Source organism: Misgurnus anguillicaudatus, chromosome 17, assembly GCF_027580225.2.
Source record: "Misgurnus anguillicaudatus chromosome 17, ASM2758022v2, whole genome shotgun sequence".
Taxonomy (NCBI): domain Eukaryota; kingdom Metazoa; phylum Chordata; class Actinopteri; order Cypriniformes; family Cobitidae; genus Misgurnus; species Misgurnus anguillicaudatus.
In genome coordinates this window covers 36,846,733-36,990,911 of record NC_073353.2, presented here as the reverse complement: position 1 = coordinate 36,990,911, position 144,179 = coordinate 36,846,733, and the positions used below count along the sequence as shown (strand labels likewise).

At 37.2% G+C, this 144,179-nt stretch overlaps 3 protein-coding genes and 1 long non-coding RNA gene across 5 annotated transcripts in view; 2 read left to right on the top strand and 2 right to left on the bottom strand.

The window, feature by feature from the left end:
• The window catches only part of LOC129451504 (uncharacterized), a 42,454-nt gene extending 5,655 nt beyond the window's left edge, over window positions 1-36,799 (bottom strand). The window contains exons 1-2 of the long non-coding RNA XR_008646789.2: window positions 36,457-36,799; window positions 31,762-31,832 (exon numbers count right to left, since the gene is read on the bottom strand). This is a non-coding gene — a long non-coding RNA (uncharacterized lncRNA). The remainder of the gene's footprint in view (window positions 1-31,761; window positions 31,833-36,456) is intronic.
• Window positions 36,800-43,874: 7,075 nt separating this feature from the next.
• Window positions 43,875-60,206, top strand: igfbp5b (insulin-like growth factor binding protein 5b). 2 transcript variants are annotated; one of them, XM_055214690.2, is made up of 4 exons: window positions 43,875-44,690; window positions 53,901-54,025; window positions 54,114-54,233; window positions 56,463-60,206. In XM_055214690.2, the coding sequence occupies exons 1-4, from the start codon at window positions 44,363-44,365 to the stop codon at window positions 56,595-56,597; spliced, it is 708 nt and encodes a 235-aa protein (XP_055070665.1). In that variant the 5' UTR covers window positions 43,875-44,362; the 3' UTR covers window positions 56,598-60,206. The 2 variants fall into 2 exon arrangements, with proteins under 2 accessions (XP_055070665.1, XP_055070664.1); XM_055214689.2 differs by having other exon boundaries at window positions 43,909-44,690; window positions 53,814-54,025.
• Window positions 60,207-66,974: 6,768 nt separating this feature from the next.
• Window positions 66,975-110,513, bottom strand: igfbp2b (insulin-like growth factor binding protein 2b). The gene is given in 4 exon segments (XM_073854705.1): window positions 66,975-71,143; window positions 74,874-75,014; window positions 82,150-82,307; window positions 109,920-110,513. Coding segments are annotated over 4 exon segments (810 nt in total). The 5' UTR covers window positions 110,275-110,513; the 3' UTR covers window positions 66,975-70,987.
• Window positions 110,514-113,669: 3,156 nt separating this feature from the next.
• LOC129451503 (uncharacterized) lies at window positions 113,670-133,435 on the top strand. The gene is made up of 7 exons (XM_073854704.1): window positions 113,670-114,542; window positions 114,635-114,727; window positions 118,978-119,086; window positions 125,545-125,814; window positions 132,106-132,167; window positions 132,590-132,746; window positions 133,080-133,435. Exons 5-7 carry the CDS (start codon window positions 132,107-132,109, stop codon window positions 133,327-133,329), a joined length of 468 nt encoding a protein of 155 aa, XP_073710805.1. The 5' UTR covers window positions 113,670-114,542; window positions 114,635-114,727; window positions 118,978-119,086; window positions 125,545-125,814; window position 132,106; the 3' UTR covers window positions 133,330-133,435.
• The last annotated feature ends 10,744 nt before the right edge of the window (window positions 133,436-144,179 follow it).

Below are 144,179 nucleotides of genomic sequence, written 5' to 3'. Positions count from 1 at the left end.
GTCTGGTCCGAACTTTACTTCCGGTTTCAGTTTTTTTTTATGGTCTTACTAGTTGTTAAACTGAACTCTTCAACAAATACCTCCTCGAAAATAACAAATGTTTTGAGTTTCTAGGTAATCTACGTATTGTTTATTTTGCTTGTTATATAAATAAACGTTTGAAGTACTTTGTTGTTATTTATTCTGGACGGAGTTTACCGGAAGTTACGTGTGGACCACGGAAGCCGCTTGTTTATGTTGTTACTGCTGAAACCGTCTATATGTATTGCGAGAAACCTGACAAATCTCCAAATCTACAGTTTTTTGCATAGCCGGTTTATTGGTTGCATGTAAACGCATGAAATCAGGTTTCTATAATAAGCAGATTTTTAATAGTTATCCACTTATTCTGTGCATGCAAACGCACTTAGTGTCGCTGCATACTGGTAGATTTTAACATTTATAAAAAATAAACTTGGTTTGTTAAGACAACAGCATTTCCATGGTGGTGGTGGTGATGATGATCATAATAGGTCTCCAGAAACAGAATCACCTTTTTAAGCGCACAATAAAGTTTGTTTTCTTCAAATTCAAGTCAACAGAAATCAATTAATATTCAAGGCGTTACCAAACCTGTTACACATGGCCACACCATTACACTAGTACAATGGAGCAAAACATTCTTCACTTGGAGACAAAAGTGTTGACAAGCGCAGTGTGGGAATACAGACTGGATCACCCATGGCTTCCTTAAACGTGTTTGCTCATTCTTGTGCCATTATCCTATTCTTTTCAATCCCTCCTATATAAAGGACACCAGAAACGGTCACATTCATTACTTTGTCTCTGACAACTGGGGGGAAATTAGTCACCGCCTGTCCTTTGGCTTAGTCAGGCCTTCACCGTTAGACAGCACTACGTAAACTGTAATGGACAATCTAAAAGCTGCCAAAGCATTCACATACCACTTTTACGTATTCAGCCGACAAAAGCAAACTCTAGTGCATTCCAACCGATTCATTTTATCAGTACAAGAAATCCTTGGGAATCGAACCCAGGATCTACCGTCACGCACCATTTGAGCTACACAAAGTCGCAATCGCGTACGCTCAAAGGAATTCGTGACAAATCATCGTCCCTTGCTTTTAAAATTCGTTCTTTTGCATTAATAATATTTTCCATTGCACTTATTTTCTATGCTTTGATCTCAGATTACTTCACATGTGCCGTAAGGCCACGCATAATGCATTGTTTTGTGCAATTCTGTCCGTATGATGTAAAAGATTAATTCCTGCATGACGTTATTTGATCTTAATCATATTACCAAATTATTTCGATGTTGTGCGGTTTGGCCTTTGTGAGTAAGAACTTTAAAATTCTATTACCGATCACAGTTGGATGTTAGCCGTCACATCCCCTCCCACTTGTAAATGTCTTTTTTGCATACCTCTCTCATCCAGAGACAGGAGAATGATGTCATCGCTTTTGTCAGACCGAGAGGCTGCTCCGTCTGGGAAGCACGGTTAGCAGCCCTGGCAGATGCAGAAAGACGTAGAAGCCCACCATGGTCGTCCCACTCATGCCTTGCTTTTTCTTCGTATTGTACTGTATGTCATCGGAACAACTTATTCTTGAGAAGTACAAATGAATCCTAGACCCGCTAATGTGTTCCATGCACTTCATGACCGGTTGGTTAACAGGAACGTTGCCCTTGTTGGGAAGCTGCGTATCGGAGTTCGGCATGCAGGTGGGACGACTTATCTTGTGGTTTGTGGTTTTTAATGATTGCTGCCTGGACTGGCTGCTGTATCCCGTAGGTTAGACAATAACAAAATCTTGTAAGCATCACTAAGCCAAATACAGTATGTGTTCATGCAGCTGTTACTGTAAACCCTCAGGCTATGAACTTACAGTTATTAACTACTCTGTTTACTCACACCAACCAAACCAGAAGAGCGAAGGGGAATTTCTAGGCTGGAATTTGCGTAATTGACTTCCAGTAGAGGTAATACAACACACCCAATTGGAAAATCATGTTCTGGCAAAAACAAGCTTATGTTGATGTATAGCAGTATCTTAAAATAGCGCCAAGGTGTTGTATAGAAATGACCTTGTATCCAAATAAGGACATCCCAACTGATACTGGAGGTGAGTAATACATCACACCTGATCCCACATACCATGGAAAAAAACATGCACAAGGATGCAGGCGGACTCTGAAGTATCGCCTTCAGACGGCACACCCGCAGCCCGTCTACACTCCTTTTTCTGAACATCTGATGCATGTTGCACATAAAAATGCCAAGCACTGGCTGAAACCGTCAGATGCGATTGGTGGGATTCAACATGCACCAGCTATCATGGAAACAAAGCAGTGTTTACAAGCTACAGGGTTCATGTAATGATGGTTTTAATCACTGCATTTCTTCATGTTTGCCATGCCATTAGATGCTCACAGGCACTTTGTAGGTTGCGTACTACACATCTATAAACACACTAGATATACATTATCATGACATTTTCCATTATTAATGTTTTTGAAAACCTTTATGGGTTGTTGAGGCCATTTTTGTTTTTTAAATCTTATACTGACACATATTTTGAGAAAATGCTTTGAAATTTTTCAAAAACTCAACAATATACCGTGGTCAATATACAATATACCTGGTAGTTATCACGTTGTGGGGACCAATTGTCCCCACAAAGATAGGAATACCAGTGTTTTTGTGACCTTGTGGGGACATTTTGATGTCCCCATGAGGAAACAAGCTTATAAATCAAACAGAATGATGTTTATTGAAAATCTAAGGTAAAAGAAAGATTTCTGTGATGGTTGGGGTTAGGGAATGGGGTAGGTAAGGGGAATAGAATATATGGGTGATTCTCACGAAAACTTGGTTTTAAAAATGTCAAGCATGAAAATGTAAAAATTGCTTAAATTTACTTTTTTTCCCACCAGACATTGAAAAACAAAGTCTGGAGTAAATGGGAACATTAATTTAAAAACTTTTCCTTATCATTTAACACTTTTTGTAACATAATTTAAAAATTAGTCCTAAAAAATCTCATTATCGCAACAGTCAGAAAACATCAACACTGACATATTTTCAAAATGACATGACAAACCTGAAAGAACATAATTTGGAGATTCTGCACATGCATTTAAAATCAAAGTATTATGCTTCTATTAATTAAATTAACATTTAATAAGCATCTGTTGCGGTAATGATAATCAAAATGTCATGTAAGCATTCTGACAAGACAATATTTCAAATTAACTGTAAAAAATCTTACCTGGTAGCCATCTTGAAGTAACTGGTCCATGTGCTTGGTCACTCAAAATCAAACTTTATTAAATTCTGTATGTGTGCTTAAACTGTTCTCAAAAAGTGTTGAGGAGGATGAGAACATCAGGCATGGACACATCATTTTCCAAATTTTTCTTCATTATTATTATACATGAATATTCAGTAAATATTTTTTCTGTCATCTAAAGTAGTCTAGCAAAACATCCATGTTAACGCATGTTCAAACAAAGCCGGACACATTGCGGTAATGAGAATTTCAGCAGAAAATGAGATAAAATGTACAATTATAAATTCTTATGTTAAAATAACACATTGTGCAAGGTAGAACACAGTATTGTGTTAATTCTGATGCTTTTTAATGTTACTATATTACACATTTTAAAGCTAAAATCATTAGTGCCGTGGTGTTTCAATTGTTTCGTGAGAATCACCCATATAGTTTGTACAGAATAAAATGCATTACGTCTATGAAATGTCCCCACAAAACATGGAAACCAGAATGTGTGTGTGTGTGTGTGTGTGTGTGTGTGTGTGTGTGTGTGTGTTTAGGGTTAGTATTAAGGATCACCTCCCTCGTGCACCAGTTGCTACTGCACTGGTAAGATAAATTCAGCTTTTTTCACAGACACGCCCGCCCAAGACTGTGGAAAAGGTTACAAAAAAATCTAGTCCACAATCACTTTTTACATTGGAAATCGGTAAATTTGTGTGTTTTTCCCCCAAAACAGTGACACCACTTATGAACTTGGCTATCAAAGAGTTAAAATCATGGAAATTTTGTAAACATTTAGTAGTTTTGATCAGTTCTGAGGTTGATTTTATTTATGAAAAATGTATGAATTTATGAAAAAAAAGCAGACAAATTTTACAGCATTTTAATTTAGTGGCCGTTTTTGTACCCAAACAACCCAAAAGGTTAGTGAATTAAACAACCCACAAGGGTTAAAGGAACAGTATGTAGGATTGTGGCCAAAACTGATATTGCAATCATAAAACTTGTGGCTAAAACTGGTACTGCAATCACACAACTGGTGGCCAATACACAACATGACAACATAAACATCAGTTGAGGGCTGCAACTCCACTTTTTAAATGACAATACCCTAGCCAGACCACTGTTGTCAGTGATATAAGTATTTGAAATGAAAATGATTTCTTAATGTCTAGTGACATATCAGGGCCATTTTATGATTAATTGATATAAGTTTCTTAAATACTGTTCCTTTAAGCCAGAAAGTCTGATCATTATAAAGCCCTGACTATTTTTTTGTTTTCTATTCAAACATTTGTGGAGACTGCCACAATGTTATTTTAAAACATTTTTGAATCCACCCATCCGGATATTCATAACTTCTGTGTTTCACAAAGGAAAGTAAGTCAGACAGGTTCGGAATGGCTTTAGGGTGAAAATAATCTCTTTTAATAACGATAAATTATTATTTATTTACAATATATATTTATTTTCCAACGCACTCTTACACTCATCATCACAAAGAACGTTTACCAAATATTCTGTTAGTTAGTTAGTCGTTGCATTATTTTGCTAGCTTTGAATATCTCTCCTGAAAAGAAATAACGTCTAGTTTGTTTAGCTTGTAAATTACAATCTGTCCTTGATTAGGAAGTGTTTGCTGAATATATCCTTGTCTGAATCACTCAGCATCCACCAGACGCAAGGTCAGTAAAGGCAAACACTGACTCGGCAGGGCTGTCACGTTTCAAAATGAACAATTTGCAATTTTAAATTGCTAAACATCTACTAAATGATCTGAACAAGAGTTGGCTTACAGTTTGAAACGAGATTGCAACCCCGCTGAGAATGATGAGGGAAGACGGCATAATACTGGCATTGGTAGCACAAATGCAGCAGTTAGGAAACTTTTGGAAATCTGTATGTTATTATTCTTTATTTTCTGAACACTCATCAGTGAACCGGTTGCTCCTCATTAGTTATAGGGTCTTCCCAAAAAGAATAAAAGATTAGCCTGTCCAAATCATTCACTGTAAGCTTTGGGTTTTACTCTCTATTCTGGAGTGTAATGTTTTAAAGCTTGGAGAAAGTTTGAAATGCTGGCCCTCGTTCTTCACTCCCCATGTTGTCTTTGGGGAAGGGATGGGTGGACCCTTGTTGCGATCATGATTAAACAACACCATTGAAACCTTATATCATCACAATGAACACACTCCCTCTTCTTAAACAATAACAAAAGACGAGTCCCATTCGCTTTCAGATTCACACAAGAAAGAAACTGAGCGTTTTTCCACGATTCATCAAGACACACTGATATTTCCATTACTGCTCACAGTTTCATCTATGAGGTCAGGGGTGGGAAGGTTAGACGCAACCCTTGCATCAATCCTGAATCTCTGACCGTGCCTCTCCTGTCTGCTGCCAAAATCCCTTTGTTCACCTATTAATCAACCTTCACCGAACATAAACGGGACGTCTCGCTATCAGGTCAAGCACAGATGGTTACTGAATTCACTTAGTGAGAGTATCACATTTAATTTGATTTAATGACCTATGATGCTGCCCCATAAACTCATCAAAGTACACTCTTAAAAATAAAAGGATCTCAATTAAGAACCTTTAACATCCACAAAACCTTTGTTATTGCACAAAAAGTTATTTTTTTTTATAAATACAGTCAGAAAAACTATAATAACTATAATAACAGCTTACCTTTAGCGCATTTTTTGCAAGGGGTGTGCGATATTGGCAAAAATTCATAGCTGGATAATTTGCCAGCAACGTCAACAGAAAATATTTTTGATCCTATAAAAAGTCTTATATTGTTCTAGGTACAGATATGTATACATTTGGTACCAATACGTTCCAGACAGCAGATGAGTCCGGGCCGGATCCGCACCGGAGATGTTGACTTTGCTTACCTTTCTGTTGACGTTGCTGGCAAATGATCCAGGTATGAATTTTTGCCAATATCACACACCCCTAGGTTGCATAAATGCGCTAAAGGTAAGCTGTTATTATAGTAATAAGTTATTTTATTGCTATGTCTCATTTTATGGTCGTGTATAGTTTGGATTACATTTTTTTTAGATGCCAGTGTAGACAAGGAACGTTTTCATTTTAAAATGCTGTTTTAAAACACAAATGCTCTAATGTAAACAGGGCCTAAGTTACCTCCAGGGTACTAATATGAACTCTTTAGGTCCAAAGCTATACTTTTTGAAAGCGTACCACCCCAGTGACAGCTAAGGTACATGTTTTCAAAATTTTTGACACGGTATATTTTTAAAAATGGAAAAAAATGACTTTTGAATGACAGATTTTTTTAAAACGTTTTTATTACATTTCAGTAAAGAACACTTTACAGCACCTTTATTTTAACGGGGGCGTGCACACCAAAGCTTTTACGCCTGCGGCTGGCGTGTGTTTTTCAAAAAAGCCAGCAGTTAGCGTTTTTCTCCGCGCTGAAAACCATCGATCAGCGTTTTTTCCGCACTCAGCACTGAGAGTTGAAAAATATTCAACTTTGGTTGAAAAGCTACGCTCGTCAATGTCAGTTCTCACACGCCCGTCCAATCACATTGAAGGAGGGGCGGGACATTAACACTACAACCAACTGGCTCACAGCTGAAGTATCAGAGCTACCAAAGCGCTCAGCTGAAGAAAGCTGGCACTCAGCTGAAAAAAACAGCTGGCATTCGGCGTCCTCAAGCCGTTTTCAGCCGCATTTAAAAGTTCTGGTGTGCACGCCCCTTGAGACTACACTGATATTTATCACTCTAAAATGCTCCGAAATACAACTTCAGCATTTACTCAGACTGGAGGATCAGCCAGGTGTACATCTGAGGTGCTTGGGTTTAAAGCGTAACCGAATACTAAGATAATATGGATGTAAATCAGCACCTCATCTCAGCAATCACCTTAGACACAAAAGGATTTATGTTCCATGCATTCATTGTGTGATTGTGATATTGTACCATTGATTTGTCAGTGTAGCATCTCCGCGTCAACACCTGGAAACCCAAGCCTGAAGCAGCCTTGGTCCTGGATGACAGATGATATCTGAAAAATATCCCTTTGCATGTCAGAGCAGCATTAGCAGGGCAACATATTAACACTCAATATACAGTAACTGTTTGACATATAATACTGACAGGGCCGGCAAAATAAGTCTAGTTTTTAGACCAAAAATATAAAATTTAAGTGATTTTGTGCATAAAACAAGCAAAAAAATTTGCCAATGGGGTAAGCACATTTTTTCTTGAATTTAGTGTTTAAGAAAAATGTTCAAGATTTTTTTGCTTACCCCATTGGCAGATTTTTTGGCTTGTTTTATGCACAAAATCACTTAAATGTAATATTTTTGGTCTAAAAACTAGACTCTTGGGTCGGTTTACTTATCAAGAAAAAGCATCTTAATTTAAGAATTTTTTAGATTTTTTACTGAAAACAAGACAAAATTACTAAGAATTTTTTTTCTTGAAAATAATTTTTTGCAGTCCATAAACGGTTTGGTTACAATTTTCATTTTTGGGTGAACTATCCCTTTAAGTGAAGAAGTTTTTATTAAGTGCAACATATTAAGCAATGTTTTTATAGTGCAACAACTAAATCTGCAGTATCATGAATATTAATACAGAATTATTACTATAGGGTGATACAGTATTCTGTATACTGTTTTTGAACCTTACTATAGTAATTTGTTTAGTATCTAGGAATGTAACCACAGTTTACTATAGTAAATGATATAGTATAATAAGTAGATATAGTATAAAAAGTATTTTTATCATGGGGGTTAATTTATTAAGGGTGATGGACTTTTTCTTTTGATTTTAAATTAGCATATGCATTAAACCATTTAAAGTAGAATATACTCTCTCAAAAATGAGTTATTTTTGACCCAGCATGGGGTCATTTTATCGAGTGGTGTGTTCTGTCCAATATTTACCCATTATGGGTCAAAAATAACCAGCCATTTTACTTTGAGATTGCTTTTCTTACTCTGCTTTTCTCTTTTTTCTCTTAAACTCCCGAAAGGTATCGTTTTGATGTTTGTCTTAGCCTAGCACTGCAACCTCACTAAAATAAGTCTTGTTCTATATCTTTATTGAAAGTGTAATGTGAACATTATGTTGTTATATGATACTACATTTCCCATAATCCCAAATGTTTCATTTTTTAAGCATGCGCAATGAGACGTATTTGGCACGCCTCCTCAAGCGCGTCATTAAAGTTATGCATAAAGCATAATTGCATAAACTCTATTTTTATTTTGTAATGTTTTCCGTCTTAAATTGTTCTGATGTTTTCTATTTATTGTCATTTTAATGTCGATTTTTGTGTGTAGAGTTTCTCCTGTTATTAAATTTTCACAGTTTTTGTGATCCCTATGTTTATCAATAAGGTCCCTGCGCATGCGACGCATGTTGTTTGTTGATTGAGTCTATGCGGTTTGTGTATTGACAAAAAAAATTATGCTTGGAGGGCCCTCGTCTTGTCTTGGGGCCCCAAGCAATCGCCTGTATTGGCTGTTTGACATGCCGGCCGTAAATGCTCAGAATAAAAATGTGACAAAATTTTCACAAAGTTTGTACAGTGTCGGACTGCAACAAACATCTGTTAGTGGCTATTCAAAAGTATCAGTCACAATGTTTTCAAACACATTTCTTTTTGTGAATAGAGAATAGGGAACCCATATGCCTCTTCAAGATTTATAGATGTGAATGGCTGGTTCCCAAATCAAGTTTTAAATCAAATCCTCAGAAGTGCCAAAAACCTTAGACTCACAGGCAGCTAAAAAAGTGCAGGGGGCAAATTCTCGCCCGCTGTCGGCGTGTCTGAACCAAACGGGCTTATCTGATACACGATTGCCGTCCGTATCGGTGTTCACATTTCACATGCTGTAGGTCCAATACGGGGACGTCGCCAACCGCAATAGAGGTGGAAAAAAGCACACTTGGCTAGCTTAGTAACTGACGTGTCTGTTTATCTTCACGGCTTCCCTTACCGTCCTGCCAATGGAAGAGATTATATCCCAACGTGTTTTAGCTTGCAGCTTGCCCAGAACCTGGAGAGTGAACCCACATACCCTGCGCTTGGGTTACAATGAAGGCCTTGGCTTAGGTTTGACCATCTCTGTCATTCGCTTTTCTTGCATTTCGCTGGAGTTTATTTGTTTTCTTTAGTCTGCACACCTCACTCATCAGAGATATAGATGTGTTCATTGAAATGGAGCGCCTTTGGAGAATATGGTACACAAAAGGCTTCGCGTCAAAGGAAAGACGCATCCGTGGCACGTGTTCGGGAATGTGTGAGGATTCTTTCTGTGGCAGATGGTGAAAAGCTACTAAATGGTCCAAGGTCAGGGTAGAATTTAAACCGGCGTAGGTAATATAAGCTACTTTTACAATCATCCCCCTATGATGATTAAACGGGATATTTGGATCGACTTTGACCACACAAAGTCTTGATTATGATCTCTGAATAATTGAATTCTCCACAAAATGTGTGTAAGCTTATGCTTTTCACATTATTATTCAGCTGGGAGGAAAATTCAATGAAATACCATTAGTGCAATTTTAGATGCAACATTCCAGTGACTGGCTGCTGTCTTGGGTAATGGCGTGAGTTTGTTTACTTTGTCTGTCTGATCACATTTTTATAATACACTTTAGAGCAGGAAATCTGCGAAAGTTAAATTCAATAATAATATGACTTTTCCTTTTTATTAATGTAAACAGACCAAATACGTTACTGACTCATCTTGCACTCATGGGGATATTCAAACTTTTGTTTAGTAAATTAAACAACCAAGTCTTGGTCTCCTTTGGTCTTGTGTTGGTCTCAACCACTTTTTTACTGTCTCATCTTCATCTCAGACTAAGAGGACTCTACACTGTAAAACCCGATAAGTTAACTCAACTTAAGTCGTTTGAGGAAACCGATTGCCTTAAACCATTTAAGTTTTAAAACTGATACATATGAGTACTGTAAACTTTAATTTATAAGTGCATATGACTCAATATATTTGTGTTGGTTTAGCCAATCATTTAGAGTAAAGGTAACTTAAAGATTTTAAGCTTGCTTAAGTTCATGCCACTCAATTGGTTTTAGTACACTTAATGAATCTTATTAAGTCCACATAACTATATAGCTACTCAAATGGTTTGAGGAAACCGATTGCCTTAAATGGTTTAAGATGATTTAACTCAAATGAATTAAGTTACATAAGATCAGAAAAACATTAGTATAAAAATTATGACAGAAAAGGATCAAATATTACACAGTTTATTAAACAATCATTTATTTTACAAAAGATTTTAGAAAAAAATCAGAAGTGTGCTGTTGAGTCCAAAATTCACATCATTAAAACTAATATTAGGACCGGTCAAGACCACCCATATGGCAAAAAATATATATTTTCAAATATCTGCTAAAATATATTTTGAAATATGTTTACAAAAATGTATTTTTTCACCATTATATTTTTGTCAATTTTTTGTATATTTAAAAATAAAATATATTTTAAAATAAATATATTTTAAAGCATTTATATTCACGTCCCATTGGAAGATAAATTTTCCATGTTACAAACATGTAAACATAAAATATTTTAACTGCAAACTATATTTATAATTTTATACATACTTATAAATGTTATGCTAATATATATATATATATATATATATTTTTTTTTTTTTTTTTTTTTTTTGCTGTATGGGTTGTAAAATTTAAAATTAATTTGTTGCCCCAGAAATTTATTTTAAAATGTATGTTAATATATGAAGGTTAAAACTAATTACAAAAAAAAAATTATTAAGCTTTACTTTTTACATAATGTATATAGCATATATTTAAAACATAATTTTGGCCAGATATTTTTTTGTATGGGCACAACTATGGGCATGTCACTTAATTGTTAGTGGTTTGTCTAATTAACTTTTTTAAATGATTAAACTGTACTAGCCACAAGTTCACAAATGGGGGTTTATTTCAACCCAACATTAAAATTAAAATATGCTATAACAGTCATAATGCAAACGCAAGCAAAAGTGATGCTCACCTGCTTGAACTTCAATTAATTCAGCTGTCAGCCTTTAATGTGTTTCCTCCTTTCATCATGACACTTCGCTTGTTCTCTCTGTGATCCTGCCTTAAATCTGAAGCATTTCTGCACATCTTTATATATGATTTTGTGGAGTTTTGAGACCTTGCATTAGCGCTTGTCGCGTCTTCTAAGAAAATTTCCCAAATTTTACTACTGTCTTGGTAACGAAGACCCGGTACTTTTGACAATACTAGCAGGTAGCATACAGTATCATTTGACATTCACTATAGGAAAAAAAACCCAAAACAAAATAGTATCAAGGCCCTTTTTACAATCCATATTCCTATTTCACAAGGAAATACATCAACATAGGAAAGAAAATTGTGCCGGACAAGCCACTTCATTAAATCAGTCTGGTTATAACAATTTTGTTCATCTGTGCTTTTGGTATGCCAATAAACAAAAAATTGAACCCATGATCCCTGATCCTTGAAAGACATATCCCGGTTTTCAAAGCCTGCGTTTGCAAAAAATAAATGAAAATCACACATAAGATGTGACAGGGAGACATTGCGGTCAACTTTAATGGTTTGCTGACTCATTTTGCAGTCAGAATGACTCTGATCCTTCACACTTTAAAGAGAAAACGAGAGACTCAGCACTTTTCCCTGTGACGCATCTAACCATGTTATGGCCTGTTTCCCATCGAGTCCCTCAAGCTGAAACATTCATTCATAATGCCCTTTTAACAGAAAACTGCTGAGCATCACAACACATTAAAACTACTCATGAGGCAGTGCTTGAAGTGAAAAACAATCTGCACCGTTTAAATTAAAAGATAATAGAGCTGTGTATATTTGCATAAATGATATATTTAACACAAGCAAACATTCATCTAATTTTGGGTTTTTTATATAAAACACTTGTCATATACTTCTGGTATTTTACTTACATGCAAACTTTTGGTAGACACTTTAATCCAAAGTGATTTACAGTGCAGATGTTTACAATTTTATTTATGCATTTGGCAGATGCTTAATTCCAAAGCAACCTCAAGCTATACATCTTTTTTATAAGATGTATAACACAAAAGCCTTTTTCACACTTTACAGACATTACGGAAAAAGCACAGAAAATGCATCTGTGATTTATCTGGGAAATTATTAATATATCCAGGGTTTGATGTTTGGTTCATTCACACTCCCAATGATTTTCCGGAATCTGTGCATGCATTCACACAGATGCAGTAAAGATCCCGCAAAGACACGTGACGTGTTTAAAGTTTTGCACTTGGTAGTTTTTTTTCTCCGCAGCGTCTGCAGTTTGCTTTGATCCATTATTTCTCTCTACACTAATCACTTGCATGCATTTTTGTTTATGATAAGACTAAAAAGGAGCGAGTGACATGCCATTCTAGTATGGTGTTGAATAATCTCAGCTTCAGAGTGAGTTTTAAAGTGACAAGCTCCCTGATTTCTGCTTTATTACAGTTCGCAGACATTTCTTCTCGTGAATGTTAATGTGCATGTAAATCCCTCATTTTAAAGAGCTGAACCATAACTTTATTGTTGCGATGACACGCTTGTCCACTACGGCATGTGTTTAGTGAGTTGAAAATGTTAAACTTTGGTGGAAAAACGCGCCGCATTAACCAATCAGAAGCTTGCTCTCGTAGTGACGTGACTACAGAAAGTGAGCGGAGTTGCAGAAGCCCCTCCCATGACGTGAATTTCCGCGTTTCCGGAAGGAATCCCAGAACATTTACGGGACGCGTTTGACACAGAAGCCTGTCTGCCAATTTTATGGATATTTTTAGGAACCAAAGTGCTGTGTGAATGAGGTTATACTGGAATTGATTCTGGGGTTGATACCGGGATGGGGACCTACTAACATTGCCAGGATCAGTCCGTGTCATAGTGATGATGCATGTGTCGTCAGAGTGACATACTGTAGTTATCATGTAACACTTTATCCGGGGGGGTTTGTCTGCAAACCGAAGTAAAGCAGAACCTGGGAGCTCCTCGCTATTCGCACTAAAGCACGATTTATAGTCGTGCGTAGGTCCCACGCCGTAGCCTGTGCGTAGCTCTGCGTAGCCTGACGCGCACCTCACAAAATTTTTAACAGCGCGTCAGATCTACGCGGACCGCAAGCGCTGTGATTGGTCCACCAGAACCCCTTCCGTCAGGTAAAAAAACTGCGTCATAGGTATTTCCGTTTGTGACGGTGAAAACAAAGATGAGCCAAGTTGAGGAGTGATTTAACTCAAACTGCATCAAAAGTCGCTGTTTATTTACTTTCATCATTGCTGGTCTTCTCAAATTATAAAAAACAAGTTGCTGTTTCTTCTTCGTTTGTGGGTTAACTTGCTTAGCTTCTTCTGTGACTTCTTCTGCTGCTACTGTGGTTACACTCGTGGTTACTGCCTACCAGCGGTCTGCGCGTGTGTTTGCACGTCGACCCGAAGGACGACTCAAAAGTATAAATGAAAACCGACGCGGAACCTACGCCGTCGCGGCTACGCCGTAGGACCTACGCACGACTATAACGAGCCCTTAATGCTGTAACCATTCGCAAACTTACACTGTAGAAACTGAAAAGTTGGTTCGGCTTAAAAAATTACTTCAATTGGTACCACCTAAAAAATATAAGTTTCTGCAACTTAAAATTTTCACCTAAAGTGAACCCTAAACATTTTGTACGTGTTTCCAGTTAAAGTAATTTTCATGTTGATCCAACTTTTTACTTTTTTACAGTGCAGTTTACAATCAAATCAAATATCAAAAAATAAATAAATACAGGAGCATAATAGCAAACATAATACACTGATAAAAAAACATTACATTACATGTCACACACTCGTCCCACACTGTAAAAAGTTGGATCAACTTAAAAAAATACTTCAATTAAAACAGTTAATAACACAGGTAACACAGTTGTTTTTCAATTTAAATTTAGTATACTTTAGTTTCACTTTAGGTGGAAATTTTAAGTTGAATAAATTAGGTAGTACCAATTGAAGTAATTTTTAAGTTGATCCAACTTTTTACTTTTTACAGGGTAGTTTGAAGTCAAAAAAAGAAAGAAAAAACTGCACGAGCGGGGTTTCTTAAAAGTGAAAACGCAGATCATAAGCAAACTTAATACACTGATGAAATAATTGCGCCAGAATGATTACAATGACATTACAATGTCACACTCATCCCACACTGTTAAAAGTAGGGGTGCACCGAAATTTCGGTCGCCGAAAATCCAATCCAGCCGAAAATGTCAACCGAAAATGAATGTCAACCGCGCCCCTCCCATCTGTGCGCTAGCGCTTGGGTTTCACTCACGGTGATCAGTCGTCACTCACCCCTCCCCTTCATGCTCAACCAGGTTTCACTCACGGTAGAGCCGTTTGCAAGCGTCTGCAAAGATTAAGCATGTCTTGATGTGTAAACTTTAGAGAGAGTCGCGCTAATGGGTCTCATACTGTAATCCATTAACATACATTTGGCAAATAAAGCAATGAAACACAACGTAACGTTATGTGAAGCGACTGTTGCGGTGTTTGACATTCACCCTCCTTCTCTATGTGTGCGCGCGCGTTTAAGTGCCCTTAATAGTGCACATACGAGAGAGACGCATTTAAAAAAAACAAGCAAACATAAAATCTCTGTTATTAATAGGGCACATATAAACAAAATTATCTCCACAGTTTGCTTTTTTCGGTTTTCAGTTTCGGCCAAGAATTTTATTTCGGTGCATCCCTAGTAAAAGTAAAAAATTTGATCAAATAAAAAAATGACTTCAATAATAACAAAGGTAACACAGTTTTTTTATATATATAATTTCACTTTAGTCTCACTTTAGGTGAAAATTTTAAGTTTAATAGACTAGGTGTTACTACCGAGCCCCTAAGGTGACATTGGAGTAAAAAAATCTAAAGTTTAGTTTCATGTGCTCAAGTGAAACTGTCGCGTACTCACGTGAAACTTTTGCGTACCCACATTAAACTTTCGCATACTCACGTGAAACTTTTGCTACTCACGTGAAACTTTCATGTGCTCATGCGAAACCTTCATGTGCACAATTTTTTTAAGTTTAGTTTTGCGTGCGCACATGAAACTCGCGTACGCACATGAAACTTTCGCTATCACGTGCACGTGCAAAGTTTCATGTGCGCACGCGAAACTAAACGTGGTAGTTTCACGTGCGCAAGCGAAACTAAACTTTATTTAATATTTTCTCCATGTCCCCTTAGGGGCTCCATACCAATTGAAGTAATTTTTTAACTTGATCCAACTTTTCTTTTTTTTACAGTGTATCTCTTTACCAGATTAAACAGATGGGTATGGTAGTGTGAATAAACCAAAATCAAACAATCCCGGGACACATTATCAGTGCATTTCCTGGTATCTTTGCGCTGTAAAAAATTATTTGCTTCCTTTTTTTGTTTAATCAACTCAGAAGTCAATTGAACGTACTATTATTTCGTAGATTAAACAAAAAATTTAAGGCAGCAAATATTTTATTACAGTATGTGTAAAAAGGGCCCATGAGTGTTTCCTTTAGTACACCCCATGACCTTTACATTGTTAGCACAATGCTCTACCTATTGAGCAACAAAATATACATGCAAAGGTCATGTACATTTGTTCTCTGGGATTAGACCCACAATCTTGAAACTGCACCATGCTGAACTCAAACATTGTATGAACTTTAACTGAAAGCTAAGAAAGGGAAAGCCCACTCTATACAGAGACATCTTGTTAACATCACAGTTATTCAATTATACACTCTTTCCTTATTAGGAGGAATCTGCTGAGGAAGATCACTGTCACAAACAATGTCAGATGTTTATGCGAGAAGATATCAGACCACAATCATCAGACCTCAACCAAAATCTGTAGTGATGCCAAAACATCAATGGCCAGATCCAGTGCTGAAGTGACAAAGTTCAACTACTCCCTTCTGCTCTTTGTCCTGATGCCAGAGATTATTTAGAGCTGTCAGAAACTGAATCTGCTTCTCATCAGAGCCAAGCTTTGCTGTATCTCTATGAGCAACGGGCACTTGATATTGTATTGGCCAATGTGTTTATTTCCATAGGCCGTTACTGCATTCATTAGCCAAGACAATCTAAGCAAATCAAGATGGAGAAAACCTTCATTATAAAGAGTCTGCGTGAGTAATAACCTTTATGTGAGCATGAAAAGTGAATGCATTTTTACTCACTAGCATTGGAGAATGCAGAAATGAATCATTTAAAGTTTTAGAAGAGTTACTACACTTTTCATGGCCAACGATTGTGTTGTCGGAAATTAATTGCATCACCTATGCAGATCAATTTAATGATAAAAAAGTTTATATTTATTCATAACTAAATATTGATCCAAATATAAAGGAAGTGAATGTTGTGCAGCAACTTTTGCGTATGGCAATACATCATAACAACTGTTTCGGAAAATGTACTTGTTTTTCTATTTTGAAGTCACGCTACTAAAAACTTAAAGTACCTTTACAGTGCTCGAAATTGCGACCATTTTGGTCGCATATGCGACCGAAATTTAATCTGTGCGACCTTAAAATATATTTGGGAGCATTTGTGCGACTGCCCATTTTGTTGTGACGCGAGTTGATTGTGATCCTGCGTGCTGGCGCTGCCCCAGGTTCAGTGTTCTCTCCAACGATACATAACCAATCAAATTTTACCATTAAGATCTTGCGTTTAATGAAGACCGCAGATTGGCTAATATGAGCGTCAGTCATCATTCCTTGTTGCCGTGAAGCGCGGACATGTGAAAAGACGAACGCGTCGCAAGCATGACGAGAGCGAGCCTATTACAGCTAAGGTTATTACTGTATTTTTACGACGATCCGGATTCAAATGTAACTCCACCACCGGAAAATACAAGTTGACGTTAAACCTTTTAGAGAGAGTGGCTTGAAGATTTCGAGTGTCTCTGCTATGAAAATGTAACTTACTGTGTTTACTGTAAATCCTGTAAAACGGTGTTAATGGCGGAATCAAAACATTTTAAGCGCCAGACGTACCTTGCTTAAACATGGCGAAAGTGCCAAAAACACAAGACGTGTTATGACAAATGTGTTTATTATTGATGGAGACACCGACCTGTCTGTCAAAGTGTGTTTGATGGTGTATGTGCGCATGCGCTGGTAAATGGACATTCGACAAACATCCTTGTGGTCCATGTTGACGTGGAATACGACAATGCTGATGGTATGTTTTTGTTGTATTTTTTAAAACATTGCCTATTTAGTAGTAAAAGCATCCTGGTAATGCAGTTATCAATACCAATATTTATTAGCCTTCTATATTAGGGTCACTTTTTTGTAATGTCACAATTAATCAGTGTTTTACTTGTTTGCTAGATTTTCTATGTAATCTTAATCATGTTACCTGTAATTGTTAAATTATTATTGCTGCTATACTATTTCAACAGCATTTGGGTATTCATTTAGGAATTTATGCAGCAAAAAATAAAATAAAATAAAATAGAAGACCAACTTTTAAATGCTGGCCATAGGATGTGTAAAGCCCGGCGGTGGTGTTTTATTTTTAATAAAATAAATCTATTAACATTTACATTGTAGTTGTGGTGCTTTTTAATTTTTGGATGGATGCGCCTAAATTTTTGCTGGTGCTCCTAACTCTTTAAAGTTGGGAGCACCAGTGCTACCAAATAAAAAAGTTAATTTTGAGCCCTGCTTTACTACTGCCAGTTAGTCATTTCTCAACCCTGCTTACAAAAATGCATTCAGCTATGTTAATAAATGTCAACAGGCTCTTAAAATCTACAATCAACAAACCAGTTGCCAGCTTTTAGAAGCAGATGTCTCACATTTAACCAGCTGCACAGCCCTACTGTTTATTATAAGACCGTGCAAGTGTCCTGCAAGGTGAGGGGTCAGGAGTGCCAAACAGCATTAGGGGCTCCCTGTCACGACCTTTTAAATAACTGCAAGGTTACGTGATGCTGGGGTTAATGGTCACATGTTGGGGTCGAGCGTGAGGCTCGGCTAACCCTGATGTCCAGGGTGCTGACATGTGGATACGTTGACACCCGTTTAATACGCAGAGACACATGGTTGTTGCGTGAATCGAGTTAATAAGAAGAACTAGGTCAAGAGTCAGGAATGCCAAGTGAAACTGGTACTATTAGAAAGGATTTATGAGCGCCAGATCTTTGAGTAATGCTTCTTACGGTCACGTCGCATTCTGGTCTCTGCTCCAAAATGTATTTGTCAATTCAAAGCACCCTGGGACAGCAAAGGCGAACGCAATCCTAGAAGAGACAGTCCAAAAGTTAAATCATCCATGAAGATTATAGGTCATTAGTTTTAAGGTGTTGCCTTTGGGGGTGTCCAAAGAGAATTAGTTAAAGATCTGGGTGGCTGACAAAAAAGGTTTCAGTTTAATGGTATTAGGGATGAAGTAAAATCTTCGCTTACCGCCAACACAATTGTCGTCTCGACCAAAGTACTTAAGCCCTGAGGTTGCAAACACTGCAAATTCCTCCACTATAAGTCACATCGGTAGAAAAGCTTCTGTTAAATGGCAAAGCAGGTTTATTGCTCCAAATTACAAAGTATTGTTGGCGTAATTATTGTTTTCACATCTACATAGTATGCTTGAATCACTAAGTATTCATCATGCATAACATTTACAGTGTAAGCCCTGAGTCAAAGTATTAAGTATTAGACATAGCTGTTTAACTAACACTGCACCGTTTACTGTTTGTTATGGACATAAGAGACCATCTTAAATCATGCGGCTTGTTAAGGATAAGTACAATTTGCTTTAAGTTATCCTTATCGTTTTTACATGATAAATGATTAAGCAGCTTTACACATATCATAGACTTACATTGAAAGAGAGACTTAACCAATTTTATTACCCAAAATATCAAAAGGACTTAGTAGGAAACTCTTTTGACTTTGGCAAATAAGCAACCATCTTGCAACTAGACCTGTCACAATGATTAAATAATCGTTTCATCACGATTGTTTGACCTTATCGTGATGATTTCAGATCACCGCAATGATTGCACATCTCTCAAAAAAACACAAGGGGGAGCTACAGCGCCTGTATAAACGAGACCGTATCAGATTACTTTTAAATATGTGTTTGGTGTATTAATATACTGCCATGTAAACCTTGCAAAAGATTTAATTTAATTATATAGATTTATATAATTATAATTTATAAAAGAATTATAGACTTATAATTACAATCACAACAATATTTGAAAATTGTTTCAAAAATTATCAGCATAATTGTCAAAGCCCTAAAACAGGCAATTAATCGTCATAATGTTCACAATTTATTAGACAATTAACCATCAGCCAAATTTCATAATCGTAACAGCCCTACTTGCAATTGCCATGTATATAATGCGATAACAACCTGTACATTATTCTGCTTATTACATACCCATTTACCTCAGAAGTAAGGTAAGGAGCATTAAATATTGAATTGAAATGTTTAATTTGCACATTTTTAACAAATACAGACCTTGCGTGAGGAAAACCCATTTCATTTTGGTTTTAAGATAAGAAGTTTAAATGCCACAAACACACTATTGTGTTTAATCATTTGTAAATATAATGTCACAGTGGCGTAGCAAGTCAGTCCCGGGCCCATATGCAAAAAAAATTGCGGGCCCCCTTAAGCCAGAGCCCCCCCAACCTTGCCCGTTGGCACTGTTAACTGTGGTGTGCAGGTCTGTTAACAACATATACTTTTAATAAGGTAGTCAAATATTTTTACTTTACTTTTTTACTTTAAATGGTAGATTTAAATAAAGAAAAATGAAATGTTTTGGGTAGTTTTTGACTCATGACTAACTTCTCCGCCTTCTCTTTTCTCTTTAAGGCCCCACTTTTATGTTTATATTTGTCCATCCTTAATGTTCATGTAGATAGCCGTTATAATAACCTTTCACACTGCGTTTTCTTTTTTTTTGGCGCGGTGATGCGTCATGTAAAAAAATGATGGCGTAGTAGTCTACGGCAGCTGCGGAGTGCAAAAAAAAAAAATAAACACAAACAAGAAATGACGGAAAAATGAGAAATTATGTAGAAATAAGTAATCACTACACATGATATGCATACAAAAATATATTTATTGCGGCCACAAATAAAATTTAATTGAAAAAATGTTTTTATTAAAAGCTGGGGCGGGCCCCCTATTGGCCCGGGCCCATTTGCACGTGCATACCCTGCATGCCCAGACGCTACGCCACTGTAATGTCATATACATTATTAAAAGACATGTTTATATTTATTTTTTGTGTAATATTAAACTGTACCTGTCAAAATGATTTGCAGCATCCGGGTTACTGTGTGTTATTTGTGTTGAGCGGTAGTTATCTGAAAAGAAGGAGGAACCTTTACTCTAAATTTTGCCTGGTTGTTTTTAACCCAATGCTGGGTAAATATTGGACAGAACACATATTGGGTTATAAATAAACCTATGCTGGGTTGTTAACCCAACCAGGCGTTGAAACAACCCTTGCATTGAAACAACCCAGCATAGGTTTATTTAATAACCAAACATGTGTTCTGTTCAATATTTACCCCGCATTGGGTTTAAAAAAAAACAGCAGAATTAAGCTTGTTGTAATGTCATGACTGGCCAATCAGAATCTAGCATTTTAAAGAGACATGTAATAATTTAGTTAATGCATTAGCTAACATGAACTTACAATAAGCAATACCTACACACAATTTATTCACCGTGTTTCATGTTAATTTCAACATTTACATTTTTAAAAACGAATGTTAAAGGGACACTCCACTTTCTTTGAAGATATGCCCATTTTCCAGCTCCCCCAGAGCTAAACACTTGACCTCTTCCCATCTCGGAATACATTCAGCCGATCCCCGGGTCCGGCGGCACCACCCCCAGCATAGCCCAGCACAATCCATTAAATCTGATTAGACCATTAGCATCACGCTCAAAAATAACCAAAGAGTTTCGATACTTTTAAAACTTGACTCTTAGTTTCATCGTGTACTAAGACGGCGGAAAATTAAAAGTCGTGATTTTCTAGGCCGATATGGCTAGGACTATACTCTCATTCTGGCGTAAAATTCAAGGACTTTGCTGCCGTACCATGACTGCAGTAGGCGCAATGATATTACGCAGCGCCCGAAAATAGTCCCCTTGGTATTTTTCAATAGCAGGGGACTTTTTTCGGGCACTGCGTAATATCATTGCGCCTCCTGCAGTCATGTTACAGCAGCAAAGTCCTTGATTATTACGCAAGAATAAGAGTATAGTTCCAAGACATATCGGCCTAAAATCTCAGCTTATAATTTTATGTCGGTACACGACATAACTACAGAAGAGTCAATATATTTTTTACCAATAGGAAAAATATCGAAACTCTTTGGATATTTTTGAGGGCGATGCTAATGGTCTAATCAGATTCAATGGATTGGGCTTAGCTATGCTAAAAGTGGTACCGCCCAACCCGGAGATCGGCTAAATGGATTCCAAAATGGTAATAATCAAATGTTTAAAGGATTAGTCCATTTTCTTAAAAGAAAAATCCAGATAATTTACTCACCACTATGTCATCCAAAATGTTGATGTCTTTCTTTGTTCAGTCGAGAAGAAATTATGTTTTTTGAGGAAAACATTGCAGGATTTTTCTAATTTTAACGGACTTTAATAGAGCCCAACATTTAATACTTAACTCAACACTTAACAGTTTTTTTCAAAGGACTATAAACAATCCCAAACGAGGCATTAGGGTCCTATCTAGCAAAACGATTGTCACCCCTGACAACAAAAATAACAAATATACACTTTTAAAGCACAATTTCTCGTCATGTAGATCCGGTCGTGATGCGCCAGCTGACCCCACGCAATACGTATGAGGTCACAGAGGACGAACGCGAAACTCCGCCCCAGTGTTTACAAGCGTCTTGAAAGAGGACCGTTCCTACGTTATTGTATGTCAACTGATACTAATTAATGTCTTTGTGTCAGTTTATTGTTTACAATGGTCCGCAAATGTGCGTTTTATATATGTAATACGTGACCTCCCTACGTCACTGCGCATTTAGGTCAGGTCGCGCTGAACCGGACCTAGAAGAAAAGTTGTGGTTTAAAAGTATACATTTTTTATCCTTCTTGTCAAAAATGACAATCGTTTTCTAGATAAGACCCTTATGCCTCGTTTGGGATTGTTTATAGTCCTTTGAAACTCTGTTGAAAAAAACTGATAAGTGTTGAGTTAAGTATTAATTGTTGGTGTCTATTAAAGTCCATTAAAATGAGAAAAATCCTGCAATGTTTTCCTCAAAAAACATAATTTCTTCTGGACTGCACAAAGAAAGACATCAACATTTTGGATGACATGGTGGTGAGTAAATTATCTGGATTTTTATTTTAAGAAAATGGAATATTCCTTTAACTCTAGGGGAGCTGGAAAATGAGCATATTTTCAAAGAAGTGTTGTGTCCCTTTAACATCAGTTAATGCACAATGAATTAACATGGACAATTATATAGCATTAAAAACATAATTGCTAAAAAGGTGCTAATGTCACTCATTATTGGTTCAAGTTTGCTAATGCAATTACTAATGTTCACAAATACAACCTTATCGTAAAGTGTTACCAAAAAGATTAATCTATTCTCCAAACCCTTTTGTCCTCTGCAAGGTCACGGGTGAAATGAAACCTATCCCAGCATCCTGGGCAGTAAGTCGGAAACTCCCATTAAAAAATTAAAAAATATGAAAAGCATACTGAATTGTGATCTAAACTACCATCTAAAAATGGTCCCTAGCTGTCACCGGGGCGGTACTCCTTTGCAACTAAAATTTCATATGGTAACATGATTGTATACTAGTACCTCCAAGGCACATATTGGTACCAAATGTATACATATTCTAAATGGTACATATCTGGACCTTTGTAAAGTAAAAATTAGGGACTTTTTTACCAATTTATTCTGACAGTGTATGCCTTTTCTGTCTTAATTCTGCTGAAAAGTTTTTCTTTAATCTTTATATTTCACTGCCTTGCAAGCACTGGTATTTCCATCAGTAAATGCAGATCTATTCTAGTAATGTAGTAATTGCTCTGCCTAAAGGCCCAGTGAAGTTAACGGCTACTTGTGTGTGCTGGGGTGAGAAAATAAGTGAAAAAGTCAGAAAAGGGAACACGATGATAAATTGCTCTTGATTTTGGCTCGGCCGGGCGCCGCGCTGATATCATCGCTGCATGCATACAATTACATGCAGTGGACACATTTATTCTGAAATGAGCTTTTTAAAATGCAGTAATACTTGGACATAAACCTACTGTAGCCCCTGCTGTGATTTCGCTACGGAGAAAACCCATTATCGTACCATATCTGAGGCGGGATGATGTGTAACCACTAATTGAAATCTCCATGGCAACCCATCACAAGCTTAGCTAATGTCAGACCTGCAACATAAATCTTTCACAACAGCTCAGCTCTGAAGGAGAACAGATGCGCTTTAAACAACCCAAGATAATTCGAGCACACTGAAGCAGTCCCATCGACACATGAGCTGTGACCACATGGGCCGTGTTTATTTGGTGGGATGTTTAGATTGCACCCAGTTGCAAATTGATGCTTTGTGAGCGAGTGTTTAGGATTTGCAAAGTTTGGTGTGCAGTGAATTAACAAGCCATGCTTGAGGAACCCAGAGATGTTGCAAAAACCTGAAACTGAAGCTCAAGTGACTCACTTGTAATGCTCGACATCAGCATTTAAAGTGCACAGGTGACTTATAGCCACACTGCAGGACTGCATCTTAAAACGTCTGACACTGCCAGAATTTTATCACTAGGAAATTTTAACCATAATGGTCATGATCACAGTTGGTTTTTTTCAGAAATTAGCATTTCACGATTATCATTTCTAGTGCAGTGGCCTTTGGCTGATGTCTGACATAACAAAAGGGGGCAGATCTTTGCAAAAGGTCAGTTGTATTGGCATTAACTATACTAGTCAACATTTGAAGTGGATCAAAAACGTTCATCAAAGTTGTCCTAAAACAGGAAAGATCCACTTCAAATGTTGACTAGTGTACTAGCATTATAAAGATTTAAAAATGTTCATTATTAGTTCACATTAGCTATAATGCTTTTACTAGTCCGTATTTAATTCATTGCCATTTTGGATGTATGATGTTCACTGAGCTTGTCGCAGTGCATTATGAGATTGCTTTTTCCACTAAGATGTGCAATGCTTTTTTAGTATCTGCCCAAGAGAGTGTATCTTGAAAGGTTGCAAAGTTACAAATCTTTTTGTATTAGAGGTGTGCCTACGATGCCTTAAAGGGATAGTTCACCCAAAAATGGAAATTCTGTCATCATTTAATCACCCTCATGCATGATTTTTTATTTTGATGAACACAAAAGAAGATATTTTGATAAATGATGGTAAGCACACAGCTGCTGTTACCATTGTCTTCCATAGTAGGAAAACAAATATTATGGAAGTATTGTGATAAACGATGAAGATATTTTGATAAATGGTGGTAAGCACACAATTGACGGTACCCGTTAATTTCCATCGTATTTGTTTTTCCTACTATGCAAGTCAATGGTGTGCTTACCATCATTTATCAAAATATGAAGTTTGTTTCCAAAACGCGATAAACGGCAATTAAATTCAAATTAGTTAACGCAAAAATCAGTATTGTATCTGGTCAGTATTAAAAAATCAATTCTTCATTTTACGCAAAATCCGATATCCACCGTGTTATTCTTTCATCTTTTCTACCTTTTTTCCAAACTGCGACAAAAGCCAGTCCTCCTTCTCTGCAGAATGCAATAAATCCGCTTAACCAATCAGAGCGCACCATTCCACGCATTGTAAACAATAATGGCGGCGCTTTGAATACACACAGAATCCTCATCTACTTTGTACTTCGTAAACAACAAACAAACAAAAATAAAATAATACTTTTGATGCTGAAAAATGCTGGCTGTTGCTTGTTCTCAAACGTCAGCATCAAGCTTATGTCATGCTAACACATTGACTCCAACAGTGTTGTTTTTGGCAGCCCTTTTAGTTTTAGTCTTTTGGATGAAAATGCTTTTTAGTTTTAGTCACATTTTAGTCACTTATAAACTTGATAGTTTTAGTCAAGTTTTAGTCGACGACAACACAAAAAGGTTTTAGTCGATTAAAACGCAAAAACGTTTTAGTCAAGCTTAAGTCAATTTTAGTAAAAAAGTAGTCTTTAACAAATTAATTTAGGTTAAAAAGTGTGGTGTATTTAATACTATTAAAATCTGCATTAAGGTTGTCCCTGAGGGCTTGCCTTTGTTTTAGTCGTTGTGCCTTCTGCGCATGTGATGGGCGTACCCAAAACAAGGATAGAAAGCAGCTGCGGCAGCATTGCTGATAACTTTTAGCTAAAAACAGTCAGATTTCACGCAAAATAGGCAGAAATGACATGCATTGTGAACGTCAGACTTATAATCATTTTCGTTCCGTCTCGTCTCGTCAACAAAAACTCGAAAGCGTCTCTTCACCTTAGAGCCATTTTTAGCTAGTCATTGTCGCGTTATCGTCATAAAAAAGGTGCATCAACAAAATCATTTTGTTATCGTCATCATTGACGAAAACAACACTGGACCCCAGAGGATCTTATGAAAACATTTCCATTATTTTACGCAAATTCAACGGAAATCGAGCAGGACCAAAACATTTTACAGCTGATTGCTGTCAAAAAAGTTCAGCGGAGACGTCCCAATGATGACAGCAGCAATGACAGTGTTCTTAATATGACAAAGTAAGTGTTTTTTTTAATGCCATTAATGTTTATTCTTTTTAATGTGTATACCACTAGTCAACTAAATGAATATAACATGGCAAAGATAAATGCACATTTATATATTGATTTAATAGATTTATAGCATTTTGAAAAAACTTGGATTTATGGCATTTTGCGGAAAAAATATCAGTTTTTATAATAAATCTTTGAAAATCAAATTATGGATTTAAAGATGCTATGTGAAAGTTTGTAACAGAAAAAAAGTGTTTTTTATCTTGTCCCTTTCTTGGTATAGAAAACAAATTTTTATCCAAATTAATCAAAATGGATTTATTGCATTTTAGAACCAAACTCTTCATATCTTCTTTTGTGTTCATCAGAAAAAAGAAATTCATACAGATTTATAACAACATGAGGATGAGAAAATGATGAAAGAATTTTCATTTTTGGGTGAACTATCCCTTTAAATCTGCCTTCACTAGGATTGTGAATAGAGCTTTTCATTTGAAACAATTCACTTTTAATTTGTGTCCTTGTTAGCTTAACCACCCTTTTTGTTCATTCCTCAGTCTCATTCATAATTTATGTCCCAGGATAGAGTAACTAATAGGAATATAATGTTGGAATGACTTGAGTAATTTAAGTGCCATTGCATTTAGCTAATAGTCAATTACCGAAGCCAGAGCAATTCATTTTATCATGCTTTCCCGTTCCAGTGCAAGACAGATAGACTGATGTTTCTCTTCCAGTCACGTGAACGCCAATCACTTGTCAGATTTTCCAGACAGGCGTGCCAACACGATCCCATTTCCTCTGAGGTGGGGATTACTTCAAAGTCAGATTTTAGTATTAGGGCCGAGTACGAAAGGGCAGTATACTCAGATGGAGAGGATTATCCTTCGCGTGCCATAAATCGAGCTACTGATGAACTTTTGTTTTCCCTCTCAAAGCTGTATAAATTTCAGAAGCAGATAAAAAAATAAGGGGGTTTTGGGCTAAACCTCAAACGATTTAATCGCAATGTTCCAGATGTTTTGGCACCTAGATGTAATGACAGAAAAGCAAAGCAAATAGAATTTGACATTGTATTTGTTAAGAATATCTCCTGATATGCAAGCATTCATAGCACTCAAGAGGAACAAAGAGATAAATAGCTGCTCGGTTAAACATTAAAACTGGCGTCGTTTCTGGGGATCGTTTGAACTACTGTAGGCCTGGACGGTATGAGGATCAGAAGGAAAACTTTTTCGCATTTATGTCCTACTCTTTGGGAAAATCATCTCAATGGATTTGAGCATTGCAAATGTGTTAGCAAAGTTGAGAATACTGCACGCTCTTCTTGGCAGTTCAAATTAATCAAATCAGAATAGCCAAAATGAAAGATTTCACAAAAACGCACAATGAAACGAAAACGTCTGGCCGTCCAAAATATCACGAGAGAGGAACGCGCATTCCGATGTACAAGTTCCTGTGTGGCCCTTTGGAACCGGATTTTTAGGAACATGTAATTCCTGTCTGCCATTGCCATAGTAACAAAAACTTGTCGCCATGGACACGGCTACATTAATTCAAAAACATGCCAAAATAAATTGGCTCAAAGACCTCTAACAAACGTCAGTGGCTATGGCTACAGTCAATGAGTATAAAAGCTCCTTCCTGGATCGTACTCTCAAGATGCAGCTTACAAGTTACCCTGGTGGGAAAAGGGCAAAAGGAAACTAACAAACATCATCAGGGAAGCCAGATAAAATCTATGCCTTCTAAATCTAAAAGCCCATTCAGGGCCGAACTCAACCCCAGGGCTTTTGAATGGAGCTGTTAGCTGGCCCAGAGAGAGATAACCCTACGGTGGATATTCAGTTTGGTTAAATGTTTGAATGTTTAGGCATTCAAGGTCTTTATCGGCTCATATGACAGCAGTACCTGAAGAGCAAGAACTGTTTAAACTACCAGCAAGCTATGATGACTAAACCTATGGATAACAGCAAAACACAATGATAAGCTATAGCAGCTTGTAGATAAGAGTGTCCGCTAAATGCCCGTAAATGTGACCCACAAAACCAGTCACAAGGGTCAATTATTTGAAACTGATTTTTGATTGATTTATATATCATTTGGTAGTTGAATAAATCCATAACTTGATTTTCAAAGATTTATTATAAAAACGAAAAAAAAAAAATTCAAAATGCTATAAATCTATTCAATGAATGTATAAATGTGCATTCATCTTTGCCATGATATATTCATTTAGTTGAACAGTGGTATACACTGATAAAAAAATAAACATTAATGGCATTAATCAAAACACTTACTTTGTCATATTAAGATCACTGTCATTGCTGCGGTTATACTTGACGCCGTCGCTTAACATTTTTCAAAGCGATCAGCTGTTAAACGTTTTGGTCCTGCTCGATTTTCGTTGACTTTGAGTAAAATAATGGAAAGTTTTTCATAAGATCCCCTGGGGTCAATGTGTTAAAATCACATAAACTTCACAGATGCTGTCGGGAGAACAAGCACCCGTCTCCCGAGGTCCTCTCGCGTAAGTTATTGGATGTTGATGACTTACAATCTTTTCCATCACAGAAAACCACCACAGGTTTATTAATGCCAATAAAGTATTATTTTGCTTTTGTTTGTTTGTTGATAACGAAGTACAAAGTAGATGAGGAAAACTAGGATTCCGTACACGCCGCCATTGTTTGTTTACATTGCGTGGTGTGCTGTAATATGTGGAGCGGATTTATTGCGTTCTGTAGAAAAGGAGGAGTGGCGTTTATTGGGTTTTGGGAAAAAAGGGAGAAAAGATGACAGAATAACAGGGTGGATATTGGATTTTGCGTAAAATTAAGAATTTACTTTTAAATACTGACCTGATATAATACTGATTTTGGCAGTAACTACTTTTTTCAAAAATATCGCGTTTTGGAACCAAACTCTTCAAATGCTACTTAATACACACAGCCAGTGTTGGGAAAGTTCACTTTCTACATTAACTAGTTCAAAGTTCAGTTCACAAATTTTAAAATGAACTATTTCAGTTCATACTTCAAAATATTTAACTAGCTCACAGTTCCAAAAATGAACTAATTCATAGTTCTTTTTCCCATTAAAAATTATTCCCATTATAGCCCATATAGAACCACAGACAGCAATTATTTGATCAGTTTTAACACTGAAGCTAAATGCGTCAGATTTCATCTTTATATCCAACTTTAAATCCTTATCCAACCAGTGTAAACACATAAGCATTGACTGTCTTTTAATTTTTGTATTTGCTTGCACATACCTTGAAAGGCTAGCCGGGTGCTTCAAGGGGGTCGCACACCGAGCGAGAAGCGCTGCGCGCCATCGCGTGTAGGACAACTCGCGGGTATCGCACACCGCACGTGCACGTTAAATAGCTCGGCTTAGTCAGATCTATTTCAAGATCCAGAATATGTTTAGCAGCTGATGTTAATCGTTAATGATTTGGGACAAATATGATGTTATTTCAAGTTAAACTGTATGTGGCGCGGCAGGGATTTCAGCAGCGTCCAAAGTGACCTAAACACAGCTAGACAAGCTTGCTACAACAGCAATACCAGATAAAACCAAGCTGGGACACCAGCTAAAACAGCTCACCAGCTTATGCTGGTCTTAGCTGGATTTTTCAGTAGGGATGACGCGATGCGGCACTTCTCGTCCGGTGTGCGACTTCCTTTAGTCCAATGTGCCGTTTCAGGTTTGCTGTGGATGTGACTAAATTGGGGATTTGAAAGCCGGCGGGCAAAAATTTATATTGACTTACCCTTATGTTGTTCCAAACTTGTATAAATTTCTTTATTTTGCTGAACACAAATGAAGATATTTGTAACTGAGCACAGGAGCACCATTGAGCACCATATAGTAAGAAAAGAAAAAAAACATGGAAGTCAATGGTGCTCAAAAACGGTTAGGCTACAAATTTTCTTCCTTTGGGTTCAGCAAAACAACGAAACTTGTACAGGATTGAGGTTGAATAAATGATGCCTAAATTTAAATTTTTAAATACCTAAAAAGGTTATCAGTAGTGCTGGGCGATAATTCGATAACGATAATTTTACCGATATAAAATTTTCAGATAAAACTATAACAACAGTTCGATAAGTGATCGATAATGTTTACGCACTGTGCGTAATGTTGCGCAAGCACTTCCGGATGAGATACGCGCTCTTGGTTTACAACCGCAGTGTCTGTTAGACTTAAAAGAGTAGAAGATGAGGCAAGTTATTCATTTATTTGTAGAGCCCTATGATTTTCGCAATGCGGATAACGTGGACGGATTCGCGATGCGGCACTTCTCGTCCAGTGTGCGACCCCCTTTAGTTCAATGTGCCGTTTCAGGTTTGCTGTGGATGTGATTGTGACTAAATTGGGGATTGGAAAGCTGACAGGCAAAGTTTGCACAGAAATGTACGATTTTTCTCACCGACCTTGTCATAAAACTCATTGCTGCTTTGTCTTCATGCTGCTTTTTGTTTTGATGACACATGAAACACTGGTGGCTGGTGTTGCCAGATTGGGTGTTTTTTCCCCTACACACTTTATGGCCTGTTTACAGTGTGTTTTAGATGGGATTTCGCCTGGAAGACTCTATAGAAATGGCACCCTACTGAACGACGTTAAACTGGGAGAGCGTGCCGTTCACAAACACCAGAATGAACAAGTTCACAGTAACGTTCATCAGGCAGTAATACAGCACGTCCAGTTCACGTTCGCCCAAAATATGAACGAGTTCATGAACTTTATCGTTCAATGAACTCGTTCAGGCACAGCACTGCACACAGCCCAAATAGTTTACTGTGTTTTTTTGGTTTACCATGGTGAACCAACAAACAGTAGTAGTTGCCAACTTGATCTGGCCTAATCTGCTACATCCCTTACGTCATTATATCAACATAAAGTACCCACTAAGTTTTTCACAACCTTTTCCAAGTACAAATATGTAGGAGGAACCATGATTTTATCTGTATCGCAAACAGATTTACAGATTGGATCATAAAAAGTCGTCACAACTGGATTCAGGTGGTTGGGTTGGATGGGAAGGGCGGAAACGTAAGAATGTTAGCTTTAACAAAATATTTCAGAGGTGGAGAAAGATATTTTGTTAGAGATTAAGATGACAACTTTTCAAACATTTACCAATAAGACCAAAGGAATAGTTCACCTAAAAATGAAAATTCTGTCATTATTTATATTTACTTACCCTCATGTTGTTCCAAACTTGTATACATTTTTTTATTTTGCTGAACACAAATGAAGATATTTGTAACTGAGCACAGGAGCACCATTGACTTTTATAGTAAGAAAAGAAAAAAACATGGAAGTCAAAGGTGCTCAAAAATGGTTTGGCTACAAAATTTCTTCCTTTGGCAGTACAACGAAATTTGTACAGGCTTGAGGTTGAATAAATGATGCCTACATTTTTATTTTTGGATAATCTATACCTTTAAAAAAAGGTTATATGGGCTCATTTTAATTTCATGATGACTTAAAGCCCTCTTTAAATTGCCTGACAAAGGTGCATGGGTTAACAGTTCAGGAACGGGATGGTCTTGCTGATGAATCGCTCAGGTTGCAAAAACAACAAACAGCTTTGACGGCAGCGCAGAGCCAGAATTTTTCATTCATCCTACTAAAATTGCACATAAATTACCTTGAAGCTCTTCATGTTCTCATCGACTGTGTTCCTTCAGTTCCACCCTTGCTGGCAGCTCTCGCAGCGCACTGAAATCGGAAAATTTAAATGGTAATGAGAGAAACATTATCTTCTTCCAAATGAAAATCTCCTGCTAAGTGAATTTTCTCCCGGACTGAGATAGAAGCATTGTTAAAGTCAAAGCTATAGATTCATGTGTATGTGTCATTAACTTATACTGTGTGTTCCATCGTAACATGATTTATCTTTATATTTACACTTTAGTGTCACATCAAGACAATTCAGAGGATGAAGCAGGTCACTGCCATGTTTACGGTTGACAATGTTTGGTCAAGAATTTGCTTTAACCCTTTGCAAAGACGGCTGACTTTCATATGCGGGTTTGAAAATAAGGGCGCTTGATAAACATCCTGCTTAGCGTAGGAAAATTTCCAACATAATTATATACTCTGTACAGCTTCCGTGTCTTCAGACGAACTATGTGAGATTCTCTGCAGAACTGTAAACGCATGAGAGTCGTGACCAAAACCAGTTTTTAGCCATTAACTGGGTCATCTTTGACAAAGTGATTTTTGGATGATTTTAAAGATTCGGTTGGGTTATGTGCTTGAGTGTTATTTAACAGCAATCTGTCATCTCATGCCAAATTAATATCTTTTTGAAGTCTGTGTAAAGTAGTTTCAGAGATTTGTTTTTTGAACACATTATATATGTTAGAAATAGGGCTGTGTTGAAAAAAATCGATTCACCGATTCTGAATCGATTTTCATGTTAATTTCCAAAGATCGATCCGTAACTCTGAGAATCAATTTAATAATTAATAACTTAAACTTGCCGCGTCATTGAATTCATGCATGCGCGCGAGGTGGAAGGACATTAAAACAACGAACATAGCGGTCAGTAACGTTAAGCAAGCGGTTGTTTTGAAAACTCTAGAAACGCTCAAAGCTGCAATCTACATGTAAAATAATCCACTCATAATAAATGAACGAGTTATTTTTGTTATTTTTATAATAAGTGCCAGTGAATCCACCACGGGTCTGGCAGCGAATCTCTCCCTCCCTCTGTGCTCATGCAGCCGGTGTCACGGGCAGAGGTTACTTGAGGCGCGCGCAACGGGTCGCCAAATAAAGAGTTCTTCTTGAACATAATGCTAATAGTTGTAAAGTTTTCCGAAAGTGACCGTTGGCGACCGTATGGGCGTGTCCAGCGACGCGAAAAAGTTAAGAAAAGTTTAACTTTATGCAAATGTCGAGCGACTTTCGGGAGCAACTACCAATGAGAACAAAGCAGTAGAGTTCACGTCATCCTTCTCTCGTCAGTTACTGCCGTGGATGGTACTCATTTGTTTATGACAAACAGATTTAGAAACGCCTCATTGAAAGAGACAAGCGACACACAGCGATAACGTCGCTGGCTGTCTGAACGAGGGGTTAGACAAAACTCGTGTTTATATCAGTGACACGTCCGCTGCTGGAGCGATGTAGTTTGATGCCTAATTCGCTTATCTAGAGCTCTGTCTCTCATATACAGGTATTTATCCTGTCTGTATGTTTGTGCATAATATTTATACCTCATTTTACATACTGCCTATTTATAATGTAATGTATGCATAAATACAAAATACAATGTATACTATAGCTTCAATAGTCTATAAAATTAATAACTCAATTAAAAACAAGATTCTGTCTATCAAGACTTAATCTGTTGTTATCATCTGGGCATTTTCACTTTAACATTATTTACTTTAAATTGTCCATATTTTAAAACTGTGGTGAGCAGTTAAAAGCTATAGTGAGTGGCAAATAACTGCAAATTTTTATATTACAAAAACAATATAAACTAAAAAACTGAAATGTACCGTTACCATGAAATAAAATGACTCATTCTGTGGAATAGATTTTTGGTCATTCCGCCCACCCCTATAAGGCACCATTTCGGGCTTTTTTCAAAAACACTTATCTAAATCTCGAAGATCGGATCAGATCGGATCGAATCGAATCGAACAATGATAATCGATTCAAGATCTTGAGAATCGGAATCGAATCGATTCTTGAAATTTGAATCGAAACCCAGCCCTAGTTAGAAACATATTGCAGTTATAAAGACTGTGAACTATGTAGTACATGATTATTTGGGCGGGGCTAAAATAGTAGCTCAATGATGCACTAGCATCACCGCACATGGCCCCGCCCCTAACACAACCACGAGTATCTATTCAGCAGAATTTGAAAGTTGAGAGAGACAGCAAGTTTTAAGCGAGTGGGTGTGGTTTAAGCACTGACAGCAGACACGCCCCCAGCGCTTGAGAGCCAAGAATCCTGCCTGTTTTTCCAAAAATTTTATCATTTGTTTTTATTTACTTGCATTTTTTATGATTCAACTTTGGCTGGTTGGTTAATATAAAATTTTTCTGTGATGTGACAAACCGAGAACACATTTAATATCGGACTTTATTTGTTTCATATCAGACTTGGATATTTTAATATAGTTATGACTTCAAAAAGGTAAGTTGTAGGGCTGCACGATAAATCGCATGTAAGGCCTTATTTATAAAGCATGCGTACGCACAGATTTGATCGTAAAGTTCATATTTATAAAAACTGTCTTTGACGTGGAAAAGTGCTTAGTGCCACGTCAGGGTCTGAGCAGACGTACGCACTTTTGCTTGTCTGATTGCTGCAGGTTTTTGGAAATATAAGCCATTCTTTCTGCTTGACATTGTGTTTAAACATTGACAAGTGCTTTTTATATGTCTATGAGATTAATTAGGCATCGTTTAAAGGCGGAGATCTGAAACTGCTTGGCTGTGCGCACAAGTTCAAGTTCACTTGCGATTTATAGATTTGAAAGAGGTACGCGCGTTTTCTGCGCGTACGTTTGGTTTATGAATCACACGTGAAAGTGCTTTATAGATTTTTTTTTATTGCTAATAGGTCTTCAAGTACACACTTTACAAAACAAATCTGACTTCTAGTGGTGGTTTTCCGGACAGGGATTAGATTAAGCCAGGACTAGGCCTTAGTTTAATTAAGAAATATAACTAATCTTAACAAACATGCCTTTCTAAAAACACTACTTGTGTGCATTTTGAGGCAAAACAAAGGGCACTGATGTATTTTAAGATATGTCAGTGTAAGTTGTTTTCAGTTTGGACAGCTCTTACATTTATTTTAGTCTAGGACTAGTCTAATCCCTGTCTGGGAAACCGTCCCAAAAAGTTGTTAAAGATTTATTTTATCTACAAACTGTACCAGTACATTTGGATTAATGCTTTTATTTCCAAATGTTTTGTTATTTTGAAATAGCTGTGAAGTTGGAAAGTTTTTGTTGATGTCTTTAGAAAAATGCATTATACACAGTATAGTTAGCAACGCAAAGGTCATGGGTTAAATCTCAGAAAACACAGACAGATGTACACCTTTAAGTCGTTTAGGATAAATGTGTTTGCCACATACATAAATGCATAATGGATAATGTAAATATATGCATACATGCAAATTGTTCAGATCACCAATGTGTAAATAAATCTCAGCATTTCTAATGGCTGGATGAGTGACAGAGAAAGCAGAACATACCACTGGCAAGATTCATTGTGGTCAAAGCACAACCACCTTTTTATATGAGCCCAAACACAGACTTTAACAATACATGGTGTACACATACGCATTTTTTAGTGGAATACTTTTATAAAAGGTGATTTTAAACAGTTCTATCCAGAGTTTGATTCAGGACTCCTTTTATAAATGATGTTTTTAAAGAAAGCCCTTTCAGATCTTTTATAAGAAAGAATCTGTTTAAGTCAATCCGGTTTCTTTTCTAAGACCAGGAAATGTGGGTTAGCTAAGAACAAATTCAACATGTTGTTTGGCAGAATTTTTTGTGCCAGCTAAAACTGCGGTCATGACCGCCAAGAATGTACATGCATGGTTGCAGGCCCAAATTTGCCTATACACACACAAGCAAGGCAAATAAAAGATGACAAATGCATTATTGGTTATACAAGGTCTTGCCAAATAATGGTTTTCCGTGTACTCTCTCTCTAATATTTAAGATCTGAGAAAAATATGTCTCATTGGGGAGGACATTCACGTATGCATCTCTTGCAGCAAAACATGTTTTTACATTCATATTGACTAAATCACTATGTTAAAGTGTCTAAATGTATTTGTTTAGATATATGTCATCTGTGAAAGTGGACCAAAACCTGTTCAACAAATCATTGAACTCGGACTGAATGCAATAATTGGACGCATGCAATTATTGCTCCTCTTATGTGAACGTGTTTTGCATACCACTGCGCACCGTGTTCACGCAGACATTATTCGTCATCATTAGCGAGTTCACGTCCACTGTGTAAACAGAGGGAGAATGGCAGACAAACAGCAGAAACTTATCTGCTGGACCGGCAACAAATTTATGACAAAATCAGCTATAATGCTTTTAATGATCATGTCTGCAAGGCCTTTCTCTTTCCACATGATGAATTCACAATTAATTTAACTTTCCTGAAAATAATGTAATATAGAGATCCCGACTTACAATTTGCACGAAACTACAAGGTACCGCTAGCATACATCTTATGACGAGCTAAAGTGCAGACTTAACTCATAATAAGTAATAAAGAATAACAAACACCTGCTTAAACAAGAAACTGAAAACATGATATAACGAAAGAACATAAGAACTTACCAAATGACTTCAGAAAATGTTCAATTCACAATAAGGAGCAGGAAATACTCGGAGATACATAAGAACAACACAACTAGACAACTAACAACAAAGCAACTAATTCACAAAAATGACCAGGATACAACAGGAAATGAACATAGAACATCAAAATAAAAGACAACTAATGAATTACAAAATAAAAGACAGGAACCTTACAAGAGACAATAAAACAAAACGCAGACCATGAAAATAATTATAATTCCCTATATTTGTACTGAAACAAGCTTTTGCATGATTTTGAAGCCTTAAAATTATGACTATATAGGCGGCTTACTTGGCAAAGGTTTTTAAAGAGTTATCTCTTTAAATCTAAAACTAAATATTAATAATGTCTGAATGTTCATTGATAACTTTTTTTGTTATTTTATTATATTGTATATATGTTTTCTAACCAATACTAGCACTTATTTCATTGACCTCTTACTTTAAATATTTCAAATAATTTGTGAAATTTCGTTTAAACACAAATAATTCAATAAAATTCAGTCTGTATACTAAAGATGGGTATTTGTTTATATATCTGCCTATAATAGATAGATATCCACATATTCATCCATCCATCATCCTTCATCTAACCATCCTTGTATTATGCATCAATGCATATAAATAGATTATTTTGAAAGGGCTGCACAATTAAGACAAAAAAAGTCAAAATTGTGAGTTATTTTCCCTGATATTGTATTAACAGTTATCATTTTGATGAATAGTATTGTTTTTATTCATTATGATTGTTTACCTGAGGCTTAATTGTAACTGTGTGACAACTAACCCTGCTGTGTAAAAATGTTTTCAATCCCACCTATCAATTACTAGAAGTCACTGACATGTTTCAAAATGGTGTTATGTATTAGGTAACAATACAGTGATTAAAATAATATAAGGTTGGATTTCTTGACTTACACACACAACTCAGAAATTGAAAAAAAAAAAAACATAAAATTAAGAAATTTACTTCCATGCCCCCAAAACACTCTGGGGTGGTATTATCTTAAACCAAGACTAGGCCTTAGTTTAATTAGGAAATATACACGCCTTACTAAAAACATTACTGGCGTGCATTTTGAAGCAAAACAAAGGGAACTGGTGTATTTTAAGATATGTCAGTGCAAGTTGTTTTCAGTTTGGACAGCTCTTACATTTATTTTAGTCTCGGACTAGTCTAATCCCGTTCTGGGAAACCGCCCCTCTATGTTCAATATCTTAATTAAAACACATCAAAACTTTTCCCAAATTCACAGGAGATCATCTTCTGACATTAAGAGAAAAATACCAAACTACAGATTGCTCGATCCTGTATATGTAAAGTAGCCGTGATACAATTAACCCCACGTTAGTTTGCGTTCACCCCTACTTTGAAATTAAATAGAAGAAACTGAAAAAGTGACTTTAGAGGAATGGAGTGAGAGAGAGCAAGAGAGAGAGAGAGAGAGACTGAACAGCTTTAGAAAGGAATTAGATGTGTAAGTTTAAGGCGTCCAATAGCCTCATTCTTTCTCTCATGCAACAGGCCAGCCATGTAATCCCAGGAATTAAGACTAGATGAACTACGAAAAGACGGAGGACTGAGACCAACACCCCAATCATCAAACATATGGACTCAAACTATGCCTCCAATCCTCTCGTATTTTTTGTGGTGGAAAGTAAAATACTTTGCATACATACTAGAGTGTGCAGTATATAGTAGACCTGTATAGTGTGTATACTATTTAGTGTAGCATAGTGTGGTATTTACACTACATTGCATTTCTGTAGCTCAGTTGGTAAAGGATTGTGTTTGCAACACCAAGTTCATGGTTTCGATCTTCAGGGAACTGAATTCCCTGTAAGCTACTTTGGATAAAAACAAATGTATGTAGAAACAAAATGTCCAAGGTGATAATAAACAGAATGAATATCAGCTGTGATTTTTATCATTTCTGTCTTGACTCACTAATTGATCAGAATGGCAAAAGATTTCTAACAATAAAAAGGATTTAACATAAAATACTACAGCAAATGCAAGAGCATAATGATCAGTGTTACCACCTATTTTAAATGGAAAGTAGCTGAAGCCTTCTTGGAAAGTCGCTAAATGTCGCTACATAACGTCATTACATAATCAGCATATAAGTGATGTCATGACGTCATGTTTGCATTCTGACTACATTGGCACTTTCATCTGTTGGGCAGTGTAGGCCACATGCAATGCATACAGATCTCAAGTTGGTTAAAGTTGCTAAATCCAGCGACAAAGTCACCAAGTTGACAACACTGATAATTGTAGTATGCGGGCGTGCCACACACATCTTGAAAAGTGAAGCCAAAACATTTCGATCGCCCCCTATTGGCTGGCTGTGGTATAGGCCATAAGCTCCACCCTCTCGGTGTAAACAAATGGGACGTAAGCCAAACTTAAAAATCAAGGTACACTTCTAATACACTTTAATTGTGTGATAGTCAAACAGCCCTACTGAAAAATCCAGCTAAGACCAGCATAAGCTAGTGAGCTGGTTTTAGCTGGTCTCCAGCTTGGTTTTAGCTGGTTTTGCTGGTGTAGCAAGCTGGTCTAGCTGTGTTTTGGTCACTTTTTAAGCTGGTCTAGCTGGAAGACCAGCTTGCCCACCAGCATGACCAGCTTTGTCAGGCTGGGAGGACCAGCGTAAACCACCTTAAACCAGCTAAAACCAGCTACCAGCTTATGCTGGTCTTAGCTGGATTTTTCAGTAGGGAGGAAAGTGGGCGGGGCCTTGATACAGAGGCTCCACCTCCTGACCACTACTGTGCAGACTTCGGCTCCAAATAACGTTGGCGCAGATATATCTGTGGCCATTTTTGAGATGTTTTGACTTCATTTTGATTTTTTTTACAGTCTAGGGTAGCATGCAAGAGGAAAGCAGTGAAGGTCGGCCATGTCTCACGGTTTGTGCTTTACCTGCTTTCTAGATTACTGAAATAAACTGAACCCATCAGTGTATCATTACAAAACTTATGTAACCTGTTTGTCTCTCTGACCACTCTGTCTGAACTGAGAGTATTTATTTTTGAACCATATTGTTGGCTCACCACACTACAACACAATCTCACAAGCACATATTACATGTTGAGTTCTGGTCCTGTGCTTCAAACCATTAGTTTGTGCAAACAGCGGGACGTCCATGGGGAGTGAATGAAAGACAGATGGAAACATAGCAGAAGGACGGACAATTATTTGACCAATTAAGGCATTTTTGCATTGTGACGAAGATCGTTAATTTCCTGCACTGATGTTCGCAGACCGCATCCCACTCGTAATATTTCTTATAAACCGTGTTGGGGGTAACATATCAAGTAACACTTGTAATATGAAAGCGACTGTGGCACAAGACCTCAGCAAAAGCTTAACTGTGTCATAAACCCATCAAAGCAAAAAAAAAAAGGACATTTCACAGCTCTCCACTGGGGCTGGGTGTTATTGAATGTTTGAAGCTCTAAACACACAGAAGAGTAAATCCAGAACATACTTTACGCAAGTAAGTAAACACAGATGCAAGGCTTGCCAAAGCATTGCAAACGTGCAGTCCTGTTGAACATAATTGTCTGCTTTATTGCATTACTGTGGTGGTAGCAAACATAAATACTCAAGGGAACAATAGAGTTTCTTTGAAATGCCTGCGCCATTAAACTGTATGGGTAACTTATTCAGGTAGCTAGCTATAAACAGGTTAACAGTTTAACTAACTTGGTTTAGCTAACAGAGGCCAAACGACTCTGTTTGGAGTCGGTTATACCAACAAGAAACTTTTTTAAACTACTGGGCTGCCATGACAGAAGATGACATAGAGATTGTGCTCAAACCCTCCATAGTGCCGCATAGCTGACAATGTGCATAGTCAGAATCATTTGCTTTCACATATGTAGAATATGAGCAATACGCTTTACGGTAAATAATATCATAAATAGGACATCTCCAAAGGGACGTCTCTAAATAATTATATTAAACTTGCGCTCTGTGACCCATTAGACCATTAAAACATTGTGACAATACGAAGAAGTTCACGGATAGTGGCGGCTGAAGTGGACACTATGCGAAGCTCATAACAACATGTATTTAGCCTAGGGTTGTCACGATTCTCCAAATCCTCTATTCGATTAAATTTTTTATTCTAAGGTCACGATTAGATTCAATTCGATTATCGATTTTTTAATTTTTTTGAAAGCACAAAAATGCTATGCCATTTTTCGACTAGACTTTTATGAACTATAATATCTGACCTTGAACCCGGAGATGCCCTGCCATGTTAGTCATGCTGCCAGTGAAAAAAAAAACGGTACATGCACATACCTGGTAAAACAAAACTTCCTGTCAGATGAACATTCCTGTCAGTACTTTGCACATTAAAAACGCGCTTTTATTACCGTCAGACGAGATTGTGAGACTATACCCCAAAATTCATGTTTAAATGCTGTTTTCATAACTTTTAAGCTACTGAAATAAGTTGTTGTGAAACTTAAACAGATCTCAGTTCAGAGAAACGACCGGTCCTGTCACAGACGTCGCTCTGCTGTGCACGCGCGCTCTAATTGAGTTTAGCTGAAGGTGAGAGGCGCTTGCTGTTTTTTGTTTCCCATGTAAAGTGCAGCTTGCGTGGTGTTTTCTGCATTTGCCATGCTATCTTTTAACTGGCTGTAGCTAGAGAAGTTAGAGGAGGTTGACTCGCAGCACTCAAAACGTGTTTTTTCTTCACTTAGCAAGCCAACCGGACGTGAAATGTGGGCGTGGCAGCATTGTTGATTCCATTTTTTAATTCGAAGTTCAAGGTTGTGACTTAATTTTCGATGAATGTCATGTGTGTGGTACGTCATGTGAACCTATGTGCATCATGCGTCATGTCAAAATACGTGTCTACTGCAGACCCCTAAAGGGGTTTATGATAAAAGAGAAGCTCATGTTTGCCAGATACTCCTTAATTTCGTGATTAATCAGTGTTTATCATAAACCCTTTCGACATATGTGCAGCAGGCACGTATTTTGACATGACACATGATGCACAGGTGCACATGACGCAACTAACACATATTTTGACATGACGAGCAACACACATGACACTCTGAACACAAATTTTTAATGTGCGCCCCTCGGAAGAGAAGTCACCACTTTTGACCATTTATGAATTACGAACTTTATTAACATGAGCACGTTAGCGAATGCACAACAGCTCTCATGCGCACACCAAAATGCATGCCCATGGGTAGTTTCAGCCACTCTGTTAATATATATATATATTTTTTTTTTGGGGGGGGGGTAAGAATGTCCCATCCCAAAAAGGACCCAGGAAATTCCCCTTACCATTAATAAAAAATACATGCCATTTGATACGTGAAAACAGCATGACTGATTTGCTACAATATCATCACTAAACCCAGAAATGAAATGTCCACACAAACACTATGCGCTTCAATTTGCAACAGTTTATCTCTTCATTAGTGGGCGGATTACATTTGCAGCTTGTTTCCAGTAACTCAGCACCATGCACCTATTAGGTTTGTTTTATATCCAAGCTAAAGATGCAGAGAGCAAGCCATGCACACTGGCTGTGTGACATCTTATAAGCCTGGAAAACAGTCTAAGTTTGGAGCCAGAATGGTAGTTTGATGACGTTTAAAAATAGAAATGAATTAAACAGGCATTTTAGGTCATGCATGAGCAACCAATGTACCACAAATAAAAGCAAATGGCTCTTGGTTTTCATTTTATTGCAACATAAATGATTCAATAATGTCATATTAACCAATAACTTACAGTTCCTGAAACATACAATACATGAATATGCTACTCATATCCAGTGGCAGCTGGTGACTTCCGAGGGGCACGAATCCAAAATATGTATTCGTAGCGTGATGTGAACCATGTGCATCATGCATCTTGTCAAAATACGTGCCTGCTGCACACACGTCGAAAGGGTTTATGACATTTACAAAATACTTGCAAGACACTGGCAAACGTGAGCGTCACTTTTAACCCTTTAGACGTGTCTTCAGCTTATTTTGACGAGACACATGATGCACATGGTTAACATGATGCATCGAACACATATTTTGACATGACGAGGCACACACATGACAGGCTAAATACATGTTTTCGCATCGTGTGCCCTCGAAAAAGAAGTCACTGGCCACCACTGCTCATATCCATCTATCTCTGGAGTGCACTGTGATAATACTGTAGGTTACAAATGTTTCAGTTCCTTTATACTACATCAAAACAACATGTACATTCCTGACGTTGATGTCGGTCAACTATATTTCGAACCACGAGGCATACAGTACACTACAGCACTGTGTAAATCTCACTGTGGTAATGAAACGTTCAGCTTTTGTGGGCCAGCAGTCATTCATTCCTCAGTAAACCTCTTATCATTGCTAACAGCTCCTTCTAGTGGTCAGAAGCTTTGTGGTGAACTAAATCCAGCAGCAATGGGAATAGACGCATACACTTGTACAGCTGGGTAAGAGAAAAGACAGCGTGCATTAGGAACCTATCAGAAAAGACTGGATGATTTAAAGACGCAACTTTATGACTTGGAAGCGCGCAGCTTTAAAAGGAAAACAAAGCGTAGTGTCTGCAACTCATTTAGGGACAGTGATGAACTTTACATATGGTACATGTGTCAATGCAATTTTGCAGCATGCTGTGCCCAATAAGACAGACATGTGAACGTAAGTGGTGCCTCTTTTCTAAGCAAACAGTCAGATACAAATTTTGTCAGTTCAATGCTTTTCATAATATAAATGTTGGTTTTAAGTCGTGGAAGAGGCTGAGCAGGTGGGTGCCTGTCTTAAACGACAACCAACTCTTATTAAACTCAAAACAAGACTTGGCTGTTCAGAGAAATGCTCATTAGGGCTGAGAAAAATCGCTTTGCATGCAGCAAAAAACACATTATTCAACACACACCTCAGCTGGCTTTGATTCTGGAGGGCATTGATGAGCTTTTACGCACACACACTGTGTAGTAGCTGCTCCCTCATTTGTGTGCATTGCATATATAATCATGATGATTCTTTGCGCAGTAATGTTATGGTTTCTGTCACCAGTGCCATTCTAATCTTGTTCTTTTGTTTGCATCCTTCACGTTTATTTGCCTTCCTCTCATGTAGGCTATCATAGCGTTGATTCCATATAATAATGCGAGTTGCGTTAAATCCTTTAGAAAGGCGTCAAACCGGATGATTCTGACGCGCAACGCTAGAAAGACTACCCAAAGTACCCGACAGACCTCAGAGGATATCTTCGATTTTGCATGGAAATAAAATACGTTTTCGTAAGGATTTTCGTCGTGTTTTGCTCTTGGCATCACTCATCGGCGTAAAAGGCTGATCCTATTGCCGAGAGGGGGGGGGGGGAGGCGCTGGCGCTGCGCCAGGGTATGGCAAGTGCGCCTCCCTTTACCGCTGTTTGGCTTATTCATAGTTAGGGGTTTGGCTGTTTTTAAAAAGGCAAGCGCTGCTCTCAAGTTGATCAGTCGGCTCAGAAAACTTCTCCAGAGGGGAAAGTGTTTTTTGGAATCAGAAAGCCCAGAATTTCAGTACGACCTAACTGCGCACCAACTGGGCAACACAGGACTATTAAGACTAAATCAAGTGTATCATTTTAAACATATATATATATATACACAATACTCACCGGATTCTTGTTTCTATATTTTAAAGAGTTTTTGTTTATTTCCTCTCTTTTTTTAAAAAAAAGATCCCGACCTGTGCTTTTACTTTTGCATGCGGACTTTTCCAAAGTTACTCTAATTTGCATCCAAAATTCCGATGACCGTCCGGAGACGCGTTTGCTCTCACATTTAGTCCTTGTTTATTTCTCACCTGAGATTACTCTTACTTTGAAGAACGGAAAAGAAACATGATGCTTTTCGTGCTGGTTACATTTCTGACGGCGTTGTCCATCGGTTTTGGCTCGTTTGTGCCTTGCGAGCCGTGCGATCAGAAGGCACTCTCTATGTGTCCTCCGGTGCCGATGGGCTGTCAGCCGGTGAAGGAGCCCGGCTGCGGCTGTTGCTTGACTTGCGCTCTGGCGGAGGGTCAGGCGTGCGGTGTCTACACCGGTACATGCACCCACGGGCTGCGCTGTCTGCCGCGGAGCGGAGAAGAGAAGCCGCTTCACGCCCTGCTGCACGGCAAGGGAGTATGCACGAACGAGAAAGGATACAAACCATCGCACCCACCCGTCGGTAAGTGGACCAGAAAGATGCCTCTTGGTGTTATTAACAGTTTATACATTGTTGCGTTGTGATAATGTACTCAAAAACGATTTGGCGTATTTCTGCGCGCAATTTCATCGATGCGCAATTCGTGCGTTATGCGGTTTCTGCGTGTGGTTTAACTTGTAATGTGATCTTGTGGCACAACGAAATTATATTTTTTATTTTTTTCGTGTGCTGCACATCACGAGTGTTGGTGTACCTTAACTGGCAACGCACTGCGTTATCAACGTAAAAGTCCATGGTTCGACTCCCAGAGAACGCATACTTGTAAAAAAGCATGCATAATTTAAATGCACTGTAAATCGCATTGGATTAAAGCGTCTGCTGGACTAATGAATAAAATGTTAGGTTTATTGAAAACTCAACTACAATCAAACAACAGATTCCAAAACGCATACATGACTTTCAAGTATGGCTCAGTGCATGGTTGGTTTATGTTTACATTGACAATGGTTTTGTTTGACATTGCCACTTTACCTCTTTCTAAAGGTGTGTATGGCGCAGGTGTACGCACACCAGCATGATATTCTCAGATTCTAGATTAGTCTGAATATAGGTCCGTGTCTCTGAGTGGTGGGTTTGAGGGTCAGATTACTGTTAAATCAGAAGGGAGAAGGGTTGTAGTGATGTGTGCTTATGTGGTAAATAAACTGTGTCCTACAAATTGGATGGTTTTGCATGTAACTCGTCTTATAAAGAGCAATCATGCATAGCGAGTCTATATACATGTATGCAACATGAGCTGCATTCAAACTATAAATTTCTATCCGTTTGTGTCCCTGGGCATCGAACCCACAACTTTTTTTCTTTCTAGCTCAATGCTTTACTTGTTACGCTATAGGGACAAGAATGCATTACACTACTCTCCTGCTTTTTTCAATAGTCAGCTTTAATGCCTAAGTCTCCCAGCCCCCATCTTCCTTTAGGCAACATCAATGCATGAAACAGCAAGAGAGAGGAATTTGCTCGATTCTGCTCGCATTGTTCCAAATATAGTGAAGACGGCACGACTGCACACATTCTTTGAAACAGTGGCAGACGGGGAAGTAGAAACACAGCCCGCGGGCTTTTACCGTGACCATGTGTGTACACAAAACACCCCCCCACCAGTGCACAGGTGCACATCAAAAACCTATTTGTCCCAGTATTTACACTCCGATGAGCATTCTTGCTGGTTTTCCTCTTCTCACATGTGATTCAGCAGAATGTCGTCTTTGGAGACGATGTGTCAAGAGCTGTTGCGAAGCACAGAGATGAATTTAGAGGGAACAGTTTCCAGCCTACCGTGGTATTTGGTTTCAGCTTGGTTTTACTAGCTGGGAAGGACAAACATGGATAGAAAGAGAGGGAGAGAGAGGTTAGGCGTCCAGATTATGCCTTAGTTTCGCAATTACATAAAACAGAGAGAAATTTCTTATGCTTACCTGCACCAAAGCCTGGTAAAATTTAACTGCTGTGTGCACAATATGGTGCGGCATTGGTGCCTTACCTCCATATCGCTCCCGGCCTAAAGATTTGGTGTATTTGCGTTTATCAGGTGACTCCGGTTTATTATTATGCTCCACTTATGTTAAGATTGACACGTATTGCACATTTGCCAACGATTACAAGGGAGACTTTCTGTTTAAACATGTCGTGTGCCGTGTGGAGCTCGGATACTATTGCCAACAGATATGATTACGTGACACAGGCTTCCTGCCAATCAAGCATGTAAAGGAATTTTAGGCTGTGTTCTTAAAGATTGCATGTTAAAAATGGTACAGATCCAAAAAGCTCCCCTGTGCAGGCCAAAAGGATAAAATCAGAATCTGATTTATGTGCTTTATTTTCCCACTAGAGACTATCCGTAACCAAACAACGATTACAAGAGAATGGAACGCAGTGGCTCTTGTTTGTCATCTCTTTGTGCCACAGGCCAAACTCTCAGAAACTTGCATCATCCGCCTGACATCGAAAGATATACAGATTGCTTCACTTAGTCAAAAGCACCCGAACGGTACTCTTGTACTTTTTTTAAAAAAAGCGACACCCAGCACTTTGGGTACAATTGCCCTTGATGTTATCTTTACATTCGGTTACAGCATATTTGTTTTAAATAATCCCAAACTACTGTACTGTGCACTGTACTCATATATCAAGTGCCCAGTCTGACTTTGCAAAGGTATGCATGCGGGGAACCTATTTGGCACGCTTGAATGACTCCCAGTAAGGTTTAACTGCAGTTGGTTGGCGGGTGTATTTGTCACGGGCACCTGGAGGGCTGGTGAGCAACAGCTGGGGTGAAAATCAACACAGTAGCCTCATCTCTGTCAAAAAATGTATTTCCTGGGCCGGGCCTTTACTAAATAGAAACATGTGTTTGGCTGACCAAACCAAAAAAGTAAGGATTCGAGAAACTGTTCTCACACTCCAACAATCGATTTAATCTGCATGTTTATACTTCACACAATGAAATGTACAGGTTACAGACAGACAGCAGGGCTGAACCATGTGGTTTGGCTGAAGACTCCGACCTGTTGAAACTCCTTGTCGTGTGCTCTTGGGGGTTGGAGGGGGAGCTGCAGTGTCACGTTTCGTCAGGCAAGGAGAACAAAAGGTGCCTAATTTCTTGCCTGCAGCAAAGATTCAGATGTGGTTTCGAATCGCTGCCTCGGTTTTGGTTTCTTTGCGGGATTCTCGTAGGGATGGAGAGGATGCAGTACAAGCCAAAAATGTTCCTTTTCAGTAGTCGTGTTGCAAACGTTTCAGAAGCAGCTTGTCATATCCAGCTGTTGTCCTGAAGATTGGGGATCATGGAAAATACGCAGCCTGGCAGTGCGGATACAGAGTATACGAGCTCGGATTTAGGGCAAGAGCCCAGACGGAAATTTGGCTTGCGTAGGATAGCTGGGGTTTTTAACGGTATAGATAAAGAACACGCCCTTGAGGCGTATCAGAACTACTTAGTCGAGGGCCGGGCCATATAGCCAAAATCATATAGTGTGGTATGGGTAATTGTATGTCGCGGTAATGCTATATCATGATACAGTTGAGTTTGGCGAAAGATTATTATCATATGTAAAAAAACACGTGGCAATGTCTATTATTTTTAGATAATCATGTGAATTTAATACTTAAATACGAATTAAAAGTTACTGTGCATGATTATTTATAGTAACTTGTTGAGGGCCAACCAAAATGTTACCAATATGATTATATATTCAAATTATCACTTTGGAGTTACACATGGAGTCTCAATATCTTAATATCTTAGATACAGAAACATGCATGTTTTTATTTTATTAAGATGGATCGCTGTCTTGTCTTTGTCTGAACTAATCCATGAGTGATTTATTCATGAAGAAACACCTGTAGAGTTCACGTTTCTCCGTTCGATGACACAAGACACGACCGGGTGATGGAGAGTCGCACACATGTGTTTTGAGCCTGACAGCCATTGACAGGTGTGATCAGTTTGCTTTGTCTTGAATTATAGGAGACTAGCAAGTTATGTGGCTTGTGTCTTGTTGGACGTAACCGATAGCACAGCATGGAAACTTCTAGGCCAGTGCACAAAGTGCGCAGCTCTTATAACGTTATTGCGCAATATGCAAAAAATTCAATTTTAACTTTAATGAACAGTCCTGAAGTCCTGCAAGGTCATTATTTTGTGGATTCGTATAAAAGGGGCACGTCTTTTTCTGGCACTTTGCCTAACGTACTGCTTGCTGCGTTGGCCCAACACGGTGTGTGGACTGAGTCCAGGCTTTAAATATTTAGCAGTGGAATCTAGCCAGGGATGCCATGGTTGGTCTGTGACACAAACAGAGCAATGAAGGCCGAGACAAAGACATGCCTGACTTTCAAAAGGGAGCGGGTCTGAATTTATAACAATAGTGAGATAGCGATCTCAAGAACCTGTTACTAATAATTCAATAAGACTTTACATTCGCTGGGTGCTTTCACAAGCACCTTGTACTTGCATTTGTCAGCATGTTTGGCAGCAAATTCAGTTACGCCAGACAACGCAACCCGAAAAGTAGGCTTGCTTTCATCGAGCTGTAAAAAACTTGGATATTCATGAAGTATAATTGGCCTGCGCACATGTGAATTATTAAACAGAACCCTATCGGATGCATCTCCTTTGGCCAGGCTCAGATCCCTCTATCTTAATGAAAAGTTTTGCAAGCCCAGAAAGAAAGACAGCCACACATGATACTGTACGTCTGGAATGGGAAGACTCCAACATCCTGGCACTTTGTCAATACAGACCAACTAAACTTTTACAAGCTGGGAATCAGGAGCAAGGAAAAACTGATTCTGGTCTTTACTGGGAAAACTGTGCCATAGAGAAGTGGTTTTCATGAATTAGGTTTAAGGTAAACTATGCACAATGCATGAAACCCTTATCAAACCTTATCATACAATATTAACATCTTAACGCCAAGAATCTATAGTGTATCATTACTTTTGGTTACAATTTTCACATGCACATGTTTGGAAAAAAAGGGTTGGCCATCTTGCTCTTTCCGAACACAAGAACTGTCCAAGTCCAAGTAACGCGACCCGGATCGGCTTCAGGTGAACCCGAAACCAGTCTAATTATACAGGGCTTCATTGGGCCTGATTAGTTTGGAAAATATGTCGTTTTGCACATCCCTTAAGCCCTACAAGATCTCAAATTCAGTTGCTTCTGGAGCCCAAACGTGCTAAGAAACCTGTACAGAAATTTCAGTCTGCCAAGTCATGGGTTGCCGGATTGATTTCAAAGAGACAGCCCATGCTCTGATTGTAACCTCAGAAGTCAGGAAAGCGATTCCTGTAATGATCGGGCACCCGCCCCGTGTGTCTCTAGGTCAGACAGAGTCTTTCACCACCAGCCAGCCTAGGACACTCTGGCCCAGTCCACCACAGCAATGTCAAGCACTGGGACTCAAGGGAACTTTGGGGGCAACTATCTCAATCATTTCTGCTGGCTGCCTCGTCTGTCTGATAATGCCCCCTTGGCTGGATCCACAGGTATAGACATACAGGGACTACTCTGTATGTCTATTTCTGTTCTGTATAATGTCCTGCAGATATTAAAGGGATAGTTCACCGAAAAATGAAAATTGTGTTATCGTTAACTCACCTTCATGTTGTAACAAGCCTGTATACATTTCTTTGTTCTGCTAAACAAAAAGGAAGATGTTTGTAATCAAGCAGAAAACAGAAGCACCATTGAATCACATAGTAGGAAAAAATACTACTATGGATGTCAGTGGTGCTTAAAAATGGTTTGGTTACAAACATTGCTCAACATATCTTCTTTTGTGGTAAGCAGAACAAAGAATTTAATGCAGGTTTGTAACAACATGAGGGTGAGGTAACGATGACAGAATTCTGATTTTTGGGTGAACTATCCCTTTAAAGAAAATATGCACATTTTCCATCTCCCCTAAAGTTAAACTTTTGATTTTTATCGTTTTGGAATCCATTTAGCTTCATCATAATCCATTGAATCTGATTAGACCATTAGCATCACGCTCAAAAATAACCAAATAGTTTGGATATTTTTCCTATTTTAAAACTTGACTCTTCTGTAGTTACATCGTGTACTAAGACAGGCGGAAAATTAAAAGTTGCAATTTTCTAGGCCGATATGGATAGGACTATACTCTCATTCTGGCATAATAATTAAGGACTTTGCTGCTGTACCATGGCTGTAGGGAGCGCGATGATATTACGCAGCAGACAAAAATAGTCATTTTGGTAACTTTAAGTAGCAGAGGACTATTTTCGGGCACTGCCTAATATCATTGTGCCTCCTGCAGCCATGTTACGGCAACAAAGTCCTTGATTATTACGCCAGAATGAGTGCAGTATAGTTCCTAGCCATATCTGCCTAGAAAATTGCAACTTTAAATTTTCCGTCAGTCTTAGTAAACATTGTAACTACAGAAGTTTTTAATAGGAAAAATATCGAAACTCTTTGGTTACTTTTGAGCGTGATGCTAATGGTCTAATCAGATTCAATGGATTATGCTAAGCTATGCTAAAAGTGGTAGCACCAGACCCGGAGATTGGCTGAATGGATTCCAAAACGGTAAAAATCAAATGTTTAACTCAAGGGGAGCTGGAAAATTAGCATATTTTCAAAAAAAGTGGAGTGTCCCTTTAAGCAACAAAGCAATTAACATATAAACCTCATTCACACAGCAATATGGTCCCAGACAATTTCCGTAAAATTGGCAGAGGGGCTTCTGTGTGAACACAAACACATTCCGTAAATGTTCTGGGATCACCCCCATAAAGACAACCCTGCCAAAACAATTACAGAAAGCATTCAGTGTGAACAAATGGCAAAAACAATGCCATAAGGGCTGTGCGTAGTGAATACGCGCATGGCATCGCAACAAGAAGTTATCGTCCAGCTCTTTGACACGGCAGGAATCAAATAAAGATTAACATTCATGATGAGAAATTATAAGCAAATTTCATACGCTGCGGAAAAAACGACCAAGTGCAGGACTTTAAATATGTCCCGTGTCTTTATGGGATCGTTATGGCATGTGTGTGAATGCACGCAGATTCCGTAAAATCATTGAATCAGACGATATCAAAGGATAACAGACAAATCCCGGACGCATTTTCGGCATATTTTCTGTAATCTCTGTGTGAAAAGTACTAGTTTAAGGAGCAACAATCGCAATGCGATAAGGCAAGAGATAACAGACACCAGTTATTAATCTATCTATCTATCAGGGCCGCAAAGTTATATTGTTCGTAATTTTTCAGCGCAATATCGGAAATATGCACATTATAATAACCATATAATATGAGAATACTTAAAAAGTTCTGTATAGTCAAAGTTTTAGGTCGATGCAGATAGCAGAGAGACTGTCTAGACAGAGAGAAAGAGTGATGCTTACTTTTTCCAGAAAGAATATCAAACATGAAAGGCATTTATTTAATTTTTAGCTTTTAAATGGGTCATATTATCAGATTTTTTTAAGATGTAAAATAAGTCTTTTGTGTCCTCAGAGTGCGTATGTAAAGTTTTAGCTTAAAATACCCCACAGTTAATTTATAATAGTATGTTAAAATTCCCATTTTGTAGGTGTGAACAAAAAAAGCTTTGTTTTTGGGTGTGTCCTTTAAAATGCAAATGAGCAGATGAAATGCAAACACTGATCGCCATGATGGTGGTTTGTTGAATTGAAACTCAATTGTGCAGTCAATTATTTTTTCACCATCTGCATTAAATGACAGTGCCGTGGTTGGATAGCGCAGATTAAGGGACATATTATTGTAATAAGACTCGCTACCTACGTCACAAAACAGGCAAAATCTGAATAACCATTTTTTCCACATGCTTGTAAAAAATGGTTTACCAAAACTAAGTTCCTGGGTTGTTCTTTTTTTTACATTTTCTAAGTTAATAGAAGCACTGGGGACCCAATTATAGCACTTAAACATGGAAATAGTCTGATTGTCATGATATGACCCCTTTAAATATATTTTAAACTTAAAGCATTATATTGCATTTCATATATCGTATCAATTAGCAAGTTATCACTATCATCTTCTGTTTCTTTTCTGGACATACTATATCTGGCTTCTACCTCCATAGTAGTTATTTTCAAACTTGTCCAACAGTATTTGACTTTGAGTATTTGAGGACATGTAGTGGAACAGCTAGTTACCGTTATAGAGTCCTGCTTTGCTTTTTAAGCATATGTAGTTTGTTCTGCAATATCTCTTCATTTGCCCTCAACACATGGTGACAGTTACTACTCAGTCTTAGATACTTGTGGGTCAAGAGCTTGCGGTCACCATGGTGTTATGGTTATTCTGACTTCAAAGTCCTCAAGTACGGCTTTCAGCTGTTAAAGATCCCTTGAAAGGCGGTTTTCGTTCACCCTAAAAAATCCTGTTGTCTTGCAAGTTCTCTTTTAGGGAAAGAACATTCAGTTGTAAAATCAGATACAAAGGCTGGTTTGTTCAAAGTAAATGTATTAACTATTTACACAAAACATTTTCCCCAAAGATCGACATTGAGTCTTAGATATTGGTGTGTTGATCGGATTGGCAATGAGATGTTTATTTGGTATTGGTTTAGTGAAGTTGGCATATGATTTCAAGTATGGACACTTGTGAAAGTGAGATAAATTGGATGGGGGATGTCATCACCTGTTGACACCCCCCTTTTGTAAACAAAGGCATTGAAGATATTTGGTGTCAAAACAGTTGCTTTCGTTTGGTTAACTCTTCAGATTCTCATTAGCAAATAGGAAGACAGCATTTCTCTGACCTGAAGATCGTTCTTAATTCATAAATCAAAATTTACATGTTTAAAACATGTCAGCTGTGAAATGGATCTTTAGATGTAAACGTGTGGCTATAACATAATAAAAGTCAATAATTTTCACCTGATGGACAAAAAAACGTGAATTGCTTACATTAAAAAAGGAACCAGAATTATAGCTACATACCGAAATAGAGACGCTTTTTACAGAAATCACCCACCTAGCAACCGCATAGCGACATACTAAAAATGTCAGGGCACCAAAGCAACAGCAGTGGCGGTCGGTGAATTCTTTTTTCGAGGGCGCACGATGCGAAGTTCGTTACAACATGTATGTATGTAGCCCGTCGTGTGGGGTTCGTAATTTCAAAATATGTGTTCTGCGCGTTGAGTTCATCACGTGTCTTGTCAAAATAAGTGCCTGCTGCAGACGCATCTAAAGGGTTTATGATGAAAGAGACGCTCGCGTTTGCCAGATACTCGCATAATCTCATGCGTAATCAGAGTTTACTGTTAAGTGAGTGTCTTGGGTGTATTTTGTGAACGTGAGCGTCTCTTTTATCATAAACGGTTTTGACGCGTGTGCAGCAGGCATTTATTTTGACAAATCACGTAATTCACATAGTTCGCAACAAAGACATATTTTTAATTTGCGCCCCTCGGAAAAGCACGAGCCGCCATTGCACAACAGCATGGCAATGCTCTGATATTCACACACAACTCCGTTAAACAAAAATCGCCTATAAAATTTAGTTATAAAACCGGTATTTATTAATTACAAATTTAGTTAATAGTGCTTGTTTGATTCTCTTTGTGTCGTCTAGATCGTGAGTCTATTGAACATGATGATACTGTTAAAGCAGAAACAACTGAAGACCAGCTTCCTAAAATTCCCCTTTACCCCAAACCAGACGTGATGAGCAGGAAGAAACAAGACGCCGTGAGCAAAAACAGGAAGAAACTGCAGGAGAAGCTTCGCATTTTGGGGCAATCGGATTACTCGCCTCTTCCCGTGGACAAGCACGAGCCAGAATTTGTAAGTTATGCATTACAGTGGCTGTTAAACAGTAGGGATGGGTAACCGGTGAGATGATGATGTAACGTCTCGTGCGTTTGTTTGACAGGGTCCCTGCAGGAGGAAGCTGGATGGAATCATTCAGGGCATGAAAGACACATCTCGCGTCATGGCTCTTTCCCTGTACCTTCCCAACTGTGACAGAAAAGGTTTCTTCAAGCGTAAGCAGGTAGGATTAAAAATAATATACTTAATACTTTAATGGTATACATCATAATATAGTTTTCTGTGCTAGATAACTATAAAAACATGGTTTATATATTAAAAAACAATGAGGTAGGCCAGTGAATTTCATTATTTAACTTAAAGGAATATTCAATTTTCTTAAAAGAAAAATCCAGATCATTTACTTACCACCATGTCATCCAAAATGTTGATGTCTTTCTTTGTTCAGTCGAGAAGAAATTATGTTTTTTGAGGAAAACATGCAGGATTTTTCTCATTTTAATGGACTTTAATAGACACCAACAATTAACACTTAACTCAACACGTAACAGTTTTTTTCTATAAACAATCCCAAACGAGGCATAATTTGGCCGAGATCTGAGGGTGCAAAAAATCAAAACATTGAGAAAATTGGCTTTAAAGTTGTCCAAATTAAGCACCTTAATCCACTTACAAAAATAGGTTTTGATATATTTACGGAAGGAAATTTACAAAAAAAATTTATGGCACATGATCTTTACATATTATCCTAATGATTTTAGGCATAAAAGAAAAATTGATAATTTTGACCCATACAATGTATTGTTGGCTATTGCTACAAATATACTCATGCTACATAAGATCAGGGTCAAAAATATGGCATCAGGTCAAAAACAGCTTCACGTTATATAACAAGAAGTTAATAAATAAACAGTAATACAAGTACAACAGGTTCTTAAAGTCTGAGACCACTACTAAAAGTTTTTTTTTTTTTTTTTGATGCAACATTTTTGTTGCATTGCATTGTAACAAAATTATTTCAGTTTTTTTTAACAAACTCAGTTTTTGGTTTGTCCCCTTTTGCTATAGTAACAGCATGCATTTGAGCTGGCATGGGAAGTTTTGCAAAACTCGCTGATCCATGTTATCCCAGCATGATTTGAGCACGTCCCAAAGAACATCTTGTATGCTTCAATGAAAGAAAGAAAATCTGACCTTTTGTACAAAGGATCTAACACGGTCACAATTTGCATACATTTTGTAAACAACCCAGAAATATTGCAGAATCTCAAATGTTTTTTCTTCGTTTTGCATTTGAACTTAACGACAACAAAACTATTTATGCACCATTATATTTATGCTATTTTCATTACGTATCATGTTTTAGTGTGGTATCAGTCTTTTAGATGCAACCACGATTGGAGGAGCTGTATTGCAAAATAGATAATATTAAAGGATTGGTCTATTTTCTTAAAAAAAGTCCAGATAATTTACTCACCACCATGTCATCCAAAATGTTGATGTCTTTCTTTGTTCAGTCGAGAAGAAATTATGTTTTTCTGAGAAAAACATTTCAGGATTTTTCTCATTTTAATGGCCTTTAATAGACCCCAACACATGACAGTTTTAATGCAGTTTAAAATTGCAGTTTCAAAGCACTCTAACAATCTCAAACGTGGCATAAGGGTCTTATCTAGCGAAACGTGGTCATTTTTGACAAGAAAAATAAAAAATATGCACTTTTAAACCACAACTTCTCGTCTATCTTCGGTCATGTGAGGCACCAGCGCGACCTCACGCAATTCATCATCACGTCAAGTGGTCACGGAGGACGTATGCAAAACTACGGCCCAGTGTTTACAAGTGTGGAGAAAGAGGACCGTTCCGACGTTGTTGTATGTCGAATAATCCTAATTAATGTCTTGGTGTCAGTTTATTGTTTAAAATGGTCCGCAAATGTGCATTTCATATATGTAACACGTGACCTTTCCACGGCATTACGCAATTACGTGAGGTCGCGCTGGCGCGTCACAAGACCGGAGATAGTTGTGGTTTAAAAGTGCAAGATAAGACCCTTATGCCTCGTTTGAGATCATTTAGAGTCCTTTGAAGCTGCAATTTTAAACTGCATAAAAACTGTTACGTGTTGGTGTCCATTAAAGTCCATTAAAATGAGAAAAATCCTGAAATGTTTTCCTCAAAAAACATAATTTCTTCTTGACTGAACAAAGAAAGACATCAACATTTTGAATGACATGGTGGTGAGTAAATTATCTGGATTTTTTTAAGAAAATTGACTAATCCTTTAATGCTTGAGAAGTGCCCATTCTCTTAGTGTTAAGTAAAAAAAACACGCAACAGAAAATGCAGAGTATATGCCATCACACCACCCAGCATTAGTTCCCGAGTGAGTTGGGTGTTAACTTATTCATGAAAATAGAAATGTGACCCTGTTCTTTTCCTCACTCTGCAGTGCAAACCATCCCGTGGCCGGAAACGAGGCATCTGCTGGTGCGTGGACAAATACGGCGTGCAGCTGCCCGGCACCGACTACAGCGGCGGCAACATCCAGTGCAAAGATCTGGAGAACAGTAACAACAACGAGTGAGAATTCAAGCCACCCTGATCACCAGACCTAGGGCCCACCTCCTTTTCCTGTCTACCAATCCACCCGCCAGTCACTTTGAGATTTTGATGCGAAACGAAATAATGGAGCAACTATTAAAAATATGAAAAACATGGTCAAATAAACCACGGGAATCGTTTTGACTGAGCGCTCGTCTTTAAATCACTGGACTCAGCCAATCGGAGGAGAAATGGTTCCCAGCAAAAAATGGTTAAAAATATATACATACAATTATATATTTTTATAAAAGCTGGGTGTTCAGCACCATACTGTTTTGTTTAAAGTTAACATAAAACAAAAAACACTTTAAAAAAAGAAGATATATGGCATGTTAAACATTAACAGGGCTATCTTGGTCTCTTTTGCTGTCAAGGTATGAAATAGATAGCAGGAAGTAAAACACAATTTTTTGTTTGCTTTCCAAAAAAGATAAATCGCATAGGGTAGAGATCTGTTGTTAATGCCATCTCTATCTGTTTAAAATTTTTTTGTTTTGTTTTGGTCCTGTCAAAGCACTTATTCAATGGGAAACCTGCTTGGAAATGTGTAACTTCACCAGATTCAGTGTATGCGTGTGTAAGCATGTGCATACAAGTGTGTGAACTAAAATACAGCGATAAACAATGCCTTTTTGTGACACGTCCCTCCCAGAACACAGTGACCCCATTAGACAAATCTGTTTCAGTGACTTTTTGACTGTGTAGAGCTTACCTAACACGCCAACCGTGCCTATGTAAACAGATGCAGCCATGCACATTTACACGGGTCAGCTGACCGACATCTCCTTTTTATTTAGGAGACCAGTGTGAAATCTCATTGGTGTCTAGAAAAAAAGAAGTAAAGGCCACTCGGGAACGTTTTTCACAATTTCAGACATTACGGTATCTGTCTCGATATTCGGGCAGATGTCGTAACCCCTAAACACTTCCAGCATTTAGGTTTGAACTTGTGTTTGAGTTTCTTTCTTTGTAATGATTATTTTTCTAATGTTTTAACTTTTAATTATGCGTTTTGAGGTATTGACAGTCCATATTTGAGCCATAGACTTTGTGGTTTCACTGAGATGGTGTAATATTACTTTTAGGATCTTGAATGTGTTTTATTTTCGTTCTTTTGTTTTGTTTACCATGTTATCCTAAACAACCACAACAACCGGGTGCCTAGCTAGGAGAGGAGTTGTGTATTTTAGCATATCGTCAATTTGCATAGTTCCAGAACTCGGTCATTTGAATGCAGGTCTGACCACTTTTTAAGCTCCGCCCACTCTGACTGTTCACCAATCAGTAATAGCTGTTTTGGTTATTCGGGCACAATGACTGGACATTTCAGTTGTTATTTGTCATATCTCATCGATGCTATTACGTAAGAGGCACGGTGCAGCCAGAAGTTATACATATACCGCATCATTTTACGGGAGTTTCTGCGCACGAGTCTCAGTGCCTTTTCTGCATGCAAATACATTTGAATGGTGACGTGAATGTTACACAATAGCCAAGGGGACAAACACAGGGCGAACCTTTCTGTATTGACGAAGGACCTCAATTGCGTTCAAATATAGAAGCAGATTAAAAAAAATTGCATTGTATGTTAAGCAGCTATCGAATATCACTCCCTGGGGTTAGGCTAAGATAGGGGGAGACTTTGGTCACGTTCCAGCAAGTGCTAGCTCATTTCATGTTATTTCTCTTTAAGAATAAGCTGACGTTTGCTTCGACAAAGACTGCAAACGTGTGTCATTTATCTCACGAGAGTATTTTCAGTGACTTATTTCAATCAAAGCAGGGAAACTTACCGGTTAGCTCTTGATGAACGAGCGAAGCCATTGCCTGCCACGACGGGTCAGTCCGGATTTGATTTCAGGGCCCGAACGATCGTCGTTTAAACAGCTGGGAGGGGGCCATAAAATAGTCAATACCATTCGTATCACCCAGAACCAGGCCCAAACGTAACCTGCAGACTTGGTCTAAAATATATTTAACCATGTTTAAATGATATACAGATCCATGTGCAGATTTTGTGTGGGCCTGCCCATCGTTTTTTTGCATAATAATAAAGCATGTATCCGTGGCATGTGATGAAATGAATAGTGAATGACGATCGGCTCTCGATTCGAAGGTAGCAAGAAAGAGAGGTCAGGGTTTTGCAGGTGCGTAGAGTACGTCGAAGAGGCCAAGTCGCCTCTGTTATTGCACATATAGCCTTACGGGTGTCCGGCACCAGAGGGCAAAATCAGTAGACAGCATTATCCCGGTCCTGATCCACGTTGAACGCCCCCTCCCCATTTAAACAAGCAGCTTGCACTTAATTTGTTTACTGCCACACGTTTAGTGCCGTCTCTTTAAGGAAAGTGAATCTCAGTTCGGGTATAAAAGCAGGAGCGGGCCTGCCCGAGTACCTTTGACAGGGGCTTCGCAGCCCAAGCCTGAACCCACATCATCATTTAGTGGGTAAACCAGTAAAACCAGTCACAGTCTATTCTCCATATACTCTTAAAGGAACAGTCACCCAAAAATGAAAATTTTGTACTCAACAACTTATGTCGTTTCAAACCATTCTTACCAAAACATACGAGCACTGTAAAAGTGGTCAGTAAGACTCTGAATTATTTGTTTCCAAATAAAGATCACTTTTGTGCCAATTTTTAACCTTAAAACCTCCGTCCCCCTTGGTAGTGAATGCATGAACATTTTTGTAGTCACATGAGTTTGGAACGACATGATAGTGAGTTTTTATTTAAGGGTGCACTACTCCTTTAATACACTTTAAGTCTCAGTGATATCCGGGGAGCAGGAGAGAAGGTGAAGGCCTTAAGCGGTGATCTCGTGCAGGGCTTCACTATCACAACACATCGTTACACATCACAGTAGATTGCTTAGACGGACAACCGGAGTTGTCGGAATCTGATGAGCAGGGTCGCACGGCAAACAGGGGAACCCACGGTAACTTATCCATGACACAGGCCACTCGACGGCTGAAATGGTTTATAAGGTGTCAGGAGTCCATATTGAAGTGCTTTTGTCAAGCACTGAACGTTTCAAGACGATGCGCTATGGCTGAAAACGTTTCCCCAGGTCGTGGGTGTCAGATGCGAGAATGTGAACGAAAACTGTGATTTGAATCCGTCCTGATTTGTAATAAGATGTATACGACTTGCAACCTGTTGCTTGTGTGCAATCTGCTTTCATCAGATTCCGATTTTCGTACATGACTTGGGTAGACAGCATTCATAGCCTACACTACAGTAGTTAATGACAGTTTATCTTTCTTCTCTGAATGCATAACAGTTTTTTTTCTTCTTGCTTAATGTTTTTTATGGATGAGATAAGACTTGATGATTGACCATCTAAATGTGGCATAAACCGGCATGTGAAAAGACTCAATAGTGGCTGGAGGACTCTAAAATGTTCAGCATTTGGAACTCTTGATAAAACCCAATAAAAAGAAAAAAAAGAAAAAAAAGCTCAAATTATGAAAAAGTGAATATCACTGTGTAATATTTATTCAACTTGTAATTTATGTACTCTTTTAACCTTTGTCTGTTTTTTGTTATGACAAAGCATTTATTTAAATAAAGTTATGTATTCATTTAAACTTGTGCAATACATTTATTTGTAATGACAGATATTTGTTCTTGTTTATGAGAACAATTTGAAGATATTTTTGTTATCATGCCAGTAAATTAATATCCAACACATTCTGCATGCAGATATAAAGCAAACCCACACTGTCACATTTCACAACACAAAACTACATCATGATAAAACAACATAAACAGTTACTATTAAAATCATTATTCATAACCCTGGACCACAAAACAATGTTTGAAATTTATGAATAAATAAGCTTACTTGTATGATTTGGCCGAGATACATATTTTTGAATCTTTAGCAACACATATCACTAATGATTAATTACGTTAGAAAATTAAAAAAAAAATCTTTATGGCACATGATCTCTTAATTAACGTATGCATAACAAATCTATCATTTTGACCCATACAATGTATTGTTGGCTATTGCTGCAAATATACCCATGCAACTGGTTTTGTGGACATACTGATACCATTCAAAATGCATTGCTTATAAGTGGGCATACATGAGGATTAAAGGTAAGCTTTATCGATAACATTTGGGACCTTATATTGTCACCACAGAACATAATTGCGACTCACTCCTTTTGAATGCAATGCAGTACATGGAAGTACACACATTTGTCAAAAAAAACATTCAAAACAAAACATTACACAATCTCTTACTGACCTATACACTAAAAATATAAAAAGGTGCTTCAAGATGCCATCCATCAATTGATGGGTTATTTTTGACCCATGTTGGGTAAATATTGGACAAACACATGCTGGGTTAAAAATGAACCAATGTTTGGTTGTTGTTATGCAACCATGGGTTATAATAACCCAGCAGTTCGGTTAAAACAACCCAGTATTAGGTCAATTTAAACCCAGTGATGCGCTCTGTCCAATATCCAACCAACATGGGTCAAAAATAAAAGTCAAAGTGTAGTTGAACCATCTTTGGCTAATTTTTTTGGTTCCGTAAAGAACCTCTACCATCCAAATAATCTGTTCCAAAAAGGGTTCTATATATTATTAAGAGGTATGAAAGAACTGGTTCTTAAGTTCTTTGAGGAACCAAAAAAAAAAAAAAAATGCTTTCTGCTACACTGTCAGAAAAATGGTCCAAAAATGGTTCTGGGGCAGTACCCTTTTAAAAATACACTTTTGCACCTAAAGAGTTCATATTAGTACCTTAGAGGTTTCACCAATAAGTGGTACATATTAGGACCTCATAAAAGGGTACTGCCCCAGTGACAGCTTGGGACAATTTTTGACATTTTTTTCGGTCAGTGTATGTTATCTCTGTGAAGAACACATTAAGCATTTTTATTTTTAAGAGTGTTGTTTGTGTCAAGATAGATAACTCGAACATGTTAAAGGTCTACAAAGAAACAACATAGAGCAAACTCCACTCACAGTTCATCCATCCAAAATAATCTAAAATAATCATTTTTACTCACTAATTCATAAAAAAATACTACCTTCACATTACTGTTTTAAATCCTCAAAAATTGTTCCATTTAAATTTGTTATCTGGATTACCAACTGAAGGATGAAGGTGCCGCACACTGCCACAGATGAACCATTTTTGGATGTAGGGTCCCATAAGGAACCATTAAAGGGATCGTTCACCCAAAAATAAAAATTATGTGATAATTTTCTAATCATCATGTTGTTCCAAACCTGTACCAATTTATTTTTGCTAATAAACACAAAAGAAGATATTTTGAAAAATGAACCATCTGATTGAATCATCAAGCACACAGCTGATTGTAACTATTGACTTCCATAGTAAAAAACAAATATGAAAGTATTGTGATAAATGATGAAGAAGATATTTTAATAAATTAATGTAAGCACACTAGGGTGGTCCTTATTTTTCTACCTTTAAAAGTTCATGCTCTTACCCCACAAATATGTTTGAATAAAAAAATAAAAATTTTTTTCAATATTAATTCATATTTAAAAGTTGCTCAAGACCTTTAAAGTTGAACACATTCGCGTATTATGTGATACTTTGTGCTAGCATGTATAATTGTTTAATAATATACTTATGGCAGCAATGAATTTATTTGACCATGCTCCATTCAATAAAAACTCATGTTTTAGTTGTGATATGTTGTTTAAAGCAAGAAAGCTTCAATGTGAATGAAGCACAATAGACAATATACACTGAGACAATGGCTGAAGCAACACAAACCAAGTCCGCTTAATGGTTACTCGGATCAAAAGAGACTGAAATAACTGGAACAAAGTTTTATGTGTGTTGTGCGTTTTTAAATGGTACAGTTTTCCAAAAAATAGGTGATTTTGGAAATAATATTCAAAGGCTTTGAGCAACCTCTAGATTTGCAGAAACAATTAAACATTTTGCACAGTGTTTTTATTGATATCCTAACACAATTAGGAGGCGAGAGTTGAACTTTTAAAAAAATATGGGCCAATAAGGAACACCCTAAAGCACACAGTTGACTGTACCCATTGAATTTCATCATATTTGTTTATTCTACTATGGAAATCAAAGGTTACAATCAGCTGTGTGCTTACTAGTGATGCGCGGGTCGTCTCATAGCCCACGAGCCCTGCGGGTAATTACAATGCTTTGTAAATGTTTATCATTATCCTATCTTGTTATTAATATGACCATGCTGGTTTCTATGGTTCATAAGCGTATGTTGTTGCCAGTTTACATGGCGATGGTATCCAAGCACTTTTAGGCTGAAATAAACCCTGTTTTCACTTACATTACATGTATGTCTATTTAATGGTCGCGGGTGCGGGCAAGTTTGTAAAAATAGATACAGTGATGCAAGGCAGGCTGGGACAAATAATTTCATTAAAAAAACAGAAAAAAACTGACCCGAGCATCACTAGTGCCTACCATCATTCATCAAAATATATTTTTTTGTGGAATTCATACAGTTTTACAACAACATGAGGATGAGAACATGGTTTTGGTGAACTTTCCCTTTAAGGTTCTTTGTCATAAAATAGCATCTTATGACTATAAAAAGATAGGAAAGAAAAGTTTCTTCGACTGAACCAAAAATGTTAGTACTTTTGCACCTTTTTAAGGATGCAGGAGGTGTTCGCATAGAAAACATTCCTTTATTTACATGCCACACATAAAGTGAATACATCAGTGATCTGTAACACGTGCACACAAATTGTTCATCTGCTTGCTAATTCAATTGTCTTCACTGATAAATCATGATAAGAGAAGCCCAGAGGAACAGATCACTACAGGATACAGGTTTATTTTGGGTGAAGACTTGCTGCATTTAAACTCTGCCCAGAGGCGAGGCACCTGGTTTTCAACAGAAGTCAAAGAGACTTCTCAGGAACAAGGAAGTCATTTACCAAGACCCCCAACATCAAGGGGGATCTCTGACCAAAGGGACCAAGACTCCAATCAAATAAGTGAGAAAAACAACAGTACCGATAGATTGCGCAGAGTCATGTAACGGAAATGTCAGCTTTTATCGCAAAGCTCCAGGGCAAGTTAGCATAACATTTCATGTCCAAACCGCAGGGATTAGACTAGACTGGTGCATTAGGCTTGCGTTTCACACCACTAACAGCGGGCTAATGTTGTGCTTTAACACTAACCTCATCTCTACTGACTTATGGATTGTAAATGTCCTTGAATAATGGTTTGCGGTTGTTAAAGGTGAGCTAGTGCAAACATTATGGTCACCAAATCTAATTTGCATGAGGATCAGATTTTCATTCAAATTGTTATCTACACGGAAGAGAACCCAAACACTGCTGTATTCAAGTTATTTGGTTGTAAACTTTAAACAAGACCAAAGATTTGTGTAGCTTATACCATTAACTTCATATTTGCTGCTAGGAAATAAAAGTAGAGGATTGTGTTCCCATAACATCGGAGATGGTGGTGCGTTTTTGGCCAGACACGAAGAGTTGTTCGTCACCTCCAGCTAATCACTAAGGAGGACAGATGAAGTTTTTTTCCAGGAAAACCTACAAAATCCAGATGTGACGGATCGAATCCCACTTCATCCGCGGCTGGGCAGGGTCTTTCCAAAAGCCAGATGAAGGAATAGGGTAAGCAGACACAGAGAGCAACACGTGTCGGGCATTTGATTTGTGGGCCACTCAACATGACAATTACTCTTGCCTTCAAAGACACTGACAACTGCGTTTTAGACTTCAAAGCGTTCACATCCCTTTTATCGCGCAATTAGTCGAACAACTATAGACGGCTCCTTCATATCGCAACATGTGGCTCTCTGGACTGAGAACACAAACGTTTCATCCTTGGTCTCGAATGGGGCAAAATATCGTTCATTTCTTTGCTGGTGTAATATTCTGGAGATTTGTTTGCATACTGATTTCAGTTTAGGAACGATTGCCAACGTAGATGCGATAAGCGCAGATAAACTACACCAGGTGGATCTTTTCCATCTATTATCTTCGTTGGACGGAACAGAAAAGTAATCGCGCTTTGCCAAGATACATTATCTCAGTAAGAAGAAAAAACAAACAGAAGGGTTGGGAGACAATGATCTTGATTTCACTCTCAGCCTTCCTCTGTTTGTTGGATAACACGGGACTTCTTTTCACATTTGCATGGGGACAATCAAGCCTCAAGGCGCCAGAGGTGACAGACGGTGACAGATGATGGATTTATCCTCTTGTAGATTGTAGCTCAAAGCATGTAGTCTTGTATCTTTTGACCAAAAATATTCCACGACTTTTTCAGTCGTTTATAATCAATGGATAATTGTAGTACTTTACAGATAATGCATTTATAAAAAGCTACTTTTTAACCAATTGTATATTTTAGATTAAGGAAGATTACTACTGAAGTGTACACACGCTAGGGTTGTCAATTTAAAGCTGCCGTCTGTAACTTATGGTAACTTATGGTTACGTGAAGCATAGATATGTATAATAAAGGCTAGATGTCTTACGGCAGAGTCTCTAACATCATCACCGGCGGCCATCCTGTCTCAGTGAGCTCGCTCACTCACAGCACCCTGCTCCAACGGTGAATGGAATTTTAAATACCATACTTTGCTCAATTTTCTACTGATTTTCAAATGGTTTGGTTTCTTACAAACATTATTAACGTGGCTATAATTCTGGAGGCTTAAACATGTTTCATGAACATTATTCATAAGCATAGTGTCATAGGTACATCTCTGGTGTTTATAACAAACCAAACAGTATTGTTATTTAAAAGACCATGCACCACCAGAACACAATGCTACGAGTGAAAACTGACTGAAACAAGATGGCCGCCAAGTACGGACGTCGACCTCCATTGGCCAGCAGCGCGGGCGAGATATTTAGCCTTTATTATATATATCTATGGGGAAAAGCACAATGCACGTACAGATAGTAGCTAGATTTCCATTACCCTTCAAATTATGCAAATTGACATTGCGAATTGAAAATACGGCCAATGGAAACACGTCAATTTCGCAACAACTCCCATATATTTCAAAAAGGTTTTACACTCATGATGTGTTTTTTAGACAATTCGGAACAGGTGTATTTCGGAAAATAGCCATGGAAAGAGTTTATTCGCATTTCCAGGTCACTTGATGTAAAATAATCATTATTTGAAGATGATGCTGTATGTACTAAAACCTCCCAGAGCACATCAATACAAGTCAGCTCCCAAGTATAAGAGTCTTTCCTTGCCAATAAAGTTTAAATAATGCTCCTACATCTCTTTTGATTTAAAATAATGTACTATTACCTCCGAGAAACACCTTTAGGTTGTGACTCCAAAGTATAAGGGGGTTTCCTTGGCATTAATGTTTGGATATACTCTTACATCTCCTTCGGTTAAAAAATAAACATTTTTTAACATTTCTGATTTTATTGCATTTTAAAAGAATATTTGGGGGATAATTGCAAAAATGTCAATGCGGTGTAACCACTCTGTGTCAATTGGTGTAACTAGTATTTTTTTTTAATGAAAATATAAATATATTTATAAAAAAATGTGGAATAAAATATAATCATCTAGTTTAGTGTAATATGACTTTTTTTTTTACATACATTTTACATTATTTGTCAAAAATTACTTAGAAAACAGAGCTGTTTTTATCATAAGTCATGACAAATATTACAAAAAATTTAAAATTAAAATTTACATTTAGAAATTACGAATAAAAGAATATTTTAAAATGATTTATTTTTTTTTTTTTTGATGATTATGCTTACATGCCATCAAGGTGGATAAAATATTTAATATTTTTCATTCTTTGGCGCAATTGGCGGTTACACCATTTGACATTTTCATGTCAATTCAATCTTAACTTTCATAAAAATTTTGCAAATGTATTTTTTATTGCATAAAATCAACATAAATACACTATGTGCATTGAAATAAACCTGATGCGTGCTTTTAAGACAAGTATTTTTTTTAAAGATTTTTGAATTCTCATCTTGCCAAACCGTTTTCGACACTGACACAGATACAGATTGCAGCTTTAATACAATAACTCACTATTATACGAATTATTATATGTAATGCATGTAAACGTGTTTCTCAAATAGTGCCTACATTTTATAAATAAGGCTTTCACACTATAAAGATTTTAACTGCTTTCTCAACAAGTGTTGGTTTATATAAATCCCAGATTCTCAATTAAAAATATTTGTAGGTTTAAAATAACCTTAGGAACCCTAAAACAGTAAACGTGCATTTAATGGAGGAACTTATGAATCATTCATAAGACAGCATTCATGAGACAACACAAGAGCAAGGTCATAAAAATGCAGAAAAATAAAACTCAACAAATATGTCATAGGTCTGAAAGGTAATACGTTTAATCATGCTAGATTTTGTTACAAGAATTTAAAACCAATGTCTATTTTTGCATGCATTTATGGCTTTTTCCATTGCAGTTGTACAGAAAATTGAGTCCGTGCACCGTTCGCATGACACAGGACATATGGAGCATGCTGTGTCCAGAATGCTTTGAGTAATGTACGTTATTTAATACCTCCTGACACACAGGATACGCAATGAAAAACAGGGGGAAAACGCATGCGAGATGCTGGCATGGCACACAACGTTTGGATTTGCTCAAGAAACTCCCCTTGTCAAGTCATAAGAGTCTCCAAATGCAGAGACCGGCTCTGACAGTTTAACACTGCACCAGATGGTATGAAATCCTTCCCACCGTCCCTCTGGCTCCAGGCATGGCACAGCATCGAAACATTCACACATACACACACACACAAACACACGTAGGTGAACACTTCCATCCCACTGGAACCTCTCAGGCAAATCAATATGCCCGAAAACCACAGGGATTGGTTTCTCACTGTTTTCAAACTAGGCCAAACTCGAGCTACCGTAAAATTTACTGTACTGCTAGAGGGCAGGCAGCGATCTATTTTGGAACCGAAACAAAAAACCTGTAACCCGTGTCTCAGCTGTGTGCCACCAAAAATTACACAAGAGGATTTTGGAGAGCCAGTATTGTAGCTGGAGTTAGCACGATGCTAAGCAAATACATGAAAGCTAGGGTAATACTGTGAGAGTTACTGAAGGTTAATTTGTTTAATATATCAAAAAGGCTAACCCACAACTGCAAATACTGAGAGATTAGATCATATAGATGAAGATTAATGCTAAAGCTTAACCAACATCTGACATGTTCAATTTAAAGGGGACATTTCACAAGACTTTTTAAAAATGTCAAATAAATCTTTGGTGTCTCCAGAGTACGTATGTGAAGTTTTAGTTTTAGATCTCTGCACTAAATGTCAGTGCCGTGGTTGGATATTGCAGATTAAGGGGCGGTATTATCCCTTTCTGACATCACAAGGGGAGCCAAATTTCAATTACCTATTTTTTCACATGCTTGCAAAGAATGGCATACCAAAACTAAGTTACGGGGTTGAGCTTTATTATATTTTCTAGGTTAGAAGTACTGGGGGCCCAATTATAGCACTTAAACATGAAAAAAGTCAGATTTTCATGATATGTCCACTTTAATGTGCACAAATTAACATAAAACCTATCGTCAATGAATGTTGCCTGCTGACCAACCCATACAGATCAAACCGCTGTAAATCTATGACATATTTTATCTCACAAAATTTCGTTTCAGGTTTAAGGGTCTAAGATATTAGAAAGATGGGTCTCATTCACTAATACAGTGCTCCTGAAGCTGTATGAAGCATTGAGTTGGCAATCGATCAAATGGGTTCGATTCCCGTGAATTTACTGGAAGTTGCACTGGATAAGATGCATAATTAAAAAATGTCATTACAGCGTGTCCTTTGGTGTTCAGTCTTAATCCAAATATTTGCACATCAGGTGTGTAGGCATACATTTATTCTAATGTGGATGAATCTGGGTTATGCAATCATCTCATCACTTTTTTTCAAAAGAAGTGCACATGCGCCTGACATGCATGCACAAATCTGTGAATAGCCAAAACCCATTTTAAAAACGTTGGCTTTCCAGACCGAGCGTATAGTCTGTTATTTTTACGTGTACGTGAATATATGCGCACAGTCGAATGCACGGCCTTGCAAAGTATAGTTTATTTGACTCGTATTTGTACACAGGCGTTCGACACATGCACATTGCAACAAAATGCAATAGACGCATGCGCAACCTACACGTACAATATACACAAGGTTTCAAAAATCCGGTGATGTGCGTCTGTACGAGGACCCTCGCGTAGGTATAAAAATGGACCATACTTCAGCTTTAAGTGTAGTCCAAGAATAAAATGCACGTTTGAGCTTGCACTGGCATATCATAAAATAAAATATATCAGTGCCTCAAGATAAACACTCAGAAATGAGAATATAGTTCCCAGTATGTATATGGTTAAAAGATGGCTGTCTCTCATATGACCTTTTATTTTGGGGTTATTTTGTCACTTATTGGGAGCAGTATGCTAGCTGGAGCCATTTACTTCCAGTCTTTGTGCTAAGCTAGGCTAGGGACGGGTGCGTCAGAAAAAGTCACGGCACGCATGACGATGAAAAAAGTTATGTATGGACTTATCTAACTCTAAGGGATACGGTGAATAAGCTAAAGTCTGCGCGTTCCTTTAAATGTCCTAATCTAAACCCTGTCTGGGAAACTGCGCCAATAACCTTGTTATGCACTTTTACCAGACTTCTTTTGTTAATATAAATTAGATATTAGACTTATTATTTTAGAATCTTATTTATTTAATTTCTAATTACAATACAAATGTATGCTTTGAGATATTAACTTATTTTTTATGTTAACTGTGGTGTAAATGTGTTTTTTTTTACATATAGTATACTAGTATACTGTATGTGTGTCAGCACGGTTAGTGAATCAGACCCAATGTTTATGTCAAAGCTCCATTAAGGGAAGTAATTAATACTTCTCATACTACCGCATTTGGTAAAAAATTTGGGTCAAACTGGGTTAAAACTGCTCTCGCTAACCCAGCCCATAAGTTCTGAGGAGTAAGGTGAGCATAACTCACTGGCACAGCAGGCAAACTTGTGTTTATTTATATGCACTTAACCCACTTTATACCACATTTGTCAATGTCAGGCCCGTGTCCTAATCTAGCTCTCTGTCAGCACATCATTAGTAAATGCTGATCCCTACCGCAAGCACACATACACCACCTGCATTCTAGCACATGGTTGAGAGGCAAAGTGAGAACCGAGCTCCATCAACTGCCAGTAGCTGGGACGGACGCGAGCAACAACAGTAATCAATCATAAAATCAGTCGATGCAGAATTTTTTCAAAAGATTTTCCGCTGACTTAAGTCCGACAACTAAACGATAAGATAGAATCTGATTTTTAACTTTGTAAAGGGTTAAAATAAACATGTACAGTACACCTAACGTAAGCAAAAAAAGACCGGTTAAGTCATGCGAAGACGACTTCTGATGCATGTACGAAGACCGACAAATAAGCACAAACCAATCATTCCTGATTTAACCATCAATTGAATTTGTCTGCCAAGTAAAAAAACGAAATGCATGAAATAGTTGTGTAACGGCTCTATAACTATATAATCAGCCAATCAGGCGCCCCTACCATTCTTCACTATCTCTGTTAAAGGAATAACCGTCATTTCTGTCATCTTTTATTTATCTTCGTGTCACTTTGCTTCTGTGGAAAACAGAAAGTACTGCCAAAGGGCTAACAAACTCCACAAAAAGGAAAAAAAAAACGCACCGTATAAAATTCCTTGCCACTCACGATCGAATTGAATCTGATATTCACAAAAATCTTAATCGTTCAGTTTGAAAAGAGCCATACAAATTTTGGGGTAAACTAATCCTTTAGGATGTCATGTGTTTATAGAAAATCATTCCACTTTTTTTAGATTGCTATTGTGTTTGCAATGTTTTGTCTCCGGAGTCAAGCAACGGTGCACATGAATATCGCACCATTTTTATAGGGACTCCAAAAACAAAAGACAGAATAACCCAACAAAGGGCATGTGTTTGCATGGGACAGCTGCACATGCTGTATATGAGGCTCCCTGAAATATCTCTAGAAGTATATTCGGTAACAGGATTAAAGGCACAGATCAAGCCTATAAATAGGCAGAAGAAACAATCATTCAAAGGTAAATTTAGTGTACAGTTATCTTGATTTGAGAGATGGGAAGGGTGCCCTTGATTTGTCTTTGCCGGCATGTGTCTCATTCCAGCCTCCTATTGACAATACAGATCGTACTTATTTAGAAAATACACACACACACGCACACATATACAGAATTACACACATGCACATCCCTCTCGCACTTGGTTGCGACCCAGGCGTCTCCCCATTGGAGAGATGGCGTCTTTTACTGCAGGATGGTTGGTGGTTCCAGCTCCGGACCGCCGTAGTACTGACTGCAGTTGGGGTCTCCCCTTACTTTCATGGACGAGGGGATCTGGATACCAGTGTGAGGGTTAACACACCAACATTCGCCCCTCTGTCCATGGGTGGACATGTGACACTGAAAGACAAGAGAGATAAAAAATATAGGGGGCGGGGTTACTTTGGGGGTTTAAAAAAACTCTACAGGGTGGAAGCGTAGCCTTAAAAAACATCCCACCGCCTCATTTGACCCAGCATGTGTCACTGACCCTTACTAAAATAAAGACATAATTGAAGTGGACATAGGTGACGCTGAAACCCAAAATAGGCAAAAAAGACAATGAGAAAGAACAAAAACTGACAAACGGACAGTTATGGTAATTACAGGAGGAACATGATTGCGTGTACAGAGTTTTCAGCCCCGGGAAAAGGGTTTTTACATCAAAACAACAACCCGTGTTTGTCCTGGTGTGAGCCGCAACATGCTTCATCTCATATTATATCATTATTGTAAACACATCTTTTATTGCTTATACAGAATTCTTGGTTTCATCTCAAATGCATTTAAATTTCTTGGCATATAGACACCAATGAGACATACAAAGTGTTGACATAATAAACTATAGAGCTATAAAATAAACATGAACAGAATAGCTCGAATAAATTTGGGCTCGGCAGAATTTGGCCTGACCTATGATCGCAGACATAGTTTTAAAGCCAAGCATAACACAGTAATTCCAGATATTTCCAGGTTTTCCATGATCTTAAGAATCCTGTCAATGTCAGACATTTCTGGGACAATATCTCTTCATGATTTCTCAAGTGTTTTTCAGGGGAAGTTCATTATATGGCATGATGTTTCAAGCCTGCATGAAATTCTGCATGTAATAAATCACAAGTGGACCTTTTGTCATCGTACACACTGCAAAGTTTCCCATTACGAAAATTAACCATGGTTTTACTACAGTAAAAACCAAAAAAACATGGTTTTGATAATAGTAATCAATACACCAAAAAAACATGGTTACTACACTTTTACCACAAAAAAAAAAACATGGTTAATTTTCGTAAGGGTTGGGAGTGACAACCGCAATTTAAATGCGGGAGTGAATCCCCTAAATATTCGTTTTATGTGTGTACGGAACAAGACTCACTCCCAAAAATGTGATGATTGACAAAGAGATAACAATAGCACTGTTCTGCCGTCTCGCGTGCTCATTACTCACAGCTTTGACCAAAATAATTGAATAGCATTGTGTTTTGCATTAAACGTCCGTCTTGACATTATGCATTGTACGCATTTTTAAGGCTGCTCCTCAGCGTGCTATCTTGCAGTGTTGCCAGGTCCTTGTCTTTTTTGTATGTACATACCGTTAAGGCTTTTGGCTCATGAAGCGATCAAGATTTTGGTGTTATTAAAGTGTGAAGGTGCCGGTCCCAATATTTTGATCTTTAAGGTAAAGCATTTGGATTTATTTCGGTTCATTATTTGATTTTTCTTGTTCGCTTGTTCGTTTTTTTTCGTGCAAGATCTGGCAACACTAGTCAGCAAATTTTCGTGCCTCTGTCATTTTCTGCAACGCGCATACAGAAGACTTTTCCCCTCCTAGGCATTTATTTTTTCCTGTCATGTCCATGATGCACGTTTAAACACTTTATTAACTACTAGTTGTTCAGTTCGGTTATGTACACACTATGCAGAGTTTCTGTAAATGCCGAAATAAATTCAAATGCTTTACCTCAAAGATCAAAATATTGGGACCGGTATCTTCACACTTTAATTACACCAAAAAATCGCTTCATGAGCCGAAAGCCTTAAACGTTTAAGTGCCAAAACAGTATCTAAGTACAAAAAGACGAGGACCTACAACACTGCAAGACAGCGCACTTTTAAATGCGGTTGTCATTCTCAAAAGTTTGCAATGTGTACGAGGCCTCTGCGTAATGTGTACAGAACTGAACCGAACAACTAGTTGTTGATAAAGTATTTAATGGTGCATCATGGACAGGACAGGTCTCAATCAAGGAGCTACGAGCTTTTACTTACGTGTGTTGCCAGATCTTGCACATAGAAAAACATGAGAAACCGAACTAAATCCAAATGCTTTACCTCAAAGACAAAAATATTGGGACTGTCACCTTTCCACTGTAATAACACCAAAAACTTTATAGATTCTAGGGCTGGGACGATTAATTGTGCAAATGCGCGTTTTCTCAAAGAAAAAAAATATGAATTACGGTGAAATGCAGCCACATCCAAAAGCCAGGGGGCGCTCTTGTGCAGAAACTTCCTTTGTGCCACAGAAGAAGTAGCATTAGAAACGCTATTCCAGGAAATGTTTATATCGCTGTTCTTCAAATTGTTTCAGGTATTTTCATGATAATAAAGAACATTTTGAATGATTTTGTGAAGTGTTGCTTTTTTAAATGCACGTTATAAAGTACTCAGACTCATAATGATTTGGGATTAATAAGGACTTCCTACTGACCAAACGTTGTAGTACACGTATGAACTGTGAAACACTGAATCGGAGCCTTGCGATTCAGAATCGATTTAAGAGAGGTCTTTTTAATGGGATACGCGATAAATCATCACAGCCCTAATAGATTCATGAGCCAAGGCCAAAAAACAGTTAAAGGTAACATCACTCACGTTGTTTCGGCATTTCAGATGTTAATCTGGAGTACCTATAGAGTAGTATTACATCTTTTATATCTCCAAAGAAGCATTAGTTTAATCAGATTTATAAAAGAAAGATTAGCTTTACCGAATCTTTCCGATTACGTGCGAAAAAATTAAGAAGGAGGAGTTACTACCGCGGGTGGAGTGAGTACGAGTCATCCAACACTATACAACACTGTTTAACTTATGATTCACTACATGTTCGTGTCATTTATATAATATGCATGCGCCTATTTCCAACATAAGACAGAAGTCTTACTTACCGCATGCAACTCATGACCCGGTTGGGAAACACACACGCAAAACTCCGCTGCTGCCCCGGATACTAAACTATATCCATTGTTTTCGTAATGCTGGCTTTATTCTTCTTGCATCCAAAAACACACTTCTTTCGTGCCATTGTTGAGTTTTGAAATTAAACAAAGCTTGTCGCGCGATGTGATGTTTGTAAGTTCTAGCGTCTCCTGCTGATTGACGGGTGGGCGGGGTTTTCCGGTGGAAGTGCCCATATAAAGAAGTGATACGTATAGAAACCCCTGAAACGTCAGCTGGACCTGTAATCGAAAAAAGTTTCCGAAACTTGTACGAACCCTGACGAAGTGCATTCGGCACTCTGTAACATGCCCAACTGCTTTTTTGACACTTTGCCTACGTTTAACATGAGGAAACAACTCTATAACTGTGTTAATAAGTCAGAATGCATGAAATACCATTGAACCAGCCCTTTAAGCACCACAATTGTATGCAAGCCCAAAAAAGACGTGGACATGGCAACACTGCAAGACTGCACTACCCTTTAAGCAGCCTCTTCAAAACATACAACGCCGAGATGGAGGTTTATTAAAATTGCAGAACATAACACTGCAGTATTATTTTAGTCGTAGCAGTGAATGATAAGCAAGTGAGACGGCAGAACGTTGCTATGGTTACCTCTGTGTCAATCATCGCATTTTCTGCAGTGAGTCTTGTTCCGTACATACATGGGATGAACATTTAGGGGATTCAGTTCTGTATTTAAATGCGGTTGTCACTCTCAAAACTTTGATCTCCAAAACTGATGATAAAACTGAACAGTGACCAACTTTCTGTCTAGCGTGTCCTATTGAAATATCATATGGGTTTGAAACAAGGCTGTCTGAGGAACCGATACTGTGTTAAAGACTGAGGTAAGTGTTGGCCGGTTTACCTGTTTAAGGTTGTACTGTCCTGTCTTGTCACAGTTTGGAAAATTCAGGTCATACAGATTCTCCAGCGGCCCTTTATTGTCATGGAAAGTCATCCTGGAGATCTCCTCCAGCACTCGATCTAGTTCCTGCTGACACTGACTCTGGAAGAACAAACACATACACAGTTTGTTTCAATATATTAGTTATATCTACATAATAATAAATCAAGACAATTAAAATCTGTAAACTTTAATTTTAAAAAATCAACCTCTGGGACATGAAAGTAGCCTACCTATATGAAAGAAGTCCATATATGAAAAAAAGAGCGAGATAAACAGACGGCCTCATGGAAACGTTTGTGGGCTGATATTAATCTCGCACTAGAGCTAATTTTCTGGCTCGATTCATTCTCTCCACCTCTCCGCAGCGACAGACATTGGCATCAAAGTCCATTCCAGACTCCCTTACCTTCTCCTGCCCAGTATATCTATCATGATGTCTGCTCACCGCTTGGCTCGGGATGAGAGGACACTGGGGACAGAGAGCCTGCCAGGGATCTTATCCGTATCATATGGATGAAAAGTGCTCCATCACAAAGCAATGAACAGCCCACCGCTGTCATCGCACATGACGTCACTCCACATTCTCCGGTTCATGAGATACCTGATGGTTATGCTACTGCTACTGATGAACTTACTAATGTGGTTTGTTTGGTTTGAACTCTACTGTATATATTTTGTTTGAACATCACTGCCTGCTCTTTTTATGTTCTGTACCCCAATATGCTTTATAAAGTATGTAAATTCATTAGTTAAAGTAAGCTGTTGAAATGAAGTAACTATTGGGGTTGGGGTGCAACGCATTTGACTAAAATCTTAGTTTATGCTAAGAATATTAGAACATTAGTTGCAACATGTACCATTTACATTGTTGCACAGGGTTGAGCAATTTGTCTTTCCCATGATTTTTTTACGCTGCCAAAAGATGGTCTCCCGCAAATTTATGGAAATGTATAATGTTTTTTTCATAGAGTTATTGATAAAAGACTGTTTTGGTGGCATGTAAGTACATTTTTCATCATACGTTTTTTTTTTTCGGTTTCTCAGTTGGGTGTTTAAGATACCAAATCCAATGTTATATCATATTAATCAGTGTTTTGTTGACTAAAACATAGCATCATTTTGAAATATGTCTGCAGCTCTTAGCAACTTTTTTGGTGGGCTTGAAAATATTTTCACCCAGCGGGGTTAATTGTAACGCTGTGTTACAACTACCCCCTCAGCACTTACGATATGAAAACAGCTAACGTTAGCGTAATTCTTGCTGTTGTTTTAGATAGGCTACACACTAATGATTGCTGGGTGCCAACAAAATAAATGTGCCTGTTTAATAAAAAATTGTGTGTCCAAATGTATTTTGTTCATTGAATAAGGTCTCGTCAAAGATTCAAATCATAATGAAATGAATGGATAAAATCAAGACTTTGATGCTCATTATCTTAGAATTTGATTTTGAAACTGTAGTGTGGTTATTACAGACTGGGTCACATATGAAAATGTTTTTTTTTTCATAATTGTGCTCCTTTTTCTCACATATTTAGACATTTGTATCCATTTATAATTGAACTATTGTTAGATGAGGGATGAATAGATACCTGTCTATTATAGATATATAAATGATATCTACTTTAAGTATATAGTCAAAATAGTATTGAAATATTTGCCTGCATATTTACTTTTTAGCAAGTGTTACAACTAACCCCCTGCCTGTTACAATTAACCCCACCTATGGGGTAAGTTGTAACGTTTGGACTTCTGTCACGTTTGGTGTAATTGTCCAAGAATGGTAAGTAATAGAAACAAACTTCAAATGTTCATTTGTAGCAGAGATGTGTGTGTTGCTTGTGTAAAAATATAATTAATCAAACAAAAATACCATTAAATTAAAATGAATGAGAACAAGATTGTAAAAGATCACTCTCAGAAAAAAAAATGGTACAAAAATTGTCAACTGTTGGTATGATAAAAAGGTCTGTACCTTTAAGGTACCAATATGCACCTTTTAGGTATAAGTGTAGTTTTGAAAATTTTCTGCACCAGTGACAACTTTCAACATGATCTCACAAAGTTCCGTGGGATAGTCACAGAATTTTGTGCTCATTTTTCCGTGGCATTCTCACGGATCTCCGCATTTTTCCGTGGCCCTGCTACGGACTGTCTTTTTCGTGGCATTCTCACGGATTGGTTACTCAACTGCTTTTTCCTATTTTCAAACCATTTTCGCTTCGGTTTAGGGTTAGATTTGGTGTTTGCGTTAATATGTCACTTTAACTATTGGTTTATACTATTTTTTCTGCTTTATTCTTTTATATTTTCTAAACTTTAAACAATTGTTGCCTGGCGTTGGGGTTAGAGTTGGGTTTGGGTAGGGATGTCATTTTCATGTAAATCTAACCCTAAACCGAAGCGAAGATGGTAAGAAAATAGGACAAAACAGTTGAGTAACCAATCCGTGAGAATGCCACGAAAAAGACAGTCCGTAGCAGGGCCACGGAAAAATGCAGAGATCCGTGAGAATGCCACGGAAAAATGAGCACAAAATTCCGTGACTATGCCACGGAAATTCGTGAGATCAGGTTGCAACTTTTGTACCTTCTTCTACTAGGGCTGTCACAATGATTAAATAACCGTCTCATCGCAATTGTTTGTCCTCATCGCGGTAATTTCAGATCACCGCAATGATTGCACATCTCTTTAAAAAACACAAGGGGGAGCTTCAGCGCCTGTATAAACAAGACCGTATCAGATGGCGCTCCTTAACTGCAATGCGATACATTGCAAAGCCATTCAATACGGTGGAAATAGACAACGTTTTCAGCATTTTCAAAAATTCTGCAAATAATTTTTAGTTTTTGAAAGATATATTCATTAAATAATTACTTTTAAATATGTGTTATGTGTATTAATATTTGCTGCCAGTTAAACCTTGCAAAATATTTAATTTAAATAATCACAACAATGTGTGAAAATTATTTCATGAACAAACAAAAAAAATGTATGAGAATTAAATGTCAAACCAATAAAACAGACAATTAATCGTCATTATCTTCACAATTCATTAGGCAATTAACCGTTAGCCAAAATGTCATAATCGTGACAGCCCTATCTTGTACCTTTATTTCTGAGAGTGCACTTCAGGTTACATATACTATGCAATTTAAAAAAAAAAGAAAGAAATATCAAAATATGATCATTTTAAGACGCTAATATGATTATAACAGTTTTCCCAGGACCCTGCTGTTGCCCACCACTAACAATAATAAGCAATAAAAAGCAAATATATTAGTTAGCCAAACCAAACCAGTACTGTTATTCATAGTCTCACTGGCAGTCTTTTTGTTGAATTATTTTCAGTAGCTATACAATCTTTTCAATTCTAAGAAAAATCTATGCAGATAGAGGTTTGTGTTAAACATCAATTCACCTAAGGATTACTTAACAGCAGAGATATGTCAACATGGGACCATAAACTGGCAGCCTCGGTCTTAATCGAGATAAATTCACAGCAAAACAAACCCTACAAGAGCCCATACAGAAAGCCAAAGAGCTCATACGTAAAAAATAAATAACTTGCCAACTACAGTAAATTGGCAGGACAATTAGTCCATTGGTATCTGATAAAGACTGCAGATTTGAGTTTTTGTGGTGGTGGTCACTTGGCTAAACATTTCAAGGTCCAGGTAAAGCATGATACACGTCCAAGAAAAGTTAATTAACTCGCTGTGGATCTGTGTGATGGCCAATTTCGACAAGGAGCGGCTCAGTCCTTGTTTCAACATAGACACAGGCTGTGCTGCCTTGGCAATCTGATTTTGACCGTCTCGCCACTGCCCAATGATTTACACTTCATACATTATTAGGTAATTATGCACCTAGAGGAGTTACAATTTAAATCTTTCTTCAAAACAAAATAAAGAAAACACCCCCTAAGGAAGTACAGTACATGTATATGACATAAAATATCCAATACATACAAAGGAATGACTGACAAACAGTCTTAGGCCACATAACTAAAGGGCTTAACAAATTACAAATAAGTTAGTTAGAAATGTCTATGTTTTTTTTTACCTGTGTATGTGTGCATATGGTGTATACATCTGACAGCCAGAAGGGGGCAGTACAGCACTAAACACAATGACAACCAAGGTGCATACAGGTCTGTGACCGTCTATGCAGTGGTTCTCAACCTTTTTTACTTTAAGGCCCCCCTATTGGCCACAACAGTATTTTAAGCCCCCTCTCACAATTTCTACCAAAAATAACCAAACAATAACACGTGTGTGTTTTAGGTTGTTTTGGATTATTTTAATGCTTGTTTGGTCTTATTTTGTATAATTTTAAGTCATATTGAGACCCAATTTTGAAATGTGTTGAGGCACCCCTATGGGCCCCTGGCCCCCTGGTTAAGAAAAGTCATTTTACACGACTGGCATTCATTTTTTCAACTCTACAAAACCTGTAACGCTACACTCGATTCAGGAAATCCAAATGATCACCAATTTCAAATAATCTCAATTAGCCACAATCACTAGCGTAGCCAGGATTCACAATGTGGGTGGGCCCAGAGAAAATCAGGTGGGCCTTAACCCAAAATGCATCTGTTATCAAAATATACAAACACACAACTACACCAGCTTCAATATATCACCGTTTATTAAGAACAAAAGCCTGTATGGGCCCTATTTTAACAATCTAAGCGCAATGTGCAATAAACCAATAAGAGTCTCATCTCTCATTCCCTTTAAAAGCCAGTTGGTGGCGCCATCCCGATTCCATATTTTGGCAGAATTTGTAAACTAAAAAACTAAGCGGAGGAAGAAGACCACCAGTTTAAAATTGATATTAAAAAATTTAGTTGTTTTTATTTGTAATGAAATTGTTAGTTTTTGGTATTAAAACCTTTAAAAGTCGTTTTCTTTCAGTCTTGAAAGTAAACATAGCAGGCTTTTAATCGCTGTAAATGTATTGATAGCCCAGATGATCAGTCTTATCTCAAAGAATATTTTACAAATATGCAAGAAAAGCTTTGTACTTTAAAAATACTTTAAATAGTAGCCTAATTTGTTGGTATTTGAAGAGTTTCGTTGCAAAAAGAGATAATTCCGCTTTTTTCATAAATCTCGTTTTTTGGTTGTGCATTCCAATTAATATCAATTCAACTGCAGTTGGTTTGTTTTGATTTAAACCTTCATAACTAAAAAAATACAGCTAAGTAGCACTATAAAACAAAATAATAACCTTAAGGTTTGTACTTTAAAAATAGTTTATTTGTAACGAACAGGAGATAAATAATTTACAAACGCGCCGTTTCAGCACTTGAACAGCGCCGTGGATGTTTTGAAATGTAAGCATAACATAAAAATGGTTCTCATCTCATCATATCCACAGGTACAAAGTCATCATATATAATACATCTGTGGGGTAGCATTAAGAAAATTCGAAATAAACTTTCGCCTTACTCACGTGAAACTTTCGCCGTGCTCACGTGAAACTTTCGCCGTGCTCACGTGAAACTTTCGCCGTGCTCACGTGAAACTTTCACATGTGCACGCCAGAAAGTTTCACATGAGCATGCGAAACTAAACTTTAAAAAAAAAAATTTGCACATGAAAGTTTCACGTGAGCACATGAAACTAAACTTTTGTTTGTAGTCCACATTTGCAAACTTTATTTAAAAAAATCCCATAACTAGTATTTTTTTCTAATTCTTGTATTTTTTGTAATTTCTGTATATGTTTTGTGTTAATAGCAGTGATTTATTGTATTCTGTCTTGTCTATAGTCTGGAGAAGGATTCAAGAAAATGTTTCATTTTACTTTGTACAAGCTACTTGTACATATTACAGCAAGGGGCAGTTTCTTGGACAGGGTTTAGATTAATCCATGACTAGGTTTTAGTTATATTAGGATAGTTTTACAAACAAACCTTACAAAAAACAATACTGGCACTGACATATGTTAAGTCAGTGGTTCTCAAACTTTTTTAGCGTGCGGCCCCCCTTGTGTACCATGCATTTCTTTGCGCCCCCCCCCAAAGAAAATTTATGACAAATTTGTTCTAAAATGTAACATTTGAATTAAACAAAACATATCAAATTGTTCAAAGTAGTGCTGTTGGTTAGTGGCCTTGTATTTTTTGGTTTAATTGCACAGAATTCATGATAAATGTATGTATTTTATAAAATCTCATAAAACTGGGGCCCCCCTGGCACCATCTCGCAGCCCCCCTTGAAAACCACTGTGTTAAGTTAATTCAGTACAAGGTGTTTAGAAATTGACAGCTCAAACATGCATTTTAGTCTGGGACTAGAATAAACCCTATCTGGGAAAATGTCCTTAAATGACACTGACTATAAATTTTGAATCCATCTCTATGGCAGTGTACTGCCAAGAATTGACAAAAATGACTTTTAGTAGGTATACCAATAGGAAAAGAAATTTTTTTTTGGGAATAGAAATCAACATTACGGTGGAAAGCAGATTATACGTACAAATACGATCATACGAATTAACCACCTCATAAAACAGGTACATATTGCCATGGCATTATTATTAACATTATTATTAGTATTAAGAACACTGTCATTGCTGCGGTTATACTTGGAACGTCGTCTGTGAACTTTTTTGACAGCGATCAGCTCAGCTGTAAAATGTTTTGGTCCTGCTCGATTTTCGTTGACTTCGAGTAAAATAATGTAAAGTTTTCATAAGATCCCCAGCGGTCAATATGTTAGCAAGACAGCAGCTGTCATTTTTCTGTCGCCCGAGTGGCTTGCGTTTTTCCCCGCCACAGAAAACCACCACCAAAAGAGTATTATTTTGTTTATGTTTGTTTGTTGATCACGAAGTACAAAGTAGATGAGGAAAACTAGGATTCTGTGTGTATTCAACGCGCCGCTATTGTTGTTTACAATGCGTGGAATGGTGCTTTGTGATTTGTTGAGCGGATTTATTGCATTCTGCAGAGAAGGAGAACTGGCGTTTTGGGTTTAGGAAAAAAAGGGAGAAAAGATGACAGAATAACATGGCGGATATCGGACTTTGTGTAAAATTAAGTATTTACTTTTTAATACTGACCTGATACAATACTAATTTTGGTGGTAACTCATTTTTTTAAATATGCCGTTTATCGCATTTTGGAACCAAACTCTTCATATTAGATGAATTAAGATGCATTTCATTACCCAGATACATGTAAAAGGGTCCATTTCAATAATAAGACAGTCAGAGATACGCACCTGTCTGGGGTAAGGCACTTTGAGATCATCCTGTTGATTTAACATCTTGCCCCTCTGCTTGTTTAAATGATGCTTCACAGCTATCTCCTTGATGTGCTGGTAGTTGTTGTCCTTGGTAGGTTTCTTCTGAGGAGGGGGCCGTGTGCCATTTAACTCTCCTGATGGACAGAAGTGAAAGTTGAATCTGAATTGAATGTTGATTTTGAAATAAACTGATCATGCCACACAAGGGCCTGGTTTCACAGACAAGGCTTAACTAAAGCCAGGACTAGGCCACATTTAAATTAAAGGTGCAGTGTGTAAATTTTAGCGGCATCTAGTGGTGAGGTTGCGAATTGCAACCAACGGCTCAGCCCACTGCTCACACCTCGCTTTTGAAACGCCACTGGAAAAAACATGTCATCGTCAGAGACAAAAAAGTTTGTCCGTTCAGGGCTTCTGTAGAAACGTGGCGGCACAAAACGGTGACTTCAACGTATGGGGACCTTCATGCATGTAAATAAAAACATCTCATTCTAAGGTAATAAAAACATAACGATTCATTATAAAAAGGTCTTTATACACCCATGATAATGTAGTTTTGTATATTATATTGCATTTCTGTCAAGAGATCCTTCTTTAAATGACACACTGCACCTTTAAGATGTTTAAAGGGTAAGTCCATTTTCTTAAAAAAAAATCCAGATAATTTACTCACAACCATGTCATCCAAAATGTTGATGTCTTTCTTTGTTCAGTCGAGAAGAAATTATTTTTTTTGTTTGTTTTTTTTGAGGAAAAAAATCCAAGATTTTTCAAATTTTAATGGACTTCAATGGACCCCAACACTTTTAATGCAGTTTCAAAGGACTCTAAATGATCTCAAACGAGGTATAAGGGTCTTATCTAGCTTGGCAAGAAAAATATGCACTTTTAAACCACAACTTCTCGTCTTCCTCCGGTCATGTGACGCGCCAGGGCGACCTCACGCAATAAGTCATCACGTCAAGAGGTCATGGATTACGTATCGAAACTACGCCCCAGTGTTTACAAGTGTGGAGAAAGTGGACCGTTCCAACATTGTTGATACTAATTAATGTCTTTGTGTCAGTTTATTGTTTAAAATGGTCCTCAAATGTCATTTCAAATAAGTAACACGTGACCTTTCCACGTCATTACACAATTACGTGAGGTCGCGCTGGCGCGTCACACGGGCGGAAGAAGAAGAGAAGTTGTGGATTAAAAGTACATATTTTGTATTTTTCTTGCCAAAAATGACGATCGTTTCGCTAGATAAGACCCTTATGCCTCGTTTGGGATCGTTTACTGTCCTTTGAAACTGCAATTTTAAACTGCATTAAAACTAATAAGTGTTGGGGTCCATTAAAGTCCATTAAAATGAGAAAAGTCCTGGAATGTTTTCCTCAAAAAACAATTTCTTATTGACTGAACAAAGAAAGACATAAATTGGATTTTTTTTTAAAGAAAATGGACTAATCCTTTAAGAATCTTTTATAAACATGCCTTGGAAAAATATGTAACTGGTGTGCTTCCTGAGACATTTTAAAATCTGTCATTCCAAGTTATTTTCACTTGAGACAGCACAAATACGTGTTTTAGTCTAGAACTAGCTTTAAGCCTCATCTGTGAAACCGGGGGAAGATGTTAAAGTACACTGAAGACGTGCTCCTAGCTTAGTGGTAGATCATCACGTTAACAAGGTCATGGGTTCGATCCCAGGGAACACACATACTGATGAAAATGTATACCTTGTCATGCACTGTAAGTCACTTTGGATAAAAGTTCTGGCAAATGCAGAAATGTAAAAGTACGGTATTAGACCTTTCCCAATTTTCAAACGACATCTAGACAAGCAATTTATTAAATAGAGTATTGTATTATTAAAAAAGTTGATTATGTATCAAACATTTAGTAATGATTCTGAAAATACATTTAGATTTAGGCATCTGGCCGATGCTTTATTAAAAAAGAGACAAGCTGTACAGTTTATACATCAAAGTGTGTTGCCTGAGATTTAACCCATGACCTTTTGTGCTGCTAATGCAATGCTTTACCAGCTGAGCTACAGGAAAATATACCCCACATGCTGTGTGCATGATGAAATGTTAACGGGTAATTTAAGCAATAAATAAATAAATAAATGCTTTAGCAAAATTGCAATAACAATGTTAACCAGCTGTACAAAATGGAAATTTTTTTCTGCATCCGTTAAAAGACACACAATGCTTTTTCTAAAATCATACTGAGACAACTTCATGGTTTGATGGATGGAGTCAATGCTACAATGAGTACTCTACAAAATGTTAATTTTTAGTTTTCATACAAAATATACTGCAGTGCTTACAGTATCATTTTTATTTAAACAAATGCAAAATAAAGCACTTTTATTAGTGGTTTTAGGAACTTGATTGCAGTCTTTGACCTGAAAGCACTAATCCTGCGCTTTTCTTTTTTGTCAATGAAAACAAACCCAGGATCAGTGTTTTGGCAGAGCATCAAAGTGGGTCAAAGAGAAAGTTAAAGGCAGAGATTAATAACAGCTCTTGATTCAGATAGTCCCAGGCGCCTGTAAAGATATGTGTGCCTTTTAAATCAAAGCGTGTCTGGCAAAATACAGGTGAACAAAAAGAGACTTCTAGAAAAGACTAAGTTTAAAGAAAACACATGGAAGAATCCATAATGGTATTTTTATTATGGGTTATTTATGTTTTTATTAATTAAATAAATAATAATGTTTTATCAAATCAAATCAAATATAATATCACTGCTTAAACTTTACTTTTATGCATTTGGCAGTCCCTTTGATTTTATCAATAGCATCTTACAGTGCATTCAATTTATACATATTTTTTATCAACTTGTGTGTTTTCTGGGATTCAAACCCATGACCTTTGCAATGCTACAAATTGTGTTTGTTTACGCAAATCATATTCATGGGTGTGTTTTTTTCCATATCATGCTAAGGTTTTGAATGCTATGGTCATGTTGAGTCAGAAAAGACAGTAAACCTGCATTTGGTCTATTCAAGCAGATGAGGTCTAAAGCTATTTTTACATGTACGCGAATGTAAGCAAACGGTCGAATGTACAGCAAATGATAGTTTGTTTGTTTGACTCGTACGTGTACACAGACCTTTGACGCATGTCCATTGCGACAAAATGCAATGCGTCTCCTGGGCTACATACTGCATTCTCCTGTAGGCACATGTGCGACCAACGCGTACAATTAGGGCTGCACGATTATGAACTTTGGCTGCCGGTTAATTGTCTAATAAATTGTGATGATTATGACAATAAATTGCCTGTTTTATTGCTTTGACATTTATTTCTTAGAATTTTTTGTTTGTTCATGAAATTATTTTCACACATGATCCTACTAAGGTCATATTAGTACTGGACTACATGTCTGTAGTGGCTGCAAAAAAAAAAAATTCCTTACAGATTCTTAAGTAAAGCATCCTTCACTTCCCTAAATTTGGAATTGCTGTTTTGGAAATTTATGTTTTACCTGGCAGTTCATAGTGCTTATCAAAGTTTTGCAGTATTTCTTTAAATGTTTTTTTTCACTGTATTGAATGGCTATGGCTTTACAATGTTGTTTATACAAGTGCTGCAGCTCCCCCTTGTGTTTTTAAAGAGAATGTGCAATCATTGCGGTGATCAGAAATCATCCCAATGAGGTCAAACAATTGCGATGAGACGATTACTTAATCATTGTGACAGCCCATCAGCCCAAACAGAAATTGAGCTTTGCAACACTGGAAAGCTGAAGTGAGGGAAAACGTATCCATGAATAATGATGAGCTAACATAAAGGCTACATTATCATTTAGACGTATGGCCAACGTTTAGGATTCTTACTGTATGTTGTTTGGGTTTTGTTTCTGAATATAAAGCCATGATCACAATCAATTGAGAGTCAAACACTTGCTTTCCACCGAAAAACAGCACTGGGTTTGAAACAACATGAAGGTAAGTGAATAATGACACAATTTTCATTTTAGGGTGAAGTATTCCTTGAAATAAAAATCATCTGGCTCCTTTAAACTAGTGGGGAGTATCAAAGCACTGTTTTCCTAATAACAAGACCACTGAACAAACCTCTACGCCAGTGTATTTTTCTTTCTGGAACAAACTTGGTTAGATGTCTCTCTTGGTTATGTCAAATTTACACTGCAGGTCACTTGGACTCTAGATGGCCCTTTGAAAAACTGCATTTACAGTAGGTCTATGATCTCATCACTGTCTGTTCAGTGTCTGTCACACCGACACTAAAAACCAGCAAAACCCTCAGGCCAGATGCCCAGACCAGGTTGTATGATGTCAGTGTAGGATGAGTACAGGAGCCCAGATATCTGGCCAATGGTTGCTCTGAGCATTATCCATACTACAGTCTTAAGTTTCAAACGCAATTGTGAGGAAGATCTAAGAATAGTTGCTCATGAGTTTGCCTCATTTAAGAACTTTCTGGCGGGTTCGCTTTACAGCAGACACCTGCCATTACATATCCTCTGAAGCATCCCTGTTTCACGCTCCCACACCAACAACACTTCCCACACAAACTTCCTGTGTCTTACAAAGGCTTGGTGTGTGGGCTGTGTGGTTAAAGAGACTTTTCTCTGTTGCTTCTCTCATGCAGATGACAAGCAGATGAAAAGTCAAGTGGCACTTGTAAAGTCTCCAACAGACTCGGTTTCAAAACATACAGCACTTCCAACGTAGAAAGTATTTCAAAGCAGTGCATATCGGAAATGAAAACACTAAGATATGCTTTTTTGGATAAGTTCTACCCTTTACTACAAAATTAACAATGGGTTTATTATAATAAAAAATAGTAACCATGTCAACCCAGTATCACGAAATTGCGTGACTATTTCACGCATGGACCAGCGTGAAAATGTCACGCTTTGCCGCGTTTGAGCGTGAGCATGTCACGCTTTCTGTTTGTGTCACTGTCACGTATTGGTTACTCAACTTTTTTGTCCTAATTTCTTACCATTGTCGCTTCGGTTTAGGGTTAGATTTACATAAAATGACATCCTTACCTGAACAAACTCTAACCCCAACGTCAGGTGACAATTGGTTAAAGTTTAGAAAATATAAAAGAATAAGTATTGTATTTTTTTTATAAACCAATACTTAAAGTGACAAATACTTAAAGTGACATATAACACAAGCACCAAATCTAACCCTAAACCGAAGCGACAATGGTTTGAAAATAGGACAAAAAAGTTGAGTAACCAATACGTGACAGTGACCCAAACAGAAAAGCGTGACATGCTCACGCTCAAACGCGGCAAAGCGTGACATTTTCACGCTGGTCCATGCGTGAAATAGTCACGCAATTTCGTGATATAGGGTTGATTTTGGCATACTGATTTGTAAATTTGTAAAATCATGGGTATACATTAAAAACATTTATAAACTAACTATAAATAAAACTATAAATACTGTAACAAAACAATGGTTTAACTATATAAACTATTTTTTTCTTTGTTGATTTTTGTATAAGTACACTGAAAAAAATTATATTGCTATACTTTCCGAGGCAGCATTTCAAGGCAGGAAGGCATCAAGGCATGTCCGAATCCAATGTTAGGTTTACTTCCTGACTCCTGAGATACCTCCATCATCCTGTCCCACAATAATGTGCGTGTGTGCGCATGGGGAATGTGATTGGTCGAGTCTGATCAAGTTCGAAAAAATAAAATGGGGGCCAAGAAAGCGTCTAGAGCACAAATGTTGTGTAAATCAATGTATATTTTCCAGAGATGGGACCAAGTCACACATGTACAAGTCTCAAGTAAGTCTCAAGTCTGAACCTTCAAGTCTCAAGTAAGCCCCAAGTATTTTTTTTCTTGGGCAAGTCAAGTCAAGTCGAGTCACAGGATATGTCAAGTCAAGTCCTGTAGTAAGTCAAGTCCAAGTCAAGTCACCTTATCATTTTACCTGCAGAATCTGATCTTAATAAAGATATATAGAATATAAAGAAATACTCATGTTCAGTATAATACATCATGGAATCAAACAAAATTGTAATCTCTTCCGTTCGCGCACCTACATTTGAATAACGAACTTGAGCGCGCAAAAGACGTGATATGAACCGACCTAACATTGTAGAATCCAGTAATTTTTCTCCCTGTGTGTGTGCTCAGGTGGCAAACTTAGACACAGTAGCCAAGTCACGTACCGCTCAGATCAAGGGGAGTATTTTTTTTTAAATAAATCAAGATTATTTTGCCCACATTTGTCCCCCACACGGTATGATGAGGGTTAATGGCTAATTTTGTTATCATAGCATCATTCATCATAGCTAACTACCATTAGCTAACTACCAACTAACCTTCAAATGGCGGACGAAATTGGAGGTTGTCGTCTGGCTGCCCGTGATGTTAATGTTGCATGTCTTGCAACGCACTGTTCATCTTTTCCCATCTTGTTGTAGCCTAAAGCGATGAACCCCGCTACCCCTCCGGCTGACATGTTGATATCTGATCTAAGTGGGCGTGGTGTGCGTAAAGTACGAGAGGGCATGACTGATGATAGTGTCGTGATTCAGTCATGACAATGCCATTCTCAGCCTGCGCTCCAGCTGGGTCAACTTTATTTTTTAAAATAGTTTATATATTTTATATTCACACTGAAAACATGATGTGATTAACACTCAAGTCATTCAAGTCATCGTGTCTCAAGTCAAGTCAAGTCCCGAGTCTTTAACTTCCAAGTCCGAGTCAAGTCTCAAGTATTTTATTTTTTATCAAGTCAAGTCACAAGTCACAAAAATAGCCACTCAAGTCGACTCGAGTCCAAGTCACCAAGTCACAAGTCCCCATGTCTGATATTTTCACTTTTTACACCTTTTAATTGCATTTCTAGCAAGAAGTATTGTAGTTTTCAAATATGTGAGTAGTTATATTTCAAACACGCTGCCTATTAAGTGTGCTCGAAAGCGTTTCTCTGAGCTGCCTTCATGCCTCCGAGGTCATTGCCTCATGAGGTAGCGAGGCGACAAGTCAGCTGCCTAAGTTTTTGGGCGCAGTCAAAGTTGTGAATGCTGAGTTAGCGCTATATGCTAGTTAATGCTATATGCTAACATTTAGGCTGAAGTTCCACTATTGACGTTACAGTTACGTTTTGCAGGTCCATACTGAAAAAAATCACAAACTTGCCACTCGGAAACGTTTTTTTCCAATCTCAGAATAATTGATTATTCATCTAAAACATTCTGGGAGGGGGCCCTGAGGTGAGAGTATACTGTTACCATGGTAAAGCATGGTAAATTCGACGCGTATCACGCAGTAGCCAAAATATAACGTTACTGTGGTAAAGCATGGTAAATTTGACGCGTATCACGCAGTAGCCAAAATATAACGTTACTGTGGTAAAGCATGGTAAATTCGACGCGTATCACGCAGTAGCCAAAATATAACGTTACTGTGGTAAAGCATGGTAAATTCGACGCGTATCGCGTTTTACAAAAAAACAACGCACAAGCCGAAATATAACGTTACTGTGGTAAAGCATGGTAAATTCGACGCGTGTCGCGTTACCTTTATCCTAATATGACTATTATAAACTGATCGAATCTGCATCACGTCACGTAAAAGCTGAAGATGGCATTTAATTGCTTTAGTTACGATGTGCTGATTTAAAATCATTTTGAGCTACAAAAAGCCTAAGCAGAACTGACAGATATAAAACAGCGATTGAATTGAACACTTTTAACCTGATTTATATAGAGTAATAAACTTTATATCAAATTAAAGACACTTAACTTACCAACATGCGTTGTTAAATCTCGCGATGTAATGTAATGCAACTACCAATGTAATGTCACATGGAGTTCTTCTCTTTAGCGACCCCAGTGGACGTTTGTTTTTCAAAACTGTAGCAATACGTACCTGATGGTACATATTTGTGGCGCTGCAAAAAAGTGTGCAGAGGTACGTATTTCCCATGAGACCAGGTTGCAAATTCCGTATCTTTGTCTGATACAGATTTAAACATAAGATCTGTTTACACAAACAGAGCTACTCAAATGAGCTGCTCTGAGAAACAGCCAATCAGAGGAGACCTCAACATTAATATTCATGACCCTTTCAAATAAGGTAATAATAGACCATTTCATTTATTGGGACAAAACCTAGAGTTTTAAATGGACATGTAAAACGTTTCTTAATAATTTTTGCACTTAATAAAGCAACATACCTTCTATGTAGGTATCAGAAAATAATGTAACATATTGTACCAATTCATTATTTGGCAGATTTAACTTATTCTTCGCCAGCCTTTTTCATAAAAGTTGCCCGCCAGCATTCTGTTGTAATTTTTTTGTGAAGTTTCACAAAATGCCTTCTAGGAAAGTTTTCTTCTATAAATATATAAACATATTTAAAATGAAAGAACAGACCCTCTGCTTTCAAACAAATAAACAAACAAAACAGAAAAAATATTTTTTCTTCAAAAAGTTTTATTTTAATTTGTTCTGTTTTTATAGCCTCCCAAATATTGGTAGGTTTCTTCAAAAAGACAAAATTTTGAGCAAAAAGCTGAAATAATTGCATTTTTGTAAATGACTTTTGATAGAGATCAGATTCAGAACTATGAGCAAAACATACAAGTAGTTTACAATATTGTAGGATTACGTTTTTATAAATTGGGTAAGAGCGCCCCCAGTGGATAATAGCACAATTATAGATTACGGGGGCCATTCCCAAACTGTGGTTCGCGGACCACTAGTGGTCCGTGAGGGTACTGCAGGTGGTCTGTGTAAAGGCAAAATAAAATATAAAATAATATTTTTTTTAAGAAAAATATATTTTTTAAGAATATGTTTTAAGAATCTGTTGTACTGATGTGATGACCAGTTATAGTTTTAGTGCTAAAAAAGCCTATTTAGAGGTGCAAATAAATTCAGGACTTTGTGTAGACATATTTTATTATGAGTATTATGAGGTGGTCCGTGAAAATTCTTGATTACAAATAGTGGTCCACACACACAAAATGTTTGAAAACCCCTGGATTACCGTAAAAAAATTCTCTTAAAGGAATAGTCTACTCATTTTCAATATTAAAATATGTTATTACCTTAACTAAGAATTGTTGATACATCCCTCTATCATCTGTGTGCGTGCACGTAAGCGCTGGAGCGCGCTGCGACGCTTCGATAGCATTTAGCTTAGCCCCATTCATTCAATGGTACCATTTAGAGATAAAGTTAGAAGTGACCAAACACATCAACGTTTTTCCTATTTAAGACGAGTAGTTATACGAGCAAGTTTGGTGGTACAAAATAAAACGTAGCGCTTTTCTAAGCGGATTTAAAAGAGGAACTATATTTTATGGCGTAATAGCACTAAAATAATGGGAGAGGGAGGGTGTTACTGCGCCGAGTCGAAAGTACTCCCAAAAGTGCTATTACGCCATAAAATATAGTTCCTCTTTTAAATCCGCTTTGAAAAGCGCTACATTTATTTTGTACCACCAAACTTGCTCTTATAACTACTCGTCTTAAATAGGAAAAACGTTGATGTGTTTGGTCACTTCTAACTTTATCTCTAAATGGTACCATTGAATGAATGGGGCTAAGCTAAATGCTATCGAAGCGTCGCAGCACGCTCCAGCGCTTACGTGCACGCACACAGATGATAGAGGGATGTATCAACAATTCTTAGTTAAGGTAATAACATATTTTAATATTGAAAATGAGTAGACTATTCCTTTAAAGGAAAGGGTTAAGTTATTTTAACTTTAGGGTTTTTTTTAAATGTACAGCAACTCCGTACTAGTCAAGAAAGTTTGAGTTAATTTTAATTGACTAAACTTGAAAATTTAAGTGCAACAAATAATTTTTACAGGGGTGCGTTCCACTCCAGTTTTAGACACGCACTCGCGAACTTCCCTAAACACTTCCCCTCGGGGGAATCCCGGTCGCCATTTTGAAGTGCGTTCACGATTGTGACGTCACTTCAGCAACTCGCGCTTTGCACAGTTCAAATGATGGAGGGGGCGGCCTCCACTTTCCATGTGATCAAGGGCTTAGGGCGATCCATTTGAACCCACTTCAAGTGTTCTAGCAGTAGTGGGCACTCGTACAACGTAAGCAATGACGTACCTCCGAGTAAACGAGACTGTGGGAAGTTAGCAAGGGAAGGTCATAAAAAAACGAACTGGAACGTACGGAGGGTTGACATTGCGTATGTCCTTCGCAGAGAAAGAAAACCCATAATTCATTGCGACAAGGGTTGTGTTTAAATCAATCAAGTGTTGCTTCACAAGATGCCTTTATAGGTATTTGACTAAGTTTTGAAAAAAAGCCATTTAAGCTAAAAACTGCTCTTGATCTTTTCATTCTAAGCTAAAACTAGTATTTTAAATGATAGCACTTTTAATAAAGTAAAGTTTAAGAGGACTGGATTAACAAACATTGACAAAAATTCAAGGGCGGTTCTGCTTTAGTTGCCTGATACGAGCTCACGCCTCAAAAAACATCACACATGTGTTTCTAATAGGCTGAAATAACAGGTTCCCTTTCCATAGCTTTCCACTGTGATTGTAAGTTTAAAATACTAATTTCATTTCACCATACAGTCAGATGACCTGCGACATGCACAGCTCTTGTCACGCAACATGAAACCGAGTTCTGGTCACTTTTTGGACACATTCTGGGCTGTCTGGTTTCCTTTAATCCGTTCCTCAGGCACACTTCATGCTATAGGAAAACAAACCAAAGACATAGACATTGATTGAAACCTGTTCACAGTTTACCCTTCTGGTTAAACATTTATAGAAAATGCTCTTTCAACCCACACGGCTATGAACAGGGAGTTAAACAGAGATGTTGTTTTTCCAAACAGGCTACAGTGAGCTCCTGGCTCATACAATGTGTCAGTATTAAAAAGTAACGCAAGAAAAACAAGCAGCTGTGATTCCCGAAAAGTGGAGATCGTATCTGGTGCTTTTTCTTTGGTTACATAACCATACGGGCTATTATGAAGGTTGTAACTTCAAGGACCCACCATACCACGACATAATAGTGTAAAATGTAATTCAATTTCCTTTCTTCAGGGGACCACAGAACTCTAAAGCTATGCCAATGTCCGGCAAAACAGGACCAGGTGTGGAGAGATTGGGAATGTTAATGATTGGTTTTGGTGAATGCAGAATGGTTTGCCTTGGGCTTTGCAAAAAGGTTGGAGTTTTCAATTTGATACGGCTTCCAATTGGCATTGGCGCACAGTATGATCACTTGCAAAGCTACCTTCAAACCAAAAAGAAGCCAAGATATGCAAAAGCTGGTCTAAAAAACAGCCAGTGGTTGGAGTACAGATGAAATCTAGGAAACAATATTTGTAATGTTTCCAATTAAAATGTACTTCAGCGTGTTATTTATGGTCATCGATTCAACCACAGCAACGAGTCCTCTGTTGTTTCAGTTGTCTAACATCCCATCGCAAAAAAATCCAATGACCTCTAAAAGTAAAATCGGGGATATAAAATAAAGTTGTAGTAGATTATGAAGAAAACCAAAGGTACCTTGAGGTATATGTTCAGCTAGGGCTGCAACAACTAATCGATAAAAATCGATAATGACATTGGTTGTCATTGAATATCATCATCAATTCGTTGGACTGTGATGTCACATGCTCCCGCACCACCGCTGGACACGCGTCCGCTTTATAAATCCCAAGAATATGTTAATACCCTAATTTACCTAAAAGTGAAAAATCTAATTGAGTAAATATTTATGTTTATCCAATTAGTAGATTAATCGAAAAAGAATTGCCCGATTAATCGATTATGAAAACAATCATTAGTTGTAGCCCTATATGCAACTAATAAATAACAAATTTACAAATTGTTGTAAATCGGAATTTGTACAATTTTGGGGCTTACAATGCATGAAAAAAAATTACATTATAAATGGATGCATGTTCAATTTTTAAAGAGATAGTTCACCAAAAAATGAAAATAATGTCATTAATGACTTTTGGGTAAACTATCCCTTTAATATATTAGTAAATTTTGTGTGAAGTTATTTCAGAACGGAAGCAAACTTGTGCACACCAACTCTTCAATAACTATGTAATAAAACTTATTGCTGAAAAATTTTGGGATGTCATGCTTAAAGGAACAGTATGTAAGAAATTTATATCAATTAATCATAAAAAATGGCCCTGATATGTCACTAGACATTAAGAAATCATTTTCATTTCAAATACTTATATCACTCACAACAGTGGTATGGCCAGGATATTGTCATTTAAACTATTTTCAATGGAAAGTAGCTAAAGCTTGCTTGGAAAGTCGCTAAATGTCGCTAGATTACGTCATTGCCTCATTAGCATACCAGTGACGTCATCATGTCGTATTTGCATTCTTACTACATTGGCTGTTTCACGTTTCTCTTTCTCTCTGAACTTTCACAAATTTAATTTTAATACACATAAATGCCTAAAAATGTTTTCTCGTTCGTTTATCTGCTTCTGTTCTTATAAAACGAAACGTGTGTATGTTGATATTTAAATGTCCAAACAGTCCAGTTTCAAAACATATGAGGATACGCTGATAAATGATGGAAAACGTTGTTTTCTAGGTACATAGCTCAACGCGTTGATCAGCTCCATAACAGTTTGTCCGTTCTGAATGTGCTGCTGCTCAGCTCCCTCAAATACATTTATTTTTTTGGTACAGTGATTTTTTTTATTCAAAGATCATTTTACATTTACACCCTGCCATAAATGTAAGTCATTGCGGGATCAGCCAGCTCCGGCTTCCCGCATGCACGATTATGCCGTCTGAATGCAGAGAGATTTACCACATCTCCTGCCCTGACTGTATGCAGCTGGGAGAGAACTGGTCTGCTGCGCGAGGACTACCCCGCCTGTGAGTCCTTTGGGATGGGGGTGGAGCCTTCGGAAGCGGTGGCAGCTGCTCGTTGAGAAGAGTAAACGACACGCGCTTTCACGTCAAAGTCTCCAACAATGCCAGAAAAAGTCGCTAGATTTGTCGCTAGTCGCTTTTTAAAAAATAAGTCGCCAAGGGGGTCTGAAAAGTCGCTAAATCTAGCGACAAAGTCGCCAAGTTGGCAACACTGTTTAAAAAGTGGAGTTGCAGCCCTCAACTGATGTTTATGTTGTCATGTTGTGTATTGGCCACCAGTTGTGTGATTGCAGTACCAGTTTTAGCCACAAGTTTTGTGATTGCAATACCAGTTTGGGCCACAATCCTACATACTGTTCCTTCAACTTCAAATGTGAGTCTTTTTTCTTAAGAAAATCTAAACTCTAACAATCTTACAAAGAAATCCTAAAATCTGCTGGTGATGATTCTAGTGTCCTACGTTTAAAAAAAATGCTGGGTTATATTCAATTCAGGGTTGGGTCAAAAACAGACAAATCCAATCTGTTAGGTTGTAATTTAACCTACAGTATGCTGGGTTGTTTCAACCCAAAATGCTGGGTTGTTGGGTCAAATATAAAGATTTTGATTGGGTTTGTCCCTTTTTGATCCAACGTTGGCTTGAAAATAACCTAGCATTTTTATATATATTTTTTGAGTGTAGTAGTACATTAGTAAAGGTTAGGGACGTTCATATTGTCCAGTTAGCCGTTAATTGAAGGTAAGAATTTATGACCGATTAATATTATCAGTTAAATATTTTCTATCCTTAATTTGTGAATGGCCTGTAAATGATGCAAATTATGATGCCTTGATGGTTTGGAGTGCAAAAAAATGACTTTCTTACTTAGTATTTTGTCTTGTTTATAATACAAATTTTTTAAAAAAATCTTACATTAAAATGCATTTTTTGATAAGAAAAATGACCTAAGAAAATAAGTCTAGTTTTTAGACAAAGACACAGATTTGGTTTGAACATAGGGGGTTGAAGTGTATAAATGTTTTTATTAATTATTGTATAAATATTGTGAACTGTTATTGATAGTTTAAAGTATTGATGGTGCTACACTCTCAGAAATAAAGTACCCTATTAAAAAGGTACACCTTTGTACCCAAAGAGTGCATATTAGTACTTCAAAAGGTACATATTGGCATTTCAAAGATACATATTTGTACCTGAATGATACATATTAGGACCTTTTTTAAAAGGGTACTGCCCCAGTGACAGCTTTGTACCTTTCTTTTTGATAGTGTACTTCACCTCTGGAAACTCAACCAAAATCATCACCACTGGGATCTATAATGCTTAATGGATGGTATATAGTTTAGGGCTGCAACAACTAATCAAATAATTGATAATGAACGTATTGTTCAATGAATGTCATTATTGATTTGTTTGGTTTGTGACATCACTCATCCAACTCCCCACTGCAACACAGTGACTGCGCAGCTGGAATGACAATCAGTCTGCCAAGAGATACAAGATTCTGTACCTTCAGGACCTGGTTTCTTATAATCTTAACAACCCAACCCTGAACAACTTAAAGATCATGCCAACAATCTCTCTCTCTCCGTATCTGTAATTGCATATGCAAAGACTAAATAATACTGTTATACAGTCATAAACCTCCTGCACACATTCTATACAGATTAAAGAGATTGTGTTTTATGAATGTGTGTGTGTTTCAGATCAAAATTTCGTGTTTAACAGCCATATGACAAAGTATCTCACTTTATTCTGAGATTGATTCATTTAATTTTCAGGTATACCACCTACAGTGATTACAGAAACTGAATCACTGTTAGCGGTAACGACTCTAAATATTCACCAGATAAATACCTGTGACCTAGTTTCAAAGTTAAGATTTAAGCCTTTGAGGAAACAGCTTGCAGTCAAAAGTTTTCCTCAGGAAATGCTTCGGATTCATTTTGAGAATAAGCGTTGATTTCTTTTTGGCACCCTAGGATCTGTCTAGTGTCAGGAATTGATGTGCGACAACTTATAAAACTGATAACACATTTGGCAGGGTGCCAAGCGTGGGTTTATAAAGACAGGTTGCTCATAACACAACTGTGGAAATACTTTTTTTACTCAGTAAAGCAAGGTTTAACAGTACACTGAAACTTTATTGCCTTTATTTCTAATATCTGTGTAGATTTTTTCCTACTAATGCTAATCTACAAGGAAGTTTATAACCATTCGTTATTGCAAGTCTAATAAGCTCTATCAACAGCAGTTGTTGCGTAATGTCTATTACTACCAACTATTATCCCAGTTTTTTAAGAAAACAAAATATTGTGGTTATAGCGAAGGACTCACAGTTGAAGTACACATTGTTTCAAAAGCACAGCCAAATGCAAAACCCTTGAAGTGCGTCTGATATGTTTTCTTGTAGATGAGCGTTTTTATCAGACTATTAATGGATTCTACCAACAAAACTGTATTTCTGAATGGCCTGAGGCCAGGATTAAGCTGATTTGAAGCAAAAGTATTTGATGAATCTTTAATATGCACCGAGAGCATTCGGTTAATATCATTATCTAATTTTTGATGAAAGTGGCGTTTAGTAGCTTTAGCATCTGAGCTCCTCGATTAAACCTAACAGTTTGCATAGACTGCAGGATTTTGGCACTTCTATGAAATCATTACCTTATCACACCATGTGACATGGATCGTTTAAACTTGGGTATGACAAGCATGTAGCCTGTACGATGATGACACCGATTGAATTGGAGGCTTTGCCGACTGTGACTCACGTTAGTGCAATGTCACCAGCATGGTCATAGCAGCAAACACACTGTGCATTGATTGTAGAGCCCGGCCGATAAAGGATTTTGAAGGCCGATACAGATACAAGCGTTTGTTGGTTTTAAAATCCGATATTCCGATATATCGGCCTGTATATATATATATATATATATTGTATATATATTTTTTTTTTCAGAAACACGCAACAAAACATTAACAGATTTCCCTAACATTAGTTATTTAAGCAATATCGCTCGAGTAGGAGTGTGATATAGCTCTATCACGCAGGCCGAGTGCCGGAGGCAATCACAGCCGTGATGATATAGAGCTATATCACACGACTCCGAGAGCGATATTGCTTTTATACAACAGTTCGACGGCACACGTTTGAAAAACGAAAACTAGAAAACAACAACGGAGTAATTTTAAAAGCCTCTTTGTTTGAGAACTACTTCTTCTGCCACGGATTTGAGGGCGGCCAGAATGACAGGAAACACTTTCGGCTGCTTTGAAGCTCATAACAACTCAATGGACGAAAAAGCCGTTACTTTATATTACCGTTTCTTGGTCACAAAGTGTAGTTTTAAGATTAGTTCAGTCGAGAATATATAGGTATTATATTTAAATTTGCAGTCGATTAGTAAAGATAGCGCCTGTTTGAACGTTTGCTTAGTGAGATTCGGTACGAATGAGAACCAAAGCATGAGCGGACGTCAGTGTTCACTCGCCCCGCTGACCACCGCCCTCTCTGGGCTACATCTCTGACAGGGATTCCCTGGCTCTCATGTTGACCTTGTTTGTTTATGATCGTCAAAATGAGATCAAATCAGCAGTATTTGGTGTCATGATCAAACTATTACTTGTTTTTTATTCATATTTAGTGTCTTTTGTGTTGTTATTGTTTTGGCGCGAGGTAAAAGTGAATAAAACTATACTTGTATAACGTTACTATTGCTTTCTCATTTATTCTTAACGCGATACGAGCACTCGATTATTATTATTAAACTTTGTTTTTGTCAGTACTATATAAAACGTTTTTTTATAAGTGTCAGAGAGATGTTTTTGCATGCTGCTTATAAATATACCAGTGGCGATATCTCATAACATGTTTTAATAGTCACGTCACAATAAAGTAAATAATCAATGTCCACATTTAAAAGCTGCGGTGCTTACCTGCAGTTCCAAGGTGTTTTCGCGTTCTGATATGAGATAATAGCTCCAGAAAAAAACGAGTGTCTATATTTCTCTTTCCAAGTGTTAATCGTCCACACGATGTGACAAGACATTTCTCCCATTAACTTTAACGTAACATCCAAGAGCGCTGATCTTTGACGGAATAATAACTTCTGATTGGGGATTCACAGACTGATTTATGAGCTAGTAAACTAATGAGACACACGGAGAGTGATTCAAAACAGGGCGTCTGTGTTTTTCCATTCAGAGATGAGCCTGCTTAAGACCTCCATTCACTAGGTGGCGGAATGGTACGAAAGGTGAAGTGGTTACAGTGCCGTTATCAGCACAATATCGCATAGCTCTTAGCCAATCAGATTCGAGAACCAGAAAGAACTGTTGTATAATTGTAGTTATTTATGAGTTTTAAATAAAATAATATGATAATGCATTTTAAAAAGAAACTTGTTTCTTTTATTGTCTCGTGACCAACTCACCATGAACCCGTTCTTCACCGTTGTTCTCTCTGCCCAACTCTTTGGCTGGATCAGCAGGTTGCAGGATGTGTGAAGCGTTATACACGAGTGTTGCCAACAGGGAGGTTGTAGAGTGCCCTCTGGTAGACAAACTATACAACGGCAACACTCATGACATGGTTGAAGGCTGTTTCGTCCGTTTTTTTTATATATATATATATTAATTTATCGGCCATTATGAATGCCGATACCGATAGTTTGGAAAATGCCTAATATCAGCCGATAATATCGGCCTGCCGATATATCGGTCGGGCTGTAATTGATTGTGCTGAATTTCTGACACTGTCAGAAAACAATTGTATGTTATCTTTGGACACAAGACCGGGAAAACGTCTGTCTTTGAACCTTTCTCACTGTACGACATATGACAACCGATAAAGAGCCACGATCACAGAAATCGCCACAATTGTTTCACAACCATTCGTCTGAGACATCCAAAAATCGTGCAGTGTATCCTGGGTTTTAGACGAGTGTCTCTGTCTATCAAGATATAATGCCATGAGCATTTAAAACCCATAGCACAGTAAGTTTTGCATAAAGACATAAGAAAGAGGCAAGTAGGTCACAAATACTGTCAATAAAGCTTAGCTTGTATTAAAGCATTTGTACATAAGGGATAGTGCACAACCAGCTGGTTGTTATGACAGAATAAATCCCAGCAGGGTCATCAGGACCCCGACATGAAGCGGAGAGGTCTTGTATCACCCTATAGGGATTTTTACGATAACAATCTGACTTTATCTTATCCTGGTTATTACAAGGCTACTTACCACTTGCTGTGTATTTTTAGCTTATTTGAATGAAATACAAACTAGAGGTCTTCTCATGTACCCGACACAAAATGACCCAAATCTTTTTTTTACCCGAATACAACGTGCATGAATATTTTTATTTTTTAAGGAAAGACCCGACCCGAGAAAATTAGACCCAGTGGGCATTTTTAAACCCGACTGGACCCAAATGTAAACGGCACAGATGTGTGTGCAGTCTGCATCCCCACACGCACCAGTCAGACAGAAAGAAACCTGGTGGCATCGCTGCTCCATTTATTTTAGTTTGTTATCCAACGACAACACCAAAGTAACCACTGACTGCATTAAAATTGATTGACAAGTCTGGCTCAACGAAAGTTACATACTGCCCTGCTGAAAACACCAACATACCAGTAAGACTAGAATATGTTGTGATTTAGTGCTGGTTTTCTGGTGACCACCAGCATAGACCACTATGCTGGTTTGGTGCTGGTTTAGCTGGTGGTCATCAGCATACCAGCACCAGGTCATACCAGCAAGATCAGCATATGTTGTGTTTTGATGCTGGTAACCACCAGCTGAACCAGCATGGACCAGCATGGGAATTATGCTGGTCTATGCTGTATTTTCAGCAGGGCGCCTGCCACACATTGCCGCAAGCTCTCTTGGCAGACAAAGGAGGCGTTGGAAAAGGACTTGATTCACACCTGTGAGATAGTTAGGGTCTTCTTGAGTTATTTCGGGAAAAAAACATTCATTTTAAATTACCCGAGACCCGACGCCGCTAATATTATACCCGACCCGTGTCCGAAGCACACATGAAACTTTTAGATTGGTTGGACCTCAGGTTTTCGGATCTAAGCGAACCCGTGAAGACCTCTAATGCAAACCATCTGCAAAAAAAGTTTCCTAAAAGCTTTAACCCAAGACGCATTCAAACAAGTTCAAACAAGATAAACATTATTATATTTATATGTATATAGTGTTATCAGTTCAGGTGGTTGTTATGCGATTGTTATCTAACAAACCATGGGAATGTCACCACTAACCAATCAGAATCAAGCATTCAAGAACACCATGAAATAATTTTATACAGTTATACAACTGTTGTTTAGTTATAAAATTCAAATGGGCTTATAAAATTGTAATGGGATTCAGACTGACAGCCAAGAAAGGCTCCTCAATTCTCCAAAGCACAACAAATTAGCATACTGACAAGACTGTTAAAAGCTATTAAAGTCGCCTTACTCGCCTTCAGCTACATGTGTATCCTTTCCTGTAATTTCATATTGAATATACATTTTAGAGTCAATAATGGCACATTCGCAGGCAAAAATAAAGCACATACTGAAAGATGCCTTAATAGATTGTAAATGTTGCCAATACTTGTCCATCTCTTCTATATTCTGTGAAGAGTTGTCTATGATGGCCTGAGGCAGGAAGGACAAAACATTTATGTTACCTAAATCACTTGTGTGACACCCTAGATGCCCCAGAGCAAAGGTAAAGCCAAGGCGCCTACATGGAGCCTCGCTGCAGGGTCGCAGGTCTCAACAAGCAGCCAACACTGAAGGCATTCCCACTGCAAGAGCGCGTGTCTTGGCACATCAAACACCCGAGGGATATCACGATACACACGTTACACTGAGAAATAGGAAAAGAGATCAGGTGGATAAATACGCGATGGTAACAATATGGAATTTAAACGATGCCTTTACCTGCTATTTAAAAGGTCAAAACATTCATGCATTTGGCACATGCTTTTATCCAAAGCTACTTACGGTGCATTCGATCAGCACGTTTTATCAGTACATGTGTTTCCTGGGAATTAAACCCGCAACCTTTGTGGGGTGAGTGCACTCTACCAACTGAGCTACATGAAAATACAAGCCTGCTGAATTTGTTGCGAAAAAATATTTGTGTCTATACGTCTTTGATACAAGACTTTAGGGTTTTAAAACTGCATATGGACAAGACGTTTAGGATGCAAGCAGGCATCTTTGCTGTGTCTCTTCGGTATACAGTAAATGTTCCTCTCATTATGTGCATGCTGGATCATGTCGAGGGCTAGGACGACATGCAGAGCAGTGCGCTCATGGTTCGGCCCACACACACACACACACACACACACACACATCTATAGCATGCTCTGCACATAATAAGAGCCTCTTCAAAGTTTGATGATGTTACTGGCCTTACAGCGGCACAGCTCAAATTGTGTAAGTATTGCAACAACTAGTAGAGCTTTGAGTTAGCAGTGCAAAGGTTATGGGTTCAACTTCAGGGAACACAGACACTGATAACATGTAAGCCACTTTGGACAAAAACGTCTGCCAAATGCATAAATCACAAACCCAACAAGCAGTGCAACCAACCCAAAACCAACACGGTCACAAAATTTAAATCTATTGATTCGAGTTCATCTCACTCAGCACAATAATTTACGCTTGCGTGTAGTAACGGTTGATTAGGCTAAAATACCGTAGTATTTACTATTTTTACTGTATTTACTATTTTTACTTTATTTACTGACAGGCCTCCAGTTTGAGCCCCGGCCAGGTCAGGTGGCGTTTCTGTGTGGAGTTTGCATGTTCTCAGTGTCAGTGAGGGTTTACTACGGGTACACAGGTTTCCTTCAGCAGGCCAAAAACATACAGGTTAAGTGAATTGGAGATGCCAAATTGCCCCTTCCCCAATGTGTGTGTGTGGATCGAGTTGTGACTAACCAGATCTCAGCATGAATAAAGCCATAGATGCTGGAATGGTGTTAGGAATAAATAAATAAATAAAAATAATAAGAACAAACAAACAAAGCAATAAATCAAGGATACTTGATTACCTTGAAATATTTTCTTACCTACACTGCAAAAAATGATGCTTTTTATTGATGAGCAAAACGAACCAAGAAAATAAGTCTAGTTTTTAGACCAAAAATATTAAATTTAAGTGATTTTGTGCATAAAAAAAAATATTAAAAATCTGCCAATGGGGTAAGCAAAAGAATCTTGAACATTTTTCTTTAACACTAAATTCAAGAAAAATTTGCTTACCCCATTGGCAGAAATTTTTTTTTTTATGCAAAAATCACTTAAATTTTATATTTTTGGTCTAAAAACTGGACTTATTTTCTTGGGTGGTTTTGCTCGTCAAGATAAAGCATCTTAATTTAAGAATTTTTTGATATTTTTACTGAAAACAAGACAAAAATACAACGATTTTTTTTCTTGAAAATCATTTTTTGCAGTGTAGTATTTTTGTTTGGTTTTCATACATTGGTATAAATATCTAATATTTCTTGGTAAGCAAAATTATCTAAGACAAAAAAATTAAATTTAAGTGAATTTGTGCTTAATACAAGCAAATAAATATGCTAATGGGATAGGAAATTGTTTCTTAAATTTTTCTTTAATTAATTGTTTAAAAAAATATTATTTCAAGTTTTTTTCCTTACCCCACTGACCGATTTCTTTGTGCGCAAATTCACTTAAATATGATATTTTTGTCTAAACACTAGATTTATTTTCTTAGGTCCTTTTGCCCAATAAGAAAATGATTTAAGAATTTTTTTTATTTGTACTAAAAAACAAGACAAAAATATTAGGTAAAAAGGTCAGTGTAAAGTCTCATGATTACATTTTTAAGTATTGTGGCACCTAAAGTTTAAAAAATAAACAAAGAAATTGAAAAACAATACACCGTCTGTGCTCCCAAATGGCAGAAAGAAAACATGTGCTGCGTCCGAAACCGCCTACTTCCATACTATATAGTAGGCGAAAAGAGTAGGCGAAGCGAGTAGTATGTACAAATAGTATTCGAAAAACAGTATGCGAAAAGTACCCGGATGACCTACTACTTCCGGTTTTGCAGTGTGCATACAATGGACACTTCACTATCCCATGATGCCCCGGGAGAGGAGTTATCCAATGAAGAAGACTACTCGTAGGCTGTATTCGCGCTAGAATGACATGACGTGATGAAGATGTATGTCACGTGATGTAGCAACATGACGATGTAGTACATCTGAATCACATTCAGGATTCATACTATACAGTACTGTTTTAACAGTACGTAAGTAGGTACTTCATCTCATTCAGTACCTACTGTACAGTATGCGGTTTCGGACCCAGCCATTTTGTACACAAAATGCTAGGCTGGGTTGTAATTTAACCTATGCTGGGTTGTTTCAAATCACTGTTGGGTCAAATATAAAAAAAAGATTTCTGTGTTAATTTAACCCAGCAGCTGGGTTTGTAATAGTGAAAAGACAAAAAATACTTTTTCCTATTAAAAAACATTAAAGTCACAATAAAATTGAAATTAAAAACTATTATTTCGGGGGAATAATGTGGTATTTATTACAAATTACTTATCTGTGTTTTTTTTTTAAATGTATGTGCCCTCATAACCTTTAATCAAAAATGCAAATCTTCTCCCATCCTTAAAAATTATCTCTCTTTAGTCACGAGTTGCACCTGGGCGGGGCCAGGAAAAGATTGCAGCAATAGCAAACATGACCAGTGGCGGCCGGTGGCTTCTCTTCGCGAATTTTTCGCAAATTCAAAATATGTATTCGCAGTGTCATGTGTGTTGCTCGTCATGTCAAAATATGTGTTTGTTGTGTCATGTTAACCATGTGCATTCATGCGTCATGCCTGCCGCACATACGTCGAAAGGGTTCCGGATAAAAGAGATGCTCACGTTCACAAAATACTTACAAGACACTAACTTAACAATAAACTCACATGAGATTAAGTGAGTATCTGGCAAGCGTCTGCAGCAGACACGAGTTTTTACCTGCTTCACAACTTCACATGAGGCGCCAAATACATATTATTTTGACACGACGAGCCACACACGTGACGAGGAAAAAGTCGTAATTGGCTGCTACTGAACATGACACAACTTCAAACGATCAAACCAGTTCTTGATGGATGAATTCAAGTCCAGCCCTATCATTCTTCATTACAGAAACAATTTCACATTGTCATTACAAAAAGACTGAAATCGTGTCCATGAACAGATTTAGACTGTCATGAACTGCCGCCCGTGAGACAGGGTAGCCACACACTTTTGTTTTCAACGCAGCATTGGGGTCAAAAAGGGACGAACCCTTGTTGGGTTAAAGTTCCCAGAAAATGCTAATATTTGACCCAACATAAAAGTTAAAACAATCCAGCATAAGTTTCTTTACAACACAACGGGTTGGGTTTGTTTATTTTTGACCCAAAACTGGGTTAAAAATAACTCCGTATTATCATTAAGAGTGCAACAAGCAGCATAAAAACAAAGACATGCGCACAATGACTTTTCAGAGGTCAACGACTTAACAACTTGTAGTGAGTTTGTATAATTAAATGAGCAAAAGAAATTCATTTAAGGTTCACTGAAGCAATGACAATAATGAGCACTCATTAGATCTCTCTCATTAATTCATCTGCACTGATGGAGACTACCAGAAGAACAAGCATATAGTGCCGCCCACAGGAAAGAAAAATCACACAGGATTTCTCTTTAATGTCTACTTTCCTCAAAACAGCAATGAGATTCAAATAGAGACTTCAAGTCTCATGCTTGCTTGACAAATTGTTGTTCTCTAAGAAGAAGACCCCAGTTTTCCTTTAGAGAAGAAATCGCACCAATTTCAATCTGTGCTCAGATTTGCCAAGTCTCTTCAAATTCTTTCAAAAACAAACGATCTGAACCCTGCTATTCACATTACTTTCCGTCAATTCGAAGTAATTCACTCAACGACTGTATCCTTTCTACAAAATTTTAAGTGAAACATCTGAGGTAGTGTTGACACATAACTACAAATAACTACAAATCGTCTCGAACTATGAAAGATGGATTTGGCCTGCAATGTAGATACTACCCTTGGCTAACAATGAGAGCGTTTACATGCAGGCTTACGCCGATTATGCTTAATAAACTGATAATGCGTGGGGTCATGTAAACGCGTACAATGGTTTTCTTTTATCGGGTAAAGCCTATAAATGGCGTAAGCTAAAACTAATCGGCAAAGATTTTGCGTTGCATGTAAACACTTTAACCGGCTTTCTCGTAGTTTGGTTCATGTGGTTGTCTCTGCCTGTTAAAGATAAACATCACACGTGGAAGTAAAAAAGCACAAAGTAACGCATAACGTTACATTTACAGGTTCTGCAGACAAGAGATACAACAGTATAGTTTAAGACAGATTTCCCATCAGCTTTTTGAACACTATAGGTGGTGACATCACTGCCTACGAGAAACCTGACAAATCTCCAAATCCCATGTAAACGCAGTATTCCGCATAGCCGGTTTATTGATTTGCATGTAAATGCAAATATAAACGCAGATTTTTGATAGTTATCCAGCATCCGCTTATTCTGTGCATGTAAACGCACATAATATTTATTCATTTATTTATTTAGCTTTGAAACCAATTCCTGTCGGATTTATTCTTTCAAACTGTGTGTTTATCAGAAATTTGAGCTCAAGTAATGCTTTCTCTGTGCTGTCACTGTCCGGGTGATTCTCACGAAACCATTGAAACACCACGGCACTAATAATTTTAGCTTTAAAATGTGTAATATAGTAACATTAAAAAGCATCAGAATTAACACAATACTGTGTTCTACCTTGCACAATGTGTGATTTCAACATAAGAATTTATAATTGTAAATTTTATCTAATTTTCTGCTGAAATTCTCATTACCGCAATGTGTCCGGCTGTGTTTGAACATGCGTTATGTTGTAATTTAATCAAATTAACACAAAAATATTAAGAAAAAAAATAAATGGATGTTTTGCTAGACTACTTTAGATGACAGAAAAAATATTTACTGAATATTCATGTATAATAATAATGAAGAAAAATTAGGAAAATGATGTGTCCATGCCTGATGTTCTCATCCTCCGCAACACTTTTTGAGAACAGTTTAAGCACACATACAGAATTTTAATAAAGTTTGATTTTGAGTGACCAAGCACATGGACCAGTTACTTCAAGATGGCTACCAGGTAAGATCATTTTTTTACAGTTAATTTGAAATATTGTCTTGTCAGAATGCTTACACGACATTTTGATTATCATTACCGCAACAGATGCTTATTAAATGTCAATTTAATTAATAGAAGCATAATACTTTGATTTTAAATGCATGTGCAGAATCTCCAAATTATGTTCTTTCAGGTTTATCATGTCATTTTGAAAATATGTCAGTGTTGATGTTTTCTGACTGTTGCGGTAATGAGATTTTTTAAAACTAATTTTTTTTGATTATGTTACAAAAAGTGTTAAATGATAAGTAAAAGTTTTTAAATTAATGTTCCCATTTACTCCAGCCTTTGTTTTTCAATGTCTGGTGGGAAAAAAAGTAAATTTAAGCAATTTCTACATTTTCATGCTTGACATTTTTAAAACCAAGTTTTCGTGAGAATCACCCGTCCGCTCTGTGTGTGTGTGTGTGTGTGTGTGTGTGTGCCCGGCCATACGCAGGCATGTGTGCATGCCACACCTCCAAGACAGACAGCAGACAGAAATGACAGATGCAGGGCGATTGGCTAAAATGTAAAGGCATTCTTTTTTTGCAAACAAACACATGTAAACATTATGGCAATATATATATATATATATATATATATATATATATATATATATATATATATATATATATATATATATATATATATATATATATATATATATATATATATATATATATATATATATATATATATATATTATGGCAATATTTTATAAATATTAAATAAAATAAAAATCACAGAGGTCATATTTATTAATTGTGCGATAAGTCGATAAAGTAATTATCATGACAGGCCTAGCGGCCTCTAGTGGTGAAAATCCTACATATTGTGCCTTTAATGCTACCCTGAATTGCAAACACTGCGCCTCCGTGGTGCTTTCAAAGCAACCTATTGCATGAGTTTTGGGCTGGACTATCTGTCTGACCGACCAATGGCAGATTGGAGTTCAGAAATGTGTTTGAAAACATTCACTGAAACTGCAAATTACACACTTTACCTTTAAAAATGGTAAATTTTCTCTTTAAATAATGCTGTCACTTGTCTCAAAGAATTGAAATAAGCAGATTGAATACTGCCACTGTTGTTTACTGGTATCCCAAAATACACCATTCAGATGCTGAATAGTCTGGACGGGCCTCAAAGTCCACTGTTCAAAAGTCCAATGTGTGCCAGGCGACATTAGCCTTTCACCCTGATATCTTGCAAAGTTGACAGCACAATGTGATAGATAATGGCAGCAAATTAGTTTCAAAGCAGAAGCCTTTGGCAAACTTCAATCGGCAGTAATTTGAAAAATCTTTATTTTCTTACACAACTAGGTCACATGCTTCACTTGCATGGCAAGAGCTGAGAGCCACTCATGCGGACATCTACAGCAAAATGGTCTGATCACTGTAATGATACCCATGGGGATATCCAATTCCTGTCACAAGTGACATCATCGGACACAAGGACAACACTCAATATTATCCAATACATTATTTGTGAATCTATAAATTGTAACTAAACAACACACTGATGTTATTGCTTTTGTAATGTGCTTTTCGAATATATTTTTGGAAAATGTAAATATCTTAAAGAAAGTCATGGTGCAAAAATGGGGAATCAGTCGCACAGATGTGTAAATGTAGCATCTGTACTGTGACGGGGCGAAACTTCTCAAAAAATCGAACAGTACAAAAATAAATGCAAAAAATAATAATAATTTAAAATGAGCCCTCCATAAGTTAATCAATTACTGGTTGACTATAGGAGGATTGTTGCAGATCCCTTAAAGAAAAAAAGTGCACATACATAAATCTTGACTGTGCAAGCTCCTGCACGTCTCTGTCAAAACTAAGGGGAAAAAATCTATTTCTGGGTGATGTTTAACTTCTAGGTTGCAGTACAGGTTACTGTATTATGACAGCAGTGATCTCCGTGAAAGAGGCGGATGCACATAAATACATCACAGTGTCAACAGATTAACAGGTGATAAGACTGTTTACTTACTGAGGGCAGCAATGGACCCATGGTCAATTGATCAATCACAATCCACACTATTGACCTCAAAAGCATTGCTTTCAGAAATATGGTCAATATATGTGATATATGGATCTCAGATTGCTTTTCAATAAAAGACAAATGCAAATGAACTCAAAAGTGTCAGACTGTGTATTGATCTACAGTAGTTTGAGTGCATCACAACTCAACTATAAAAGCATGCCACCATAAAATCATGTATTTCTAGTGATTTTTGAAACTGCTTTATTGCAATCTATAACCAATAAATATTTCAAACATGTAAAAAATGTTACAACGTACAGCAATAGTGACAACATCATGGCTTTTTAAGATGTCATTAACTGATTTATGTGCTAATTCAAGGAATTATTATTTAAGAAATCCCATAGATGAGTGCCAAGATGCACCAAACACAGAAGTTGATAATCTAACAAAGGCCTATAAACAATCAAACAAGATGGTGGTGGTGAATATGGTGTCAGAAACAAAGACCCCAGCTCTGATACTTGACTACAAATCCATTGACACAGTGAGAAGAGATAACGTCAACGCGCAACATCATCTTCCCGATACGCACGCAGATCGCCAACAGTTGCGCATCCTTTAATGTTTCATAAACGAGTCTAAACATAACTCTCCACTGTGTCCCAGCTCCGGGGTGCTCATGGTGGTCTCCAAATCCACTTTAATCTCGCATCGCCCGAACCCCTGGATCAGCTGTTCCAGCGGTAAATCTGAATGCGCACTCGGGTAACACCTTAAACCGGTCGCGCATCTCGGCGTGTAGACGCCGCACAGCTCGCCCTTCTGCCGGGCGCAAACGGGACAGCAACCGCAACCCGGTTCCCGTACGATCTCCGCGCATGAGGTGGTGAGCTTCGGGCACGCCGCCTGGCGCTCCGCGGTGCAGCTCGGGCAGCGGAAAACGATCTCCCCGAGAGAACCGTGCAGGAGAAACAAACCGAGGAGCAAGACGGAAAACATGATCTTAAGAGAGAAATGGATGTCAAGGTCCTGCGGGCGACTTCAGGTGGAAAAGTAAAAGTGCGTTTGGGGACAGGTGAGGTTAACCGGAGCGCGCCGCTGCAGGGTCCTATTTGCTGTCATGTTACTCCGCATCAAAGGCGCATCAGAAGCTGTTCAAAACATCGGGATGCCTCATCATTAAATCGTTTACTTCGACTGTTGACTCTTTCATTGTCGAGTCTCTAAAGAAATAACCTTTAAGTTTTGGAGAGGTTTGTCAGAGTGCGCATGCCCGGTGTTTGTTTTGGTTGCCATTGTTGTTCTCTAGTTGGCCCTTCACAAAAATAACCATAGTAACCATACAGTAGTTCCGGCCAAAATATCATTATTCGGCTCCTAAGTTTATTATTCTAACAATCAACATGAACTCTTTTCTGTGTATCCTGTTGAGTTGCATCAAGTTAAATTTAATTTCAATTTTATTGTCAGGATTTCCCCAAAAAAAATTATGGCCCATCGTACGCAGTTTCACTTTTATAGACAACAATCAAATATTAATAGCACACAATATAATAACATCAACATAATAACGCATCCATACTTACATTTTTAACTGCCTGTCTGCATTTTTTAGCAAAAAAAGAGACAATGACTGTCTTTAAACTGTTTTATAATGCTTTTAAATATATCTTAATATTTAAATAAACAGTAACCAGTGTTGGGGAAAGCTACTTTTTAAAGTAATGCATTACAATATTAAGTTACTCCACAAAATTTTAACTAATTGCATTACTTTTCATGGAAAGTAATGCTTACGTTACTTTTGCGTTACTTTTGCGTTACTTTTTCTTACTTGGCTGAGGCTTGATCTCTTTCAGGCCTTGCAGGTGTTTTTTATGATCGCAAAAATGTCAAGCTCTGGCTTTGGCCTGCCATCTCCGTTTCTGACTCAAACTGTTCCCGCTCAGGCGCACAAAGTGCGTAATACTATGTTAATACGTTCAGTTTAATGCAGTACATTGCTTTTTTACATTAAATTAATTAAACTGAAAAGTAACTCGCATTACTTTTTTAAAAAAGTAACTCAAATATTAATGTGTACATTTATAAAGTAATGCGTTACTTTACTTGTTACCTCAGAAAAGTAATATTATTATGTAATGCGCGTTACTTGTAATGCGTTACCCCCAACACTGACAGTAACTATGGCATTTTTACAGAAATTATGGTTACCGTGCTGTGTCTTTTTTTTGGGGGGGGGGTTGCATTTAATCCACCTGTTTGACCTGTGATTTGAGATTAATTTAGTCTTTAAAAAATGCTGGGTAATTTTCTAAGGGACAAACCCAACCCATTGGGTTATGCTTAACCTGTGCTTGTTATTCAAAGGTGACATAGAATGGTTGAACGGAGTATTTATCCTTGTTCTGTGATGTGACATGTAGACAAAAAATTTTTTGTTTGGGTCTGTAATGCCTTAGAAGCTTCCTAAAAACCTCTCTCAGATAGCTCTTTTAGGGTGGGGGATTTCAAACGAGTGGTTTTGCACATATTTGGCTCCCCCTACTGGCTTAACTTGCAATCTCATTACTGATTGGCTGACTTTGCTGCCACTCAAAAAATGTAGCCAATTATTTTAAAGTGGAAGGGCAGTTAGATGCCTGTGATGTCATAAGCATCAGTTTTTCAGATTAGGCTGTTTTCTGGCTGACATTTTTAAAAGAGGAATTTCTATGAGACTGAGATGTTTAGCATGTTTAGCACTTTTTGTATGTTTGTGAATGTGGGTAGACTACCATTATTCAACAAAGACAAGGTTAAAATGGTTTTTCATTCTCTGTCCCCTTTAACCCATTGTTGGAACATCAACATCGGTTTAAAAGAACCAAGCATTTTTTTAGAGCGTGTCTATAGAGGGTATGCACATGGCGAGAGGGACTGCGGTTACGCCCACTGAGTGGCAAAAGACAGAGTGGCAGCATTTGAGTACAGTGTGAAATCAGCGAAAACACGGTGAAAATGCGTCGAAATGGGAAAAAATTGTTGTGCGATAGACTAGCAGATTAACAAGAATTCAGAGCTATTGTTTTACAGACTGCCAAGAAGCACCGAAAGGAGAAGTAAATAGATATTTCATGCCAACATCCACAGACCACAGGTGGGTTGATAAGTTGCTAGGGTCTCTATCAAGCAGAGGTTTTAATTTTAAGTATTTTTCAAGTATTTGTATTTTATCCGTGTTTTTCTTTGGAAAACATACATTCCAAAGCATATTATTATAATTTTTACTTTTATTACATTTCATAAATACACCTGTTTGTTTTACATTTAATATTTAAGTACATTAATGTACTTTTACTCAAGTAAAAGTACACAATTTTAATGTAATTATGTATTAAATACATTTTAATATGCAATGTTAAAGAATACACAGTATGATTCCATGCTTTAGAATGTAGTGAAGTATTGGGATATGTAGTGAAGTATTGAAGAATGTATTGGGATTTTTCCCAATACAAACATCCTAATAAAGCACAGATGCTTGGAAAATGTAACTAATGTAACTAAGTATTGTCCACCTCTGCTATCAAGTCCAACTAAATTTAATTTAAGCTGATAATAGTCAGTTTTACTGGATTTTCGCAGCAGCCCCTATGAAAACCAGCCATTTTGTTGCACGTTTTGCCACTCAACCGGGCAAGCTCTCGCGTGGTCACGTGAAAAAGTGACGTCAATGCATACCCTCTATATTGCATTTGTTAGATGTACTGTAGCACATTAATGTGTGTTTACAAGTTTGCATTTATTTGCATTTTACAACGGCTGAAAAGTATATTTAAGTGATGTGTGCACTTGTTCGTTCAATTTTGTAGTAATTTTTCTTGACCTGGCAGAAAACGTAAACTTGACATTGACAGCTTTAGCTCATTTAGTTTTGGGTTTGTTTGTTTTTGGTTTTGCCAAATCATGAATCTCTCTGTATAAATCCAGTGAGTCAAAAGCTTTGCTTTGTTATCCCATCTGTCTGTCTCTCATTGTTGCCTTAGTGACTGAATGTTGTTGATTTATAAGCACAGAAACAGAAACAGCCACTGACTGAGTAACTCTTGCCTACTGTATAGTAACATGCTGCTGTCAGGCATAAGGATTTTTGGTTTGGTCCATAATTCCAGCAGTTATTTGTGCCTGTCCAGAGGTTTATGAAGGAGACTGATTCAAATCACCATATGTCATCATTTTCAAATTTTCTTACCATCTGTTCTTTTCTCTCTGATGGAAGAGTTGATGATGGATTAGGCTGATTATTTTTGGACTAGTTAGATTGAAGGAATAGTTTGCCCAAAAATTTACTTTCTATCATTATTGACTCGCCTTCATGTCGTTTCAACATTTTTCTGAATGTAGCCCACATGTTTCTTCCAAAGATTTGTGTGAGGTACAGACCAAATTACAGTGATTATTTATTCTAAACCCTCCCCTTCTTTAAAATATTGACGTGTCATTGGTTAATACTGCATGTTCAGATTGACACATTGTGATAGGTTTGATGTCACCGATGGACTTGTCGTAAACGATCACGCAACTCTTGTTTGAATATCCGGGATGAAATTTCAGAGTTAAAAGTGTTTCTTTTAAAATGTTCCTTTTGTGTTCCATGGAAAAAGTTACATCACTCTGATTTGAAAGGACATGAGGGAGAATAAATGATGATAGTATTTTCATTTTTGGGAGCATATAGTCCTCAAGGAGAAGAAGAGATTGGAACAGAAAATGCAATAAAACCAAGCGAGAGAACAGGATGCCTCTTATTTTTGGAACATAAATAAATGAACACAAGTAGGTGCCATTTCACTCTTTCCAAGGTCACAAACCGGAATATCAAAGAATTCCCACCATGCAGCTAAGGAATCCAGTTCGTGAATAAACAATAACCTCAGAGTTACTGTCCTTGTGCCACACTAAATATGGGATTTTTTTCGGCCTAAAAATAGATGTGTGTGGGAAATTTCTCCCTGTTTGGTTTTAACTCAAATTTTCCGTAATAAGAAATTTCCTCGGCTGAACTTTAAGCAAAAAAGATTCGGGAAGACCGACATCCAAGCAGATGGACACCTGCCTTCCACCCGTGCATGAGGCAGAAGAACATCAGGAAAAAATTCCTTTACACTTTCCACCGTTAACAAGCTTCCTGCATTTGAGCCTTGGGTACATCGAGGGATTTCCAGGCAGAGGTTGTACAACTTAGCAAAGGATGAAGTTTAAGGCACTTTGGATTGGTCTGTGAGGTAACGTCTACAAAGTTGGTCCCTCAACACCATCACTTACTTTTAGAAATTTCATATGAATCCACTTACACTGCCATTGTGATTTCTGGCAGGGTGTTTCCCACAAGGAAGCATCTGTGGTGAACAAGCTTCACAGGTTTTCTGACCACCATCTTGACCACCTACCTTGTTTCACTGTAGGTTGGGTAAGTTATTAAACACCTTTTTAATAACTTTGTTTGTAATGTGCCATGAGTGAAACAATACTTTACTTTATTTTCAGATGTCAATCAGATTGGATCTGTTGAATTCAGTCAGTATTGTTATATTTTTGTGCAAAAACAAAGATGTTGTATATAAGCTATAACAAAATTGTGCACTGCTATACGTCTTATTCAGTCCACCTTCATGTTGATTCCAAACCGAGGGTGTTGGGGAAAGACGTCCAGAGGGTGCATTTTAAACCTATTGTTTTGTATCAGGAAGAATCAAAACAAAAAAATACATGATCTAACAAATGTCCACAGGACAAAAAGAACCTCAGAAAACATGGATAGTTAAAATCAGAAGGGACACATGACCTAATTTAAGATGTGAATAGCACATTGTGTACATAATATGTTTTGGATATTAGCTTGTTGGCTAATCGCTAATTTCTCTATTGTAAGCATGCTTACTTTCCTTTAAAGGGGACATTTCACAGGACTTTTTTAAGATGTGCAATAAATCTTTGGTGTCCCCAGAGTACATATGTGAAGTTTAAAAATGTGGCGTTTTTGGGTGTGTCCTTTTCAATGCAAATGAGCTGATCTCTGCACTAAATGTTAAGGCGTGGTTTAATCCCCTTCTGACACCACAAGGGGAGCCAAATTTTAATGAGCTTTTTTTCACATGCTTGCAGAGAATGGTTTACCAAAACTAAGTTACTGGGTTGATCTTTTTCATGTTTTCTAGGTTAATAGAAGCACTGGGGGATAGATTTGTCCCCTTTAAGCTATTTGTGACAGTTTGTCGTGCAAGTATTGTTAGAGGTATAAACCTCATATGAACCCCCGAAGTTGTGTACAAATGTTATTTAGTTAGAAATTAATCCTGCTTCTGTTGATTCTGGTCAATGTGCTTAAAAAATTACCTGAGAAATGTTTTTCATGTATTCATGCCTTTGTAATCTGTACGAATTAGAGATATGTACTTAGTTATAGGACTACATTAGTGTTTTAAAGAAACATTAGAAATTAATGATTAGCCAACAGGCTAACAACAAAACAGATTGTTTGTACACGCTGCTCATATCTCAAAATAAGCTAATATGTCCCTTCTCGTTTTAACAATCCATGATTTTTGAGGTTCTTGTCCTGTGGAAATTTGTACAACGTATTTTCCAGAGGCGGACACTGCATCTGTGCTTTATCAGAGTCTTTGTCTTGGGAAAAATTACTTTACTTTACTAAAAAATGTTCACTACATAAAGCATAGAATCATACTGTGTATTCATTTTATATTGCATATTAAAATTTATTTAATACCTAATTACATAAAAATTGTGTACTTTTACTTTCTTGAATAAAAGTAAAAATGTACTTTTTACTTAAGTAAAAGTAAAAATTTACTAGATGTTTAATGTACTTAAATATTAAATATAAACCAAAAACTTGAAATTATTAAATGTAGTGGAGTTAAAATTATGGTAATATACTTTGGAATTTATGTTTTTCAAAGAAAAACACTGATAAAATACAAATACTTGAAATTTTACTTTTATGTAGAAAGTAAAAATACTTAAGTAGTGTCCGCCTCTGGTATTTACTGTGTTTTGATGGCTGAATGACCAGGATCCCAGTACAAAACAATAGGTTTAAAAAGCATGCTCTGGACGTCCATCTCTCACAGCCTTGTTTTGAAATCAACATGGCGGCGGACTGAATAAGGCATATGGGGGGGGCAATGCAATGCTCAATGTGGCCGCTCTGGTCACGGAAGTCCCGCCTTCCAGTTATAAGAACCAATCATTAATCTCTCTGGGGGAGGGGCTCTATACAAAGTCACGTTAGAAGCTTGACAACCTGTAGCTGAAATAATTATGAAGAAAGGGGTGTATTGGTGCAGTTTGAGCTTAAGTTATAATGCAGTTGATGTCCAGTTTATTTGTTGGTCAAAAATATTCTGTTTCATTTTGACTTTAGCACATGATTTTAGTGATATCAGTCTTTCGCCATTGAAGTAGATCAGACTTTAGTCTTGCATGACTGAAGTAACTGCCTGGAGGCGTATTGCAGGGTACTGCAAACATGACCGCTTAGTGGCGCGACTTTCCTTAAGCCCTTCGAAATCAGAAATCGGCATGATTGTTTCACGATAACAATCTGTCATCTGGGACAGCCAAAAACCGTGCAGTGTATAACAGGCTTTAACTATCGTAGGCTATCTTTGGACGCAAGACCGGGAAAACGGCCGTCTTTTAACTTCTCTCACTGTAGACATAGGACCACCGACGAAGAGCCACGTTCACAGAAATCGCCACGATTGTTTCACGATGACAATCTTTCATCTGGGACAGCCACAAATCTTGTAGTGTATCCTGGGCTTTGAGCTTAAAGAAAACTATCGTAGGCGATCTTTGGACGCAAGTCCTGGAAAACGGACGTCTTTGAACTTCTCTCACTGTACGACATAGGACCACCGATGAAAAGCCACGATCACAGAAATCGCCACGATTGTTTCACAATAACAATCTTTTGTCTGGGACAGCCAAAAATCTTGCAGTGTATCACAGGTTAAAGGGACCTAAATCTGCAGGACATGTTGAGTGGACTTCTATGATGGTCCCACAGTTTGTACAGTACTGGGTGGATTTAAATGGCCACTTGGTCTATAGGCTACATTCACTCGAAACAAAGAACCAAAGTCCTGCTGGATATTTTATCCCAGAATGAAATATCTGGGTTTTTCTGTCATGTCACTCTTTCTGGTAAATTATTATTTTTTTTAAATCTGTCCATAAGAGCATTAACTGCTGTTTTCTTATCTTTGAACTTTGCACTCATGACTAACTGTGTGGCAACTCGATTTTAAGAAGTCAGTTGGATGCATACACACAATGGTTTTCTGTGGAGGCTTCCCATGATGCACTATTAAAACTTAAACCACTGGTTCCTGTTTTCCCTAGGGCCAGGTTGAGTGATTTATGAATCCTATTATTATGTATTAAGTATTTCCCCTCTTAACATTTAGTGTACACTGGATGTTTCCAATAGGAGACACATGGGAATGGTTAAAGGTCTGAGCTGGGTTCAAAGTCTGGAATGGAAGTACAACTCATGTACCGGACACTTTAGTTTCGTTCCCATATTGCAAAAAGTTGTGGGTTCAATCCCTAGAGAACACACACGGATATAATGTAGAGCTTGAATGCACTGTAAGTCGCTTTGGATAAATGCTTCTGCCAAATGCATAAATGTAAATGCGAGATAAAACCAAAGCAAAGTTAAGGTGAAATGTTCCCTCATTTGTAAATGACTCTGGATAAAAGCATCTGCTATATGAATAAATGTAAATGTAAGGCTGTGTACACATCCACGCATCTTGTTTTCATTTTATGTAGTCAGTATTGTTAAGGGGCAGTTTCCCAGAAAGGTTTTACATTATTCCAGGACTAGTCCTTAGTTATATTAGGACTTTTAGGTAGTTTTTACAAACAAACCTTACAAAAAACAATACTGGTGTGCATCTTGAGACAAAACAATGGCACTGGTATATGTGAAGATAAATTAAAGCACCTCAAACATGCATTTTAGTCTGGGACTAGGATAAGCCCACCCCTAAGACAGCAATTAAACGTAGATTTTCACGTTGAAGTGGGTTGACATTTTTACAGAGTGATAATAAAACAAATATAGGCTTTACTTCTAACACCTCGTTTAAAAATAGACTGCTAAAAATAGGACCATTGAAAATGTTGCCAGGACAATGGCCTGCTGCTGCAAGGTCCTAATGCAGATCCAACCCGCCTGTTTGTTCAGGGATTAAGCCTGCATCTCTCTAAAATGGAAATGTTTTTACTCTTGGAAATTGTTCCCATTGCAACTGGATTGTGATTGTGGTGTGTGTATGTTGCCTAGCAACTCCAGACGGATGCACGTTAGCCAAATCATTTTACGAGAAAATACAGAACAGTGGTGAAAGGTATTTTCACAGCATTTATAGATGTCCATCTTTCAAGAAGTTGTCTCATCAAAGCAGATTGAACACGCGCTCCGTTATGCAGAGAGGAAATGTTTCCATTGCTCGTGTTTGAGCATAATTGAAGCGAACAGGGAAAAACGATGATCTGGATCTGCTAACACCAGGATCAAAACCTGGATTGCTGAGATGAAAGCAGCGAGCGATGTCTTCCAGTTTCACAGTAATTGCTGCTTAAAATAAAATGAAACAGTAATGCTCTTCTGTGCGTTTCAAGGAAAACACTAAACTTGGCGTGGACACTTTGGATCGACGCGTGAAAGCATGGGCCGCGGCTCACCGCAGCTGAGTTGGTCACACATCACAGCAGCAGTTTGGCAGAAATGGTGAGATTCGTTTCTGTGACTCTTCACCCTCGAAGCATCCAGGATACGTTCCCATATGTTGGCAACTCAAAGTGATTCAAAGCCGGATAAGGAAAATGGTTGTTTAGTGTGTTTTTGTTGAGTTGTTAAACTACCGGAAGGTTGTGAATAAATCATTACTGCACTGAAAACCTCAAACTTCAGAAGAAAAATATGTTAAGATGATGAAAATCAGATATATAAAACATAGCAAATTATCATAAATCTTTCATTTAATGTTTTATTGATATTCTATTCAGGTTTGGGTTTGATCTAAATGCCTAACCCGTTATATTGAACACTTAACCAAACTACTTGAAAAATTAACACCCAAAAATCAATTCACTCTAATAATCTGTCACCTTTAAAGGCGGGGTGCATGATCTCTGAAAGCCAATGTTGACATTTGAAATCACCTAAACAAACACGCCCCTAAACCAATAGAATCTGGGCCTTCTTTTTATAGACCCGTCCCACACATACTTTTTGCTGTTCTTTGTCACACTGTAACAAAGTCTTTGTTGTTTTTAATCTTTTGTTGAATCAACTCAGATTTACAAGTAATTTCAACTTACTATTATTATTTATCTTGACTAAAGATTAGTTGTTATAACTACAGATGAGTTGTTATAAAATGAAGTTGACTTTTTTAGCTATATTTTATAAGATGTAGCAACTCATCTCTTGTCAAGATAAATAATAGTAAGTTGACATAACTTGTAAATCTTAGTTGAATCAACAAAACATTTAAGGCAGCAAAGATTTTTTACAGTGCATAGACCAAAAGTGGATGTTGATCACATACTTAAAAAAAACAATACCAACTCACACTGCAAATGACTCCGGGCCGGATCCACACCGGAGCTGTCAAGTTTGTTGTGGATCCGGTGCAGATCTGGCCTGAAGTCGTCTGCTGTCTGGGAGCAATCTCACAGCAATTTGTACATAGGTGGCTTATACGTATTAACTCGTATGACCACATTTTTACGTTTTTACGTTTATGATTTGTTTTCGCCCCTGTAACGTTGGGGTTAGGGACGGTGTTTTATTATTGTTTTTCTTTTCTTATAATCATACATTTTTGTACGATTTACGTTGTACAAATTCCTAGAAATTAGCCAACTCGTAAAATATGGGCAAAGATTAATCGCGATTAATCGCATAAAAAATAAAAGTGAATTTCCGCATAATATATGTGTGTGTATGCTGTGTGTAATTATGTATATTTAAACATACATACATACATACATATATACATTTCAGAAATGTTTTATTTATTTATACATTTTAAAAATGTATATATATATATATATATATATATATATATATATAATATATATATATATATATATATATATATATATATATATATATATATATATATATATATATATATATATATATATATATATATACACATGTAAATGTTTCTTAAATACATACATGAATGTGTGTGTGTGTATTTATATATACATAATAATTAAACACAGCACACACACACACACACACATATATTATGCTAAAAATCACTTTTATTTTGTATGCGATTAATCGCAATTAATCTTTGCATTATGTACAAATTCCCGCCATATAGCGCAATGTCCAAACTACATTCAATCTCTGTTTAATAATAAAATAAATATAAAGTTTATATATGTTTTGTGATCTATTTATAAGTTCATACACTTTAGGATTTTTAACAAATTAAAAATAAAATTTTAACAATTTTCCATTAAATTATCCAAATGTAAGAGCTTATGATATATGTCTTACTCTCAGATTTAAACTGTGCATTTAGGTTTCATCATGTTGCCTGTGTCATAGATGTGCCTCATATTTATTCTGCACAATGGGAGGGATTTTATAGCTTCCAATGTTGACCTAACAGCATGTGGGAAAACTGCACATTCTTCATTCTGAATGCTCTTACACTGATTCAGGGTCGCTGAGGGCAGTGGTTTTATATCTGAGGTGGGTCCAAAAGTCTGAAACTACTAGTGAAAACTATTTTTCAATTTGAGTAAAAGGTGGAAAAGGGAAAGTCGTATTTTCGTGCTGTGGACGTTTGCAGCATTTGCTGAGAATGCTGCATTTGTATGACCTTTCGTACATTGGAGTAAACATGGCCAATGTGATAAATTTGCTTATGTTCGATAAGTAACTCAAAATAGTACTCAGATCTAAAAATGTCTTTATATATTGTTAACTTTTTAGTTGAGGGGGGAGTGAAAACAACTTTAGAGAAACATAAAACTTAAAGCCAAATTTAAATTGATATTTAATGTTTGCATAAAATAGCCAAAATAGTGACATGAAGAAAGTGAAATGCAAAAGCCTAAAGACTGAAACAAAGCACAGGAGTTATAAGAGCTTTCTGTGGCTAAGCTTCAGACCCCCGTTAAGTTTTATGTTAGATTTTGGGGAAGTGATTTAATGGAAACGGGTCAAGGCATTACCCTGCCTGAGTCAGCTTTCCTTTTCCCCCTGCAGTTTCACTTGCATACTTAATTCACATTCACCAATGTTTCCTCTCTACAAGCGCACACAAATATATCTCCACTTTCCTTTGGACGGCAATGGCAAGGTCTGCCCCGCAGGATCAGATTTGTTAGCATTATTCAACCGCATGGATTCAGAATGTAACACCCACTTTTCATCAACAATCAATTTCCTAAATATGCAGTATGATGGTTATTGGGGGGGTTGAGGATGCTCCACTAAGGTCCTTTATGGAAAAGGGCTACCACCCATTTGCAGCCGGTGACTTAGTTTTCGAGGGCGCATGATGCCAAGTTCGTCAAAACATGTAACACAATTTTTTACTTGTTTTATTTGATCTTGTTGATATGTTTTATCATTGTTTAAAATGTTAACGTTTATAAAATAAGCTAGACTAATATACACTCACCTAAAGGATTATTAGGAACACCTGTTCAATTTCTCATTAATGCAATTATCTAATCAACCAATCACATGGCAGTTGCTTCAATGAATTTAGGGGTGTGGTCCTGGTCAAGACTGAACTCCAAACTGAATGTCAGAATGGGAAAGAAAGGTGATTTAAGCAATTTTGAGCGTGGCATGGTTGTTGGTGCCAGACGGGCCGGTCTGAGTATTTCACAGTCTGCTCAGTTACTGGGATTTTCACGCATAACCATTTCTAGGGTTTACAAAGAATGGTGTGAAAAGGGAAAAACATCCAGTATGCAGCAGTCCTGTGGGCGAAAATGCTTTGTTGATGCTAGAGGTCAGAGGAGAATGGGCCGACTGATTCAAGCTGATAAAAGAGCAACTTTGACTGAAATAGCCACTCGTTACAACCGAGGTATGCAGCAAAGCATTTGTGAATCCACAACACGCACAACCTTGAGGAGGATGAGCTACAACAACAGAAGACCCCACTGGGTACCACTCATCTCCACTACAAATAGGAAAAGAGGCTACAATTTGCACGAGCTCACCAAAATTGGACAGTTGAAGACTGGAAAAATGTTGCCTGGTCTGATGAGTCTCGATTTCTGTTGAGACATTCAGATGGTAGAGTCAGAATTTGCCGTAAACAGAATGAGAACATGGATCCATCATGCCTTGTTACCACTGTGCCGGCTGGTGGTGGTGGTGTAATGGTGTGGGGGATGTTTTCTTGGCAAACTTTAGGCCCCTTAGTGCCAATTGGGCATCATTTAAATGACACAGCCTACCTGAGCATTGTTTCTGACCAAGTCAATCCCTTTATGACAACCATGTACCCATCGTCTGATGACTACTTCCAGCAGCATAATGCACCATGTCACAAAGCTCAAATCATTTCAAATTAATTTCTTGAACAGGACAATGAGTTCACTGTACTAAAAAGGCCCCCACAGTTACCAGATCTCAACCCAATCCAGCATCTTTGGGATGTGGTGGAACGGGAGCTTCGTGCCCTGGATGTGCATCCCATAAATCTCCATCAACTGCAAGATGCTATCCTATCAATATGGGCCAACATCTCTAAAGAATGCTTTCAGCACCTTGTTGAATCAATGCCACGTAGAATTAAGGCAGTTTTGAAGGTGAAAGGGGGTCAAACACAGTATTAGTATAGTGTTCATAATAATCCTTTAGGTGAGTGTATGATAAATATTAAAATTGATGCTATTAATAAAACGTGCTTTGGCGGGCATCATGTTGGAGACCACCTGCTTAAACATTGTGCCTTGGAGAGAGGGAGTCCAAACATAGTACTAAACCACCCTTCATTTTTCATGTTAAATAATCTGTTTCATTTGGAAATGTGTCACATTATGAACGTGTAACGGGTTGTAAACACTGTTTAATGTTGATTTTGAAGTGGTAACATAATGACTCTCTTTTCCTTGTAAATGTATTATTTCTGTCTTGCTACTAATTTTCCCTTTAAATTCATCCTCCTTACAAAAATCATTTTCTCAATCATTTACAATAAAATAACAGCCTTATGCAAAGCATTCTGGGAACCAGAAATCCTCATCAACCTCAGTTTTTTCCTTCAGATTTTGGTTCACAGAATGCTTTGCACGAGGCTGTTATTTTTAGTTTTATTCTGTAAATATAAAGACTTGTTAATGTTATGATTAATGCTCATTTAACTTTGAACAAACTGTTGCCGGTAAATATCTTAAATTTAGATATACAGTTAGTTACTGAAAACAGCCGTCAGTAATTTTTTACAATGTTATTTTAGCTTTGCAAAGACAAGACATCAGGGGCCTCATTTATAGAATGCTGCGTAGAAACCATCCTACATTTTATCTTACAATAATTTATCAAAAATGCGTACGTGTTATTCATAAACCGATCGTACGCGCAGAAAACGTGTGTACCTCTTTCTTTCAGATGTGAAATCTATAAATCGCAAATGATCTCCGCCTTTAAACAATGCCTAATTAATGTCATAGACATATAAAAGAGCCAGACTTATCTACCAGAAAGTCGTGTTATAGTCACAAAAAATGAACTCTTTCGCCGCCAGCATTTAAAAAAAAAAAGTTGCCAGCCAGCGCCAGCATTTTATTTTCACAAAAGTTTAATTCCTTTCAGAAATGTTCTTCTTTAAATATATAAAAATTCAATATATCAAATAAAAGAACAGACCCTCTGCTTTCAAACAAAATTACCTATAAAATATGGGTAGGTTTTTAAAAAAAAACACAAAATGTTGATTATAATTGCATTTTTGTAAAGGACTTTTGATAGAGATCAGATTCAGCGTGATCCTCAAAACATACACTGAGTTCTTACTCTTACGTAAGGAGTTACTTCCGGGTTGGATAATTGCGGTATTGCAGAAATACTCGTCATTGGCAGGGAAGTGTTTTATTATAATTGACGAGTTAATTGGCGAAAGAGTTAATTTATTTGTGTTCATGGCACGAAATTCAGCTTTTTTGTGCCTTGAGCATGAATGTCTTTGTCGCGTCACTCACACTAATTTCTTTAAATAGTTTTTCGTGTCCGTTGCACAACTTGCTTTTTCGTTTAGTTTCATTTTATGTATTGTTTTCTCTTTGTTTTTTTTTCTATTTTCTTACCATTGTCGCTTGGGGTTGGGGTTAGAATCACTTTCTGTTACATTTTTACACATCCTAACCCCAACCTCAAATCTAAACCCAAGCGACAATGACTTAAAAAAAAAAAAGAAAAAACAATACATAAAATGCCACGAAAAAGAAAGTCATGCAACGGGCACGAAAAACTATATTATAGAAATTGTTGAGTGACACGACAAAGACATTCATGTTCAAGGCACAAAAAAGCTGAATTTCGTGCCATGGACACAAATAAATAAATAAAAAAAGTTGACTATAACACGACTTTCTGTCAGATCATGTTGCAGAAGACAAAAAGAGCGCTTGTCAATATTTAAAACATAAAACACGCAGCAATTGGACAAGCAAAAGCATATGTCTGCTCAGACCCTGACGTGGCACTAAGCACTTTTCCATGTCAATGACAGTTTTTATAAATATGGACTTTGCTGTGAATTTTTGCGTACGCACACTTTACGATCAAATCTTTATAAATGAGGCCCCTGGTCTTTGTCGAAGTTTTGCTGAAAAGAAGAAAACACTTTTTGTTTTAATACAACAAGAAAAATACTTGTTTCCCTGAATTAAGTTTATTTTTCTTACCTCATTGGCAAAGACGGGTTTTTTGTTCACACTGACCTAATAAATGCCAACATTTTTTATTTTATTTAGAACAAATGTGTTTGACAGCATTTGTTGGCATTTGTCAGGCCAGTGTAAATTAACCATACAGTAAAGAACCCATCTTGCCACCCTTAAAAAATACTGTTAAATACAGGAAGTAACAAGACAACAATACTAAGAAAACATGCTTTGCCAATATAGACCATGTCATTATTTGACATAGTCAATTTAATGTTTGTTTCCTGATGCCATGAAATCTTCCCTCAGGATCTGGGAATCAGTTTGTCATCATCTCTCGGGACATTTAAGAGCTTAGAACATGGAGCACATGTCTGAGAAGAGCAGTGACGGGCACAGATGAGCCTGGGAAAGGAAACAGACGTCCAGAGGTTCAGTGGCTGTTAATGTGAAAGCAAATTCCCAACACTGTTGGTCTGTGTGCATTTTCTCTCTATGAGTACGGATCGCAGAACACATTTTTGAGATCTTTTATGAATTGATTCTCCAGCATAAGCCATTTAAGGGTCTGCCCGAAAGGTAAGTGAAGATCCTGATTTCAATCTGCAACTTTTATAAGTATTGTCAAAACTACCTGTTATGATTCAGATGTAATCTCTTACTCTGAAAATGTTGACTGCTAAAGGGTGCGTACGTATGTCTTCAATGTCTGTAATTTCTTCTAGACAGCAGAGAAGAATTTAGAAAAATGCCCAATGCAAACGATTTTTGAAAGAGATGTCATCCGTGCCTCAAACTGAGCTCAGAACTGGAGTGTAAAGCTGCACTCTTAAAAATAAAGGTGCTTCGCGATGCCATTACAGAACCATTTTTGGCTGAATGGTTCCCTGAAGAACCTTTCAGTTTCTCTTTAAGGTGATAAAAAAGGTTCTTTAGACTATTTAAAGGTATAAAAGAAATGGTTCTTTCAAAGAACCTTTGGCCAAATGGTTCCTCGAGGAACCGGAATAGGGCTTTTCACACTTGAGGTTAATGGAATCCTGGGTTACCTGTTTTACACTGTTCCTAGATCAGTGTCAAAAACAGTTTGGCAAGATGAGAAATTCAAAAATCTTTTTAAAAAACATGCATGCATCAGGTTTATTTCAATGCAGATTATTTAGTGTATTTATGTTTATTTTATGCAATAAAAATTACGTTTGAGTAAATAAATATTAAATATTTTATCCACCTTGATGGCATGTAAGCATAATCATTAAAAATAATAATAATAATTTTAAAATATTATTTTATTAGTTATTTCTTAATGTAAATTTTATGCGTTTTTGTAATATTTGTCCTGACATATGCTAAAAACATCTTTGTTTTCTAAATAATCTTTGACAAATTATGTAAAAATGTATGTAAAAAATCATATTACAGTTAACTAGATGATTATATTTTATTCTACATTTTTTATGAATATATTTAAATTTTTTAATAAAAAAAAAACACTAGTTACACCATTTGACATGACCAGTTACACCACATTGACATGTTTGCAATTATCCCCCAAATATTCTTTCAAAATGAAATAAAACCAGAAATTTTAGACTTGGTCCTCAAAAAAGAGAATGTATGCAAGTAATCTGCAAATTTATTTTGAAATGTTAACCCTTTTACATTAAATTGAACCATACAGATACAAAATAATTAACATCACGTCATTGACCCACAGGTTAAAAGACTACCCTAAGTATACATTTCACACTGCCCGTTCCTAAACCCTAGGTTAACATTTTTAGTTGCATATTTGCGGTGTCAACGGTCATGATGTCAAACTGACTGAAACTTTAAAATAGGCGTTGCCCTTGTAAATAAATGTTTGTTTTGGGCTTCCACATCAGTGGAAGAACAGGTTGTAAAGTAAATTGCTAGCTTCCTTGGAATCCTGGGATGTCATTTTTACTACATTTTAGGTGTTTTCAGTACACATATCATAATATGCTCATCAGTTTCTGATTGGATGTCCGTTGCTAATCATCGAGTCATAACATTTGCAGGGGTCCCAAAGCTCGGTCCTGGAGGGCCGGTGTCCTGGAGAGTTTAGCTCCAACACTAATCAAACATACATGAAGCAGCTAATTAAGGTTTCACTAAGCATACAAAAAAACTTGCAGGCAGGTGTGCTGAAGCAAGTTGTAGCAAAACTCTGCAGGACACCGGCCCTCCAGAACTGAGTTTGAGCACCCTTGGGCTAAAGCCTTGTTTATACTTGACTTGTCCGCATGAGTGACATGTTATGTAACCGCGCACGTGGCTCCGCATCCAAAAATGACTGACCTCTAGGCGATTCTGGCCGAGCAGACACGCGTGTGACTCTTTGATCAGTCCATGCAAAACAATGCATACATTTATCTGACACCCTTAAAGTATGCATTTTTTGCTTGTTTTATGCACAAAATCACTTAAATTTTATATTTTTGGTCTAAAAACTAGACTTATTTTCTTGGGTCGTTTTGCTCATCAAGAAAAATCATCTTAATTTAAGAATTTTTAGATACTGAAAACAAGACAAAAATACTAAGAAAATTTGTTCTTGAAAATAATTTTTAGCAGTGAAGAAAAACATCATTACATTATTAAAATATAATTTAATCTACGTCTCCTGAGCAGAACGAGCAACATCTGAAAACTAAAGTGTTCCTCTGGGAAGGGAATGGTTTCCTAAAAAGCTTCTGAAATTTGAGCTCTTGTTTTGCAAATTAAAGGTCCTTCACACATTTCATCAAGTGCTGGTGGTAATAAAAAGCTTTTTCTTTTTTCTAATGTTTTGACACAGTTTTAAAGCTGGGACACACGCTGGTGGATAAAATTGTTCTCCTAAATCACAGCAAAAGAAAATTCACCTCTTGCCCATGTCAGTAAAAGTCAGAGACACTTAGAAGATATAAATCCTGTAATGAGAGTGAAACTCTAAACAAGGATTCTGAAAACATGATAAAATGAGCTAATGGACCGCAGCCATAACACTGTCAGATGAGGAAAGAAAGCACTTAAACATTATGCTTTATGAGAGCCTCCTTACCCACTGTGGATTTTATTTCTCTAAAACATTAGACAAATACCCCTCAGGACACAGTGAAGAAAGTCTTTCTTTTGTCTTTTTTCCACATTATTTTTAAAGTAAGACAGTTAAACTGATAAGCTAAACGTGTTGATTTTTCGATAAGCTAACTTAAAGTCCCCATAAAGTCAGATATTAAATGTGTTCTGAGTTTGTCACACCACAGAAAAATGTGCTAGTAACCACCCAACCAAATTTGAATGCTGGAAACGCCGAGTAAATAAAATGAGTTATCAAAATCTTGGAGAAATAGGCAGCATTTTCAGCTCTCAAACGCTAGGGGTGTGTCCACTGACTGTTAGCGCTGAAACCACGCCCACTTGTGGGAAAGCTGCCGTCTCTTTCAACGTTCAAATACTGGTACAACCTGAATGGATGCTCACGGTTGTGTTAAAGGTGTGGCCATGCAAAGTGGCTCAAGTACGTCATCGAGACACCGTTTTAACCCTGAATCCAATTAATCCTGAATTCAGAAATGTGAAAAAACTGTTTTACAATCTAACTCTGCAATTCCATACTACATAGTTTACAGTCTTTTTGCCGTGTTTCAGCGATACATTTCGAACATATACAGGGCCGGATTTACTAAACGGGGCAAATTAGCATGAGAGAGCAATTCCAAAAAAGCACTGATGGGAGTGGTAATATCTGCGGGTTATTTAGTAAAAAAAGCGCAAATGAAATAACACAGGCGCAACAGCTGATTTTCCAATATAATGTACTAAGAGCATGCAGCGCAAATTAGTTCAGGGTCGCAAATAATGAGGTGCGCTTCATTTCAGCAACACAGACATCACAGCGGAAAATTCAGGGTGTGTAATCCCAGCTAACAAAGCCATTGTACACTGAAAAGAACCGTAGGACAAAAAAATAAGTTTTGAAACATTTTGTATTGTGTTACTTCTCCTAACTCCTCTTTGATTTACTTCAGCAAATAAAAAATAACATGGCTTGCCAAACAATATTTTGAATAATACAGTATGTTCCTCTGGCATTTCAAATAAACTGTTACATGCTAAAAAAAATCCTCTGTCTTATCACGCGCTCTCTAATCTCTGTGATGTATTTTCTTTTAGCACCAATTGCAACCATTTCGAGCACAAAATGATTTAAGACATGCTTTTTTAGCATTAAATCATTGCGCAAATACCAGTCATAACACACGTGCACTCTTAGAAAGGATTAACACATCTTTGTGCGTTAAGCTTTTAACACTTTGGGGCAGTTTCCCGGACAGGGATTAGCTTAAGCCAGGACTAGACCTTAAAGAGTTTAATTGGGAAATATAACTAGTTTTAACAAACATGCCTTACTAAAAACATTACTTATGTACATTTTGAGGCAAAGCAAGTTGTATTAAGTTTGGACAGCTCTTACATTTATTTTAGTGTAGGACTAGTCTAATCCCTGTCCGGGAAACCGCCCCATTATGTGTAATTTTAACACAATATGTGTAATTTTAACACATTATGTGTAATTTTGTGTTACAAGTAACACAAAATGTGTTGTTTCAATAATATTAAGAAGGGTGGATTCTGGGACAACGCATTTAGTGTGTTGTCCCAGAATCAACACTAATGTGTTGCTTTTAAAACATTCATTCTAAGAGTGTGCAGACATTGGTAAATTGCGTTGCATGAAACTCCTAGAAATGCATATGCAATAAGATCAGTCGCAAAAATAATTGTATAAATTTTTTTTATAAATAATTTTTCAACTTGCGCGTTTGTCATGACAACGCTCAATTGTGCGAATGAGGCGGAATCGCGTGTACCGCGCCGCGCTAAACGCCTCATTCGCGCCGCGAGACCTCCAGACGCGGGTCAATGCGTCTTCACATTGACTTAACATTAAAATCACTCTCGCTTGACGCCTCTACCGCGGCTGGTGTGAACGCACCATTAGTGATGAAAGGTGTGGTTAAGTTATTTTTGCCACTGATGTTATTGCATATGCATTTCTAGGAGTTTCCCTTTTAGATACAAAATGTTTGCGCATGTGATATTACTGGTATTTGCAGCATTATTTAACTCAGAAAAAAGCATGTCTTAAATTATTTTGCACTTGAAATGGCTGCAATTATTGCTAAAAAAGAGGCATCACAGAAAGCGAAGAGCGCGTGATACAACGCAGAGGATTGTTTTAACACATAACAGTTTATTTGGAATGCCAGAGGAACATATTATTCAAAAATATTGTTTGCCAAGCTATGTTATTTTTTATTTGAAGTTTCGTTGCCAAACGAGAAATCTCGTTCAGAAATCTCGTTTTTTGGTTGTGCATTCCAATTAATTTCAATTCAACTGCAGTTGGTTTGTTTTGATTTAAACCTTCATAACTTAAAAAATACAGCTAAGTAGCACCATAAAACAAAATAATAACATGATAACATAATAATAAACATGTTTTGACAAAAATGTTAAAAAATGGATTTATCTCGTTTTGCAACGAAACTCTTCATTTGCTGAAGTAAATAAAATAGGAGTCACTAGAAGTCGTCACACAATGCCCAGCCTGATCTCACGAGAAATCGTACATATTCTACGAGTTGGCCAATTCGTATCAATTCATACGAAGTTGATCGTGCAAAATCGTACGATTCTCATGAAAAAACAACAACAACAAAACCGAACCCCTAACTCCGCCCCTAACCCCAATGTCACAGGTGTCAAGTTAAATTGTACCAAAACTTACGGATGTGGTCGTATGGATTGATACGAATTAGCCAACTCGTAAAATATTTATGAATTCTCATTAGATAGCGTTGCAATACCAGATGTTTCAAAACTTCTTGTAAACCTTCATATTTTTTTGTCATCTTCTTGTATTCAGTGTACTATGGCTCCGTTGGCTGAGATTACACACCCCAAATTTTCGGCTGCGATGTTCGTGGTGCTAAACTCAAGATCAGATCTGCTTATTTGCGACCCTGAACTAATTTGTGCTGCTCTTAGTAGATTGTGTTGGTCATTATGAAAATCAGCTGTTGCGTCTGTGTTATTTTTCAGTAAATAAGCCGCAGATATTATCACTCCCATTAGCGCTTTTTTGGAATCGCTAATTTGCCTCGGTTGGTAAATCTAGCCCTTGTTTTGATGAACACAAAGTACACTGAAAAAAAATTTTTTTAAGGTAAGTGGTCGCAATCAATTTATTTAAGCTACAAAAATGTTTTGTTTTGTTTTTCAAATTTTTTTTTGTTTAAATGTAAAAATTTTGTCAATTGAATGAATTATTTTTTTTCAGTGTCACCAAATCAATCAGAAGCCCCATTGACAAACATATAAAAAAATACTATGAAAGTCAATGGGGCTTCTGATCAGTTCCTCAAAATCCTCAAACATTCCTTAAAATATCTTTCTTTGTGTTCATTGTGTAAAAATCTACAGGTTTGTAACAACATGAGGGTAGTAATGATAACATAATTTTCATTTTTGGGTGAACTATCCCTTTAAGACAAATGTTTTTCACTGAAGAAAAAAACATACGTCCATGAGCTCAACTCAACGCAGATGTCTTTTAGTCTAAGTATACAACCTCACTACATTTTCTTTAATTTGATTGATTGAAAACATGACACAAATGTTTTATGTTCATCAAGTATGTACTGTAGATTTTAAGCATGTTCAGAGATTTGTACTTTAAAACTATTTTTTGGGAGTGCCGTTTCTTACATCTGTTTGCAAGGCATTTCACAATCACAAAAAGCATTGCTCAAAATATAAACAAATCTGCAGAAACACTTTTTGTTGGATTTCTTTAAGGATGAAGAAGAAAGAGATCTCTGTGATTTTTCCCGGTTTCATCATGATTTTAACATTAACAGGTACAGTAAACATAACAACAGCTTGAGAGATGCAACCAGTCTTATACTAACCAAACATTTTAATGCTATTAAATGATTCATTCCAGATGATATGTCTTAGTGAATTGATTCATATATACAGTTCATTTAAAAAACTGGCTTAAACAAAGAAAAGTTTGGGTTTAAGTACTGCTGCTTATCTCTTTAAGTCTTTTTTTCTTAGTTTTATGTAATGTGTACACTTGCAGTTTCGACATAGCTTAACACCGGATGCAACAGATCTTTTCTCTTCAAAACAATGTAATTATTCTGTAAGAGGAAATGACCGTTTGCAGACACGAAAGGATAATTTGTGTAAATGATGTTTCTGTTAATGGTCTAAGATGTGGCTAATGTGTATGTTTTACTGCATCTAATGCATTTCCATTTTTTTTCACTGCCAGGATCGGTAGTGGGAGGAGGAAATGTCGGAAGTAGAAAACCGTCATGCAATAGAGCAAACTTTGATGCTGACATTTATGAAAAATGTGTTCTCCCATTTAATCGATCCATGGCGGCAGTTGACTACCAACTCAAATGCCCATGGCCAACCACAAGACAGTGAGTTTTCATTGTGGTATAACACACACATGCATGTATGAAATGAAACACATCAGAAATGTCATAGACTTGTCACTTACATTGAATGGTTGTGTGGAGCAGTGTTTCTTAAAGGGTTAATTCTGTCATGAATTACTCACCTTCGCATTGTTCCACACCCGGAAGACATTGGTTATCCTCAGGAACACAATTTTGATTAAATCCAAGAACTTTCTGAAAAGTACACTTGCATATTGGTACCTCAAAGGTGACAACTTTTGTACGAATTTGTTGATGAATTAATGATCTGTTATAATCAATGTCATTTGCCTCCTGTTTCCTTTGGGCTCTCAGGTACTACGTCAAGCTGTATTTGTGCATGGAAAACTTGGCTAACATCACATCCTGCTCATTTGTTCATTCCACACATGAGGTCTTGCTGAAAATCCACCAGGTCTATTACTTGCTATGCACACATATGATGGATCCAGACTGGCACCTCCTAGTACTGTATATTTTGCCCTGCATCATCCTCACTTTTATAATACCAGTCTTCTTCCACAAATTCAAACTGTATGAAAATACCTTGCCGAAGTATGACTGAGGCCAATGTTTTAAACAACAAAAAGTTGTACTGTCAGATGTTTCAATAAGACGATTAAGTGAATATTTTTTGTGCATGATATAAATTAAACAACATTGTCAATGTCTGATCTATTTAATGCACTTGTATCGTTGCTAAGTAGTAATATAATGATATCTACTAGGACCATGTTTGAACATGTAGAGGGGGTTTTCCCGGACAGGGATTAGCTTAAGCCAGGAATAGACCTTAGTTTAATTAAGATATTTAGCATAACTATTTTAAACAAACATGCCTTAATAAAAACATTACTTGTTTGCATTTTGAGGCAAAACAAAGGGCACTGATGAATTAATGATATGTCTTTAAGTTGTTTTCAGTTTGGACAGCTCTGAAATGTATTTTAGTCTAGGACTAGTCTAATGCCTGTCCGGGAAACCGCCCCGTAGCAGAAGTTTTTTAATATTAGAATGATGCATGGAATGGATGCATATTTAATATCCATTTTCTGTCTTTTGAGTTATCAGGAAATACTGTGAAATATATATATATAAACACAGTACTGTGCAAAAATATTAGGCCACCACCACCAGACTTGTTGTTTTAGAAGTTTTGATGTCCATCCATATTTATTTTTCAATTAATTTTATTAAGATAGAAACAGAAAATACAGGAAATATGGTCTTCTTTAGGCATTGTCTGTGTTTTGTGTGACCTCTCTTGGCACTAAACACATCTTAAGCAGAATGAAGTAAAAATACTAATTTCTATAAAATTAGAAATTAGGATTTAATTTTATTTAGTTTAAGAGATCCTGCAGTTTTCTGCTATTGCTCAAGTGGAAGGGGAGTTTACCCTAAAAACTTGAAACATCAGTTTATATTTTTATACAGTTTTTAATACTATATGAAGAGTTTGGTCCCAAAACGCAATAAATCCATTTTAAACATTTTGGTAAAAACGTGTTTTCTATACCAAGAAAGTGACAAGATGAAAACCACTATTTTTTGTTACAAACTTTCACATAGCATCTTTAGGTTATAAAAACATTAAAAAATCAAATCCATAACTTGATTTTCAAAGATTTATTATAAAAACGAATTATTTTTTCCACAAAATGTGTCAAAATGCTAGAAATCTATTCAATCGAATGTGCATTCATCTTTGCCATTTTATATTCATTTAGTTGAACAGTTGAACACACTAATTAAAAAATTAACATTTATGACATTAATCAAAACACTTACTTTGTCATATTAAGAATACTGTCATTGCTGCGGTTATACTTGACGTCGTCGCTTAGCATTTTTTACAGCGATCAGCTGTAAAATGTTTTGGTCCTGCTCGATTTTCGTTGACTTTTTTGTAAAATAATGGAAAGTTTTTCATAAGATCCTCTGGGGTCAATGTGTTAGCATGAGAAGCTTGATGCTGTCGGGAGAACAAGCACCCGTCTCCCGAGTGCCTCTCGTGGAAATTATTAGATGTTGATGGCTTACGTTTCTTTCCCGTCACAGAAAACCATAACAGGTTTATCAATGCTATTAAAGTTTTATTTTGTTTTTGTTTGTTTGGTGATCACAAAGTACATAGTAGATGAGGAAAACTAGGATTCCGTGTACTCAACGCGCCGCCATTGTTTGTTTACATTATGTGGAATGGTGCGCTGTAATCTGTGGAGCGGATTTATTGCTTTCTGTAAAAAAGGAGTGGCGGCGTTTATCGCATTTTGGGAAAAAAGGGAGAAACGATGACAGAATAACACGGCGGATATTGGATTTTGCGTAAAATTAAGAATTTACTTTTAACTACTAACCTGATATAATATAGCCTGGGTGCCAGCCCATCTTAGCCCCGCCCACAAGATTTTGTAAACGGGAAGATGGGTCTGGGGTTTCTGTGTTGAGGAGCTACTATTTTAGGACAAATGCTGGTCGAAACAATCAAATTGTCAGGGCGGGCTTTATACGATGATGGACAGATAATCAACAGTAACGTAATGAACCACGTCACCAAAGAGCGCGTGTGTTGAATGGCTGCCGCTGTAGAGTTCAGATGTGTGGATTCTGACATTGAGTCTGTACTAAAAGATATCGACAGAGCATTGATTTTAAAAGAGGAACAGAGAAACGCGAGCAGGGCATTTGTTGATGTCCTATTTGGCAAAATTTGGTCGCAACTGAAATGGCTAACGTTATCATGGCGATGCAACTCAGCGTGCACGACGAGATGGATATAATTAGCGGTCGTTGCCAGCTTCTTTTCGGAAGCCCGGAATCGTGGTTGAGTGGAGGGACATGCTAGGCTCCAATATTTTCAAGCAAACGTAATGGCTATCGCCGTGGATGAAGTTCACCTAACGTACAAATGGTAAGAGATAGTCTTACTCTATGACTTAGTAAATACTTCATGTTGTGATATAAACGAAATGTTGTAAACATAATAGGTGTTGATGTACATTCGCTAACTCGGTATAATCACAATGTTAGTGTCATTGTAGCGAATAACTACCAGTTCGGTCAGGCTGCAAAGACGTAATTTCAACATACGTTACACACTCGGTTGCTCTGATTGGTCGTAGGTCTATCCAATTGAGTGCAGAGGCATTTTTCGGTTGAGACACGCCTCATAATTATAGCTCAATGGAGCGGTATCAGACTCAAATTCTGACTAGAATTGAGTATGGCAACGTCAGGCTAGATATAATACTGATTTTGGCAGTAACTCGTTTTTTTTTTCAAAAATGGCGTTTATCGCGTTTTGGAACCAAACTCTTCATATATACATTTATTTTATTTTCTGGGTGTATTCTATTAAAGAGACTGAGGAACAATTATATATGATCACTATAACATTGCAAAAACAACAATTCTAATTCTGGCATGGTGGTCTAAGACTTTTGCACAGTACTGTATATATCAGCCATTTTTGTCCAGCACTTGCTAGTATTGTTTAATGTAAATGCATCGATTGAAATAACCCTGTTAGGTGATTTTAGAGCAAATACTATAAAATATATCACAGTAGCTGTGTTTTCAAAGATTTGTGCAAAACTTTGGTGTTATTTTCTATTTTTTCTAAAAAACTATTGCGAAATGACAGCGTTTCCATTAACTGGTGTTATGTGAAAATGCAATTTTAGACATAATTTTCTTGCAAAAAGTAATTACAAAAACAATGGCGAATGGTGTATTCGACTTTATACGGTGCCGTGCAGACCGACATGCGGATGACAATAAAATACCGCTGGAAAGCATACAGAACAGTTGACCTAAATTTCATATTTAGGTTTTTTTGTTGTTGGTTAGGTGGAGGCTTTAAATAAGCTCTTTGGGTTTTCTGCCTCTCCCTGCCCTGTATATGGATTGTACTTTTAGTTTATTGTATATATTTTATATTTGTGCAAATAAATTACCAAACCCCCAAAAAAATCATACATAACAGTTGACTCCTGAATCATTATCGCACTTGATGTCATGCGCTTGCCGGTTCTTGTGACGTAGTAGTCGATGTAGTCAAACACACCTCTTCTGTAGCATCAAATGGCACCATAAACACTCACGGTCTTCCTACAAGTCCACACTTTCTTGATGTAACGGTGCTTTGACTGTTGGGAAGTCTGCTGCAAAGCCAGCAAAGGTTTGGGCTCAGGAAAAGTCTGCATCAACGACTAAAAAGGGGGCGCCAATGAGCACCCTTTTGAAACCTGAAATTACAATTGGGACATCCTACGGTCTTGTTTACTTAATGGAGAGACGCACGTGGCGGCCATTTTAAGTCCACGAGACCGAAGCTCCACATGTAGTGCGGCATTTGGGAGGCAGCCTTGTCTTGTCCTGCAACCAATCATAACGCACCATATTTTAGTCCTTCCAGAAAAACGCAGTTTTTTTGTGATTGTTGTGGGCAAAAATCCATTATCTTGCGGCATGTTTTCTTAAAAAATGAGATGGAATATGCAGGATATTTATGCAATTTTATGCGGTGAAATTGCGAGAACTTGCAAAAATTGCGGGAACTTGCAAAAACTGTTTGCAGCTTTTCAATGATGTTCACGTCACATAATCACGTCACTTCATAACGTTCCCATGGCAACAGGGGACATGCGTAAGGTAAATGCAACATTTTCAACTTTCTTCTAAGATATATGTGATTTTTGCTACGATATGTGCACTGAAATCTGAAATTAATGCTGCGAAAGTGCAGCGTATTTGAAAAATGTAAATATGCAGACTTTGGCTGATTATGCATTGAATCATGCAATTGCATAATCACATTTTCTGGAGGGACTGATATTTAAAGAATGATCTTGTGACTTTTACGCACAACAGGCAAATGTCAAAAAAAGTAAAAAAAAAATGCTAATGTAAATGTAAAATAAATTGCAGTTTACATTGCAGTTTTTAAAATTGCAGTGTAAAAGCGTATTTTTTGCGATATATGTGATATTTTGCGAAATTGCCGCATTTCCATTGGCCTCATTTCCAATTTGCCATTTCAATTTGTGTCATTTGAAAGGTAATGAAAATGCAGCTACTGTCAAAAGGCTGAATAATGTTTGCAATGAGGCAAATGATTTACTCTGTAACACCAGAAACTTGAAACACATAATAAATATTTATTCTGAGACAAAAAAATAACAATTTGTTTTACAATGCTCTGAAAACTTTTTTCTTTATACAGAATAGCAATTTGGTACTGCTATTAAAATATCCACATCACATCATCATAGTATCGTATTGCTAATGCTAAAGTAATACATCTTATATACCGTACGAACTCAAAACGTTTGTCTTATTTTCTGACAGACAAACTACACTTTTGAATTAATAACCAGGCAACACTTTGAGATCTACTGGAGGACTTTCTGAAAACCGCTAACCCGCTACTCAAATTAAACTTAAGGTATTATAATGTGTCTTTATCTTCCTTACGGTATTAGGATCTAGGGTTCTTATCTTATCTGGATCTAAAGTACAGAGTAAATAAGCAGTGAGTATTAGCATGTGACAGACGTTTCTTTATACAATGAACTGCTCTTGACCATTAATGCAACACTTTTGTTTGTTAACAGCAAAATGTTTTGACACTTTATGTATTAATGCTTTGAGATGCTGAAAGTGTTGGGTATTAAAATATAAATAATAAAATTCATCCTCAATATGTCTGATTGTCATCTTTGTCATCACTACAGGAAAATGGCAAACATCTGGCATTCACAGCATTAAACAAACAGAAAATACCTAAGAAATGACAACTTAGAGTAAAGTTACAAATGCTGTCACTGGGATGGTTCCCTTAAAAAAGGTCCTAATATATACAATTTAGGTACAGATGTGTACATGTGAAGAACTACTATGCACTCTTTAGGTACTAAGTTGCACTTTTTAAAAGGGTAATGCCCCATTGACAGCTTTTGTACCTTTATCCTTAGCACTTTTTGTAAAATCAGATGGGTGGTCTGCACAACACGGGTGGCATCACCTACCAAAATTAAGACGCATTTGTCCTTTAACCAGTAGTATAATTTCCCTTTATGCCTCCAACATTTTAAACCACTCATAGGAAATGGCGGTGTACGAGTGCTTCATTTTATCCACATATTAACCCAACGTCCAATTTCACCAATGTTTTTTCTTACAGAAGTCTTACAGATACTCAACGTGTTAGATGAGCAATCTGCACTTATGACAATCTGAGCATTTTCCCTATTTCACTCTGTGGCCACATTCACACCACATTTATAATGCAGGAGTGAAACTCTGATGCTTTGTGTGTGAATGGAAAACCGGAGCCACCCCTAAACCTGCGACTGTTGACGTGGGTCTACGGCAAAATGTCTAGGATGCGATCGCTCTCTTTCTGGATATCGCAGTTGTTGTCAGTATCTACTGTATGTTTTTCAGAAGCAAATGCAGTTATCGCTACCATAAATAGGCCAGCTGTGTGTGTACAGAATGTGATTAAGCGCTCATGAGATGAGTTACAATTACATTTAGCCAGTATAGCTACATTGATCATGAAATCTCTAGCCTGTGCTTCATCTGTCAATTTATCTTCATCTTATCCTGAAAAAATAAACCTGCATACATGTTCCCGCAAGTACGGTACATCAAGTACACTACAGTATATACATTCACTGGGTCACACTGCGAAGAGAACCTAAACGATTTTATATAATAATAATACTAAAGCTTGTGCTTTAGTACTTCTCTTAAACCGCTGGTGGGCATTTAAAAAAATACAGTATGCAAATAAATAAAAGCAATAAGTTACATAATAATAAATCTAAGTGAAAGCAGCAATTATAGGACTAAGCACTGTGCTTAAAAGGTTATTTACAGCGATGCCATACAGTAGAAGAACCATTTCTGTCTATTAGCTATTTATAATCTAAGTAACAAATAAAGAGACTGTAGGGTTAAAGGGCACCTATCATGCAAAATTCAGTTTTACAAGGTGTTTGGACATAAATGTGTTTTGGCAGTGTGTGGACACAGAAAATTGAAAAAAATCCTTTTTTAATCCCCATTAAAACAAAGCATTTGATTCTCTTGTTAATGTGACATCACACTGATAAAGCTCCGCCCATGGACACTGACTGACTGGTTAATCTTACCCCAAAGCTTTTTTAAATGTGTTTGTTAGCACATCGTAGACGGTATTCACAGGAATCAGATCTATTTTAACTGAAAGCGCTCACTGTCTGTTGGTAAGGGAGTGAGAAGATGTCGCTCATTTGCATTTACACACATTAAAACAGCGTTTTTTGCTCTTACCCAAATAGGGTCATTTTGGACATGCTATAATAAATGATCTCTGGGGTATTTTAAGCGGAAACTTCACAGACACATTCTAGACACACCTGAGACTTATATTACATCTTGATAAATGGGCATAATATGTCCCCTTTAAGATGAGCATTTCAAAACTGGACCTTTAATAAGTCACCCTTTACATGGCTGAAACTAACAACTTGTAGATCACTAAACTGGTCAAGGACAAAAGCTGTGCACCAATAATGTGTCTAGAAAAGGGTTCAGAAGTCAATATGCTTGTGACCCTACGTATGGTCATTTTATTGGCAGACCCCAAAACCGCCACACAGCCCTAGCTAAAATAATCAGAAAACAAACACTAAAGTGCTGACCTATTTGAATAATCTTAAATGAACCGGTAGAGTTGGTTGTGTGGACAATAGGAAATAATGTAAAATAATGCAATAGACAGATCTGTTCATTTTTGGTTGCAGTAATATTTTACAGTGGGAGATGGTGAATGAATACAAATTTTACCCAGTAGCTATCAGAAAACGTCTCTCACATTTTTTTCCAGTTGCTTGTATTATGTTTACTCAGAAAAAGCCACATAAAGCCTGCATGTAGAGATGGCAGTATAAAATATAAGTGGCAGTGTATTAAACTACTGTAATAAACAGACAGTAGTCTATAAAGCACCAAATGTGACTTATATTAAATATATACAGTAAACTAACAGTAACACTTTACAATAAGGTTGTATTTGTTAACATGAGTCAATGCATTAACCAACATGAACTAACAATGAACAATACTCCTACAATAAATTTTTTAAATCAAACTTTGTATCATGTATCTGTTAAAATACATGAATACTGTATTGGCATTAACTAACATTAACTCTTTCCCCACCATTGACGAGTTATCTCGTCAATTAAGAGAAAACATTTCCCTGCAACTGACGCTTTCCTAGTTTTTATGGTAATCTGCAATTCCGATATTATACCCAATGTAAAAAAACGAAAGCATCAGCTAATTCAACAACATTATAAACTCCCTTTGTGTTTTTTGATCATGGTCCTGAATCTGATCTCTAGCAAAAAATGCTTTTATTTCAGCTTTTTGCTCAAAATTTTGTATTTTTTAAGAAACCTACCCATATTTGAGAGGCTAAAGAGCAAATGAAGATATGAAACTTTTCCGTTTTTTTTTTATTAATTTTAAAAATGTTTATATATTTATATAAGGGTCAAAAACGGTTTGGCAAGATATGAAATTCAAAAATCTTTTAAAAAACTTGTTTTAAAAGCATGCATCAGGTTTATTTTAATGTACATAGTGTATTTATGTTAATTTTATGCTATAAAAAATTACATTTGCACCATTTTTATGAAAGTTAAGACTGAATGGACCTGAAAATGATAAATGGTGTAACCGCAAATTGTGCCAAAGAATAATAAATATTAAATATTGTATCCACCTCGATGGCGTGTAAATGTAATCATCATAAAAAATAATTTTAAAATATTGTTTTATTTGTTATTTCTAAATGTAAATTTTTATGCGTTTTTGTAATATTTGCCCTGACATCTGCCAGCTCTGTTTTCAAAATAATCTTTGACAAATTATGTAAAAATATCTATAAAAAAAAAATCATATTTCACTGAACTAGATGATTATATTTTATTTCACATTTTTATGAATGCATTTATATACATATTTCTTTAAATACTAGTTACACCAATTGACACAGACCGATTACACCACGTTGACATTTTTGCTATTAACCCCCAAATAATCTTTCAAAATTAAATAAAACTAGGAATTTTAGTTCTCAAAAGAGAGAATATATGCAAATTTATTTTGAACCCTTTAACATTTAATTGAACCCTACGGACACAAAATTATTAATGTCGTGTCATTGACCCATAAACATACAAACATACTTCCTGGAAGGCATTTTGTAAAACGTTTGTGAAAATCACATGCTGGCAGGCAAATGTTTTGAAAAAAGGCTGGTGGGGAATGAGTTAACAAGGATTAATAAATGCCAAAAACGCTATTGTTCATTGTAAGTTCATGTTAGGTAATACATTTACTAATGTTAACAAACACAACCATATTGTAAAGGGTTACCAAAAACTCTTATCTGATCTATGCTATCCATATTCATTTTATAACTCTGTCAACAATTGACTCATTTGAGTCTATTTTCTATACTGTAGCATAAAATCATGTTTTGCTCATAAAATATGTTCAATCTCAGAAAGTCTTCACATTATGCAAAGTGAACCGAATGTAAAGTTTCTTGTCAACTTTGCGGTACCTGCATTGCATACACATACTTTATTTGGTGAGCTGCACAAGAGCAACCTTTGAACAGGAGACTTTTCCTCTGGGAACCTAACATCTGTTGCTTTCATATCTGATAAACCTGCCGCGTGAGTTTCACATACCCTGTTTCACATTCTTTATTAATTACGGCAAATCTATCTTCATCTAAATCCGTCCTTAAAGACAAACAGACGAGAAAACGTTCAAACCAGCAGTCTGTCATCAATTTACTCTTTTTGCATTTTCAATAGATCTATGCCTTCATATTAAGTGCTTCAAAGACCCGCAGATCACTCATTACAACATGAACGGGTTGAAAGCACCACTTAGCGCTTTCCTAGAAACTAAGCGTCTATTCGGAGTAGTACAGCACTGCAGATATTTCAATATTGCACAATTTCCTCTCTTTTTACACTAAAATGGGGAACAAAGACCAAAAGAAAACATGTGGAATATGTGTTTGGGGATGAAATGAGCCAGTGCTAGCGTGACTATACCAAAACGATCAATAAATGCGCTACACGCGAGCACAGCGCTGTGACATAACAGTGCAATACTTTCTACGTTTTGAGATCAGACTTATAAACAATAGTGTTGCAGTTTATTAGTCTATTTTTTAATGAGAAATCAAATATTTAGAAACGTTATCAAAAAAAATGCAAAATAATGATTGTTTTCATATACGCTCCCCTGTCTGCCACTGGTGGGTCAAACACAGTGCCGCCCCAAACAGAGCAATGTTTTCAAAGCGCCACAGAGCCACAGTGTTTAACCTATGAATGGCTCACTTATGGTTGTACCTGCGTACTGTATTAAGCTAATTGGAGAAAGTATTTTAACATCAAACTTCTATAAAAGGCCGTATACGGTAATGGGACGTGATGAAAGTTTGAAAAGTCTGGGCGCTCCCTATTTATAGTAGCTGAGGGCCAATTAGCAAACCTGCGTGACCCTGACCAACAATTTGGCAGAAAGTTTCATTGGAGTCAAAGTCTCTTGCCTCCGGTCTGAATCCACATGTACACTGGCAGTTTAACAGCCTTTGGACTATCATTGATTCAAAAAGTTATGCACAAAATGCACGTTTCTATGGCTTTAACCTATTTCAGCTAAATTACGTTGTGCAGTTTATTAAAGGGACATTCCAGTTTTTTGAACATATACCCATTCTCCAGCTCCTCTAGAGTCAAACATCTGATCTCCACCGCCTTGGAATCCATTCAGCTGATCCCCGGGTCCGGCGCCAGCATTTCCAGCACAGCTTAGCATAATCCACTGAATTAGACCATTAGCATCACGCCAAAAAACAACCAAAGAGTTTTGACATCCCTCCCATCCAAAACTTGACGCCTCTGTAGTTACATCGTGCATCTACTAAGACAGACTGAAAATCCAAAGTTACGATTTTCTAGGCAGATATGGCTAGGAACTATACTCTTATTCTGGCGTAATAATTTTCAATAGCAGGGTACTATTTTCGGGCAGTGCGTAATATCACTGTGCCTGCTGCAGCCATGTTACATCAGCAAAGTCACTGATTATTACACCAGAATGAGATTATAGTTCATAGCCATATCTGCCTAGAAAATCGCAACTTTTAATTTTCCGTCGGTCTTAGTACACGACGTAACTACAGTAGAGTAAAGTTTTAAATAGAAAAAATATCCCAAATCTTTGGTTATTTTTTAGCGCAATGCTAATCGTCTATTCAGATTCAATGGATTTTGCTAAGCTATGCTAAAAGTGCTAGCGCCAGAGCCGGAGATCAGCCGAATGGAC

Excerpts from the sequence above, each read along its gene's own strand:
- igfbp5b (XM_055214689.2), top strand. The coding sequence starts at position 44,363 with ATGATGCTTTTCGTGCTGGTTACATTTCTGACGGCGTTGTCCATCGGT. Across the intron at positions 44,691-53,813 it reads ACCATCGCACCCACCCGTCG|ATCGTGAGTCTATTGAACAT; the intron begins GTAAGTGGACCA and ends TGTGTCGTCTAG. Across the intron at positions 54,026-54,113 it reads ACAAGCACGAGCCAGAATTT|GGTCCCTGCAGGAGGAAGCT; the intron begins GTAAGTTATGCA and ends TTTGTTTGACAG.
- LOC129451503 (XM_073854704.1), top strand. The coding sequence starts at position 132,107 with ATGAAGAAGAAAGAGATCTCTGTGATTTTTCCCGGTTTCATCATGATT. Across the intron at positions 132,168-132,589 it reads CATGATTTTAACATTAACAG|GATCGGTAGTGGGAGGAGGA; the intron begins GTACAGTAAACA and ends TTTCACTGCCAG. Across the intron at positions 132,747-133,079 it reads CCATGGCCAACCACAAGACA|GTACTACGTCAAGCTGTATT; the intron begins GTGAGTTTTCAT and ends TTGGGCTCTCAG.